The following is a 131,492-nucleotide window of genomic DNA, read 5'->3' on the forward strand; positions in this document are numbered from 1 at the left end:
TATAACATGAGGCTGGTCCTTTCTGTTTTTTGGTAATAATCCTCCTGATGCTTGTAATGACCATCTAGACCAAAGTATTGATCTGTCTATTATAATATTGGCTGTTTAGTTTTGCTTAGAGTACCTGTACCCATAAAAAGCCTGGATGTTTCAGGTGTTTGTACTAAAACTTAAATAATTATATAATTATTTTATTATCACTATTCAGTGTTGCCATTTAGTTACTACATGTCTCCTTTTCTCACTTTTAGGTTGTTGAGAACATACAGTGTTATTTGGCAAACCCTCAGCAGGTGTACCAAACAATTTACAGAGAATCATAAAGTAAATGTTTTTAAATGTAAGAAATACATTACAGAAGTTACTCTTAGGACCACAATCTAAAGTAGAAACAAAAACAATTTATTTTTTTTAGTGTTGTAATGCTCTGTTGTTGCTGTGATGAATCTCCAGTAAATTTCACAGTAACCTTCTATGATCTAGTCCAAAGTTGTTTTTTTAATATATATATATGAGTATGTTGTAATGTTGCTATAAAGCCAATAATCTGTGGTATATTCCTTTAATGTTCTCCATCAGTGTGTCAGACATAGGAATAAACACCTGTCAACATGCCACATCACACCGCCACTGTAAAAGAGTGACATGTAAAAGTGTCATCATTCCCCATCTCATATTCATAATGCATTGCAGCTACAGCAGTCAGGGTGGTTCAGTGAGAATATATGACTTTCTTTATGGAATGTTTACTTCACATCTTAGTGGGTTTCTGAATGGACTCTGAAGGTCATTAAGACTTAAAATGAAACAGACATTAAACTAAAGTTTCTCATTTACAATTAGAGTTTGAACTATGGTCTTAACTGCTGTTTTTTTTTCATTCATACACACACAAGGAGCACCAGCCGCCAGTTGGTGTTAAAGAGGCAAACTCCTCCACAGCATTTTCTCAACATCATAAAAAGTCTGCAGTTAAAGTCATTTTTTTTACTCCGTCTGCTCTGCCTGACATTTCCAGATAACGCTGGCGTTAGGTTGATTTGGGGGAATTTGCACACCATATGCTGCTATGTCAAACACCTACATTTAAGCAGGCTATGGCTCTGCATTCCCTAATAGCAGCATCATTGGAGCTTGTTTATCTAATGTGCCTGTTAATGTTATTTATTGGGAGTCTGCCTGCTATCCAGTTCCTCCATGCATGCTAAGGAGACAGACATAAGATATGCAAATGCTAACGTCGGCCCAACTTCACGGCCGTAAAACAGTGCATTTGCATTTGATGTAGCACATAATAAACTGGTTATTAGCATTTTAAATGCGTCAAACAAACTTGAAAAATGTGGCCTGTGTTGGTGTGGTTTTATTATTGTTGTGTGCAGTCAAACACACATACTCATGCCACACGTGCCTTCAAACACGTACAGAAAAGTGTGCATGAGCAGACACATAAATATAAAACTGCTGTGCATAGGAGCAAACCGATATCACAAGGCAAAGAATCACAGGACAGATGATGTGTTTGATGAAGTTGTTTCTTTACGCTCTCTGTCTCTTTCAATCTCATGCCATAAACTTTCCCTCAGAGCATTAAAATATGCAGACAATTCATTTCATTGGTGATTCATCATTCCAGCCCCAGAAAAGAAGGTTTGGCTTCATCTTTGACAAGCAACAACGACATACAATCTGAGTTAACTGTAACTACTGCTGTCTCTGTACCAGAGGGCCTGCTGGTGATTCATTAACAGGCCTCCAGTCAGGAGAGTGGTAACCTTTAAAACTGCTTAGATGCAAATTCAACATATCACAGAAATCAAGTCAAAGATAATTTTTTTTAATAAAAACTGGCCTCATACATCTTCAGGTAAATTCTGAGTAAAAGAGAATATCACTAAGATTTCTGTATCCAAAACAGTGATGACAGATCTTATCATATAGTATCTAATTAGTTTTTAAAAGTTAAAAGAACTGAAAAAAAACATGATAGTAACAATGTTCTCATTCTCTTTTTTTTGCTATGTTTTTATTTTGTGCATAAAAAAAGTGGAAACACTGGAAATTTTGGAACAAGCTGAAAGGTTTTATGCTCCTCTGCAGTGAAATAAGGTTAGTGTGGATAAGGAGAAAATGAATACAGACTTAATTAACTGATACTGTACATGGAACATGATTTATTTGTCACTGGAGCTTCTGCAACCAGACAGATGAGGAGACTTCACTACCTCAAATTAATACATTAGACAAACACAAATATCATGTTTCCATCACATGTTCCACATGGTTTGGCATTGTTTAAGGTTTGACTGATGCTCTTTTAATCACATCATCGTCTGTTTTCTTCTTCTGCGATGCTTAGTGGCACCCAACTGAAGAATTAGTGCTACCAGCTGTGAATGTGCCCAACTCCTGCGACTTGCATAATAGTAATGGTAAAAAATGTGTGCTATATTTGGATAGAAACTTGTTAACAAATGCATTCCTTGAAGAAAAATACCCTTTCCTTAATGGCTCTTCCCTTCTCTTCTATCTTTTGCACTGATTTTTTTTTTTTTTTTGTGAGCAGCCATATTGTCTGCAATTTGTTATTGAATAAAAATGATCCACAGCGTCGAGTAAAATAAGCATGCATGCTGGCTTATGTTTTATTGCCCCTGTCACCCAGAACATCTCAGATTGTGCCAGAAAGAGCGAGCACCGGGTTCAGGAAGAGAGCTGTCTGAATTGGTTTTTCATTAGCAGTTAATGATGTAATAATCTCTCTAACCAGGCCTTACGCCCTGCAGTCTCACATGCTCCTCTAATGGAGTATGTGTGTGTTTTCCCTTGTGGGCCTGCAGTCCCATATTCATATGTTTAAGAGTATTGTGAACGTGGATGGTTATAAACCTGCGTGCCATTGTCTTGTTACATTAAGATGAAGATGGATGGACACTACTTTTCAGTGAGCCACACACAGAGAAATTCATCTGCACAAGCCAGACCTGATCTGAACTTTGCTGTCTACATGTAACCCCACTCACACACCCTCACCCCATCACACTAGTTTAAGTCCTACATGTTAATCTCTCTCCTTCGCTCTGTCTTTCTCTCAAACACACCCAAACATGCTCGCTTTCATTCTCCGCTTGCACAGACCCCTGCTTCATTTTCTGGTCATGTGCACCCATTGCGAGGGGGCGAAGCGGACACAAAGTGACACAGGGAGCAGAATGGGGAGGAGAGGAGGCGAGGCTGGAACTGCAGCCTGAAAGGAGGCGATGGGAGGTGTCTGATTGTCCCACGCTGAAAGGGACAGTTAAAAGGAGAACCTTGTTGCAAAGGCTGGTGGGCTGGGCTGGAGGCTGGTTAAGCACTGGTGGTGTGTGTAAAACTGTGTGTGTGTATGTGTGTGCGTGTGTTTGTCTTTGTGTCTCTAATGAGGAGGAGGAGGATGATGACTGACGACCGACATGAGGATGATACTGGAGATGATTATGATAAAAGTTAAATTAATAGTTTGGCATTTTGGAAAGTGTGCTTATACCAATCTAGCCAAATCACATCTTTTCATTAAATATAAAGCAATAGATATCAGATAGTTTAGCATATTGACTGGAAAAAGGGCAGAAAGTCTGGTTGCATCCACATCAACACCTCTAAAGCTAAATTTAAGTTATGTCCATCACATTGGATGTCAGTGGTACACCACACAATCTCTTTCACTCTAAATGGGTCCTTTGCTATCATTACCTTCGTCACTTGGTTCAGTAAGAAAGACATGTTTAACACCTGTATGTAAATCTCCATGTAAGAACTTGTTTGTGTGGCACAGCATGTTTTAATTTGATTTGTGACTTTCCCTGTTAGATTACAACAAGACGAAGTTTGCAGGTTAAAAGTGTAATTTATGAGTTTTCAGGCACCAGTAAATACTTCTGTTTTCATAAAGACAATCCAGAAATAGCCATGCACCTTGAGCAGCTGTGCATCAGGATGAAAAATGCATGACAGAAAACTTTGCTGCTTCTGTTTGATAGAACTCATCACTAGCATGCTTCAGAAAGCTTTGAGATGCCAAATTTGTGTCAGCCCTGTTCTGACAGAGAGAAATAAGAACATGAAGGTATGTGTCTTCATTACTGAAATGTTAATTTAACTTGTTTTGCCTAATTAATTCCAATGTATTCCAAGAACAAAAACAGCCTCACAAATATTAATTAGGACCTCATATTCATGTTGGCGGAGATAGTTGTGAGGTCTGTAATTAACAAGCCTTAATCATTTGATCATCGCTTTAATTAAAGCCTTGCTATAATTTGAAGGTTTGTTTACTTTTGACAAAACAAGAATGAGAAAGACAGAAATCTTATTGATATTCTCTTTTACCCAGAATTTACCTGAAGACAACTAAGAACTATGAAGTAAGACTTGTAAAAGTTCCCCAAACATTTCTGAGAGATGCAGTTTTTTGTTTTTTACTTTTAAACTGTTAGGATTTCATTGAAATAATCTAATAACTTTTGATGGGGGCTGAAGGGTTTTGCTTGGCTTCACTCTCATCTTCATCTTCTCATGTTGCTGTTTTCCATCTGCTGTTCAGGTTCAGCCAGAGACCAGAGATGTACTGAACACGTACTGGACTCCCACATTAATAGACTTCCATATCCACTCCTTATTGACTGCAGACTTGACTGGCACTCGTGAAAAATCATTCTCATATGAGATTAACATTGACATTATCTCAGGTGGAAAAGTTGTGTTTTTTACGACACTTCGTAAAATCATTAAATGCATCACAATGTCCGTTTGTCAACTACGGGCGCGTGACATGTATCCCCCCTCCGCCCCCCTAAACAAACAAATAACAACAACACCGGAACCGTATTTTGTAGTTGGGATACACGGATTTCCAAACATTTGGACTTCATACAAAATGACTCGAGATGAAAGACGCCGGCTCCACCACGTCCACTTCATGCGGCACCGGAAAACTCAGCCAGAGGTCAGTGAAGCAACTAGCCTGTATGCTAACGTTAGCTCCGCTAGCCTGGGGTTGGCGTAAAGTTTGCGTTAATGTCGTGGTGGTTGTTGTAATGTTGTGTTTTGGCTCCTCATCTTCGTAATTTAAGGGTAATATGTTTAATTTACCACTTTCTGTGTGTGTGTGTGTCTTGGAGCTCATAGTTAGCTGCTGGCGTGCATGCTAAATACTTGTCAAATGCTATGGTGTTGATAACTTTGTCTTTAGGTTCGCAGGAATGAATGAAAGAAAATGTAGTGATTAAAAAAGAGAGATTAGACATTGGCGTTGCAGTAAAGAGTGACTTAAAGACCTATGACCTGACTCGGGACTTTCTCTGGACTGATGTTTTGTAAGTTAGCTCGTATCTGTCTGTGACTTAAGCTGTTGCACAATCTCTTGTAGTGAAACTTGTGTTTTGATGAAGCACAACGATTTACAGTGGCACAGTAAATCAAATTTACAGTTAATTTACTGCAAACCTAACTGGTAAAATGACCAGGTCTATTACACAATGGTGTTTCATCCAAAAACTTCAAGAGAAAACTTTGATGCCCTTTTACAATATACACTATAATAAGTCAAAGCTGTAAATGTCTCCAGTTGCCTTTATGTTTTGAAGGGAACAAACATCTTCCTGGCACTTCAGAAGTGAGGAAGAGATCCCCTTACTGTAGTGAGCCATTGATTTTTTATTTATTTATTTTTTAAATGCATTTATTTAAAAGCAGTCATTGCTTCTAAATCTTATTCAGCAAAACAAGTCAGATAAACATCAGTGTCCTTGCTAAACAAAGTTAAAATGCTTTGATTTGAAGCAGCTCATTACTTTCAGTAACTGAAACCAGCGTCATATTCTTAGGATTTGTCAAGCAAAGTTTCCTGAAATCATTTCCAAAATATTTATGCAACAGGTAACTTTTTTCACACTTTCCAAGCCTGTGCACCTTCAACTGTGCCTTTAATCTTGTGCCACCTTCTGCATGTGTTGTGCCCTGTTAAGCAACATGCTTCTTCCAGCTTCTTTGTGTCTCAGTGAAACAGCCGCTGATGACTGCTGTCTTCACATGCTGCTGGAGGGACGTCTCCATTCACTCTTCACTGCCCTGAGCTCATTAGAGGGGGTCTAGTGACCTGGCCCACCCAAGAGAGACTGAGACTGGTTATGTCTGCACAGCATAGGTTCACATCTCAGAAGTATTTTAACCAAAAAAAATTGCTGAATAATTTCTCCATCCCCTTGGGAATGAGCAGAAATCAAGTTATGTATCTCTTTTACTGTCAATAATAATGATAATTTAAAAAAAAGTCATGTAAATTGCTTTTTAGGAAAGACCACAAATGCTGCTTTTAATTTCAGCCAGCTTGGAACAGCTGAGATGGGAGTTTTGCTGTTGCTCACAAGTCAGAGGAGTGTGTTGTTATTAGTGAAGGTTAAGCATCTAACATCTGCATCTAACCAGACGTGTACTTGTAGGTTCACGTGGTGTGTAATGTGCTGACGTTGCACAGCTGATGGAGCTGGCCTGTGATAAATTATCACAGCATTTTTCCTCTTTTAAATGTTAGTTTTGGTCATTTATTTAGTGAGCTAGGGTCAAGCTAAGGACAAGATGTGTCCATGTTGTAGAAGTTGATTACATTATGTAACTTAAGCAGTTTCAGGAGCATTCATTTGGAGCCATGTTTGTGGCCACCTGATAAATGTAAGTCCAGCATTCATGCTATTTTAGCTCTGATGTTGGCACTTGTTTTAAGTAAAAATCTAGGAGTAATATAATTTCACTCATAAATCTAGGAGTAATATAATTTCACTCATAAATCTAGGAGTAATATAATTTCTCTTTAGTTGCTAGGTGAAGAAAACAATTCTTTATAATTATAATTCACACTAATCTGAGCAAAAAATAAAATAAAATAAAACAACAAAAATGACAGTCTTCTGAAGTAGACAGTGCTTTGTTTTAGGACATCAGAAACCCTCAGTGACCTATGTGTTTGAGTTTGTTACATTATGGAAAAGAACACCCAATAAATGCTCACTCTAACTCCGCAGTGTAAGAAAGAGGATTTACCAAAGAGTTGTTTTGAATAAGTGTTTTATATCTTAATGCTGTGTCATTTACATGCATTTTGATCCCATACGCTCCGTTTTTTTTTACCTTTAAACCATCATAAATGTATTAGTTTTAAAAAAACATGCACACGTTAGATCCAAAACTGGGATACAATAATATTAGCAATCAAAAACAAACATTTATGCTTAAGAGCTGGATTCTAAGTTTACACCTATAACATAAGCTGGCATAAAGATAAAATATAACACAAAAACTGACTCAGAACAACCCTCAACTGGCTAAAACTGGGTCACTTGTGAGCCAGTGATTTTTATTGTGTACCTAACTGTCCTTTTGCAGCCCAGAAGCTGATGTGAGAGGGCAGAGAGCTACTTACTGTATTAAAAATAGAAAGATAAAAGGAAGAAGGTTGCAGGAGAAGCAACTACAGACAGAAACTGGAGAAAAGAGGGAAGAGACAGTGTGAAGGAGTGTGAGAAGAGAAGAGATAAAAAGATACGAATAGTGGAATAAAAGGAAGGCGAGGGGCTTACGCAGTGAAAAGAGCACATTAATGGTGACCTGCTGCGATGGTGCTGTGGGGAACAGTTAACAACTGCCTCCATTTAGACCAGTGTCCTGGTGGTGTGGCGCTAGGGGCCTCAGATGGACACACACTGAAAAACACCAGAAATACATTTTTAAAAAAAGAAGCCCTTTCAAGACCATGTGTTCCTGCACAGATTGATACCTGACACACACACACACACAGAGACACACACACAGACACACACATGCTCACACGCTCACAAACCTCCTCTGAGCTTTCCTCTCATTCACACATTTTTCCACATTGGCCGGATTAGGAACACTTTCTCTTGGGAGTGTGAGGCTGCCCCACACACAAAGAAACACTTGGGGACAGGATTAGTAGGCTTACAGCGGATTCACATATGTCCAGTTCAAGCAATTGGTATTCAAAGCTTTACACTTTCAAATGCCACCAAGAGAGAGCAAAGCCGACCAGCGCTTTTCTTTGCATTGGCAGCACCTTTATGAGAAGGGCTCTTTTGCTGGGCCAACAATGAGGCCGTGAATACACATTTTTACTGTTCTACCGAGGGGATCTCATTGGCGAGGGATAGAGCACTGAGCAGAGTTTCAGACAGACTTTATTATCCAGGTTTGAAGTGCTGGCTTGTACAGACGGACTGCTGGACAGATCGATGGATGGATGGATGGATGTAGGGAGGGATGCTGATGTGTTGGTCAGAGGAAGAGTGCTTCTGTTACTTCCGCATTTTATTGTTGTTGGCAGAGTCCTCCACTCCACCTCCACAAAACAGATCTGGAGTAGACTCTTCAGAGTGGAGAGAGAGCTCTCAGCAGCTCAATATAGACAATTCTGACTCCATCTAATGTATTATCTAAACATTTGAATAGACACCTTTAGAGATCTGTCTGTCTGCTTAGTTCAACAATTAAATGTTTTAATATAGAGACATTTCTTATTCTTATGTTCATTTTTATTTGGATTATTATGCCGTTTTGAAAATGCAGAATAATTTTAATATTTATAATTGTATTGTGGGTACTTCATAGCTTGGCATTTCTCTTTATTGTGTAATTTTAGATTCATTATTATTGTTTTACGCTAAACAGCATTAATGAAATTAAATGAAAAGCAGTATTTCAGTGACACATAGAAACGATAAGAAGTTTTATGGAGGTCGAGGCCCGAGATATCTGGGTAAACTCTGACGCCCACATGCTGCCATATGGCCAGCAGAGTGCCGAGTGTCGGCGCGGGCATGTTACCTCTGTCCCAGCGGAGGCCCTGCTCCCCTGCGGCACCAGGAGACGCTGAATGGGAAAGCAATTTCCCTTCTCATTCCTCCTCATTCCCTCAGGCAACCAGCGGCCGAACCGCGGAGACTTTGGAGACTGTCCGATAAACACCACTACTCAAAGTGCGCACTGTCAATGTGTACAGGCTGTTGAGGTTACACGGTTTCCTGACGCGTTTGATTAAAACTATTATACCTGTGATTTCATCGCATGTAGGCTAAAAATAATAATAATAACACTGCGAAATGTTGTAGAAATGGTTTTGTGCGTAATTTCTAAAACTGCTGCTCACAAAAATGCTGCGCAGAAAGGGCCAGGACGAATTGGGGGTTTTCGATAGCTTTTAGAAAATAAAGTGGAAGTTCAGCTTATATCATAAAACAATATCATAAAAGAATCGATTTTAAAACTGACCAGTTTGTTCCTGGGAGCACAACTTTGTGGTCCATGCGAAGAGAAGAGAGGAGAGGCAGGCTGTGCCCCCAACAGTGTCCTGACAATGGCAGTGAATGGTTGCGCACCGCGGTCACTGGGACAGTCAAAGCACACCGCCCCCTTTCTATCGGGCACGTCATCCTCCTAACTAGGCGTTATGAACAGGAAAGCCGCTTTTGTCTGCCCGCATGTATAAATACCCACTATCAGTGTCCGCCTCACCGCACAGATACCGAGACTCACAGAGAGGAAGTCGGCGGTCACAGAGGCAAAGTGGTTGCCGGTGTGATAAGGACAGGAGCGTGGGACAAGAGGGATACAGACATCAGGTGACCAGAGAGGCTAAAGCTCTAGAAAGAGTGAGGGGGGCAAAGAGAGAGAGAGTAAAAAGGGAAAGGGAGAGAGAGGACTGAGTGAAAGTGAGTGAGAGAGGGAGGAAGCCACCAGCGACCTCCTACCCAACAACCTCGGAAGCGAACCCATAAAATGAATTCAGACTCCAGCCCGAGCAGCAGAGCCTCTTCCCCGGACATGGACGGTATGTTTCTCCGAGACCACCATTCGCATCACCATCATCACCACCACGTCGGCTCCTCCGTGTCCTCCTCCACGCAGAGCGGCGAGCATCAGCGCCAGAAGATGACCGGCGGAGAGCACCTGCGGTCGGGAGACGCCAAGTCATCATCTGTAGGAAGCAGCAGCAGCAACAGCAACAAGTACAAACTGAAGAAACAAATCACCGAGGAGGAAATGTACCAGCTCCGTCTCAAGATTAACGGCCGGGAGCGGAAGCGCATGCACGACCTCAACTTGGCCATGGACGGCCTGCGCGAGGTGATGCCCTATGCGCACGGGCCATCGGTGCGGAAGTTGTCCAAGATAGCCACGCTGCTTCTCGCCAGGAACTACATCCTGATGCTCACTAGCTCCTTGGACGAGATGAAGCGGCTGGTGGGGGAGATTTACGGTGGGCAACACTCAGCCTTCCACTGCGGCACCGTGGCGCACGCCGCCGGCACCGGTGGACACTCCGGGAGCCCCGCTGCTGCAGCTGCTGCCGCTGCCGCTGCCGCGCACCAGGTGCACCCTCTTCTCGGGAGCGCCCTGTCTTCCTCCACATCCTCCACGCTGTCGAGCACGCTGCCAGGGCTCACTTCTATCCGAGCCCCACATTCCCTGATGAAGGGCTCCCCGACTGCGCCCCCGGCCCTGCAGCTGGGCTCCGGCTTCCAGCACTGGGCCGGACTGCCGTGTCCCTGCACCATCTGCCAGGTGCCTCCTCCTCCACACATCCCCATCACCTCCACGGGCCTCACGAGACTCACAGCGGACGGCAAGGACGGGATGAAATGATGCCCAATGTGTCCAACAGACAGGCAGAGACTGAGACATGTAATGATGATTGTAAATAGATAATTCAGGGCATGAGGGTGGATTTGGCCTCGCTGGTGCATGCTGTTGTTTAGTCTGTTTTCTTGTTTGACGTATGAGAAAAAAGTGTTATTTTCCTCCTTGTAACAAGGACTTATAGACTGATGATTTTGCCAGTTGAAGGTGAAAAGAAAAGTTGTGTCATGCAACAAGGTGCCACGATCCTCTTGTGTTTGACTGAGTTTTAGTCTCAGTGTGAAAGGTGGAGTTTGCATGAGCATTTTGATTTGACATTTTTTTTGTATCAGACGTCATTTTGTGAAAACGAAGAATGCTCTCTGTGCCTTGTACCAAGGATTTTAAACTTGAGTTCTGTATTAAAATAAGGACATTTATGTGTTTGTCTAAAATGATTCTGCTACCGCGGAAATTAGTTTTAAAATCTAAGTTTTTAGATTTATTTTGTGACTCGTCTGTCCATTTGTGCTCAGATCTCCATTTCTTATTTTTTTTTCCTTTTTTTTTGTTTGCATGATGGAATAATTATCACAGCATGTTTGTTTTTGCTGGACTGAATTTGTTATGCCCAGAGACCCCGTGTCTTTATTTTTGTACATTGTTGATGACTGATGAAATATTTATTATCGCCCAGAAGTCCCTGGATGAAATTTCAATAAAACTGAAATTATGGATCATATCCACTGCCTTCCATTTTTTTTAGTAGCTCCTATAAACTTCCAAACACCGAAAACAATTTTTATCATGTCAACTCTGTGTCAAAAGTCTAGTCCGGTTTACTTATTATTATAACCTATTTAGGCTACTTACTTTTAATGGACACCACACAAAATGTATTTTCAGATGAAGATAAACCTTCATTCACTTAAATGTATTGGTTTATTTTAATCAAAACATGTTTACCTCTCGAATGTTTCTTGCTATTAAAATCTTATTTTTAACAATATTTTGGGTGATGCTCCAAAACCAAACAGGCCTCAGTTTAAAAAACGCCACGATCTTACAGACTTTGCATTTCGAATAGTCTATAATTTGCCATTTAACTTATTTAAAATAAACGAAGACAATAAAATTGAAGAAAATCGTAGATTTGAACAAGAAACAGATCAAATATTTTGTATTATAGACTACATTTTTAAAAGGAAAATGGGCGAATTGCTTTTCATTTTTCTTTAAACGATACCAAAATGAAAATGATCTTGAGGCTATAGATGAGCGTAGCACAACTTGAAAATGATTTTGGTTATTAAAGTAAATCTCTTTAACACAGATCTAATATTAAGCAATGGATGTCTGGAAGCTGCAGGATGATGTTCCGCAGCCACAAATCAATCTAAACAATCTAAAACTGATATTTAATGCGTCACACAGGAATTTTATTTTTCGTTGGTCTCGTCTTTGCACCTACAGGCCCCATGTTGCATAATAACGTCATCTTATGGAGAGTTAACACAGACATGGCCAGACAGCATTTATTTAACATTTCCGAGCAGCTCACACAAATGCTAAGGAAGGGAAAACGAGGATGAAATGAGGGACCGGGCTGCAGCCTAATGGAGCCCAGTTGAATTGTTTCCTGTAGCAGCTAGAAAGTGATCCGCCTTGGGGAGCGCAGAGCAGTTTGTCCGCCGGGTCCCTTGGGTGTTAACTCGTCTCATCTCTGCAGCGACAGAATGTATGTTTGTGGAGATTACAAGTTAATTGTTCATGGGGGACCAAGAGGAGAAACCCACATCACAGAAAGGCGTCGGGATTACAGGCTCCTAAATACAGAAGATTATACATTCAGACCCGTCCTCGGCCTCAGCGCATGCAAATGAGTGTGTGGATTAAAAAAGAAAGAAAGAAAAAGAAAAAGGAGAAGAAACCCTTTTGTAACTTATTTGCAGGGAAGAAAACACAAGTTCTGTGGCTAAGTTGATAAAGAGTAAAAGAGTGAATTTTACACTTCTTCGTGTTTTGTCTTTAGGAATGAGTGTTGCCTGTCTGTCCCTCGCAGGCTGCCAGATGGGATGTAAATAGCTGGGTAGCTGCAATGGCCTTTTAACCGCACAACACTGAGGAGGATGTTGTCAAGGGAAGCCGGCGGTTTGCTAGTTAATAGTCATGAGTTGGGGTAATTATTTAAGGTTTATTATTCTCTGGTTTCAAAGTAAATGGACTCTTCAATGGGCCGAGAAATACTTCTTAATTCCGGCTAATTAGGAGCTGAGTAAAGCAGAACAACTGCTGCTGCTGCCATCAACCACTTTTACATTGATGCAGGGGGATCATTTGTAATAAGACACAACATAATGCATATAACATACACATGCACATGCAAATAGCATGCACAGGACATATGCAAATCATGGCAATTGCATAATAAAGAGAAAAATCCAGGCTTTTTTGCTGCTTTTTAGCTTCAGCTCTGGGGATGCACATCTTTCATTTTGCTGTCATGTGAGGATTATGTCATGGCCACTGCGCTGCACTCTTTAATGGTTTACTTTATATTTTGCTGTAATTTAACTATAAGTAAATACAGGAATGAAAAAGTTTTTGTAGACTTGCAAACAATGGCTGAATTGTGCGTTTGCTGTCACTGTGTTTCTCGTAATGGCGGGTCTTATCTTCCTAGCAGGGTCCATAGAAATTATCTTCATTTATACTTTTACCTAATCACGTAAATCCCACTGAGATTCTCACTCTTTTTCATTAAGAAAGGTAACGAGAAAGTTGCACATTATAATGATGCAACAAAACAGTAAAAAACTAATTCAAAATTGCAGTATTGAACAAGAAAAAGAGAAGAGATGCAGAGAGCTGTGAGAAGGCCATAAAATTAAGAAATATTTTTTGTTCGGGTATTTGAGCAACATTTGACTGTACCACTGTCAACTAAACTGAAGAAACCTTTAGGCACTTATTTGGCACTTTCCACTTATTCGGTCATGTAAAAGTCTGTAGCATGTTCCAGATCAGAGTTGAATAGATGAATAAATTAACAAAAATAAATAATTAGTTGCCTTTTACGACCCGGACAACGGGACAGCATTCAACGGAATATACTAATATTAAAACCATCATAGACAGGTTGCATAAATATACAAGCTAAAAACACAATGGATTTTTTAAAGTAAATAAAGCTTATAATTCTGAAGTCAAAAATGGAAATTACCCTTAAAAAAAATATGCAGTGACACGCATACACTAAAATAGAAATGTACTTTCCATGTCACAAATCTACCATTCAGAAGTCCAGTCGCCTCCAGAGACTTAACTTCCCTTAAACTGTGCAGATTGAAAACTGAGCTGTCTGTCATTTTTCCATAATTCCTGTGTTTTGGTTTGCTGGCTGGTCACCGATGACTAAATGGGCTTGTGGTCATCAGTTCCTCTTTTCATGAGGCTTGACGAACGACTGGTTCTTTACAGAGCACACACCTGTTACTGAGAGCCACTCAGGGTTTGTCACTTAGAGCAACACTGCTTTGTTCACTCTCTACACACACACACACACACACATACACTAACAGGCCTATTTTTTTTCCAAATCTTGGACATAACAAGGCAACAAATACTGTCAGCCTCACTCCATGGCCCTGTGACCGAGCTGCCTTATCCAAAACATAACCTCCAAATCTGAAATCTGTAAAGTTGTTTTAATTAAAATACACTGACAGATGCTTGCCAGTCCCATTACAGATATGAGCTTTACTAAGCTGCAAATATAAGGCTTGTTAGTCAGATATGTACAAACAGTAGGGGCCTTTAAGGCTTTTACAACTCCAGAGTTTGTATAAACATCTCATTTGGCAATCACAGACTGTTGTTGTCCAATCTGAAGAGTGCTGCCTGTGTGTGAAGTGGTCTGCGGGTTTGTTTACTTGCTCAGTCAGTGAGCTGCTGCAGGGCCGCTGCCTGAGGGCAACAATTGAAAATAAATTTCAGTTGAATAAGGGGCAGCGGCTGCATCAGCCGAGATGCTGCTAGAACAAAAGCAGTTTAGGAGATAAGTTATTGACCGGGCTGACAGCCTGAACGAGGCTGATTATAACCGCCTGGTCGTCCTCTGTGTGTGTGTCATAGTCATAGTTAGTGAAGCAGGTGCAGAGGCCATTCCCTCTCTGGGTCTGCCTCTCTCTGCCTCTCTCTCTCTGCCCTCAGGGAAGCCTTGGGGCCCTCTGCCCTTCTGTCCTCAGCTGATTCCATAGACTAATGTTTAACCCATACTGCCAAAACAGAAAGCATATTTCCATCATAAGAGAGCTTTGCCATCGCCATTAGCGACTGAGCTCATTTGCATGTTAATTGTGCAGTTAGAGAGGTGGTGTTGACACTTCCCTTTGTCCATGCAGGGTCGCGGGAAGTGAGAGGATGGGGCTGCAAAATGACATCCATGTGCATTATTGTTTCAGGCTGGTTGTATCATCTGTTATCATGGGACAATGTAAAATAGATGAAGTTAATTTAACACTCTAATTCATAGTGTAAGACTCAAATAAAGCTCTGATATATAAAAGTTCAAATGTAGAACACTATAAAAAGATATACACTTGTTAATATGTGAAAAATAAAAACATTTACTCAAAGTACTATACATAAGTACAATATTTTAACTCTACAAATAAAAGACTTGCATTCAAAATTTTACAACAGTGAAATCAGAGCCGTATTATCAGCAGAAATGTACTTATACTGTAGCAGGTCAGAATTGTCCCTTTCATACATTATAGTATTGGTTTATTATGATGCATCAGAGTGTAAGCAGCCTTTTACTGTTGTGGATTTTCCTACTTACTTTACTTTTTCTAGTTTAATTGATCACAATTCATCTTATCCTGATTGCCTTTAGTTTATATTAATGGTGCAGTATTACAAATAACATTGGACATGTAAAAAGTACAGCATTTTCCTCTAAAATGTAGTGAAGAAGTATAAATGAGCAGAAAATGAGAGTACTCAAATATAAGTATGCCAGAGACTTGGGTAAGTGTATTTAGATATATTTAACTGCTGCCTGAATAAAGCAGGTAAAATTGTCTTACCATTGATGAGCTGCAACATTAACCATCAATGCAACAATCACAGTCTTAATTAAATTAGTGCTGTGGTCAATTGGACAGTGGACAGAAGCTAAATCAACAGTTTTAACAAGAATATTAATTTCTTCTAGCTTGTAAAATCTGAGTATTTGGTTTGAATATAGTAGCATTTTCTGCTTCCTTCCCTAAATAATAATGAGCATGATCACTGTCAATATTATTAATTATGGTCCTGTAAAATAAAGAAAATACAACACACAGACAACCTTCTTGACAAAACAGACATGCTGTGTTTACACACAGTTCAAAATATGTACAAGAAAGCATACTTGTGCACACACAAACACACACTCACACTTTGGTTTGTCCACGTGCACGGCAGTTTTAGTGTGAAATCTGTGTAATAAATACAGATTCAAATCCAGACAGAAAGTGCCTGCATATGTGTGTGTCTGTGTGTGTGTGTCAGCAGTAATATCCTCCAACAGTGACTGACAGATGGCGTTCAGTGTTTGGCCGTAAATGTGCTCTCTGAGTGTTTGTCTGTGTGCCAGTCGCCTGTAGTTTGGAGACTCCCCGTGAGAGTCTAACTGTCCTGACACTGCTCAAAACCAACTGTCCTTGATTGTCAACCATGGATGAACCACAGCATATGTGTCTGTTGTGTCACGACCATGTGACACAACAGTGTGTGTGTGTATATGTATAATGTATGCTGTATATATGTATACATAGGTGTGGGCAGGTGTGTATGCGATTGCCTGCTATAAAGAGCCGAGCAGGCCATGGGAGCAGATGTTAGTAGAAGAGAGATATGTATATCTATTTAAATCTCTGGCCACCACATTTTTCAAATCTGCCCAAAGGAACATGTCCCTCAGCACAATGACATGGTGAAAACAGAGCAAGACAACTTCTTTTTCTTGACTGTAGGAGACAAACAGAGACTTGTGTGAGCGTGAGTGTGTGTACGTGTGTGCCAGCTCTGGGCCTGGCACAGTGCTGGGTGACAGTCCCCTCTCAGCGGGGAGAGTCGGGCGACAAAGTGAAACATGGTCGTGAGGAGAGCGAGCCACGACTGAAGCCAAGAACAGACAACACAAATAGAGAGATCAGACCACCTCTTTGTTTGTTCCAGTCCAAAATGAAATAAAAACATGTTTGATAATGTTCCTTCACTGAAAACAAAATGAAAACAGAGGATAAAAAAAGTTTCAAAATGAGGCAAGTTTGAATGTGGACCAAGTTTTTTTTTTTTTTGTTTTTTTTTGTGGTACTTTGAAGGCAACATGACATCCTTTTGTGGTTCAGTAAATGTTTTTAGTAGTTGATGGTCATCAGAGCAGGCGCATCTCACTTTGCTTTTGTGTGCTGTGAAATTACTTTTATTGTGGATACAGCAAATGACTGTACACCAGTAAGCATGGTGTAGTTTATGGGGTTTTTTTGTGTGTATTGTGATGTCTCACAGTGTAGTCTTCAGCCTAGACCATAGAATCTGGCTTATTAAGACATGGTTCTTTTGCAGTTTTTGCAAATGTTTTCTTTGGTTATGATAACACTGTATTTGATTATGCAGAGCTACAGTGAAGTATCACAGGGAATGACCTAGGGTTCACACTGAACAGAACTATGCCACTTCTGTGTTGCAATAGACCCAACTTTTATTGTGAAATGCAGTAATTTAGTCATCTTTTCTTAGTGTAGGGACCAGTATAAGGTGGCTGCAGTCTTTGTCTTATGTTCAGGGAATAATGATACAAATGCTCTTTAATGCTGTAAAAGCTTCACACAGCAAATACAGACTGTTGAGGGTTAGTGGAAAAAGACTAAAATATGCCAGTCTCACATTCTGCTGTTTGCTAATTGTGCTATAACCACTTCATTTGCTCACTACCTTTAAAATTACCACATATGCATGTGTTTTATTGCCTTTAGTTTTTTGTATGTAAGAAAACAGCGGGAGGGTGAAGGGTGCATTTGTTCGGTTCACAAATCTTTGTGTACTTTGGTGATAGTCAAACTGAAATATAACTAGGTCTGACTATTTTCCAATTTCTGCATAAAAACAATATCCCAATGTTATTTCTTTGACTTCAATTGTCAGGCATCCATAGCACAAAGAGAATATTGTTCTTAAATTGAATGTCAATGACCTGATGCCAGCTTCTCCATAGTTTTTCTTTCTTTTGTAACTGAACTCAAAAAGAGGGATTCAAACTGGCCTTTGGGAATTGTAGTAACATCTCAGTTGGCAGCAGTGTAAAAACAGACATTACACCCCTCCAACTCGAGGTACGTGGCTTGGCATCATCCCACATTTACACCGTACAGCCTGTCTAACCTTCCTGTCTGTCATGTATCAGTTGGCAGCAGAATTAAAATAGATCTGTACATTACACCTCTCTGCTCTCTCTCACTCTGTCCAGATGTTACTTCACTTTGACCTGCTGGCTGACCTTATAGAAGTATATCTGAAAAGGTCTTCAGAGAAACTTAGTTGGAAACTTAATCACCTTTAAAGGTTCTCTGAGGATTTCAAACATTTTCATTACATCCTCTCAGGTCTGTTTGGGAGTATGTGATGTGGTGGTGCTGTTAACCCAGGCATCAGCCCACTATCTAACCCTCTCTGAGAACTGGTGCTGACGTTAAAGCCTCCTCCCTCTGGCCTGGATTCAGCTGGCACGTCCGGACCTCATTGATGGTGCTGCCAGGCAGACTCTGTCACAGTTGGTGATTTTGATCAATATCAACGTTAACAACACCCAGACAGCTTGTTGGAGAACAAACAAACATGTAAATAATACGTCAACACATTCTGATGTTCTGGATGGAGTGGTTATTGGTAGAGAGGGCAAAGAGAGACTAACATTTATATCACCTCAGAGATCAGTGTGTGCGTAGCTAGAATATGTGTGCTACATGTATTTCCATAATCTTTGAATAAAAAATAGTCTCACTTCACTTTATGTCACTTCATGTTATTGTCTCTCCAAGGGAAACTCACCTTTTTAGTAGCCATTAAAAATACACCAAGAGACATTTAATATTGTATATGAATACATAAAATACAAATAAACATAACAGCCATGAACAACAAACAAGCCAGGCCAATGGAGACCTAATAAAAAAACTAGTGATAACATTTATGGTTTAATTTTCCAGTTTTTAGTTCTCAGTTTCCAGTATCTTTTAGTGTATGTTCTATCTCTTCGTCTTCATAAGGGATGATGGAAAATGATTTTAGAAAATGTTTATCTGCATGTTGTTGGTTGTTTAGGACATTTGTTTGCAAGTGAACTTTACTAAATCACCATTGTCACTGACCAAATCAGTAGCAGAGCTTCCCTATTATGATCTGCACCTAGCATGATCATGATCTGATACCTATAGTGAAAATAATAGTCATTAAGCTTATGTGCAGTGTTTTTCTACTGAATTGAACATAACAATTAGAACTAGCAACAGACTGAGGGTGAGCTGAGCACAGAACCGAAAACAGAATCAGCACAAATTGGCATCTCAAAGTTCAATCCTATTGATTGAACATCCTTCTGGTTTTCTTTAATTTGGAGTCTGCTGTTGGGTTTTACATTTGACCATCACTCTCTGCTTCTACTCCTACTAGGTTCTAATTATAACGTGAAACATTTTAATAGTATAAGCAAGTTTTGGCTTTCTTGCTACTGCTAGAAAGTCAGTGAGCAGGATCAACCAAAGAGCAACAACCCCTGGAGCTGGAGCAGCATCAGTGTTACTCAAAGCAAAGCAAAGGCAGAAATGTATTTTTACCAAACACATCTCTGCACAAAGATCTCCAAGCAAAAAATGATCTCATCATGATGCCGTGAAGAAAGTCAGTCTCAGCCAGGCCGGACAGCTCTGCTTGGCAAGGATCAGCAGTGTGAACACAGCACTGGCGAGGACAGGGAAACACACGAGGAAAGCACAGCTCTAATTATAAACAGGCCTTATCATGGGTGTGAAACCAGAAGTGACAGCAGCAGTGGGCAGCCAGACACACACACACACACACACACGCACACGCAACACACAAACGTCTGTATGGGCCAGAGTCATCATATGGACAAATCACAACTGCTCTGGCTCGGTAATGTCTGGCAGATGTTAACGTTTTGTACTTAATGACTCCCTGGAGACCTCACCCAATCAGACAGGACACAGTGATATGCTGGGGGATGTGTGTCTACTATGTGCAAGTGTGTGTGTGTAATACAGTGGATAGTGCTGATCTTCAGATTCATACATGTTATTAAACCTTGTTGAACATCTGTAATATTTGGATCTTATGTGTCTCAGTTTAATCTGAGGTTCCATAGAAACAAGTTCAAATGTGTGATGGTGTGTGTGTTATCGGAGAGATAGAGAGAGAGGAACCCTTCTGCTACTACAGAGTCATTTCATGCTTGACTACTGCATATTTGAAAAAATAACTAGATTTTTATTGCACATCACAGCAAAGATCTGTACAATAAAATGATCAAACAAGGCAGGACACAAGCCCATTTGCAAATCTACTGTGTTATCACTAAAGCAATAACAAGCTTGGTACATGTTTTATTTGAAAAATGTAGTTTCTTCGTTTTATTTATTTTTATTCACTTATTTTGGCTGATGATTAGCGTAAACAGATTGTTACTTTTATTGTACAGTGGATGTGGTCTTCTCTCTTTCTTATGGTTATGGAAGATGTTTCTTTTTTATAATGTCAGTAAAGATAGTTATTATTTTGCAGTTCTGTTGTTTTTAGGGTTGAAATGAGACTGAATCTCACAACTCATGGCTGTAGTTTTTTTTCTTTTTATATTTCTTTGCTTTCTTCAGTTTGTAATGAAAAAAGAATAATTTGGCAATGGAAGTCTGAATAAATAGTTTTTTATATCTGCACTTAGGGACATACAATAAATGTAAAATGCAAGTGCTAATCAGTAAAAGTGTGAAATCTATTTTTTGAAACTGGGAGCAAGTGCAAGGTGGATATGAACTTTATGATTCAGTGGTGAAGTTGATTGTGTTTGCTTGTAGATCTACATCTAGAGGAATTAATTCATTTACTATGGAGTCAGTATTAAAACAAGATAGAAAAAAATAGCATGCATGCATGTAGTTCTACTCTGTAGAAAGAAAGAAAGAAAGACAGTTGCTTTGTGCAGCAACCTTTCTCTGTTCTACATAATGTCATGAAAGCAGCAGTGTCCTGATTTGTTATATTGAAAATGTCAGCAGCAGCAGATGTTGTGCTAATAGCCACTGGATGCTGCACTGGAATCTAGCAGCTGGTAACCATGACACTAACTACCACCAGGGAGAAACGCCAAGCTATCCACAACCCTGTTGCAGTCGAATAGCAGTGCACCACACTACATCACAGTTTTTTTGGGTAAATGCTACATATGAGCTTCAAATTGCATTTCCTGAGCAAAAAGGCTTTTTGGGGAGTTTTAGGAGACAATGAGTTGAGGAGAAACTTAGTTTTTGTGGGGGAAACAGAGTTTGTTCCCAGTTTTCAGAATCCGATTTGGCCTGTTTAGCTAGTTGATGCAGCAGAACCAGAAATATTGTATTTTTTATTCCACATCATCCTTCCTACATTACCCACAATGCAATGTGACTGCTGACAGTTCAGGTGGAGATTTAGGTGTGTTATGCCACTGGTAGTTAATGTACTGTCATGTTGTTAGCACTAAGAAAAATTGAGGAAGGGTCTTTTTCTAAACTTCTCAGCCACAGACTTTTATTTTTATTTTCAAACTTGTAGCCTTTACACCTGATCAGTGCAAATGATGACAGTTGCAGTTTATCTTAAACCACATAAGTTTTTTGTCACATTAATATTAATACTAACCATATCCTTTCATTTGAAACTTAGCCAAGTTCTCCTTTAACCTTGGCTCAAAAGGTTCTGGCTGCACATTCAAAGAGTGAAAAGTGTATGAAGAGGTATAAAGATCAGTGCAGATAATTGTTAAATAAAAACCACAAATGGGATTTTGTGATTTTTCTAGTTTGCAGCAGAGCCAGCATGCTAGCCTCTCAAAATCCTTGATTACAACTCTTGTGCACTGTTGCTTTTTGATGCCCCATGAAGAGCTGTCACTCACCCCCACCCCTCCTTTCTCTGTCTGTCCATCAAACAGGAAGAGTTCCTTTCCCCCCTCCATCTGTTATCATCTCCACAAGTGATGGGGGGTCGTGGGGGCCGTCCACAGGCTGGTCATCCCGTTAGTGGCCTATTAACAGTCCCCGGGCTCTCTGCTGGGGTCTACTGCAGATAAATCCATATCAATACCTGTCTGTTATGCCTCCCACTGCTGGACACAGCCAGGCTGCCTGCTTGGCACAGACAGCACTGCATGGGCCTCCTGTCGAGCCACAGAGAAAATGGGGTTTCAGTGCAAGCGTGGCACTTGAGTACAGACCTCCTGTCAGTCCTCCTGTTGCACTGATGGACCTAAGTAGACAATGCAGAGTTTGAAAAGGCACACTTCCTAGTCCAGTTGGTGTCTTTAATACCATCAGTTTTGTCTGTGGATCACATCTGGCCTGCAGAGTTTAGAGCATGCAACTTTCCCCAACAAGCTCCAGAAACATTACTAGGACAAGATTTTATCAGCACCTACATGTTACTATTGTATGTGATAACTTTTGCAAAGCAATCAATTGCATTCTTTTTTTATATCTTTATTATTTCTGTAATAATAAAACTTTCACATCTGCTCTTACAAGTGCTTCAGCAGTTTTCACTTAATGCAAACGCTCTAATTTTTAGAGATGTGGCTTATGTGTGAAAGGGGGACCCATGATGTTGGAAAGGTCCTACCAAAAACCTTCCTGGTTGCTTCTGGTCTATGCCACAAAGCAGTGAAAAAATTTAAAAAAAACTCTGAGAGCAGTTACCAACCACATTAAAACATTGTCACTTTAATTATTTAAAATAGTTTGTAATAGTACTTTTGATGTGACATAAAATCGCTACCAATTACAAGCCCACCCGAACCAATCGGAGCCTTTCCTCCATCTAATCTGTCATATCACCAGGAAGTTTAAAACAAACATGTCGTGTGCGTCCATCTGTCTTGATGTTAGCAGAGAATAGAGGTCTGTTTCCTCATTAGCAGCTTATTAACAGCCCCAGCTCATCAGAGAGCACTCTCCCTGGAGGGCAGCGGCCCAGGGGGTGGGCATTCGAATGGCAGAGAGTGCTTTGTTTCTGGGTCTGGCCTTCCAGACCGGCCCCCTGTCCACCCCTGCCCAGGGGACGTTGTGTTATGTATGCAAGGGATAAGGAGAACCAGAGGAGAGGGATGGACAGAGGAGGAGAAGGAAGGATGGAGAGGGGAGGAGATAAAGAAGGATAGAGAAGGAGAGTTGACTAGAGGTCATCCATCAAACCTGCTGTCAATTTTCCCACCTCCTGTGGAGACAGAGAGGAAATGAGAAACACTCAATACTGCTGTATAAAGCAAGACCTAGACAATGTAAAGTAAGTCTGAATTTTTTTTTTTTTTTTTTTAAGAAATCACCATATTCTTGGTGTTTGTTTGGATTTGCATACACAGGCATTTAACCAGCTGAGAGACTGATGATGTTACCTGTTGTTTATTGCTGATTTGTGCATTTGTGCATGTGTTGCTTCATGTCTACACGGATTAGTTATTTGCTGTCATGAGACAAATCATGAAATAACATATAGCGTGCTGAGGTTACAGGAATATCTGTTGCTGTGAGTTTTCACACTGATTATTTGTCATCACAATGAATGAACCCATGAAATACAGTCAGTGCTTTCAGCACCATGTCCTCTGTATAATGCAGAACATCCAAGACACTGAGAGCTGCTGATGACTGAGCAGCCGTTGTGCTAATATTAGCATGATCTGCTTTTAAAATAAGGGACAAATTGCCCCAAGTGATGTTGGTGAGTCTGAAGATTACAAGCTTTAAAATGAAACAAATCTGGAGCGGTGGCATTAGATGGTACCAGACCTCTACTGTGTGCTCCTCATCTTGGCTCGAGCCTAGATTTGCTGTTTTTATATAACCTACCCAACTTTTTAATCAATCCCTTTTCTGGTCGGGTTGAATTGCAGTGTTTAAGAACAATGTATGCGTCTAATAATGTCACAGAATGGCAGACTGCTTTTATCAACCTTTGTGGGCTACAGGACTCTACAGGCTGTTTTCCAGTTGGTTGCATACCAAAGAAATTTACAACGTCTTGTAGCATTGCCAACCAATGTGAGTCAGCTGCTGCCATGGGAAACATCCAACCACCCCAGAGATCTGAAGTTCTGTACTGCTTTCTCATGTGTCCAAAAACTATATCTTTTCTTTTTAAAAATGCAGTTTTAATACCTTTGTTTTAGTGCAATTTTCACTCCTTAACTCTAATCCAAGAGCTGCTTTTTGTCCTCACATTTGAATAACACATCTGTTCAATGTGTGTTTGTGCCAGCGCAAACATGTGTTGACCTCAGACCAGAGCTGGACCTCGCAGGTCTCGAGGTATTTGTTGGGTTTGTACTGGCAATCATAGAAACAGAGTTCAGGTCTCTGCTGATCACACTCATGCAGTGCCCATCTGTCCAGCGTGCAGTCTGTAATAACACTGAAGAACACATACAATACAATACAACAATAGATTACAAGTGCACAGGAGCCCACATAGACACAAACATGTTCTCACATAGGTTGTGCAGCTTCTCAATGTACACGCATTTTAACAAGGAAAACACCATATTCAACCAGTTATCCATCTAATTACACAGTCATCTTCATATTTACAGTAGTGTAGAAGTGAAAGGCAGATGACACAAGCTGGCAGTTCCTCACAACTCTTTACTGGACTCTGCAAGGCAGCTGGTTAGCAGAGGGCCTGAGTAGGAGGAGGGAGCTGGGAACAGCTGTTAAAATGAATGTTAAGCATAGGTCCTCCAGAGGCTTCATGTTTGGAACGAAAAGCTGAAGCTTTATATTTCTGTACGATGAAGAAAATAAGATGAAAATGACAGTTGTGGGATTAAAAGATGCTGCAGGATAGTACAGAACAGTAGGTTAGTTAGGTTTCAGGTAGGTTGTGGGTTAGAAAAAAGAAACGTACTACATTCAAATTCATATTATGATTGAAACAACTCCCACAACTACGGTTAAGATACCACAGCTGCCATGGAAAATAAATATTGACTGTCAGATGGAAACAGGGAAGGAATAGCGATCTCACATGTTTTAGTCTCATGTTTTTTGGACTTTTACTTACTGACTTTATTTGGCTACTCTATTGATTTTCCATTTCTGCTGCTAACCACGCTCCACCTCCTCCCCCACTCTCCTGCAGGCCCCATCCCAGCCTGCTTTGCGGTCCCGGAGGCGCCAGCCACACCCTGTCCCGTGCAGCCTCCTGCAGTCCCGCTGAAAACCGTGAAATCAGCATGATTAATAATTATAATTATTGGCAAACGTGCCAGCTGCTCTGTGGCAATGGGCACATCTGATTTATGGTTCTGTAAACGCAAACAGTCATTGTCCATATTCAGAGAAGAAAGGAGGGAAGGCAGGAGGGGAGACGGAGGCAGACGGGGAGTTTTGGACGCCTGCCCTCAAAATATGATTTTATCTTCAGAAGTCAGTAGCCCTGTCCTGCAAGCATTGTCCTGCGTCCCTCCCTCCTTGCTTCCAACCATTTGTCTCTTGTCCTGCCCAAACTCCTTACCTAGTCTGTGCACCATGGAGCATTGGTTTTTGATCTCAGTGGGCTTCAAAGGAGTCTGGGGCCACAGGGTTTCAAGCATTGTGCACACAGACTGCTTCTTTATGGGCAGCCTATCGTTAGCGTTCTATTACCAGGATCTTAGCCCTCAGTGTTAAGGTGGAAGTCCACAAAGCTGTGTGTAGGGGTTAAGGACAAGTAATGATTCAGAAGAACAGTAAAACTTAGTTGGCTAAGACGAGGGATCATTATCTGGGTAACATTAGACTTTTCTGATCCGCTAATGAACTGGAATACAACCAGGAGTCTGTCACAAAATAGGAAAAACTGTTACCTCCATGTGTGCTCTGACTGATGGAGCTTCGCAGTCTGCTCATCAGGCTCTGGGGGTCTGCTGATGTGTCTATCACTGACAGAACGAGACTGTGGATTACCTCGCTCATTAATCACCATCAATGTGGCAGCTTGCGTGCACTCACTCACATAGGGTTGTGTATCATATACATGCACTTATGCAAGCTCACACAAGTATCCCTTCAACCAAGTACACACACATGCAAATCTCTCCACACACAGGCAGAGTAGTTGTGACAGGTACTGGCCACCAACCTGTCCGCAGCCTAATCTCATTAGGGTCCTTCTGGCATCTGGGTCTGTTCTGCTGAAGGATGGCCTGTGATGGAGTGGAGAAGACAAGGCGTTCAAGCGTATAATAGATGTCTAAATCTGGCCTCAGCCAACGGTTCCTCTTGCTCTTTCATTTGATGCTCTGGAATTACACTTGGAAAACTATCTGATTGTTATATGATAAAGGAACATGGAAGGAGAATGGAATGAAAACAAAGACCAAGAATTTATGGAGTTTAACTTCTAGTTGGCCAATATAATAAGTAATAAACTATATGTAACAGTGGTTGGTACTGGCACACTGACACTCATCACACCTGTCTGCCACTCTCCCGTCTGCTGTAGGCCTGTCCTGTCCTGTCTGGTCCTGGGGTGCAGTGTTGTACCTGTCAGTGTTGTGCAGATGGGCTCCAGCTCCCTCAGGTACGTGGGCTAAATACCCGTCATTAATCACCACATAAAGCCTCCGCAGCGGGAGATGCCCCAGGTTAGACCACATCAAGAAATAAATTGGCTGAAAAATGGCTCTGGACGAAAGCTCTGTCCCAGGAGAGGAAAGGAAGAGGAGAAGAGAGGAAAATCTGAAAGCAGCCTTCTCAAGCCCACTAAGTGATCTGTCAGTGAGCTAAGAGACATCATCATTCACTTGGCCCCTATCGTGTTCCTGCGGTGCTGACAATCTCGGCTGTTTGCTTTCAGATTTGTACACATTCATCTTCTTTATATGCCAAAGTGGCTAAGCTTAGATGGACGGCTGAGCTTTAACACTTTGAGTGTGGGTTCCATCAGGCTTTGAATAAACACTCCGTAAAGATAGAAAGAAACCAGGAAAGTATCAGGAGAGGAAACAGATGGAAAAAAGATGCAGACAGACGGGGAGCGGAAACTGGTTCTTAGCTTATTCAGTTTTTATGTGGGGGTGTCTTTTGTCATCTTCTTTCAGATTGATGTTGTAGCATCAATTATCAACCTCTGCACAAAAAAAAATCTATATGAATTTCCTTCAGGTTATGACCCAGTTTTGGGACAACATTGCTTTAGGGTTTCAGGACTGAAAATATAAACTGCCTTCTGCTATACAGTGTCCTGTCAGCAGAAGGAGGAGCTGTCTTCTTGTCTAATCAGTTCCACTGTATCCCCACAACCTGTTTTGATCCACTGTGATACTTTGAGCACAGACATGTAACGATCAAATATTAAAAAAAAAAAAAAAACTGATATAAGTTAAAAAATCACCAAATTAAAGTGGATAAAAGTGTAGATAAGGTCAAGGACATGTTGTAGTCCAGTGGCCCAGACCTGTCCACCTCAGAGTAACGTGTCTGTTGCTGTCCAAACCTATGATTAATGACCAGAGGGATTCCCCTGTTCTGCCACTGAACCTGTGCTCAATTGACACTGGTCACCAGTGATATTCTGCAGCACGTCAGGGCCTCACTGAACCTTCAGCTGTAAAGATCTCAGACACACTCAAAATTAGATATGGACAAAATGTATTAGAGCCAAACTGCTACCTTTTCCATAGTGATTTATGTACATATGTTTAATTAATGGGTGTTTTGATATATTTTTGTGGTGGGGACACTTCAGGACAAGTGATTCAGTTGATTTAAATCATATCATTCCCACTGATGAAAATTAACCTTATAACATGGAAGGTTTGGTAGATCAACACATGTAGGTGCTTGTACATTACTTGAGCATGGACATGAACATTATGCTTAAACTCAGCTACATTTCAGAGGGAAATATTGTATTTTTTCTTCATTCATTTGAAATTGCTTATATCTTTACTAGTTATTTGCTTTATTTGATGATGTGCCCTACAGGACACATAAAACAAACTTTTTAAGAAATCCAAAAAAAACCTCTCCTTTAAGTCGGTCTCCTTTAAGCTTAAAAAACCTCAAGCAAGCCCAGCTACCCACTTTAAGACTCTGTCTTAAATAAAGCATTGATAAATTTAGATCTTTAGATGTTTCAGTGTTTGTCTACTGTCTCTTAAATCAAGCCTCCAGTTAGTTTATTGTACAAAGATGGCGGCATGGCTTTAGGGATGGCATTGTTGTTGTTTGGTCCATCACTTTGGTCCAGATTGAAATATTTCAACAAGTATTTGTTCAACTAGCAGGAAATGTTACACAGACATTCACCCAAAGGATGAATCCTGATGATGTGGCCATTTTCATTAGCGTCAACAATGTGCATCGTGTTAGAGCTAATTCAGTGTCATTACCATGCTAACATACTGAACAAAGGCAAGAACACTATACCTGCAAAGCATTAGCATGTGAGACATTATTCTCTGAACTTTATATGTACACTATATTTGTTTATTTACTTTCTTTAATTTTAGTGATGTTTTCTAAGCTTATTTTTTGTTGTTTGTGCCAGTTAATGTTTTTGTGTAAATACCTTTTTTGGCTGTGGATTATTTCCCAGCATGTGCAAAGAATTAGTTTAGTAAAAGTCAATGCACAATTCAAATTAAATGAGTAAATAAAGGCACTACTCCCTGGAATGACTGATGATTTGACAGTGTGTTTCATCTCTGCAGAGATCCCAATAAATCACATACACGCAAATCGAACCGTAAGTCTGTGCTGGCTTTGAGCTGAAATAAGGCCCTTTACCTTTACATCTCTGCACATCACATCTTCACACAGCACACAGTTAAAAGGCGTAGCAGAGGACCACAGGCCATTATGTATTTTAAAAAGAGAGGCATGGTGAGCAACCAGGTTATGCTCCTCTATTCTTCCTGTCAGTAGGAGATGGCGAGACAATGGAGGTGATCTCTCTGATCTCAGTGCTTCTATTGTGGCTGGTCATATTATTAATGTTCATCTCTGAGAAAAGCCATGGCCTCTGCCTTGCTGCTTCTGCATCGTTCTGTCATTTTGTCTCTGCTGGACTTTCTCTCTTCTCTCTGTCATACTTTATCTCCATGCAACTCTGCCACCTCCATGCTGTATTGTCACTCTCAGACACATGCATGCACAGAAATCTAAGACATACCACAAACCACCAGAAGGAAATTAAAATCTTTGGCACAATTTCACCATCATGGATTAGTTCTAGTGGAAAAATGTCCTTTGTTCAAGCCACATTTGTCAGTTGTGATGATAAGAAAAACAACATGTCAGAGTTATAGTCTTTGATTTGTTCAAACATTTTTGAAATTATGATGCTGCATATACTGTATCTTTAAATGACTTCCCAGCATGTATATAGACATTCCCACTTATTTCCAATGTATTTGAGTTGCAGTTAATTTGAGTGCTCCTGTTGCAAAAACTGGAACACTTTGACGCAACATTGCTCACTTTCCTTTCATACACACAAACGTGAAAAAACGCGGTGGCTGTCATTCATTTATCAGCAGTACCGTGAGCTGCCCGTTCCTTGCTGTGCCGTGCTTGGGGTCAGGCTTCCTTCACTCTGAGCTCGTGGTAATTATTAACCTACTGGGATTGTCCGGCAGTCCTCTGGTCAACTGGGATTGCTGAGTGTCAATCTACAAAGGTCATGTCACGGCAACACAGTGAAAATAGACATGAAGAGACTGAATGATAAATAACAATCAAACTGGAAAATTTTACTACCTTCATAGTAAGAATAGGGTTGGTTTTAGTTTGTCTTTCTTACTCTTAATAATTCCTAAGAAAATAGAGTTGATTCTACTAACAATCAGATACTGAAACTTGATTTAACTAGAATTTAATTTACCAAAACATGTTTAAATGTCATTTTTATCTTTTTGCGATTTTATTATTTTTAATAGTTATTTCTTTTTACCCAAAATAAACATAACCAGAAATGACAAAAGACATGATAGAACTTCTGCTGCCCATTTATGCATTCAGTTAGACCCCCTGTGTGTGACATAACCTGGGAAAAGTGCTTTTTTATCATGGGAAGAGCAGGGTGTGGACATTCTCTACATAAAACCCACCACCTCAAACCGAAGCTAATTTATGCATCTGCTGTGGCATTGTGGCCTAGAGCCTTTGTGACGCAGCGCATAACACGTCTTCTAAAGATGTTTGGGTTTTGTGGGGAATAAATTGTGCGGTTCGTCTGCGGTCCAGCTCTATATCATATTCGGCCAACTTGACGGTGCCACTGAGGTGGTGAATGGGCCGCCAGAGGCCCAGCCACTAGCGGGTGGTCTGACACAGAAAGGTTAAATATGGTTCACCAATGGACATACTCAAAAGGCCTCCCTGTTAAAAAAATAAGTTATGTGGGTTATAAGTCTTCATGCAGTCAGGAAATTGACAATACTGGCGCAGTGAGGCACAAGGCTGTCCCAGGGCTGAACTTCATGGTTGACTGTCCGATTGAAAAAAAAGAGTCCAACATCACTTGTTTCCGGTGGATTTATTGACGGCTCATCAAAGCCCTGGCTAGACAAGAGGTGTAAAATCAACAATGACCGTGCATATTTTATGGTTATATTCTTCAAACTTCTTTGCATTGAGAACTATGATGCTAAACTTGAACTCTGCAGTGACGGAAAAATGGACATAAACAAAAATACAGCAAGAAACACAAATAAGAATAAGAGAGACACTCGTCCCTGCACACATGCTACTAGCTATTATGACTGATTATTTTTGTGATGTATTAAAAGGTCAGTTCTCTAAAATCACAGAAGAGCATATTTTCACTCTGGTGGTAACAGTCTTCATGACAACGCTTTCTCCCACCTCCACCCACTCTCACTGGAGTACAATTATTGTTTTAAATTTTCTTTTTTCCTCCTCTAACCACTCTAATTACAACTGAGCCTAAATAATTAAAATAATTGAATTTCCAATTCTTCAGTAATAATGAATAAAATAAGAGCAAGTCTCCACCAAAGTACATCAGTTGATTTCATCAGCTAATACACCTCTCTGCCAGTCAGTTTTTCCCATCTGCAGTGTACGTCTCACACTTGTCATTGGTTTGTGTTCAGATGTAGTTTTACACATTATAAATCATTTAGTCTGTTATTCTCCTCAGTTGGGTTGACAAGACATATTTTTCCAGAGAGCTATTTATTGAATCTATATATATATATATGTATGTGTGTGTGTGCGTGCGTGCGTGCGTGTGTGTGTGTGTGTATGTATATATATGAATGACATGGCTGCATTGTTGACTGAACTCACTGACTGACCTAACTTTACTGTGATGTTTGACGGTTACGCTGCTGATTGATGTATATGCAGAGGTTGTTTTCACATTCATCTGCTGCAGAGGGAAATTCTTTGTGCTCATGTTAAATCTTTAAAGTTTGCACAAGTGTGATGTGGAGATTTGAAGCCTCCACTGCACATACAAAATGTTTGTATATCCCTAGAGTTAGAATTTTTTTTTAATTAAGGGCAACTGTGGCACTTGCATAGCTGTAAACTTTTAATCTTGTTTCAAATTTTTATGCAGAAAGTTGCATCTATAAAGACGTTATGGATGCGTGCATCCTGATGATAGATGAATATAGGACAAATGGTATTAGAGACACTTGCACACCATCAATGACACAAGCTTAATTTTCTGCACACAGCTACTTGGCCATGTAAGTCACCGAGGGCTAGCTTTTTTTTCTCTGACATGGCATAAATAAAAATAGTTTGTTTCAAATTTTCCAAGGGAACGAGTGTGGGAAGTGGAAAGAGGGTATAGGTTTTTGTGTGTGCACTGGGGTGGAGGGGGAGTCCAAGAAGCAGTGAACAGGATGGGAAGGAGCTTCAAAGCACAGGGAAGAGGCCTTTGGCCCCCCACTGCAGCCTTGTTCACATGAGAATCAATCTGGTGCCAGTGTTTGATGTGAACCGCAGATAAAAGAAACAAAACAAAGAATGACAGCGGGGAGATATGGAAAGATGGGGCACAGACAGACAGGGAGATTAATGGGACAGGCAGATAAAAAATGTAGAGGTATGAAGAGAGGGCAGAGCACCACATTCACCAACGAATATATGGTATGAAGACAGCAGAGAGATAAAAGGGAGAAAATCTAATCAAATCGACCGATTGACAGAAACATGTCAGTAGGAGGACAAAGTGAAAGACAGTCTTTCAGTCTGACAGCACGATCCATCAGTCAGTCAGACACTGAAGGGCAATATAAGGTTCAAAACCAGCATGGTGGACAACATGCCAGTGTCTCCTCACACAGCTCTGCCCGTGACGCCAGGAACTCACATTATCATCATCAGCATCACCATTATCATGAAAAATGAAAATCATATTGAGTTTGGAGCAAAGCCTCGAGACAGCTTTTGACAAGGACTAGGGACTGTGGACTTTCTATCCCTCCGTGTCACTGTATACTGAGTTTCAAATTGCCAGAAAACACTCAAAACAGCTGACATACTGTGTCAAAGGTAGAAGTTGTAAAATGTACGTAAAAGCAAAGTGATAAATTAGAAACCCTCTTTTGAAACCTGAGGTCAAAGCTGAGAAGGCCCCCCTTGCTTGTCCATCAGCCGGTTGTCATGCTCTTTATGGAACAGTGTAGGAATGTTGTTTTATTTGTACTAAGTTGAACAGAAAAGTCAGAGCTGTGTTATCATGGGCCGTACGGGAACAATGAGAGGAGGAGAAAGCAGCTTTTGGGTCCTTTCTTGTTTTTATTTCAGATGAAACAGGCTTGGACATTGTTGTTCTTTCTGCTAATTAAGCTGTTAGAGAGAGGGGCTGGTCTAACAGGGCCCTGCTTGGCGGGGAGGCAAAGAGTCAATGGGCCGAGGCTGAACAGGAGACATTTATGGGCTGCCTTAAGCCATTGTTTCCCCCCACTGAGAATCTTTTCAGGCCAGCCACCTCTGTCTCGGTGACCTGTACAATGAGAAGAATGCCACTCTGAGAATTCAGAGCCATCCACAAAGAGCAGCCCCTCAGAATGAGGATTTCATGGCACTGGGCTGAATCCGGGCGCTGCCAAGATTCCACGGATAGTTCTCGCTTCTTCTGATAATCAGAAACCCTGAGCCACTGTGTGTGTTTGTGTGTGTGTTGAGCTTCCATACTTTGGATATAGATGTTTTGCATATATTCAATGGCACAGGTAAGTGCTGATGCAAAAGCTAACTCAAAGCCCAGTTTGAGGATATTGATGGAAGGATACTAAGAACTAAGAAGCATTTAAAGTTTCTTTTCCATCAAAGTAGTTTTCCTAAAGACTATGAAAGTTTTAATTTCCAATTAAAATGCTCAAAAAATTAGATGGGGCTTTAATCAGCTCTTACAGAATGGTTTCTCTAAGTTTGTCCAGCAGCAGTTGTTTGAGCCACCTGTTCCTGTTACAGAAGATGTCGCCCAACCTTGCAGATTAAACAGGTGAGATTAAGGCAAAGCTCTGGGCAGCTTGCAGAACATCCCCTAACACAGGCTACAAACACCCCTTCTGGGAGTGTGTAAGTGTGTATTGTTGCATGTGTGTGTGTGCATACTCTGGTCCATTTGATGGTCATCCAAGCGTCTCTGTGTGTTTACTTGGACTGCGAGGCAGATCCTTCCTCTCTCACCGAGTCACTCAGCTCTGTCGCTGGCCTGAGGATGAATTTGTGATCTGCTTAGTTGTTGCAGAAACTTTCCTTTTTTTTCAAATTGTGGTTTTCTAGTAACTTAAAACAAACCATTTCTGTGTCAACACCACCTGCTTGTGTCTTATCACTGTGCCAGTTTCAACTCCTTTAGCAACTGCATGTGTTGTCATAATGTAACTCCATTTACCACAAAGTATTGCACGGTACTTTCATACGAGCCAGCGCCTCACACAACAAAGCAGCCCAATTATAGAGCCATTTATGTGTTTGTCAGGGGCTTCAAATGGGCACTGGTTTCTCAGGGTAGCCATATTGGCGAGGTCAGGCACTGCATCTGAAAAGGGAGCTTTATTAGAGAACAACCCATCCCTCTCTTAGATGAATGCACAAGAAGAAAAAAATGACAAAAAAGGAAGAAATAAAAAATGACAACTTTGTTCTTTACAACAGTTTGGCTGAGCTTGCCTGTCTGGCTGCTCTGCGGAGCGCAGCAGCATGTGTTTCAGGGATTGTTCTGGAAGGGGGAGTGCAGAAACAGCAGGGAGCAGAAGACAAACAGGCAATTCGTGACTCATTAAACCCGGCGACGGTGGCCAGCACAGTGGAGGGGTGTGAGGACCCGCGTTCCAACCAGGCGATAAACCCCCCCTGTACCAGCTGGAGCAGGCATCTGTCAGCCGCACGCCGCACCACGCCACGCCACCGATTATCAGCAACAAGCCATATCTGAGTGGCCGGCCGCCGCCATTTTCAAACACCACACACTTACATAACAGCCCTGATTGGCTCACATGGGACCTTTAGGTCCACTGACACGCTTCACATTGGAAAGTTTTTGCAGGGCCAGTCATGGAAAGAAGCAATGCAAGTCTTATCTCACTCCCTCTCTGCCATACCAGAGGTCAACAGATGTCATTTTGTCATTTTGTTATGAGTGGCAGGTTGGCAGTTAGGTTTGGAAGGCCGTCTGCTAACAGTGGCCCATAACACCAAAGCAAAGAAAGGACACCAAACCCAGAATAACAACCTGTTCCCAGGGCAAGAGTTCCAGGTAATTTTAACTGCAAACTTACGGGGACGTACAACAGAGACTTGCTTGTTATAGGCCATTGTGCTTGTATCTGTCCTTGAAAAACTAAAAGAAATATCATCGACATGTTACACCGAGTGTGGTTTGAGACCCAACTCTTTATGGAGTGGGAAGCTGCGGGTCTAAAATGGTTGTTAACTGGGTTAGAAAACATTGGCAACTCTGATTAAATTTTTATATAGTAGTGCAAAACAGAGATGCATGAGTATCTTTAAAACAGCTAGCATCAATATTTTTACGACAAGAATAGATCAAATAAGTATGGGCAATGGAGAATTTAGTTGAAGAGAGATATTTTTTTCAGAAGATAATGGAGCTCAAAAACAGAGCTATATGCAGAAATGTTAGGTTTGCATTTATCAGATAAACTCTAACACCACTCTAAGTTTTTGCTGACGTGGCTCCTTGTCTTCTGAATGTGTAAACAGGCAACTATTTGCTAACACGTTTGTCCAATTAACATCATGACCATGGTGTGTTCACAGCCTATCTCTGCTACTTTCAAGCACCCAGTCACTTATTGCAAGTTTATTAATCGTTTTTGCTTTTTGGGAGCTGTGACCATAGATACAATGTGTGAGTACTTGCAAATTCACAATGCATTTAGACAGACAAATTGGAATTCCTTTGAACTAGTATGATAGGTGTTATAAAAGACATTCCAGTTTATTTAACAACTATTTATTCCTCCATCTGTCTCAATAAGAAGAAAAAATGTCAGAAGATAATATTCTCCCTGAAAAAATGAGGTGCTAAACCACAAAGAAAACATAACTCAATGGTAACTTATGACAGTGTGGATGCAAGGTAATCAAAATCCTTCATCGCCTGGAAAAGCTCAACATCAGCACAACTTTGCAACGAGGTAAAAGTTTGCTCTCAATAGAATTTAACGAGCTGCTAACTGCCTAATTAAACACTGAGAGCAGATAAAATCATGAAATATAGATAAGCTGGAAACATTGCCTATAGCTCCGTGGTCCATGCAGAGGAAGACAGTGATGTCTCCTAAAGCCACAATCAGCAGAGCAACTAAACCGTGCCTCGTCCTCCACCCGGTTGTGAATGTTTAATAAGAAAGTGAAGCTTAAGATGCTGCCAGACAAGCTATGAATAAGACTGAATCGCCTGCCAATGGAGCAATGTAAAAAAAAAAAAAAAGTGTCTAACTTTCGATGAAAAGACAATGTTAATGTGGTGCTTCAGAAGCCCATGGCACTTTCTAGGACTGAGGGATTGGGGCTTTAACAGCGCTCATGGTGTGACAGAAGGGGCCTCTCCCTCTCTCCGCCAGTGGTAGCCAGGGTTGTAATTCTGACTTTAGCAGTCTTTACGACTCCCTCTCCTCATTTCTCTGGAATATGAAAACATCAGCATATGGCTGCCAACAGCATCGAGGCTAAGGAGTCAATTTCCCCTAAGTAACATTGGGACAGGGGTGACATTCACTTCCATACTGCCCCCCTGGCTCAAAAAGAGGACAGAGGAGAGGCAGAAAGAGAGACTGAGACAGAGCTACAGAGCGAGAGGAGACAGATGGTGAGACGCACAAGGACAGAGAAATTCAGAGGGAAAGAAAGCAAAAGACAAAGATGGTTCGACTCTCATTTTCTTGTAGCAGCAGGACTTTGTTGCCTCTCTGTCTCAGTGTGTTTAGTGTGCAGTTCACTGAGTTTCATGTGGCTACCAGGAACAGAAAATCTGTCCATCAGCTGCCAAAGGTTCCAGCTCTGCTCCGTTCCTCTGAGCGCTCTTAAAAACCCGCTGTTTCACACCCATGAATTACACTATTTATGGCCCTGGTTAAAATGGGCAGATTCTGGGCACGCTGCTTGTGTGTGCCTCTGTTTCTGTGTGTGTGTGGGTGTGCCATGTGGCAGATGGGAAGCAATATGGCACACCTCTGCCCAGACAGATGTGGCACAGCACGTCACAGTGAGCCGAGAGAGGGATCGGAAACCTCAGGAACATCTGGACCTGTGGCAACCTTCACCCTCAGCCAATAAGCTAACTTTACCTAGCTGCTAAGGACCTGAGAGGAGAGGAGAGGAGAGGAGAGGAGAGCAGAGGAGAGGAGAGGAGAGGAGAAAACATCGTCTCATAACTAGTCACAAGTCTCTGTGATGACTTGCATCGCATCTTTATCTCCAGTGGCATTTTGACTGACAGATGAGGAATCCCACCTCCCTCAGTGAGAGCTGTCAATCAATTGCTCTATGGAGTGGAGAGCTGAGGCCTGTCCCAACATGGGCCTGTCATGGCCTGCTGCACAGGAGTACATTCCCACCACTCAGGGGGCAGTCTAGCTGGGACAGACTGGGGCTTCTCCGAGGACCGGGGCAGTGAGAAATGGGGTTGGGGCAGCCACAGTGAGAACAGGGTAGAGGGTTATAAAAAGGTCTGTTTGCTGCAAAGATGCTGGAAGAGGAGTCTGAGTATCCTCCTTTTACTTTTACTTATGTCAACTAGCAGCCGTTGTCTTCCCTTTCACTTTATTGAATGTATTGATGACAGGTAATCTATACAACTTTTTGTACCTGGGGTACAGCACACAATGACAACAGCTGAGCCAGTCTTTGGTGATTTCACTTGAATGCAACTGTACACTATACATTCTCAATGCGAGGTTAACTGAAAATATAACAAAATTGAACATTATTTGGGTCTAGCCCCCTGTGACGCCCTGAATAATGGGATGGATGGATCTAATATCCATTTATCTGCACATGCACCAGAGACATAATGCTCATTTGGTGCAGCTCATGTAGCCCCTGTGTTGTTCTATTCCAGATTCTTATTCTTGTTAAGTGTACACACAGTTGTTTCTTTTTTTTTTTACTTTTTCATGTTGTTCAACCAAATACAACAAACAAAGGATCTCTTCTTTTTCTTTCTGTCAGGAGGTTGTCAACATATTTATCTGAGAGTAAGTGCAAACCTTAAAGGGGCCTTAAAATCATGAACATCAGCATGTTAATGTCGTCACGCTTGCATTAGCATTTAGCTCAAAGCTCTGCAGTGCCTCACAGAGCTGCAGGCATGGCTGGAAAAAAGTCTTGTTCTTGAACATAAAAGTCTCCTCTATGTCAGCTCATAGCATGTCCCCAGTTGTGATACATTATAATAAGTATTATTCCTTTGACACTGCAGTTTAATGACCCCAAAAATGTGAAAATGCAAAGTTTGTAAAATCTACTGGAACTAATTCTAAGCTCTGAATACCAGACTATGTGTTTAAGTCATTTTGAAAACAAGTTCCCCTCCTGCCAAGGCTGTGATGAAAAAGTATTTCAGTACTGTGTGTTTCACTGATAATATCCAACATTAGGTAAACCATAATCACACACTGGAACAGCAAGTGAAGCTCAATTAAACAATCAGAGAACAATTTCACAGTAGAGCAGACAACAGGTAATTAGACTTTCCAGGGTGAAGATGAAGCAAACAATTGTATTGTGTTTTACTATTTGTTGTAACATAGAGGACACACAGAGGGACACAAATGTCACAAAAGTAAAACCTGTTTTGATGTTTTCATGCATGATGAAGTACATTGTCACATGTGCCTCTTCCTTGAAATGTGGCTTCTTTTTACATATCCTAGTGGACCTGAAGATTATATAAGATTTTTTTCTAGGCATTATATTCGAAGAAGTCTTATGTTTGAGGACTACCATAGTCCACATGTTATTTAATTACCATGTATTATGTTTCACTAGTACACTGATGTAATTGAGCTAGAAAGAGATTTTTAAGAATGATAAGTGGGGATTGAAAAATCATAAGGTTGTTTAAAAACAAAAAGAGCATTGACAGAATAAACAGCCTGGATGAATAAATGCAATTTTATCTTGAAAAATATATTAATGTTAATTTGTAGATTATACAGTATATTGACTGAATGTCGTGCTAAGTTTTCTGCCTGCTTTTCTTTTCATCTGAAACTTCTACATCTAAGTGGTCAAAGATCGTGTCATTTAACGATGCTTTATTATTTCCTGTGCCATAAGGAAGCTCCTGTGGGAATAAGAGCAAACATATGTTGGACAGAGGTGTGTGGGATGACTATAGACTGTATCCCAGATGTCATCCTGCTCACACAAAGCACAGTTAATATGGCTCACATCCTCTGAAGCCAAAACATCCCAGGACTTTAAGGCCTTTCCTTTGGGTTACACAAACAGCAAAATCAACACTGTTTTAAGGCATTTTTGCAACAGTTTACATGTAAATTGTCTGTGTTATAGTTTCAATATCTATATTTTTCTGCTGCATATATATAGATAAGAAATACTGTTTACAACATAGAACTATTTTATAATAATTTGGGTGATTATATAATATATGATTTTTACATTTCTATAACCATGCATTTATGTACCATACCATACCACACCAGACCACACCTTATTACTCTTCGCTTTTCAGTTTTATACTTAAATGTTTAAAAATAAACTGAATTAATTAAAAATAATAACTTGTATAGGATATGAGACATACAGCCGAGTTCGCTAAAGTAATGGATGCTAGTATGCATGTGGGGTAATAACAATGATATTTCTAATCGGTGCTCTGGAGGATAAAATCCCTCTCCCCTCGCCGTGTAGGCAGAGTGTAATCCCACATTGCCATACAGAGAGCGAATCGATGCAGACACCTACCTTCCTCAGTTCCCTTCTCCTCAGCTCCCTCACTCACTCTCTCAGCTCTTTGAATAATTAGTGATGTGTGTCAATATTGTGGCCCATAGTAACCATATGGTGGGTGCAGGCAGACAGGCCATTGTTGGGAGCTGTGAAATATTGTGTATCCCTGCGAGGGCTGGAGCCAGCAGAGGCAGGAAGTGTTGTCGGGACTGACAGGGACATTGTGCGCTTGAATGGGTGAGTCCTCGGTGGCAGGGAGCACTGCAGACCCAGACAGAAAGTCTTGACCCTGGCGAGAAAGGCTGATTAGGCATGGTGCTGCAGGCCTCTCCTTCATCCACCCCCACCACCCCCACCCCTCTCATCCACACCCCCCACTGGAAGCCGTTAGAGCCCAAGCAGAATACAACAAGGCCACTTAACTCAGCGACGCCTTTTCACTGCACACATAAAAACACTCATATATTCATGTCAGGGGTGGAGAGAAGAGGAGAGGGACGGGGGCTCAGGGCTGCAGAGTCAATGTGTGAACTCAGTAGCGATGAGAGTATGCGTGTTTGTGATTTGTGGGAATGACAGTGTGACAGAGAGTGTGAACCCAACAACTGATCTAATGTCTCTGAAGGAGAACAGAATAAAATGATTTTTGAGCAGTCCTAACTCACTTGCTAACATGCAGCAAACCTAAATGATGTAATTAGCGTGCTGTGTAGAGGACAGATTGGAAATGATGCTAAGCTTTTGTTTTACAGTCCTCATATCACCACTGTATAATCATACAAACACATTAGTTCAGATGTAATAGGAGGCCAACACTATCCTGTCACATTAACAAGCTGTGGACTGCAGGAAAGCTGAGCAGCCAGTGCATCCTAACACTACACAAAGCTTTAAAATACCATATAATACCCCAACAAATAACTGACTCTTAACTCTGCAAACATTTAAATAGCTTCATTGCAAACAATTTGACCATTTAACAAGTTAAATATTTAAATATTATGCTGGACAGAAAAAGTCCATGTCAATACTGTATAAATCGAATCACATTTAGAAATATGTGATACACTTTAAATGATTATAGTTTCAAAACGCTGAATATTTTTTCCAAACATTTAATTATATTGTGTGTTTTTAAGAAACAGCTCATGCTCAGCTGAAAATTAATAGGGGACTAATTTTCTTTTCTGCTAAACAAGCTGTGTAGGTTCAGCCAGAGCAGAGAGTTCATCTGCTTCTGTTTCACTTCACTGTGTTGTGTGTCTCCTGTTCCTCTCTGCTCCATAACTGCCGGATCAAATACTCTTCCAGCCACCTCCTCGTCTCTCCATCCTTCTTCTCTTTCATCCCATCCTCCTTTTCCCTCTCTGCCAATTATCTCTCCGTCAGTCTGTCACACTTTGTAGTCTAATAAAGGCGTCCTAAATTGATGCCCATCCCGCCTTTATCCCCTTGATAAAGCACAACAATTAAGGCTCATGTCTCTTTGCTCAGGGCCTTTGATGGTACACAAAGCTGCACCCAGAAAAAGGGAGAGGTGGTGGAGCTGCACTCATGATAGCAACCACCCCCTCCAAGCATATATGTATATGTATGCACATATAATGCAGGTGACTTTGGCATGAACCTTATGACATCCAACCTAACTTGACAAAATTATACTTAAACACCAGTCATTTGGGATTTCACCCAGATTTTAACCCTTTATGTTAGAATAACTTCTAGTCCACCCAAAGCTCGAACACTGAAATTAGCCCATCTTGACTAAGCTCCTTTCTGCCAGCGGTCATGGGAACAGACTAAGAATAAACTACTGTGTGGTTTATGCACTTTCTTTGTGGATGATGCATTTTGTTTGTTTGGACACATTGCATTGTCTCTAAAAATATATTTCACTTAAAGTCTCTCTCTGTATCTCTCTTATTCTTTCAATTAGCATGACAGACACACACAAACAATCTTTAAACATCTTGTCCCTGAAAAACTCGCTGAACAAAAAAACATCACAAAAAGGATCTTCTGCAGAACACCATGGCAGTGTCAAAATATAGCCTGGCCCATCATTAAAAATGCTGAAAAAATGAGTCTTCAGCCTCTGCACACTGATAGAACAGAGCATGAGAAATTTTTAAAAAAATTATCAAAATCGACTCACCAGTTTATTTCTGTGACAAGAACAGATGACACAAAGCACAAAACTCTCCAAAACTTTGTCTAATTCACCAAAAACATCACAAATGATATCCACAAAACAACTGACTGGCTAAAACATATAGCAATTGTTAAAACTGCAGGTTATTTTATTATAGAATAACCAAATGTGAACAATTATTTATTGGTGTGTCTGAGATGTTAAAATGTTCACAATTACAGTAAGTAAGTAAGATGCTGATGCTAAACAAGTATAAGGTTTACTATATTCACTATCTTAGTTTAGCATGGCAGCATGATCAAATCTATTTTTATTTATTTCCATTTGCTTAATGGACAGTACACAAACAATTAGACAAGTAAACAGTAGAGGCTAATGTGAACTGTTCTGCAGGTGTTTTATTATAAACCAAAGTTTCTGACAAATGAAATATCTGACCTGATGATGGTACTAGATGAAAAGTCTGGAGAGCCTTGAGGTCATTTCACGATCATCCCCATGAAAAACCACACAAATTATCAATCAAATCTAAGAGGGAGTTTTTAGTAGTTTAGGTATTTCAGTCAGACCTAGCGGTGGACTAAGTGACAGAGCAACACTGACACCAATGTACCAGAACACAATCAGCCTATTTAATCAGCCTATTTAAATAAATCGTTATTATCCAGCAGATGATAATATTTGTGTTAGTTTTTAATACTGTGGGTCTTGTTGTTCTAAAGAGTTTCCTGGAGGCCACTGGTGGTAAAGGGGCTTATAACACTGTCTATTTGATGGTTGCATTTTACTTAAAGGTGAATGTACCTGTGACCATTACCTGGGCACAGGCTGCACAGTTTTACTTATACATTCACAGAGCATTTTATTAGATACAGTGGTTCAACTGGATGTAATCCAATACAATACAGCCATAACATCTAACTTTACAAAGCCTATAATGTGTTTGGTGAAATTGTTGGACCTTTCACCAAATATTGTTGACATTGTTGATGTTTGAGATAGTGTTGTATTGGACTGCATTATAGTTAGTGAGGTTTCTATAGTGAGGCGACTTGTATAAGCTACTCTAGGCTGCCATTAGGGCCTGTTTCCCTTCAAAAAGCAAGAATGTCTTTGAAAGAATTGATAATTACGTCAGTTGATATTTGGTAATAAAAAGAATTTATTATTATATTTTCTGTTATCTTGGCCAGAGCCCACTTATACTTTCCTCTTAGCAGAGAACAAAAGTTTCAGTTTTTGAGGAAAAGAGAAAATGGTTTGGAAATGATTGATGAGAGCCTTGAAACAACAAAATGTGGTAAACACCTCAGATTTACTCAGGGTATTTTAAATTTGGTCGATGAGAATTAAAGCATAGATAATTACTGAGTAAATGCTAAAACATTTAGAACAAAAAAAGAGAGAATGTTTAAAAAACACAGCATGATTCCTGCAAGAGCGTTCAACATGTTGCCTCTTTGTTTATTGAGTTGTTGTTTTTTGTTTGTTTACTTGTTTTTGCTGTATGCCACGACACCAGGGGGTAAGCTGTGAATTTGAGTAGACAGTGGAAGTAAATGGAAAGGTGTGAAGGAAAGCAGAAGACATGATGTTGTTAAAATCCATCTTCAGTCTGTGAAGGGTAACAAGAGTAACTCTGTCGCTATTACTAAAGACTGAAATCAAATCAGCACCCTGTTATTATACCACATCCTTTCAACACAGATGGGTCTGAATGAACACAAAGTTTTATATTCATGTAAAGTCAATATTCAAATTGATGCAAGAGAAAAGACAATTTCTCTGAATGATTCAAATGTTGGATTAGAAGTACAGAAAGTCCTTTAGTGTTTTACAAGATTCTGACATTAAAGAAATGCTGATGTGCGACCAGTGTACTGTACAGTACAATGTAATGTTTCTTTCACAGATTTTTTCCAATAAACAGAAGTTATTGCATTTGGCACTTTCAAACTAATTTGACTCTTTAACTTAATTCAGATGTTTTGTACATTGTTCACTAATGGTTTGTAATTTGAAGATTAGTATTAAACATATTCTGCATTATGGGGGCAGTAAACTGAAGTCACCTGGCCTCAAGTCTTGGGGTTTTTTCAGTTTCTCCTTCACAAATGATAAATAACCCAAATAATCTGCTTCTCATCAGTGTCTGTTGGAATGCTTAGTAACACGCACGTTTACTTTTTTTTATGTTCACGTTGACGCTTTTCTTCGTCTTTGGCTGTTGATCTGCTGGATCTGGTTGATTTTGTGAAGGCTGTGCTGAGGCTGTGTACTGTCTCTCCCTCCAGCAGCACCAGCTCAGCAGTATAGTTACCTGGGAGGCAGAGCGTTGTGAGTGAGTAATGTTGCTGAAATAAAAGCCCTGACAGCAGAAGTGTGGAGAGAGTGATGAGAACCCCTGCTGGTGTGTTAGCTAGCCTGGCCTCGGAGTCTCCTCTCTGGCTTTCCCTTTCAGACTCCTGCCCCTGAGGGCCTGGAGTCCTACAGACACCAGGATCCTGGAGAGGCCCGGGTTCTGGTTTGTCACCTCTTGTGTAAATGTTGTTGCCAACTTGTGCTCAGTCCCAAAACAAGTTTCTTATTCACAAAAAGTGTGGATGTGGATATTAAAATTATCACATTTAAAACTATAGAAGTTTGAAACCTGCTGCAGAGATGTGCACCATCTTTAGGAGCCCACACTACTATAATAAAAAGTAAATATATGTGAAAGTGAAAGTAAGTAAATTTCCAAAAGTACTATACTAGTAGGTAGTTGTACTTTACGTTCACATTGTGACTTTCTGCTACTTTATACAAGCTTGTTTAGTATATTTTATTTTACTGCTGTATACTGCTACACTTACCTAACAGGAAGATGTACTGTTAAATACATAGTGCATCACTGATTACTACAAATTAGTAGGCACACAACTTAAATGAAATAAAACAAGGTTTTCTTGTAGCTGAATATTAAACCTATGTTAAAATTGTCAACTTATTGTCAACAGTAGCTTCAAAACATACCTTAGAAGCTGATTTACTGTGTGTAGACCCATATGTTTTTGCTCTAAGGTCTGTAGTCTTTTGCTTTGATGAGAACATATGATGTGCGACATCAGATTTATAAAGAAACAATCATCAACTACCTTCAAATACAGAACTTCAGTAAAATTATCTTCCAAATTTTGTTTAGTGTTTGTAGGCTTCAGCTGGGAGAGCTGTCCTCTGTCCTTCACCCCACTTTCTGTTAAAATTGATGGTGATGACATGAGGTGATCCAACACCACCAACTTCTCCCGGCTTCCCCACCTTTCCCAGCCTCTTGTGGTTGCCAAGGTAAATATCATGGCGACCATGGGATCGGCTGGAGGCTCGAAGGGATGTCCGGCTGTGATGGGGCACGTGACATGATACTCAACAATCGGACGCCATGACAACCTGGCAACAATGCTGTTGATTCAGCAGCTTGCCTAACTGTATGAAGAGTTAGCACGGGGGACAATAAACCTGTTGCTGAGTGGAGGAAACCCAGCGAAGTTTTAGGATCAAAGGTTGCACTGCCTGAGGCTGCATTTAATACCCACAGAAGAATAACAGGAGCTTAATGGCTAAAAAAACATTATCCACACTTAACACTATTACTTACACTTTCACTAGTGACCTTTTTAACAGTTTCATGTAAAAATTATGGTTATTAAAACATTTTCATCACAAAAACAACGTTTTTTAGATATTACATAAATTTGTGTAGCAGGACATAATAACCCCTGAAGTTTATCTTGTGACGTTTTGGTCATTTGTATAGTGCCTTTTAAATACAGTGGGAATTAAAATGCTTTAACACAGTAAGGTAGTAGAAAAACTAACTTGGGGCTAGTGTAAAGAGTTAAGATCAGGAGTCTGTGCAGGAGAAGTGTTCTGAATGTGCTAAAGTTGTCTGAGGTCATTTTTTTAGTATCAGCCAAACAATCAGACCCTGAAAATAACTATCTTCAGCCATTAGGTGTGAAAAACCTCTAAATTCAAACTGAGTGAACAAGCCTCAACCAGGCCTACACTGCCACCATCTGGTAGCAGTGGAAACATTTAAAATGGTTTTAAATTTTAATGATCATACAGTCAAATCAACACCTCTCTAAAATAGTTTTAGGAAAACTCTTCCACAGTTGACTGATGGAATTTCAAAAGCCTTGTCTGCTGTATCAGAAGTGGTTATTTTGTGCAGTTTTATAAACCAGAAAGCTCGTAAGCCACTAGTATATAAGATTGACAAAGAGTTAGCAGATATTTATTTGTATTTTACAAATCTCAACAAGCTAAATATATCTTTTGATTCGTTACCCCAACTTCAACATGAAGAGGTAGTTTATTTACAGCTGCGGTTCAGTGGGATGCCTCACCTAGTTTCTCATCACTTTCCAGGCAAGTGACCTCAAGCTCCCATTTATCAACAATGCATCTCAGTGGTTTTATCCACAAATCCATATATTTCAGATGGGGGAGCACAGAGGTATCTGCAGCCAACAGTGTCATAGTCTTGATTCACAAGATAGTTGTTGAGCTGCAAGTGACCTGGTGCAGAGTCCTCAAAATCCATTTGTCTGTGAGCACAGCACTCATGTGCATGCCATGTGCAAGAAGGAAGCCTTAACATCATTCCTCACACTGCGCAAGGCTTCCACTTTCTGTTTGTTTGTTTGATGCAAAAATATTCTTTTTGTTTGCTGTTTTAAATAAAACATGTTCCAGACAGTAGAGGGAGCCCTCTACTTAGTCTCCACCATATATTGAACTCAAAAGAATGTACAGGTAAAGCTTTGTTTAAAACAACTGCAACCCAATGCCAAGAGGCTGGCATTCAAATATGAAGGGAGAGAAAATGAAAATACAAAAGTGGCAGAGAAATCCCTCAAAAAGGTCCCAGGTAGAAGACTATGCACTCCCAGGCAACTCATCCATACCATCCAGACACATATACACACATATGTGTTCACACATCTGGGCTTCAGTACTGATATGGGGGTTCTGTCACTGTACTCTGACCCTCTCTCTAAATTTATCAGGCCTTGTCATCATGTGTGTCTCTCATATTTCTGCTGGCCAATGGGACCGGCTAAGAATAGAAGAGCACTGATACAGATTAACTTGGCTGGTCTCTCTCTCCCGTTCACTCTTTTGAAAAACCAATTATTTTCCATCTGTCAGGCATACAGACACCGACCTCATACTCTCTCTGTGTTCTTATGTTCAACTACTGATCTCACCCATAAAAATGTATGGAAAAAGGGGAAGAAAGGTGAAGAGCTCAGTGAAGAAGGTACAATCCAAATAAACAGCTCTATTTGCTGATGATTATGGTGGCTGTGGTGGCTGACAAATGACAGTTTTCAGTCTTTTTTAGAGGTCACCATGATGTTGGCTGCTGTACTGTACCACCTTGTCCTTTTCCTTGATTCTGTTGCCTCAGTTTTCTAACAGGATTTTCAAAGGCAGTTTATAGCTGTCTGCAAAGTAATAAAGTTTACAATACATTTTTGACACCAAGCTCTATGATTCTGAATGTGTAGTACAGGAAAGACATGAGAGTCCTTCAGACTCCTAAATGTCATAACTAATCCTGGGATTGAGCAGGAACTCCTGAATATGACAGACTGTCCCTCTGAGAGAGTGTTGATCCAGCAGCAGACACCCAATCACAGTCAACTAAAACCTGTTTGACTGAGAGGTATTTAAAATGAGCTTAGAATCCAACTAAAATGGTCCTATCCATTTCATTTTTTCCTCTGATTTACTCATCTGGTTACATTCTCTAAACAGCAACTTGCTCAAATTGAATGAGCATTTATATTACCCAAATGCCAATACAAACACACCTCAATGCTGAAGGTAATGTAAACAGACCAAAGTAAAGCTACAGACCAAGGTGCAACAACACAGAGGAGACCACAAGAGAAGCACTTTTGCTGCCTTATTATAAACCATACTGAAACTAGAGATACCAAGTTCCTACACTGTTGCATTTACCTCAGTTATTTAACTGGAAACACATAGGCATATCTTTGAAAAGCAGAAAAGATTTCCAAACCAACAAGTTTTATTGACACAAATGAACTATTAAAGCCCTGTTTTTAAACCACACTGGCCTCTCCAACCAAACAGAATTTCATATGGGATTACGAGGCCTTCCTATTTATGCATCTATGTCCGGAGATAGTCTTTCCACAATGTCAGTACATAATGCTGGACGTGGACAGCTGGGTAAATGCATGATATGAGAGTATCCACCGAGGTGAAGAGGTTTTATGGCATTTTGTTTAGCAATCATTATCATTGAAAGCAGTTAAAACACCATAAAGTTAGTAAGTGAAGAGAGGAGAGTAACATAGCTCTGGTGTCTCACAGATATCTGACTAAACACAGACCATAGATGTTATCAGTTAACCTCTGTCAAGGTGGAGATTACTGTGGCTGCTTGTGGCCACAGGAGAAAGGAAGGACAGCAGGAGTGAATGAATAAAATAAAAAACATATAGGTCCGTCATATGTAAAAGAAGACTAAAAGCCTGCAGCAGTGGGGACCTCCAAAACGTATTGCTGCACACACTGCTGCAATGAAAACTCACACTGAGTTTTCCTTATGATCAGCAGAGGAGATAAAACACAACCAAGAAACTTTTTATGTTAGATTTGCAATGAATACTCACATTGCTTAAATGCCAAGAGAGAAGTCCTTTCCCCCAACAGAGTAGCTGTGGGCATCTCTGAGTCACACTGAGGAAGTTGAACCCATTTCCTCCAAGATTTCTATCCTATACTAAGAGGATGGAGACGGACATTGGTGAAGACAAAAGAAACATGATCCAAAGACTCCTTGTATTAATAGCATTGAATGACTGTAATAAATGTATAGCTTTAAAAATAGCGCTATGTCTGTGAAGGCATATCAGATTGTCAGCCACCTTCCTTATAGTACTGATTATAAAAGAAGGACAAATTAAGACCTGAGCATTAAACAACCAACACATCAAATAAACCAAAGCACTTTTCCTTCATTTATTAATCTCGCACGTTTTCAAAAACGATATCGACTTCCTCCCTCCCCTGAGATTGTTACAATCTCAGATAAAATCTCAGATTTTTTTCATAATGTTAGCACACTAAAAATACTATGTGCTCTGGATTGTTTTGAAAGCCTGAAAATTAATGCCTTTATTGCGAAGATGCAGAGCAGGCTGCACGAGCCAGCAGGGGCAGCTGGAGGGCGTGACCAGAAAAAAGCGTCTTGACGTCAGCCACGTACGTTTCAGTAATCCAAGATGGCGGAGGTAAGCGGGCTGAGGAGCAGAAATCACTTCGAGTCCAACTGTAAAAGCCGCGTCGCTGACGAAGGTAAACCGGTGTTTATGTTTCCGAGTAGAAGCACGACAGAGAACGGATAAAAAGTACGAAGCTTAGGGGGCGTTAGCACTGGAAATATTGTTGTTTCTGTCGTGTTTGTCAGTGGCAAACACTCACTTCTCCGTTAGCCTGACGCTTGTTTTCAGTTTGAGCTGTCAAATTGTGGTTCGTCTAGAATAGGTCTCCTGTACACCGTGTTAACGCAGCCCAAACTGTATGAAGATTAGCCAGAGACAGATAGACCTCTAACTAGTCCGCCTGTGTGTTCTTTTTGCTTATGTTTTCACTCACTTTTCACTTGAAAAGCTATTGACCCGGGTACCAAATTCAACCCCGACACCTGTCGGATCATTTGTCTGGGCCGTCCCCTTTCACCTGGCCCACAGAGGACCAGCGCCTTCTCCCTGCTTTCTTGTCTCCTTCCCTTTCACCTGACCCACAGAGGACCAGCAGCTTCTCCCTGGTTCCTGTAGCTGCCCAGTCACCCAAACTAAACACATAATGTTAAGCTTTTCATCCCACTAATGACTCGGATATTTTTAAGTACCCTATTATTAGTGTGTTCAGTTTGCCCGCAGACTTATCAAGGTATTTGTGAAGGTCATTTGAGAGTATATGCATCTTAGAAGCATATTAGATATTAGGTCTGTCTTAAAGTAGTATGTGTCCATAGAGTATAAACATGAAACTGATTTTGTAAGGATTCAGCAGTCTGAGTGGGTCAGATTAAGGGGGTTTGTTCAGTAGCTGCAGCCCTGTCAAGTAACTGATTAGTTGAATTAATCTGCAAACAATTTGATGATAGAATAATCATTTTGATAAACTCTTCAGCAAAAATGTTTCTTGCACATCAAATTTGAAGGTTTAATGCTTTACTTTTTTTGTATTTCAAATCTGTGGGAAATTATCACAGGCATATTTTAAAACTAACTATCCTTCCACTGCGGCTCAACCGAGGAATACTGTGGAAACAAAAAGAGCATATTTTATACTTATAAGATTGTAGCTGTGGGATATATTGACTTGACTGACTTGGACTGATAAGGCCTCCTTTTAACTTGCAAATAAACTTTGAGAAATATTTTTGTACAAATTGAAGACTGTGGGTTCTGCCCTCTAACACTTTGAAACAACTGATAGACCTGAAAAACTGTCCAGTGGCGGATACATGAATGGAAGTAAACCATAACCCTTAATACATTGTTGACTGATGCTGAAACTGCCCCCTAACACACACACCAGTCACATGTGATGCTTTTTTATTGCCTTGCAGGAAGGGTCAGGAAGTAATGTGGGTAGGGTTATAAACATAACATCCTGCATTCCTTTGGCTTTAGCCTGTTATTGTTACCCATCTCTAAACCTTGTCAAGACTGTAAAGCAAGGGGTAGTCATTGTCCAAGGTTGATCACTGAAATACAGTCCCTTATCGTAATAACCCTTATGTCTACTTTCATATAGGCCTGTGGCAACAATATTCATGAACTGCAGCTGCTCTTAATCTGCACTTTGTCCTCGCAGATTCCCAATTGGTTTGCTTGCTGCAACTGAACATTTGCCCTCCTTGACTCATGTCCAAGGAGCCCGAGATAGGTTGTCTATTGGTGCTGGTATGGAGAGAAGTCAGTGCAGCCGCATCTTAATAGGCTACAGGATTCTCCACTTCTTTTCATAAACTTAGCCTTTGCAATCTTATTGTCTTGATATAGAATACACAAATGTTGCTTGCACCCCCCCCCCCCTCAAATTATTTGAAATGCATATACTGGATGTTGTAAAGTTAGAAACCCTGCTTGAGAAGCCCCGGGAATTAATTGATGATTCATGTTGCAACAGTAAAGAAGAGCTTTTCATTTTCCAGTGCCAGTGTTCTCTCTTTTAGTGAAATTGTGTGATGTTGTAACCAGCAGAACATCAGCAAATATTTCATATATTCATGTTTGCAGAGTATTTGTGACTAACCTTTGATGTATTTTCTTTATATGATGCAACTATACTCCCACAATTTCTTCATCCCTGCACTAAATCTCCATAAAAAGCAAGGGAAATTACCTCTTCAAAGAAAAATATTTAGATAGCTGCTGAAATTAAGTGGAACATGGTCTTATCAAAGCCTGCCTCAGATATAGTGCAGGAGTCCAGGGAAGGGATAGCTGATTTAGGACACAGTGCAGAGATGCATGCTAGCTCGTGTAGAGACACACTATTCTTGCCATGCATAGTTAAAGATAGACTCCCATCTGAACTGGACAGATGCAAGACTAACCTAAATGCAGTTGTGTGTTAATGTGCGAGGCTTCATGGTTAGTGCGTGCAATGTATTGTATAAATTCACCTCATTCTTTGGAAAGTTTGCATAAGTTTATAGGCAGGAAAACATGTAGCCCAGTTAACACCTGCTCAGTGCCTCCATAAGATAAGACGTAAGGTAGCTAATTTTAGTTTTGGCCTCATTTTCTGCAAGCTGAGGAGTAGGACAGAACACTGTCCACTTTATCATGAAGTGTGAGTGCAGTAGTGAATGCAAATATCAGCTAAACTTATCACTGGCCTTTATGGTTCCATATGTGTTTTATTGTGATTTATCTCTCACTCCCATTTTGCTGCAATACAGACTCCTGGCAGTCCCAGCAGAATAGTGTCTTTGTGTGGGCCTCCTCTCTGGCTGCAGTCTGTGCCACTTCATCCTGCTGAGTGCTACTCTGCACTTGATGGGAACCCGCACTCCCTCGGACTGAGGAAATGCGCAGGGCTAATTTGTGTGCTGAGCAGATTACTGTAACTGCCCCGTGCTCTTCAGACACAAGCACAGTGTTGCTGCTGCTCTTTGAGAATTTGCTGCACCTCCAGGTTGATAATTTAAATGTTCCCTTCATAGTTATCTTCTTGAGCAATAATATCCACATCAGTTCAGATGTTGTGTTCTGTCCAACTACCAAGTCAAGTCCTATGTTTTAACCAAATATCAAAATAGTTCTCTTGTGTTTGTGTGAATTTGACTTATCAGTTAATTAAAAAATTGTTGTTTATGTTTAACCAGTTTGAGAACAGAGGACCTTTAGTGTTTTCCTTGGGGGAAAAAAAAAAAAAAGACTTAAATGATTAGTTTTCACAAATACTTGAGTAACTTTCCATCGATCTTATTTAATGAATCCTTGGCTTAAACCAGCAGTTTGACAGTGCCCAGCACAGTGCTGATTTTACTGGTAACTTGTCAGATGTGACAGAAAAGACTGGTATTTGGCTCTTTGGGTTTCTATTTTAGATCATTTGAAATATAATTGCTGTGACCACTGCTAAAAGGAGCATATATCACTGCAAATACTTTACCTTCACTCTTTTTCTTCAAATGGGTGATGTTGGCCGCATATTTAGATTTTCTGTCAACATTAGTGACTTATGGTGCAGGTCCTGTGCTTGTCAAGGTTGGCAGCTATTTGTAATGGGCCAGTCCTGTTGGTTTGCTCAGACCTAATTTGAATGTGGTGTGAAACTGTGGCGCTACCATTCAGTGTAGTTGAATGCATAATTACTTCAGTATTTGGATGAGCAATGCTTAATACTTGTTGTCCTACTTGTTCTATGGAATCGGTCAGGTGTATGGCCCAGTGACTGCAGGTCAGGATATGTCATCTTAATTCAGCACCTTTAGCTGAAAAGGTGAAAGGTTGAACCAGAATGCGAAGAACTAGGTTAAACTGTGATAATCAAAATGTGAATTATGAAGAGCTGTAACGGTCAGTCACCTCATTATTTAACAGAAAATTAATCTGCCATTATTTTAATAAATAAGCATGTCATCTTCACACAATTTTTTGGTTATGTTGTTGTTTTAGATTGAAGGGGAAAATTTTAACAGAAACATCAAAATGACCAAAAGGAATGTGAAAACAATGTCCTCCTAACTTAATTTTCTCATGTTCTTTTTGCTCACCCTTTGTGATTTTCAGCACAAGGCTATTTTTGAACATGACCTAGATGAGTAGACCAGAGTAGAAGACGATATTTAGCCCAAAACAGAATGCATGAAAGATTCCTGGCTATAATTTGACCCACATAAACCATTTTACTTTCTCTTTAAATAATAATCTTTTATGTAAACAGACCTCCGACACTGAAAACTATTGTATAGAAGATTTTTTTTGTCTTACTACATAACCCTGCCTCTACATTCTTCTCCTACTTCTCACTTTACACACATTGTCTCCACAGTAACATGCAGCATGATGGTATTCAACCAGTGTAATCTAATCTTACTTTCTTTGTCCTGTTATCTAAAGGCTTGAGTGGTGTGGAGGATGTCCCCAATTTTCAGCATAAGCAGAGGCCTCCTTTAGCCAGGCCTGAAAACCTGGATGATGAATTGCTTCACAAGACCATGGCTTCAAACTCAGGCAAAAACGCCAGCCTCACACTCTCATCAGAGGAAGAGGTTCAGGAAGAAGAGGTACTGTATTGTTTCTTGATGTTTTCTTGGATATTGACAAGCGTGTATATAATATATATGTAAGATTTCATGTAGCTCCTCTGTAGTCCCTGGTTAGTGTGTTTTTTTTTTTTTTAGGTGTAGCATATGCATTTGTGAGTATATGATCTACAGTTTGAGGAAATAAAGTTGCAATATCCAAATAAATGTTCTGTATTTCCCATTAATGACAGCCAAGTCTGTAACTAATATAACTAACCATCATTGTACACATAACTGGATACTTGTTTTCAGTTAACTAATTAGTGTTGAAAATATGAGTAAAAATTCTCAGAGCCTGGTGATGTCAGTGAGTCAGTTTCTTGTAAGATTGAGGTAAAGCAGCAAATCTTCATGTTGGAAAAGCTAAAACTATCATTTTTTTGGCATTTTTGCTTGAAAAATGATTCAGGTCTAACATAATTCCTGAAAGATTGAAAATGAGGAGAAAGAAGAACTGTGTGTGAAGAACTGCTGAGGGGAAATGTTTCCTCTATGCTGTAAATTTGCCAAAGCAGTAAATCAACATGTAACTTTGTGGTGTTAAAAGCTTGAAGACTGCTCACTGCAGAGGAGTTTTAAAGACATTTATATTCTCATGGGAAAATGCCATTCTGTGATCCTTTTTTTTTTTCCTCCCTGTTGCTTTGCTGGCAGATCTCAGCTCTGTAATTTTCAGTTCTCTACTCTGTGAAACTTGCCTCATTAGCACACTGAGCCTTTCTCAGTGCCAGCGAAAGCCCTGATCAATTGCAAACTTATGTCTAGGCTGTGACAGAAGAGGCAGCCAGGCCCATCCAGATCGTCCTGGCCCATGAGGATGAGCACAGTTTTGAGCTTGACGCCACAGCACTGGAGAAGATCCTGCTGCAGGATCACGTGAAGGACCTGAATGTGGTGGTTGTGTCAGTGGCCGGGGCCTTCCGCAAGGGCAAGTCCTTCCTGCTGGACTTTATGTTGCGCTATATGCACAATCAGGTGAGAATAATGTGATTTTCATACTGTTTATGGACAGTTTATTCACATAAAAAATAAGTTAACATGTATTGTCAAGCATTACTCATATGATACTACTTATTGATTGATTAGAATCTTAATAACCAGGACAAAATATCTAATCAGCATTTAATATTAGAATTGTTATTTTTCTATACACTGGGTTAGGAGCACCTAATAAAATCTTTAAAGGTCATAATATCAGTGACACTGTTAGGAAAGTGTAAATTTCATTAACTGGTTCTTATTGGGATCATAATTAAACGTTGTTTTTCACTGGGTTACATTAAATTGTTTCCAATGTTTTGTCCTCCCTAGTTACACACATGAGGGGCAGATATTAGAAACACCTCTCAGTATATTGCAGTCGTGTACACCACCACTGCAAAGTATGATTTCCATGCTAATTGTGATTATACGTTCAACTAAACCTTATAGGCTTTATCTTATATGCTTTGATATTGAGCTGTTGTACTTGTGCAGGGTCATTATGAGATCAATAAAATAAACTGTTACACTGATTCTGAAAGGCCCCTGTTGAAGGTGTGTTTACATGACAAGTAAACATACACAGTCTCATCCTTCCTGTGGGGTTTAATATTGTGTAACATTTGCAGTCAGTTGAGATTGTGAAAACAGGTGGGCTGGAACAACAAGTATAACAGATGAGATTACAGCCAGTATTGGCATGTGTGGCAGAGTGCGACAAGCAAAGACAAGTGCTTCCTGTTTAGTCTCCTATTGAGATACTGACTCATATCATGTGAGTGCGACATGGGGCAGGGTGTGAGTGAGAGTACAACAGGGCTCAGCCTCCTGGATAGGTGAGGCTTGGACTGTGATTTATTTTTTTAGTTTCATATTGAGAGGTCTGGACTTGGGAGTGCTGAGTTAGAATACATTAACATTATAATAACTTAGGTTGTTTACATACCCACACGCTCTTGTGCAGGCTCATTTGACAACTAGTCCTTCAGAGCTCCAACAGCAGCTGGACACAGAGGCAGTGAGATATCACCTTACACTCACTTGAACACACACACGCACTTTCTTACATACACTTCACTGCACACAACAGGAAAGACAAAGGAATGTTATGACCATTTTTTCACAGATGTTGGCCAACATGAGCATGTACTGATGATATTGGTTCAACATGTGGTTCTTCACATTGAGTTATATACAACAGTTATAGTGTTTTCTGAAACATTCCCAACAGTGTGAGAGTGTCTGAATTGGAGGGCATTATTGGACTGCCGGGATTTGACTAAATTAAATGACAAAGAATTATCTTGCTCTACTATTACATCATGGATAGGCATGCAGCAGATGCAATGTCACATAGTCACCAGGAATCAGTGTTCATGCACACTTTGCCTTGCAAATCAGTTATTTGCTTTTGAGGCTTTCCTATTTGTGGTCAGGGGAGGTCTTTACTTGTCAAACAGAAATACAAACAAAGTCACAGTGCTTTGCTTTATTTGAGGTTTTTATGGTGACATGATCAGCAGTATATTGATTTTACAGGTTGCAGTGTGATCTGTTACATGTATTAGAATAAACTAAGCACCATTAAAAACATGAGGTTGATGTTATGGCTTGTGTTCAGTGTAATGCTACATTATTCTGCTATGGATTCACTTGGCAAACATGAAAGAAATACTGTATAGTCTTTTACCTAGGTTCCAATCTAATCCAAATGCTAGTGGACTTTAGTCCATTGACCTTTTCTGCCCTCCTCTCTTTCCACCACCTCTCCACGATTTGTCTCTCCTGCCCCTCACACTTCATCTGTCCTCTTGATCCATGAGGATCTTTCTGTTTTTCCTCTCATCTTACCCCCTCGTCTCCTCTTTCTCTGCAGAAGAGCAAGTCATGGATGGGAGGTGATGACGAGCCACTGAAAGGCTTCACTTGGAGAGGAGGCTGTGAGAGGGAGACTACAGGAATTCAGATCTGGAGTGAAGTGTTTGTGGTTGACAAGCCAGATGGCAGTAAGGTAGAGAGTTAAACAGTACATATGCACTTCCTGAGAAAATATTATATTACATTGTATTACATTATTTGTCCCAACAGGTCGCTGTACTTCTCGTTGACACTCAGGGAGCTTTCGACAGCCAGTCCACCATAAAGGACTGTGCTACTGTGTTTGCCCTCAGCACAATGACCAGCTCTGTTCAGGTGACATTTAAAACATGCTGTGTCTTGGTAGAAACTTGTCCCTCTAACAGTTTCCACAGTTACGTTTTTGTTTGGTCAGTCTGTCAGCATTTTGTCTCATGTTTGTTTTCAGGTGTACAATCTCTCCCAGAACATACAGGAGGATGACCTCCAGCATCTGCAGGTTGGTGTCATTCTTCTCCTCACAGGAAAAAGCCACAATAAGTCTGTTACAGTAGCTTCAGTTTTTAGATGATGATTTGTTTTTCTTTCACATGCAGCTCTTCACAGAATATGGGCGGCTGGCAATGGAAGAGATCTACCTGAAACCTTTCCAGGTACTGGCTGGTTCTGTTGATCATGTCAATATGCATGTAGTGGGGACATGTATATGACATTGAAATAGTCTTAATGAATGTCATATTTTACTGAACAAAATGTAGCTGTTCATTATCTGGCTGCACAGCAAGTGATTCATTTTAATTAAATTATTACATCATTATCATAGTAATAGTGGGAAGTAGAGCAAAAAAAAAAAGTCTTGTTTTGTTTCCTTTAATCTAAAAAATGGTATCTTGTCATATCACCACTATCTCAGCTGTAATTTTCTTTTTCATATCCAACTAAATGTGTTTCATTGTCACAGCTGGTTGTGTGTTCCAGACCCTGATGTTCCTGATTCGTGATTGGTGTTATCCTTATGAACACAACTATGGCCTGGAAGGAGGCAATACCTTCCTGGAGAAAAGACTACAGGTGAATCATTTTTAAAATCAATTGAAAATGCATGTCTGTTTTTTGAGCATGCAGGGTGCTGGAGAGAGGAAACATTTTTCAGTGTATTTCTCCACATTACTGAAGATGCAGCATATCACACACTCACTGTTGCTGTGAGACACAGCCTCTCTCTTTTTGAGAAGCACAAACCTACTTCATGTTATTGATGCTCAGGTATGTGCAAAGTTGCTTAGTGCAACATGTGTGTGAAGATGTTGATGTCTGTTGGCACAGGTGAAGCAGAACCAACATGAAGAGCTGCAGAATGTGAGGAAGCACATCCATTCTTGCTTCTCCAACATTGGCTGCTTCCTGCTGCCACATCCTGGCCTCAAGGTGGCTACAAACCCGTACTTTGACGGCAGGCTGAGAGGTGAGAAACCATAAACATTCACATTAACTTTTTTTTTTTTTTTAAAAAAGCGATAGGTAAACCATGCTGATATGTCATGCTCCAGATGACAATCAGAGTATGTTTGTGTGTTTCAGACATCGATGGTGATTTTAAGAGGGAGTTGGTCAAGCTTGTGCCTCTCCTTCTGGCCCCAGAAAAACTTGTAGAGAAGGAGATCGGTGGAAACAAAGTCACCTGCAGGGATCTCCTGGAGTACTTCAAGGTCCTGCAGGATTATATCATCTAGCAGGTTTAACAGTGATAGATCATGGGTCAATAAAATATGAAGCCTCAAGTTATTTACTATTTATTAGGAAATAAGATCAAATTCAATTAATCTATAAATTTGCTGCCTCATTTTCCAATACAAAAATAGTAATTTCCCTGATAGTTACATAAACAGTGGTATCCTGCAGTGATACATACCACCAGTACAAACCAATAACACTGATTAACCAGCAGCATTCAGTCTTTGCTGGCTGATTATGGTATGTAAGGCCTGGTGTTAAATGTGCCACTTAGTTTGCCATATGGATGCAAGCAGGAGTTGTAAAAGTGTACAAAATAATATTTGCAGTGAAATGTTTTAAAAAAACAGAACATACCAGTCTTGTGACTTCAGCATTTCCTGTTTGCTTCCAGAATATTCATATTGTACAGCAAACAGTAGTGTGATAATCTGTATTATTTTACATTCCTGCAGGCATACATAAAGATCTACCAAGGTGAAGAACTTCCCCACCCAAAGTCCATGCTCCAGGTTAGTTACTGTCTCCAGACAGACGGATCTTAAATATGGGTCACACTTTTTAGGTTTGAATTCTCATGCACTCTGGTCATCATAGCTATCTTGATTCTCATTACCTTTTCCTGTTTGTCAGGCAACAGCAGAAGCAAACAACTTGACTGCTGTTGCAGGAGCCAAAGACTTGTACAGCAAAAACATGGAGCAGGTGTGGACATATTTTTTATTTCACAGTTGTCATAAAACACAACCAGTTTTGGTTCCCAGGTCATCATGTCTCATTTAGAGTGTATTGTCTAATTTTAGTGTTTAAAGTTAGCACTAACAGAATAGTTCAAATCACCTTTTTTTTTTACTAAAAAGTCAGTTTAACCCATATCTGTCTATCTAGCTGAAGTTAACATGCTGCTGGAAAGCCTGAACCCATCTGTATTTTCTCTTTAGCTTTTATTTCTTTGGTCACACGCTCTTCCTATGACACATATACTGTTCTTCCTTCTCAGGTCTGTGGCGGGGACAAGCCATACATTGCTCCAGCTGACCTGGAGCGCTGTCATGAGGAGTTTCGTGAGCATTCGGTGCGGTACTTCCGGTCTGTGAAGAAAATGGGTGGCGAAGAGTTCTGCCAGCGCTACCAGAACCAGCTGGAGTCCGAGCTGGATGAGGCCTACATCAGCTTCTCCAAACACAACGATGGCAAAAACATCTTCTACGCAGCACGCACACCTGCCACGCTCTTTGCAGTCATGTTTGCCACCTACATTGTATCTGGGGTGACAGGCTTCATAGGTCTGAGCACCCTAGCAGTGCTGGCTAACCTGGTCATGGGCGTGGCGCTGCTGTCACTCTGCGCCTGGGCGTACGTGAAATATTCTGGAGAGTTTCGGGAGGTGGGAACGATGATAGACATGGTGGCTGAGACACTCTGGGAACAGGTGGGTAATATGTGAGGGAAGAGAATGTGTTGGCTTATATTGATCTACAGGATGAGAACAGAATGTGTAGGTTCTTTTTAAAGATTTGGCTTATATAATATTCCTTATACTACTGTGAAATATTATAGAGCTTATACATTAGTGTATGTTCTGTCAACATGTGATTTTCTATTGTATGTTTTGCTTTTCTTCAGTTTTGTGCTTTACATTGTACAGAGAACCTGAACTCGTGGAAAAGCTTAGAATTACTATTATTAGAAAGGTTAGATTTTAGTTAACTTAGGAGTTACATTGAAGTTGAAACTAAAGGTGAGGTTCAATTCAGTATTTAACCATTCTTTTGAACCCATTAGTTTGTTTGTTTCTTCTGTTTTCTATATTTGTTTGATTTTACCTGAAGTTGCCTTTTATTTCAATTTATTTTTAAAAAGCCTGAGAAATGATCCTTCAGTTTTTTTTTCCATTCTATCCAATGCATTATGTTTGATTCTTTCCATCTCTAAAACATTTTTTATTTACCTTTTAGTTCTTCTGCACTGAGACTCTGTAAGCACCTCCTTTTGCATTTCCCTCCCTTGCTCTTCATTCCTCTACCAGTTGCTGACCACAAATATGAAGTTAGCATTTGTTTCTCATGTTTGGGATTCAGCACAACCAGAGTCCTCATCTCTCCTGACTTGTCTCTCCTTCCTTTGCTTTGTTTCTCTTCCTCACTTCCCTGCTTTACAGAAGATGATCAGAAAGGTGAGAGGTGTTGGCTCCTGTTTTTCTGATCTGCCTGCCTTTCTCTTTACATTCTCCTGCCCCTCCTGCCCCCAATCTCCCTCTTTTGTTTGGCTTTCTCAGTCTGTGCCTACATTAAGCTGTCTCAAATTTGTGTGAGAGAAAATAACATTTCCAGGTTGTTTTTGAACAATGTGAAAATGGCAAAAATGTTATATTGCTTATCTTAATCTGGTTAAGAAAATAGGATCACAGCCAAAATCTAGAAAGAAGTTAGACAATCAGCTGATCAAATCATTATAACTCAAACTCAACATAAGTGTGAGTTAATTAAAACAGCTTTTTTGCATCACAGGCTATTTCAGTATTTAAATGTGTAATTACAGAAAAGGTTTGACAAAAAGCTATCTTTAATTGCTTAATGTAGACATAGTCTTCCCTCTTTCCCTTTTTAACTGTTGTCCTTTTTCCTTCCTTTAAACCTCTAGATCTGTTTTCATTTTTTCCTCCTCCTCCTGCTCTAGTGTATCTGTCTTGCTCCTTGTTTAACTCTCATTCCTCCCTACTGTCCTCTCAGGTGTTTTCCAAACTTTTGGAGCCTGTCAGGAGCCGCCTGGCGTGGCCCATCTCTCTCCTCCCTTCCTTCCCATCAGGAGAGACCCTGGGACTGAGAGCTCTGTCTCCTCTCAACAACAACTACAAGAAGACTAACTAGCTGCTGGTCAACTAGCAGATTTACAGACTGTACAACTTACTTCTCATATGAAACTTCTGCAGTTTGCTTGCTTCTTTATTATTAATTTTCAGTCCAATGGTGCTGGATTCCTATACTTTAACCCCTGGGTGTGGACACAGACACCCTCTGAACACTAGTAGGCCAGGCTCATCTCAGGACCTCAAGGATATGAAGCCTGCCAAAATGGTTTTTATCCAATTTATTCTGATCATGTGGAATGGCTTTTCCTTTCTCAAGTCTTTTCAGTTGAAATGTTTTTTTTCCAGTGTTGTTATAAGTCTTATGTTGGCGAATGCATTTCTTTGGTCAGCACATTGGAGACTACATTCTGTTTCTGTTCCTTTTTATTTTACCATATGTTTTCTTCCCTAGCCTTTCAGTTGTCTTCCCTTTTATATATAGATGAGTTACATTGCTTTGTTCTCACACTTAATCCTTGTTTGATCACATTTGTCCTCTCTCCTCTCCTGCAGGTTTTGAAGCCGCTGAGCGAACATTATATGGAGGACAACGTGAGACAGACGGTGGTTAACTCTATCAAAGCCAGCTTGACAGAACAGGGCTCACAACACACCAAGCTAAAGACTCACTGATGCTCTTCCTTCTCATCTCTCCATGTTTCTCTCTCTCCCCCCACCCCACCCACTCACTAAATGTGTTCAACCCTACAACAGTGGAACTAGTTCAACACCAAAGCTGACAACCCTGACCCCCTTTTCCTCATCATCACATCACTGTCCTGTCTTGCTTGGCTGTTGTGGACCTGTAAGGCCTCTGTCTGCTCTGCTCTTCATCGCCCCCCAGTGCCCCAGAGCTGAAGTTGCACATTTATGAGAAGATGGAGCAGAGAAGCCAATACTGTCACCTCTTGCCAAAACAGGACCTGAAGGGGACAGTCATCTACACCTGTGTGCCATGCTGTGATAGATGAATGTTCTAATGCATACTGTAAGCTGACATATATTTGCTGGTAGTGGACTTCATTCGTTTCAGGATTGAGCTGCAATTCAGGGAAAAATGACACTGCTGTGGGCAGCTGTTAACGGATGCAAACAAACACTTTCTGTGCATTGAATTGGTTTGTCTTACAGATGGACAATTCATAGCTCAATTTACTTTCTCTTGTCAGTTTAACATTTCCTATAAGCACAAGTGACTAATCAACTCAAAACTAATAAAGGAGATGATTCTTCATTTTTTGTTATGTCAGTAATATCAGGAAGCCAAGTGAAAGTAAATTGACTGTTCTGGTCATGGGTAACGGTTGGTATCAATTTCTGGGCTCAGGCTGCTTCTAGACAAAACCTCTGTTCGTCTTTCTTTCTAACCCTTTAAAATTTTGAGATTGTAATATTGAGAAGAACTAGAAAGACTTGAGCCTCTCAGTTGATTTTTTTTTTTTTTTTTTTTTTTTTTTTTTTTTTAAGAACTTGTGCATTTTATCTGGCCTTTAGTGTCTCGTAGCAGCCTGCCAGTGTTTGGATCTCTGCATGGTGTTAAGAGCTATGCTGTTGTAGCATTATGCTAGCTAAGAGCTTTTAGTGCCCTGTTATATTCTGGTGACCAAGGAGCTTTTCAACCATTTTCTATCCCCTTGCCTTTCATTAATTCTGCCTGTTTCCCCTCACATTTTTAGGACCTGCATACTATAGGTTTTGCTTTTGGGGATAGAACCTTTTTAGCTCAAACTTGTATTACCCATTTAAAAGGAATAGTTCAACATTTTGTAAAATATGCTTATTCATGTCCTTCCTGATGGCTGGATGAGAATATCGGCACAGTTCGCGTATCTGAATGAAGCTGTTTCTTAGCATGCAGACTGGAGGCAGGGGGAAACAGCGAGCCTGGCTACATCCAGAAGTAAACAAGCCTATCAGCATATTTTAAGCTCACTAAGTAACACATTTGGTCTTGATTGTTACATTACATCACTATGTATAGAAAAGTCACTTTCTTCTACATTATGCTACATTATGCTGGTAGACTGACTTTTAGATTTTGTCCAGAGCCAAGCAAGCTGTTCTCCCTGTTTCCAGTCATTTTGCTAAACTAAACTAAGCTAACTAGCTGTTGGCTGTAGTTTGATCTGACAGAAAAGAGTATAAGCCATTTAAAGTGTCAAAATAGTCTGTCCATATTTACTGTAATCACTGGATTCTTACCTTCCAATCAAGCGGCGAGTGACTTCTACGGTCAAGGCTGTCAGCCATTCTTCCATCAGAGCTGGGTCTCCCGAAAGCAGCTTGCTGAAATGATTAGCAGCAAAATTTAATTGAACTAGAGAAACCTGTTCCTTTATTATTATTTTTTAGTTCAACACACTAACAGCTGCACCACATCCATCTGAGCTCTTTGGCGTGGATTCCCCCCACACTATTTTTCACCTCAAGCGCCAGTCTTTTACTCTATGTTCACATATTACAAACCGGGCCTGTATTAAATATTTAAATAAACTTTGTATACATTTTATAGTAACTTGTTTGACAATGGCTGTTTTTTCCATCTTTTGATCAATTTAATAGTCTGTTAAGGAATAAGTTGCTGCTGTAGGGTTTACATTTTTTTCTTTTTTTTTTTTTTGAGGATGGATGTAAATAGATATGATAAATATTTGGATTCTGATTGGAAGATCATTAGATTGTATTGAGTGGGTTAAAGACAAGGTCTGTCTGCCTTTTAAAGTCATTTCTGGTAATTTATTTTTGAATAAAATGTCTACATTGAGAATAAATCATCACTAGAGTGTTTTGCCTCTTATCTGTTCCTTTAGGAGATTATTTCTTGGAATAATATATCAATAATCAACATATTTAAATCACATATTTTTCATGGTTCCTAAATTGAAAACTGTTAGAGACTTTTTGCTTTAAATGACCCCTATACATATTTGACAAAATGAGCTTTTTTCTTTATGCCTTTGACCTATGACCGGTGGACATACCGCTTCCGGGTTTGAAGCCGTATAGGAAGTAGCCGCTGCCTACAAAAAGCCCTGGCTCCCATTGACTTCCATTCAAAAATCAGCGTCAATTACTAAGTCACTATTGTTGCCGGGCCGCCACTTTATCCATAGAATTAATTGTATATAACAGATATTGGTATTTATCCTCAGGCTGAGCCTTATGGCTAAGGTCAGATCAGATTTGTAGTTTTCGTAGCTTTAGCCGCTCTCTCCAAGGAGCGTGTACGTTCAACAAGCTCGCAGCTGATTGGCTCAGTGGTCGCCATGGTAACGATCTCTGACGCTCCTTTGTTGTCTTAATATGGTACTTCTCACAATAGACATATAAAATATTGTATATAGTTAAATCCTTACACCAATACATCAATAAACTTTCATCTGTAGTTTATATGTCTATGCTTCTGGGTCCAAAAAACAACATGGCGACGTCAACAACGGCATAAAATGGCGACTGAACTGGCTTCACTCTCGCGGTGCGTAACGCTATGAGTGACGTCACACAGGTCCACACCTTTATACACCGTCAATGGTTCTAACTTATTTCACATTCCCTTCATTTTCCGCGTTACGAAATTCATTCATCCGTATCGAGGTACAAACTGTACAAACATCGGGGCAGGGTTGCCAGATCTCGCGAGACAAACAAGCCTAAAATAAGCGACTGCAGCCAGGCAGGAGGAGAGAGAACAATTTTCTCGGTTCTCGCGTCATTGTCTCGCTTTGGCCAAGTAACCAGAGGAAAACAGATCGTCCTACTCTGCTTCTGATTGGCTAGTGCACGAGCGGATGGGAGACGTGGGGACGGATCCCGCAACAGGACAAACTACTCTTCTGGGAGCGGGGAGGGAAACGTAAACCTGGCAAGGCCACAAATAAAAAACTATACTTTAGAAATAAGCCCAAAAAACGCAATCCGTGACTACTGAAATTTGTAAGCGACTTTCCAGAAAAAAAATAAGCGAACTTGGCAACTATGATGGACCGTGGACATATAAAATACATACATACACATTTATACGTATTGACATATATTCTGTCCATCACCAGAGCAAACAAGAAGGGGCTCAAAGCCGATCCTTGGTGCAGTCCCACCTCCACCTTGAACTCCTCTGTCACCCCTACAGCACACCTCACCACTGTCTTACAGCTCTCATACATGTCCTGCACCACTCGAACATACTTTTCTGCCACTCCAGACTTCCTCATACAAAACCACAGCTCCTCTCTCGGCACTGTCATACACTTTTCCCAAATCTACAAAGACACAATGCAGCTCCTTCTGGCCTTCTCTGTACTTCTCCATCAGCATTCTCAAAGCAAATATTGCATCTGTGGTTCTCTTTCTTGGCGTAAAACCATACTGCTGCTCACAAATGCTCACTTCTGACCTCAGCCTAGCCTCCACTACTCTTTTCCATAACTTCATTGTGTGACTCACCAGCTTTATTCCTCTGTAGTTTCCACGTCTGCACGTCTCCCTTGTTCTTAAAGATGGGCACCAGTACACTTCTCCTCCATTCCTCTGGCATCCTCTCACTCTCCAAGATCTTGTTAAGTAGCCCAGTCAAAAACTCTACTGCCACCTCTCCTAAACACTTCCATACCTCCACAGGTATGTCGTCAGGACCAACTGCCTTTCCACACTTCATCCTCTTTCAACACCTTCCTCACTTCATCCTTACTGATCTTTGCTACTTCCTGCTCCACAACAGTCACCTCTTCTACTCTGTGCTCTCTAACATTTTCCTCATTCATCAACTCTTCAAAGTATTCCTTCCATCTTTCCATCACACGTGACACCTGTCAACTCATTTCCATCCCTGTCCTTAATCACCCTAACCTGCTGCACATCCTTCCCATCTCTGTCTCTCTGCCTCGCCAACTTGTACAAATCCACCTCTTCCTCCTTAGTGTCCAACCTATCATACAAATCCTCATACACACTTTGTTTGGCCTTTGCCACCTCTACCTTCACCTTACGCTGCATCTCCCTGTACTCCTGTCTGTTCTCTTCTGTCCTCTCAGTGTCCCACTTCTCCTTAGCTAACCGTTTCCTCTTAACACACTCCTGAACTTCCTTTTTCCTTCCCTTTTCGGAGCCAGAAGCATAGACATATCAACTACAGATGTACATTTATTGATGTATTGATGTAAGTATTTAACTATATACAAATACAATACGTATTTTATATGTCTATGGTCAGAAGTACCATATATGGAAAACAAGGCAGCGTCAGAGACCGTTAGCATGCGACCACTGAGCCAATCAGCAGCGAGCTTGTTGAACGTACACGCCCCCGGGAGAGCGGCTAAAGCTACGACCACTACAATCTGATCTGACCTTAGCTATAAGGCTCAGCCTGAGGATAAATATCAATATCTGTTATGTACAATTCATTCTACGGATAAAGTGGCGGCCTGGCAACAATAGTGACTTAGTAATTGATGCTGATTTTTGATTGGAAGTCAATGGGAGCCAGGGCTTTTTTGTAGCCAGCGGCTACTTCCTATATGGCTTCAAACCCGGAAGCTGGTTTGCCATGTCTACCCTTTCTACAGTCATTGATGCCGACACTTATTCCAAACTTTGTTTCAGCTGCAGACTTTATTACCTGTAGCTCTTTCTTTAGGGTGGCATGTTCACTTGTGTTACACTCGGAGTTAAGAGTTTAGCGTGAACATAAACGTTACTTAGTGTAAATATGCACATCTAAGTCACTTCGCTAAATAAATTGCAGGACAAGCCAGAGGAGTAAAAAAATCCCTCCCTTAACAGGGGTCGGGGACTCAGACATACCTTCATAATCAGGCTGCCCTTTCATCTGTTCCCAGGAAGGAACTCTTCACATATCCTTCAGGGAGGACACACTTCAAATCCAACTTGTGGATCAGAGGGATCATAAGAGTAAACCATTAGATGCTAATGCCCCACAACTGTGCTCACTTCCATTGTTCAGGTCAGGGGTGTCAAACTCATTTTAGGTCAGGGGCCATATGGAGTAAAATCTATTCCCAAGTGGGCCGGATCGGACCGACAAGGCAGCTACCCCCGGGCCAGCTGACAGGTATAGGCTTACTTGCTCAGCCCCGGTATAAACAGTTTGCCTGCTTAATATAATTGCTATTGCGACACCCAGTGGACACATTTAGAACAGCAGTTTCCTTCATTGAACAATTGCAGCTAATTTAAACTTCAAATCATCTCGCGGGCCGGATTAAACCCGTTTGCGGGCCCGATGTGGCCCGCGGGCCGTAAGTTTGACACCCCTGGTTCAGGTGGAGTGTGAAGTGAAACCAACTCAGGAGGGTGGGTCTAACAACTCTCCGCCCACTTACATAGTCCATGACCCTAATTAGGCTGGGGGTGGAGTGAAACCAACTTGGAGGATAAATATTGAACTTCCTCTAAGTGGTGCCCTGAGTGAGCTTCTTGATAACTTCACCTGAATGAGAATCTACACAGACGTGTGGAAGCCATGTCAGTGCTATAGGTTAGGGGTGATTCCTTTGTATCCACACCACTGATGCAGTGAGTGACCTCAGTCACTGGTCTGAACCTGGAGTTCTGCTCTCCGGAGGCCACAGACTCACCTGCAGCCACCTGCAGCCTCTGCAGCTGTTTTAAAAATTTTCACAAAACTACTTGGAAAACAAAACACTGGAATGTGTCTAGTTGTGTAAGTGATGTAACATTCAGTACTGTTGGATTTTTCTTCAAGGTTTTACAAATTAGTTGCCTGATCAATAAAATATTAAGCAGATCAATCCACAATTAAAATAGAAATTAGTTGCAGCCCTGTATGTTAAAAATGAGCTGCAACTGTAAAATGCTGATTATACATTAGTACATGAGCAGTGTGTTACCAAAAATGACCAACAGGAGGAGCCAGATTCTTAAAAATATATTTTTTATTCACTAATAAACCAATTTCAAGCTATAACACAAGTTAAGTTATAACGGTCAGTGCTAGACTACCATACCAACCAAAATACAAAATATTGAAGAGCAGGCACTTTTCAACAAACTACAAGGATGTATACAGCTGGTATTATGACTAGTACAAAGCAAACTTAGAAAAAAAATAAAAGACCACAAAAATGCAAAGAAACCAAAAAAAACAGATGGTCTTTTATCCCCCATCTTATTAATAAAAACAAAGCTAAAATAGTTTATAAAAACATACAACTAAAAACTACTGGGTATAAAATTAATATTCCATGAGAACATACTTTATGAGAAGTGGCAAAGATTCAAGAAACTAAGGGGATACTAAAGTCTACTAATCTCACTCACATTGGCACATTTAATGGCAAGAACAGCTTTTTGCTGTGGTCAAAATATATTATGGTACAATCTTGTGTGGAAGGAAGAAACAGTAATGGTAGAAACTGTATGGCTGAAAATCTACACAGAAAATATGACCTTTTTCCATTTGGTAAATCAAGTCCCACTGAGATTTAAAAAAAAGGATGTTTTCAGATAAAACAAATAGACCCAAACTAGGAAAACCTCATCTCAAACATGCATATCAACGGGAATGTTTCTACACAGTTAGCAATCCAGATTACTGAAAAATACTTGCTCTTTAGGATTTAGTTTGTCCTTACGTTCCCTACAGAATTAACTGAGTTTTTGAGACAAAACTTTCAAACACAACTGACCCAAAGTGACAATAAAAGCAGAACGAGGGAACAAAGCAGTTTAAAAGCTGCACATCATTTGTTTGATAGGTCATGAGCTCCCTTCAAAGTTCATTATTTTCCCCATGTTGTCTATTGGGCTTTTAATGAGTTAAAAACTGCAACAGCCCAGAGTAAAGTAACACTCATGGTTCATGTGCAAATATCAAAAAAGGTCACAGTTCATAAACCGAAATGTTAAATTTAAGGTAGACTTGCCAAAACCTGCATGGAGGTGCCTCAGGCACAAAAATAAAAATGTATTAAAACTTTTCAAACATCATTATAACTTCAAATGATTTTAAAGAATTTTAAAGAATTTTGTGCAAAAAAAAAAAAAAAAAGTTTTATGAATTGAGGCTCTAGAATACTGCATATCTTCTTTAATACAACCTAGCTTCAAGATCTGTTTTGTATCTTGGAAAATTTAAAACATGCTTCAGAGAATTTCTGCTGTCTTCTGGATGACCAGTCCACTACATCAGATTTTTTTTTCTTATCTTTTTGGTTGATTTGCTTATTAAGTTGCACTTTCCACTCTTCAATTCATATGATCAACTACATCAATTAGAAAATATCCCAGGGAACCAGAAGCAGCACACAGAGATTGACACACAGTGCTGCAGGTGTTTGGAGGTCATTATATAGTGAGTAACATAGTTCAGCTTATGTTGTTGCCATGATGTACTGGATGAGAAACGTCTCTACTGTACACTTACAAGTCTTCTGGTCTGCTGTGCTGCCTCCATTCATTTATCGAGTTCAGCTACTGAAAGGTTCTCCCATTAAGGTTCACGGTGGGGACAGTTGTTGGAAGGTGGGGTTTTCTACTCTACAGCTAATGAAGGTTCTGCTGGAGAGTTTAGATAATGGCCCGGAAAAGAAATGAGACTGCAGCACCCAGCGCCAGGCCAAGGGACAGGAAAAAGGCCATGATGGCCCCTGCTGTCTCTGCCTCATGCTGCTGCACCTTCCTGGAGAAAAACAACAGAAGAGGACAGTCCATTAGGAATGAGTGGTTCACCGTCAACAGTGCTGTGGTATAAATATAGCACCTCTTAAAGGAATTGTTCAACATGATGGGGAAAATGTGTATTCACTAATCATTAGTTGGATGATGAGGTCGACAGTATAGTTAAAAGTTAAAACTAATGACTAGTCTGTCTTAGTGTACATATTTATCTGTGTTTGCACACACTGTGCTTGTAGTCCTTACTTGGGCCCGAAGCACATGCAGAGACTGGCCAGGTATCCGTTGGAGAAGGAGAAGAAGATCATGAAGACGATGTACCAAGCGTCATGGTAAAACAGCACAGGAATGTAGTGACGAGGCTGTACATTACACAGCATGAAGAGGGGGATGAAGACAACCCGAAGGCCCACCAGGACAGGAAGCCAAACACTGTCTTTATTCGGCTGCAGCAAGAGAAGGAAACAGGTCCATATATGTGATGCTAAATTAAATATTTTTCCCTTTTCTCTAAAATGTTATATACAAAGCAATAACAAAAGAAACTAATGTTATTTGCAACCCTAAATGCAATACAGTCTTTCAACTTCAACTGGGTGCTGTATTCAGCTGCAGGTGCATCTACCTTTGGATATACTCATGCTAAAAAGAAATAATCACAAATGAACACTGTGTTTTTTTCTACAATGTTAACGTTTCTCTGGAGATCAATGTTGTCTAATGATGGTAAATGGTACAAGTTAATTACTATTAATTAATATAATTTAAATAATATTAAATTTAATAACTTTAAATTAGAATAACTGCTGTAACAATTGAATTTCCCCTTGGGGATTAATAAAGTACTTCTTCTTCTAAATTAATTCACATGGTCTGGAAGCAGCTGATTGATCTGCACTAACACGACTAGGCTACATTCCAGTTCAGGTCAGACTGCGCTAAGTAGCTGGACTCAGTTTGTACAACATTAAATAATTCAGTTACATTATTTCCTCTGGATTTCAGGAAATTTGACTTAATTTCTTGACATTTTCAGAGAGCTGAATCTGTGCTGTGCCAGGAAAGAAGCTAGCACAGATCAGATTAGTAACCTTGAAGCTGCCATCATTCATCCACACAAGTTTTTCTCCAAAACAAACTTCTGATCTCAACCACAAAACATGACGCCTTTATTTCACTACTGGTGATTTACTCCTGTGTAAACCATCATTTTTGGCAGCCAATGACTTTTGTTAGTCTTAACATCAGATCACACTAAATATTTTGTTGTAGTGAATTTAAATTCTATGCAGAAAAGTGTTTATAAACAGGAGTGATGTCACTGGACTGGACTCTCCAGATGTTTACCAGATGCTGTCACTTGCAGCAGGAGAAGCACTGAGCCTGCAGGGGAAATAATTAAGCCCACCTTCACTTCAAAGACGCTCAGACACATCTTGTTTCATGAAGCCTGATTAAGGAGCCCATTAGCTAACTTTGAGCTAGGCTTTTTAAATGGAATATTTTAAATTTTTTAAATGGTGATACTGCTTCCAAACTGTTTGTGAGATGGTCAGATTTGTGTTGTGGTGGTGTTACTGACCCACATACACACAGCTGTCAGACTCCTGCCTGCCCAGTCCATCAAATTGAAGAGGAGAAAACATGACACAGGGATGAAGTAAGTGCCTGAAATGGAAACAAAAGAAACAAGCTGTTTTTAACAACCCCAGGAAGACTGCAGCTCTCTCTGCATGAAAGAAAACATAAATGAACAATCTCTGTGGGCTTCAAACATTGGAGCTTAAGAGTTTACAGCTTTCTCCTTTGTGGGGACAGCAGATGTTTTCCACTTGGATTCACAGCAATTACAGCAGATTCCAGATGTGACCCAAAGTCAAGGCTCCAGAAGTATCAAAACATCCTGAGGAACTGACAACAGCTTCTGTCTTCCATGTCAAAGCTTCTTCAGAGCTACAGTGCAATTCAACTGAGAAGGGACTAGTTTAGCAAGTGGGAAATCCTCCGTTAAGCAGGTACGGTATGTGTTTGAGGCTTGAAAATAATTTTACTATTTTTACAGGTTGTTGTCATGGTATATTCATGGACAGGTAAAATGAGCAGCACACATACTCATTATTGCCTGTTGAACCTAGTTTTCACTTTTCAAAGACAATATAGAAGCATTGCCTCATTGGCTGAAGTTAGGACTTAAAAATATCCCCAGTCATCATCTTGAGAAGGTTTATTCCTTAAACAGTTTGCGAACAAATGAATTAAAAAAAAAGAACAAAAACCTGCCAGTCATTCCCCTGGAATGAACTGGCCCAATAGATATTGTGGCAGTGTAGCTTTGGAAAGTAGAAGAAACAGACTCACTCCACTGGCTTCCATCTTCTATTCCAGTCTTCACATCTGCAGTCACAGCTGGGAATATTCCAATGGTGACGGTAAAGATGAAGCACACTGATAGAGCCATTACCCAGATCTGATTAGACAACACAAGATGACCATCAGTGTCAAGGTTATGTCATCTCTACTAGTGATGGAATGGCAAACTGTACATCTGATATACTGGTTAGTGTCTTCTTCTTTTCCTTTGGGCTGCTCCCTTCAGGGGTCGCCACAGCGAATCATCTGCCTCCATTTAACCCTATCCTCTGTATCCTCCTCACCCACACCAACTATCCTCATGTCCTCCTTCACTACATCCAAGAACCTCCTCTTTGGTCTTCCTCGAAGCCTCCTTCCTGGCAGCTCTAACCTCAGCATCCTTTTACCAATGTATTCACTGTCCCTCCTCTGAACATGTCCAAACCATCTCAATCTGGCTTCCCTGGCTTTTTCTCAAAAACCTCTAACATGAGCTGTCCCTCTGATGTCCTCATTCCTGATCCTATCCATCCTTGTCACTCCCAGAGAGAACCTCAACATCTTCAGCTCTTCTACCTCCAGCTCTGCCTCCTGTCTTTTTCTCAGAGCCACTGTCTCTAAACCAGACAGCGTTGCTGGTCTCACCACTGTCTTGTCCACCTTTCCTTTCATTCTTGCTGACACTCTTTTGTCATACATCACACCTGACACTTTCCTCCACCCATTCCAACCTGCTTGCACACGTCTCTTCACTTCTTTTCCACACTTTCCGTTGCTCTGGACTGTTGACCCTAGGTACTTAAAATCTTCCACCTTCTTCACCTCTACTCCATCTGCTTCATTACATAGATATATTATTTTTAATTAAAAGAGAGACTATGAGGATTGTTGGTTTATTAAAATCTGTCAGGATTTCTAATACCACCAATTCTGACTTACTTAGCATTTATTTTGTTATGTAACAATGTAAAAACGTCATGCTTTCACCTGTTTGAAGATGTTTACCACAGACACACTGGGTCTGGCCTCATCCTCCAGCAGATCTACCACTGGTCTCTTCTCTGCTGAACCTTCTGGGAAACAAACAAAGAGCACTGTGTATAACATAGGTTCCTATTACACTCTTATATGCTTGAAATGAACAAGACTCACCCTGGTCAGTGGGTAAGAAAGAAAACAATCATGCATTTGTAAGAGAGAAACTAAGAATACACAGTAACAAAGCAATGATTGCTGTCATCCTAATAGGATGACAAGTTTCTGGAAGTAAAGATTCAACTCTCCAGAAACCTGACAATCAGGGATTTTAGACCAGTTCAACTTGAACCAGATAACTGAGTGTGAATTGTGCCATATTTTATCCCCAGTTACAACAATCAAGTATACCATACTATAATGACCTTTATTTATTACTGTTAAAACCTGTAAGACCTGTAAGCATACTGTACGTACCTTTTTTTAGTAGCTCCATTTTGTTCTCCTCATCAGCAGAGGTTCTGTTTCCATTACTCTCCATATAATACTGGAAAAACTCCTGTTGGCAAAGAGAGCAAGTGAGAATTCACAGAGGACCACATGTTTCCTGAGATGCAATATTTTCACTGGCAAATGTGTTTTCTGTCACCTCAAACTGAAGAGTTTGGAGTGAATTTGACAAATAAAAATGTCAAACTTAACACAGAACCTATCTAACTAACAGTGGTTAGTTCAGAGAATAAGGTTCTTACCATCCTGGGCAGAAGGACATAGGCCACTATTGCCAGGAGAATAACTACACAGGCTGTGATGAAGTAACCAAAAGCACTGTCTGTCAAGGCTGATCCACCTGCAGACAAAAGACACAATTATTAGTGTGTAAGATCATCAAAAATACTGCTTTTACACCACAGTTACTCTTGTGGGCCACAGCTCAGACAAATGTGAAGTTTTTCCAGTCAGTTTTCCTCTTTTCAAATTAAACTAAACTCCAGTAGTTGGATCATATAATTATACTACCCTGATGTTAAAGCCTATTTTCATAATTAATTCATTTGACAATATTTGACCTTGATAAATGAGTTACTATGAATTAACTAATCATTTCTATTTGTATTTAAGACTGAAGAACTAACACAAATGTCAACATCACAAGAGCCATCTTTGTGATTATTATTGTATGTAGATCTGCAATATTACAACATGATGCTAATTCTAATAATCTATAAAAAATGCATAAAGTAATAATTAATAATAAGTAAAATAATATTTCTTATAATTCACCCTCATCACAGCTAACATTAGCACAGTCACATAGACAGAGATGTGTCCAATCTGATGCAACCTGTTATAGCTGAAAAGCCAAGCAAACAGCAAACAAGGTTTATTTTTGATGACAGACCGATAACAACCTAGAGTTAGATCCATTCTAACTCATAACAGCTCAGCTGCATAAGGAGGTTTGAGTCATTCCTTCAAGAGAAAACATTCACATCACATTCTCACAGAGAAAAGCAAATCTGCCAGGAAACTGTGCCCAAGGGAAATTCCAAGGTTTTAATACTGCACTTTTAAGAGCATCCGGCAAATGCTATTATTAATAACAGCAAGATATACAAGTGTTTTGAGTGCAACACATACTGGCCAGTGCGCAAATCATGGAGAAAGCAGCAAAGGTGCCGGCCAACCCCTGTCCACTCATAATGGGAGTGGTGTAAGAGGCAGGCAGCATCCCTGCCAGCCCGAACAGACTGCCCTGAAGAATCGCCCCGAACGCTGGACAGAGAAAACAAGACAATGGTGTAAGAATTACTGTAATGTGCCGGAAAAATAAACACATTGTCCCAGCAACAGAAAGGCCAATAAAAGATTAGCTTCGGTCAAAGAGTGGGCAAGATCCTAATAGAAAACTATCTTTCTGAAAAGATTATTTCTATGAATTAACTTTTATAGAATAACTATTTTCTTTATCTCATTTTACAAAAAACTGTAGCCAATAAGGCCTTTTCATGCAAACTTGCAACATAGTAATGCATTGCAACAGGTTATACAACAAACTGGAACTTAATTAAATACAGATTTTTTCAGATGTCTCCACTTGGAGGAATATTTCAACTATGACATGATGGGTTGTTCATCATGACAATCTGAGGGTCAAGACTAACACAAAATGTTTAAGCACGGAATGAGCTCATCCCTGCTGCTCAGTGAGTCACTGTATTAAAAAAAAATACTGGGAGATTATAGACTGTTCAAAATGTCAGTGAGGTAAGCGGAATCAGTGTGAGTCCATATATGCAGTGGATGCAGATGACTGGCAATTAGATGACATTAGAGGAAGCAAACACATAGAAATATGCATTTGCAAAGTGGAAGAGAGATAAAGAAAATGCTATCTTCATGAGGGTTGAGAGATTATTTCTGTAGCAAGCACTGAAGGATCATGTAATTATTACTTTCATTTAGAAACTCACAGTTGATGCAGACAATTTTGATCATTGTGAGGGTGAAGAAAGACAGCGGAGCCATGTGCACCTTCACAAACACTGCTGTCAGCATGAAAACCAACAGGATGACCGTCAGGCTGCCAGAGATCCTCACCTTCTGGGGAATCCTGAGAGAGACAGAGTTAAAACAGAGAAACTCAATTTAAAAATCAATGACTAAACATCATCTCAGTTTCTACAGAACCAACACTACCCACTAGTCTAAAACATCAGCCATAACAATTTTAGGACATGCCACAAATGAATTTCAAAAACTAAACGCTGTGTAAACAATTATCCAATTACTTATATTCACTATATAATAGACATACTCAAATGAAGACATATGGCAACTGGAGAAAAAGAGTATGTGTTTTTAAATCTGACAGGACAGGGAGAAGAGAAGAAGATTGTCAGAGGAAGACATGATTTATTGTTGAAACATGCAAGAATCAGTATTACTGCTAAACAGAACCTGCAAGAAAGTGGAAATTGAGTAAATTAGGTAACTTTGCAGTGAAGTTCTTTGTTCATCATAAAATAGGAAGAAAACCCTTTCCAAAGAAATTAAGATAAGAAAATACACAAAAAAAGGTCAACAGAAATAAATATAGGGTGTAGTGTACAATATGACATTGAGAAACAGAACAAGAAAAGGAACAGAATGTTTGCAAGAGAAGCAGGCAGAGGTAAAGAAGAAGATGGGGGAAGTAAAATACATAAATAGCATTCCTCTGTGTGTTTGTGCAGTCAGACATGGTCCAGGTCCACCCCAGATCTCTCTCAAGCCAACTCTAATTAAAGCAAACATGCTGAAGGCATACAGACATACATACGCATAACAGGATCATATAGTGCGACCTATAGTGGCATGGGGTGACCAAGGGGTATTAACAAGAAGGAGAGTAGGCAGTGAGAACAGGAATGTAAATGTGTATAATTTGCCTGAAAACAGTTTGCCCTTTTAATATAATGTCTTGCGTTACTAAAATTCCTGCTTTATGAAATAAACTAAAGTTCATGTTTTACATCAGACATTTTCAACTGTGTGTCTCAAAAGGACAATGACCCATCCAAAGAGGCTAGTGATCTTACTTTGAAAACTGCTATATCTGTCATCTCCAATTGCACAATTCTTGCTCACCTCAAATTACATAAATTTTGTGTGCGTGTGCGTGTGCGTGTGCGTGTGTGTGTGTGTGTGTGTGTGTGTGTGTGTGTGTGTGTGTGTGCGCGCGCGCGTGTCAGTTTGTCAACATGAAGCAGGGTGGATACCTCTGGTGTAGAAAGGAGTTAAGACAGGTGAAGATGAGCAGAGGCACCATGGCACAGAGCGTCATCACGTTGTTAAACTTTGACTGCAGCACATTACGGGTATCCCCACTCGCCACATTACCCGTCGAATTCACGGAGACATGAGTGGATGTGTCGTTCAGCCTACTAGTGAAGTACTGGAGAGAAGAGATGGAGTAATGTACATTATCAGCTTAGCAATGATTTAATAAATATGGAGTCACAAGTTTGTGTCAAATTAATATCATTTACAGACACATAAGGGGCATATAACTTCCCAACTCCAACATTTCTCTACAATGTTGCATGATAATAAAAGTTCAAGAGCCATAATAGTTTCAGTGACGCCTGAGCCTTAATGAAGTGGGATATAGGCTTCATTGTGCTTACATTTGATTGCATTAGTTTTTAGCAAGGAAGACTTAAAAAGAAAAAGATGCGAGATTGCTTGGATGAAATAAAAGAAGGATACAAAACACAATGACAGTGTTCAGTTTACTAATGTAAATGTGAGACCTTTCCAAGCTTCAAACACGTAGACCGCTGTATTTGTATTGTACTTACACAGCAATGGTATAACTATATTTATTTAAGTAGCTTTTCAAGTTTCCTTTATCAAAACAAATAAATGCTATCAGCTATTCGAGCTATAACAGAAATTCCCCATAAGGGTGGGTCCAAGTGAACCCCCCCAGGAAAACTAAAACCCCTTAAAGCTTAAGGAATTTCTGGCGAAATCCACCTGGCAGGAATCAGGTCAACCATCCTGAGTGAAACCAGGTGCTTTCAGGAGAAAATATAAGCAATCTTTGTTTACTGTAAATTAGGAAACATCCCTCTAAGTGGAAACCAACATTTTTAATTAACTAGTCACTAACCACATGGCCCCCATCAATACTCTTCCTTTCACTTCTGCCCATCTTCTTTCATTGCATTTGCCTGTAAAAAGTCTTGTATTCAGAAGAATATAATTGTCCTAAAATATTCCTAAACTTACCATTGTTGCTGTCATGAAGAAATTCCATGGTAAGAGGGTTCCCAAACCCAGGATGAAGAAAATGATCCATACTGCTTTGTATCTGTGAGAGGGATAGAATGACATTCACGTGAAAGTATATCGATACAGTCACTTAACTTTAACAAATTTAACAATTCAGAACAATTTATTAAGTGGATCTTATCCAAATCTCCTTCTGCAGACAATGAGGCAGAAAATGAAAACAGCGTGACAGCAATATGCACTTACTAGAAGAAACTGTTCTTTTAATAAGAATTTCTCTTACTTGTCCTGGGGGGCATTGATGGCCGTCATGGCTCTTGTTAGTGAAGTGGAGACACGTGTTCAGTCAGGGTTAGATCAGGGTGGCACCAGGTCTGCAGTGCAAAGATAACAAATATATGTTTGCAACACTTCTCAAAACACTTTGAGTGTTTTGGTAATGCCATTTTTATCATCAAAAGCCATCCATCTCTCCTTTCTATATTTAGATATTTTAATAAGCCTGTTAATCAGTGGAGCAACCCACCAATTTACTAATGGGCTGACCAAATCAGTTAATACAGTAAGATTTTGTTCTAAATCAGCTCCAAGTTTAGTAGTTGCTTGCCAGCAGCAGTGGTAGAAAACCTCAAATAATACAATACGTAAACAGAAAACAACTCAGTTTCCTATTTTTTTTTCCTGTGAGCATGTCTTGGTCATTGCTAAGAAATATGACAAACCAGGCCACCAAAAAGTGGTTAAAACATAATTCAAAAAAATGTTGTCACACTGTTGCACAAAGTTGTGAAACTCCAAGCAAACTTGAAATGGGTTAGAAACACATGCATCAACTTGCACAGCATGTCTCTTACAATGTTTGAAAAAAACAAACAAAAAGTATAAAGTAAATGAAATGAAACAAGAATTAGGACAATTCACCATCTCATTAACCTCTAGAGAATACCGGTCTTACTTGCAGCAACGTTTACTCCTCTTTCTGCTGGTCAGATGGATAACGAATGCAAAAGCTCTCTGAGCTCTGAATGCTTCATTTTATACCATACAGAGGTTTAGTAGGTTGACACCCCACTGTCAGCTGTTCATTAGACTTGCCCTTCTTTGCATCTCCAGATCAATCCCTCTCTCTTCCTTTTAGCTCAAATGCTCTGTTGACCTCCGGACAACCCTTACTACAGTCTTACATTCCAAGTCTGCGTGACAAAGTCTGGAAACATCAAATTTCTTTAATTTCAGGAAGTAAATGGTAAATAGAGAAGATGCTTCTTTAACAAGATGTCTAATGAGGACTTCATCGTGAATTAGAAAATCTTCCCATCTGTTCTTCTGACTGTCTGATCCCATTTCTATAAACCCCGGTCTTCCTAATTTCTCCATCCATTTGCTTTTTTGGTTCCTGCTGTCTACTAATTTCTCACTTCATTTCATACACTCTCTCTCCTTAGTATCACATTTTTTCATGTCCATTGCTCACCTGGCCTTTTAAAGTGCAATTCCCGTCCCTTGGATTTATTTTGCTCTCCTCTCTACTTCTCCAACAGTATTTATGCTTTGTCTCCCCCCTTTTGTAGCATCTTTCCACCTGCGTCTGATGAAGGACGTGTGCAGACAGCTGTGAAACACCTTCTCCAAACAAAATAACTTTTCTTCAAAACAATTCCTCTTTAAAAAAAAAAAACACAGCAAAAACTAAAACACAAGATTAAGTTTAGCTTGTCTCAGTAAACAGGCCTACATGAACTATGAGCACTTCAATCAAGCAGCTCTGTATGAAATGCAATGATGGATCAGCAGCCTATTATAATAGGCTGATAAAGGTTTTAAACAATCGGAAAGTCAGACATCAGACAGCTCAGTAAATACACAGACTGCTCTATTGTAGGGAGGCCACACTACTACTTTTCTAGCATAACCAGACCTAAACCTCAAAGTAGATTTTTGATAAACACAGTAGGAAATTAGTATTTTACACCCCTTTCTTCTTTTTCTCTCTCCGTCTGGTTGTTATGGCAAAGTACCATAACCATAACCAGTGGTATTATAGACACTACTATGAGCTGAACTTTAAACCATACCAGCTTAGACCATGTCCCATATTCCTCTATTCAGCCCTTTCTCATGTCAACAAAATGACCCAGCAGGCATGAATTTTCTGCTGTTCCCACCACACATACACACCCACATGGGCACTTAGTAGTCTGTACAGTCTTAGTGCAAAACTCCAATTTGGCATCAGTCTAGCACTTTAACTGGTTGGATTTCAAGCAACCTTCAACTCCAACAATAAGCAGCTCAATGAAAAGAGATTTCACAGGAGTCCCAGTAAGTTATTGTTTCCTCCTCTAATGTTAAGATAAAAGAAACATTCACAAACAAGCAGTTCAGACTGATCTGCTTACCATTTCATCAGGACAGTGTTCAAATTAAAATTTGGATCAGACTCACAAACAAAAGGCCTGTTGAAGTGCAACATGCAGCAGCAGGGTCTGAGACTTTTTACTATGCTTCCCCTAGTTAAGCTCATTGCTGGTAAAATCATGTGTTTGGGAGGCATCAGGTCTGTCTGCAGCCTGGCCCAGACCCACTGTTATGACATCAGTGACAGACTGTAGTGCACAGGAGTCATCTTGAACACAGGAGTAAATCTTGATAGAAAATGTCAAGATTACAATTTTCTTGTCTCACTGACATACCTCTCTAACAGGGTTGTCTTTATTCTCAAGCTGACGCACAGAATAGTTTGATGCTGATCATATGATGAAGGGAAGGAGGAATGACCGCTTTCCCCCCTTCATATGGAATGTAAACACTATCAAAGTCACAGCATTTTCTCTGCCCAGTATGTTCTGCCAGGAACCCAGTAAGACACACAGTTTTTTAATCTATAAATTTACCGCATGTATGCAAAGAGCGATTGTGCTTGTTATGAGTGAATCTCTTGGATTCAAATGAAGAGAGCTCAAAACTTTAATAAATAAACGTATATATGAATGTGTAAACAACAAAAGACACAAACAATTATTTCCTCACATGGAAAGAAATTACATTATGTAGTGGGTTTATTAAATGATACTTGGATCAAAATTAGCCCATATCAACTCTATCCTGCCATCAGACATGCTGTCCAAGCAAAGCATGGGCGTCACAACATTTGAAAAGGCTATGCACGCGCAACTAAAAACATCCAGTGCTGACTCATTTGCTGTTAATGTGTGTCTGGTTCCAATTTCACATGATTCCTAGAATGACCAACGCATACAGGCACATAGGTACACACAAAGCTTGCTCAGTAGCTCTATCTGGAAACAGTTGTAGTACATTGACTTTTATTAAGCTGATACCCTTTCCTACACAGTTTATTCTGCTCTTTTTTAAGGACAGCCTTACCTACATAGCCCTCAGCTTCCCTGAACATTTCAGGACAGACAAACAGATTGAAACAGACTTGTGGGTGACCATCACTTAGTCATAAAAGGTTACATTACTGAAAAAAGCCTGAGAAACCACCAAGTCTCAAAATGTCTGGTCTTTGTTTCTGAATAATGAGAAAGAGGAAATTGCTTTGACAGTTAATAAAACATAGATTTGTCTAGCTACTGAGTAACTGGTCAATGCAATGATAACAATGTACTGTGACTCTGAGATACTTTTCTTTCTATAGAGATAGAGATCACCAGTTACCCTCAGAGAGCAGAAATATTCCTGAGATACTGGGGAGGCACTTCATCAAACTGCTCCAAGTTAAACTAATCACTACAATCACCACATAATACCAGTATCAGGTACCAGTCTGATACTGTGGTCATGTACTTGTACTTGTGACCATGGTCTGAAACAAATGCACCGGGTCCCACTAATATGGTTGCAAATTCTGCAGGTTTTTTTTCCTTAACCATTTAATATAAAGTTTAATATATTTTGGAGTTTGAACTTATTGGCTTTACTGTCAGCTTCCTGACATAATTATTTTTAGAAGCATTGTTGTGTTGCGATGTGCAGGGCAGGATTCACAGTTCATTAACTAGATGGACTGACAAATTCCAAATTGGGGTAGCACACAGTCCAAATTATAGCCTGGATTAAAATCCAATTTGTAATTTCAATTAACAGCAGCACATCAAGTTAAATCTGCAAGCTCAAGTTCCAGTCACTGTGCTCTGTAGTTGCCTCTGCAGGATAGATGGTGACAACTGATTTCATTTTGTTGCCAACAGGGCTTACTTGTGAATGGAAGTAGGCCATGTATTGTCAATCTGACGATTAGTAGTATTTGCAGACACTCGCCCTGGCAGTAAGTGCAATGCAGCCTAAGATTTTCACAACTTTCCACCACATACACACTCTGTAGTGTGGTGGGAAGCTGATCTCGCCATTAGCTTGCCAACACAGGGCTTTTTTCTCAGTTACAGGCTGGTCAATCAAAAACCTATTAACAGAAAAGAAAAAAAAAAGCTAAATAAAGCAATTTATAAAACTTCTCAATGTGAACCAAATCTCATTTCATGTATCAAGTTGACCTGTCAGGTTGAACAAAAGGACCCTGACAGGTGGCCAAAAACATATTCACCTCATCACATCCACAAGGACAAAGAAGCATTTGGGTATTCAGGGTCAAACCAATCCAACCAATCCAATAAGTTCCTCTAATAGACAAAGAGATACAGACCAAAAAGAAATACTCAAATACACAAAAACATTTTAATTCATTTTCTAATACCTTCTATGTCCTTAGAAAGCATTAAGGGGTAGTAATTATGTCTGTAATTTACACTATGCCCTCACCCCCCTCCCAGACTGTGATGTAATACAAAAAAGAACAGGAAACAGAGAGAGAGAGACAGGAGACTGATGTGAGGTAAAGCCTGGGGGGAAACAAAGAAAAACAAATCCCAAAGAGGAAGGGGGCACAGAAGGTGTCCAAATCTATTGTCTTTACCATGACCCATCCCTTTACAATCTAAATCATTTCCCACCATTCAAAAAAGGGCAGGAACAAAGCCCATCTCCAGCTGCCTGTCCTTTTAGATGATTCAAGTTAAGTGAATAAATGACTGACTGGTAAGCTGGCAGCAGAAACTCTTTTCATCACTGGCAGGCTACAGCCCATGGTAATGCTTTTAAATGGGCGAGACTGAATGAGCCATGTTTTGTGTATGCCTTTTGACTAGTCTGTTTAACCTGTTTCTAAAAAAGCTAATAAATTATTTAGGGAATAGTTTATTTCTTGCTTTGGGCATTGCACACTGCATGTAGGAAAACTTAACTCCTACTCCTCTAAAGTAGATGCTCGTGCACCCAGTGGTGAGTCGATACTGCTGTCCCATCAGCTGTCTGGTCGAAAAACAAAGCCACCATTATGGTGTGCTCTTCTCCTTCCCTTAGGGTCAGCACGGTTGCAAATAGCACGGACACGTGTAACATGGTGCCAAGCCAAGAAACACTCATTCAATCCGAGACACCCATCGTCACTTAGAGGACCTCACGTAATCCCCTAACACATTTTATAAAAATACTACTGAACTATGCCCAAAACTCATTAAAACATCATACACCAAATCTGTACCATGAGGTAACCAAACTCACCATCGTGTACCACTGGCACATTTAAAGTAACTAATTTCAGTCAGTGACCTACATAAAACATAGATCTGACATTCACCACTATTTAGTCACACTAACAGTCCAATGCTGTGGATATCACACTTTCTCTTAAGCTTTCACTTAAGCTGATGAAGCTTTGAATTTATTCTTTCTTTTTTTCCTGTGCGACTTATGATTCAATAACTAACCGCGTGCTCAGTGAGATCTCATTTGTAAGACTGACACTCACACACGTGTTTTTCCGGCTGGCAGTAAAAGCCATGTGCCCCATGATTTATAACCCCGGTGCATTAAGGCTTCAGAGGTTGTTCTAAAAAACGTTTCATTCAAACTACAACCAGCTGTAAAGAGTTTCATTTGACTGATTCCCATCACAAACTTACAGTCACAGTCAGTCTTACTTTAGTACAATTTCAACTATTTCAATCAGTAGCAAGTCTCTTATTGAACAGGTTAGCTGACAATTAGAGGATATTGGAGTGGAAACAGTCAGTCACCAAATTCTCCCCAGTTTCTGCTTGTCCAGAGTGAGTTTTTGCTGCTGTCCCCTATTTATAATCAACATAAACACAACATTTTAGAGCTGTGCAGGTTAGAACAGACAAACCCTCAGCATCTGAAGACATCAGCTCTATATTTTGGAAACTGTAACAAGCCTGTTTCACCACTTTCTGTCATTGATAAGAGCAAACGATTGATCAGTTAGTTAACCTTAAAAACAATTCGCATAATAGTTATCGTTAGCTAACTAAATGATACTATTATCTTTTCAGGGGGCAGACAGTTTACAAACAGGTTAAAAGTGACCACTACACTGAAGGTATCTGTTTGTAGGTGACAGTAACGGTTTATAAACCGTCTCTAAATGTACACATGAGGCACATATTCCGGCCACAGCGTTAAACGGACCAACTAGACAGCGAACTAACGTTAACGTGAGTGGTAACTAAGTTAGCTAAAGCTAAGTAGTTAGTCACCAACTGTGCCCGGCTGGACGGACCACGCTTGGAGTTGGCGCTAAATTTAATCCGTCAGTTCTAAGTTAGTCAACAAAGGGAGCATGCTGCCAGAGGAAAATAATAATAAACGTAATAATAAACAGAACTAGGGTCTTCATTGTTGTGTGAGAAAGAGATAAAATCCAAAAAGGAGCCCCTAAAAACAAACAAACCCGGCACCCGAACAGAGACAGAAACGCATCTAAATCAAATAGCTAACATTAACCGTTAATCGTGTTTTAGGACCAACTCCGACTTTAATGAAAAGTCGGTTTGACTCCAACACCCGCTATTCTCCCGAAATAACGACCCTCGAGTGGGTGAGGGTCACATTTGGTTCGTTAAAGAGTTTTAAGGGTCCTACCTTATCATGTGTCTGTGTCCTCTGTCAGTCTAGTCAGAGACTGTGTGTGGGACACTGTGCTGCCTTCATGAGCAATCGTAAAAAAGGCACATCCCACATCATTTCAACTTAAAATGCGGGTTGACTCTCCTCATTTATCAACCTGCCAGAAACACACACACACAAACATCTTCTTAAGCAGGTATTCTACTTTTTAGTCCACTGTATTGATTCAAATTAATTGGGTTTATTATTATACATTTAGATCTAATAACATACGACAGGTAGAAATCACAACCTAGTGATTATTATAATTCCATCATATAACAGAAATGAATATAAAGTGACCACTGTGCATAATGAGAACTTTTTTCTTATATAGATATTTGAATGCAGTGTAACAGACTATTCTAGACTGTCTAATTGTTATGCTTACTAAAGTAAAATAAATGAATACTTCTTCCAATCCTGTATATAGTATGGGTTTTGATTATTCACCTACATCGCACTGGTAATTGTAAAACCTTTTCTCAGGACTGAGAATTTCCAATCTTCCTTGAAACCATCAGCAGCTTGTCACTAAAAGAGGTGGGGGAATGTGATAGCATTTTGATGAAAGACTAGATTAAAATATTTAGTTTTTCTGACTACTGCAAGACCATAAATCCCAAGGGTTTCCAGATAATTTAAGTTAACAGTAATCTGTGTATTTGCACATGAAGGGATATCTTTGTTCATACCTAAATACAGCCCAAGGTTATTTAGACACAAATATTTGCCTTGAGTAGGACAATAATTTTGTTCACAGAAGGTTATGACTACAATCAGTTTGTTACTTAAGAAACATTCGCTGACTGCTTTTGCTACCATTTGTGCTGACATTCTGGGAGAAAGGAGGCGTGCTGAAATCAATTAAATGCATGAAGTTGAACTGCAAGGGTAGAGAAGTGAAAACAGCAGAGCACAGGTTCCAAAACCACAACTACAAACACTCACTAGAGAAACATAACTAGGGTGTTTTCTTTTTTCACATGAAGTCTGATGTTAATATAGGACATTTAAAAATGATATATAGGGTGTAGGGTCTATATTATAGATTGAATAGTACTGACTGAATGAGCCAGTGCTGGTGCTTTTCTAAATAAAAAAAAACAGTCCAGTCAGTGCAGACTGTGTAACAACAACACTGGTAAGGAGAAGAAAGAGTGTGACCTGAGGGGGTTTGTATTCATGTAACTGAGGATACACTGAGAAAGCTAGGGTTTTCCTGGTATAGATACCAAATTCTTGTGGTGTGAGGAACATGGAACAAATGACTTACCTCGTGTCAAAATGTTCAAGCAACTGATGCAAAATGTCCTGCTGGAAATCTGGCTTTTGTTGCCTGTAGAGTGCAGCTTGTTTTCTCAAGTGTGTTAGAGAACTAATGCCACAGTATAATTTCATTATACAACACATGTGCCGGTCTGAACCGCCATGGAGAGGCGTTGTTTATGGAGCATTTTGCATGAGTCTTCACTGTTTACTCATAAAATCTTCTTAGGTACACAGTTATCCACACCCCGTCTCCACTCTGTCTAAAAACAGCCCTCTGTGGTTTTGGACAGAAACACTAGTCTAGAGTTGAGCTGTAGAGGACTCAGAGACAACAGTTTCTCTCTGCTGGCCTTACACTTATTTATACATGCCTATTTAAATGTCTATTTCTTGTGGTTGAATACCTCCTCCTACTATTGCTCTCTCTATTTAGTAACTGTGTTTCTCTGGGCCCACAGAGTGGCTGGTGTGGCCAAATGAGAAAGTCAGTAAGCAGCTCTGCAATGTAACAGGACACAGCCTTGACATTTTTTTCCATGCATATGAGGCAGAGAGAGTGAGAAAGAAAATAAGAAAAAGCAGAAGGAAGCAGTAAAACAGAGACAGAAAAGAGAGAGAGGATGGTTTCTTCTCAGTGCAGTAAAGACAGCGGACGACTGCCAATGATCAAGAGCAAAACAAAAGCAGTGAAAACCGTCTGAACTGAAGCTTATCAGGAGCTTGCATGGTTGACGTATTCACCACTAACTGATTTCTGTGAAGCACCTGTGTGACAATGCATCTGCCAGTGGCGCTGCTGTTAGTCTCAAAAGCAAAAACATGCAATTAAACCAACCTAAGTGTAAAACCATAAATTACCACAGTGGACCTGGACTGGAGGAAGAGCATTCAGGGGCCTCCTTTTGTCACAATTGCAGGCATTTCTCTTGTCAGGCAAAAACCATATGTCATCAGCTTCTTCACTTCCTCCTGGTCTCAAACAGTTCCCTCTTACGCCATTTTTAGGCCACAAGTTTATGAGCAAATAAACATTGTATTTGTCTAATTCAAGAAAATCCTGTGAAGTCTGTGGCATAAGAGGCAAACTCAGGGAGAGGACGGGGGCATGACATGAATGGGTGGAAGTGGCTTTCTGACCACATACTGAGAATTTCCATCCATTGGATAAAGGGATCCCAATGGATGGTCTCTTCAAGCCCTAAATGGTTAGGGGGAAAGAGAGAAAAATAAACTAAATCCCATTTGGGGTTAAGAATTTTGAGCCCTGGCTCTGTTTAGGAGGATTAAAGTTTGGACTTAAGTAACAAAGACAGGCAAATGAAAAAACTCCTTTAGGGAGTTAGTGAGAGTGAAATCCCCCATCTTTACCTCTGTAGCCCCCTCAAACTATTAACCCAGTGTGACTGGTCTGCCAGAGTCACACACTAGTATTAAAACCCTGTCACAATGAACGATCAACAAATCGACTGCACAGACAATGAATTCCTCTAAATCCAGTGGCACATTTAAGGACAAGAGCTGTGTTCGAGATACTCCATTATGGGACTCACCTCTTTAAGTTTAGCGGTTATTAAGTTTAAAACTGTTATTAATCCTTGAAATTCTGCACTGAAGGTCGACTGTTGCTCACATTCTTTTATGCAACTCTCTGACTTTTATTTGGTGAATTCACTCCATTCACCTCTTTATTTTATAAACCTTATTTATACATAATTTTACATCCCATATGTAGTTTAGATGTATTAGGCTAGAGTTAGTAGCAGAAATCCTTATCAATTCTCATTATTTTCTAGCTTCTTGACTATTTTCTAGCTTCATTTCATCAAGAACAAATGAATGCAATCTCTAATTATAGAAAATGTACAATGTTCACTGTTCAGATTTTGTTCTGCATATGAGTAGGAGGACTGCGTGGGCAGGCATTGCTCTCATTTTCACATTCCTGTTTTGTTGTTCTTCAATTCAACGTCTGTACTAACGGTGTTATTCTGATGACAAATTTGAATCCAGCTGTTTAAAGAAAGTTGGTGTTAAAGTTTAAATCCCAAATATTCCAGCAGTAACTTTGTTTATGTTTAACATCTGGCCACAATCCAGTCAGTGACGTCCAACAGCGTCTCAGATATTTTCACTTCATTTTCTGCGTTCCCTCAGGGCAATCATAAAACTTATTGATAAAAAACATTTCACAATTGCTGCCGTTTATCTTGGATCACCACACCCAAGTCAGTGCTGCCACTTCTAATACTGCAAAAAAATTCAACCCAGTCAGAAACAACCAGGCTATATTCATACAATTTTGAGTTTAGGGTTTGAAACATGTAATTATGCTAATGTATTTGACATTTTCTACTTATTTAGTCAAACAACGCTGCCATGACAAGAGGTCTACAGGAAACTTTAGCTTTGCTGGATCCACCCCATACTAGATATTTAACAGCCCCCCCCCCCCAAAAAAAACACCACCATCACTGTTTTTTTCCCCACAAGTAATATTTAGAACACTGAACAATAGCTCTTTAATAGAACAGGTGTGTCTAATGCCATAAACCCCATCTACAATTGACATATTCATGAGACAGGTGTGACAAGTTAATCTGGTCACTCTTAACACAGCACACCCTGCACTTTGGCCCCATATGATAAGCCATAAGGTTTTGCAGGGACTAATTCACCAAAAAGGTCTAACTTTCCCCTTCTTTCTATTTGGACACTCCATCTTTAATGTGTCCATAACTGATTGCTTTTTTTGAGCTGAGATATGTATGTCTTTGTTTATTAGGATGCAGGGGAGTTTGCATAATTGGATGTTTTCTTTGTGTGTACATAGCATCACCTGTTAAATCCATTAAGGAAATTTGAATTTCCTGCTGATAGTTTCAGCTGTTAAACCACTTCTTTTCCTATGTAAATGTTGCTGTCAACTCATGACAACGTATTGTTCTACACTTCTCATCAGTGATTTTTATCTCATTGTGCCTCTTTATAAAAGGTCATCCTCCTCACTCAACATCCTGTCAAATCCCTTTAACTTATCAGACGCTGTCAGCCATCCTGTCGACCTGTCCAGATAGAAAATAATCAAACAGAGGGCAAGGTCTTATTTTTTTACCTTTTGGAGTGCTGCATTAACATGTTTTCTATGGTATGGTTATGACCATTTAACATCCTGTTTGCTCATTTAAAAACCATTATTCAATTGTTTTCTCTATGCTACGTGAGAAGACACCAGTTGAATTTTCCAGCCTCACTAATGCCAGCTTATTAGACGGTTTGCAACTCTTTCTACTTGTTTCCTTGAAGATCATCTGCTGAAGCCATCAGATCCACATTACAATACACAAACAGGTCTAACTCTTCAGAAAAGGGTTTTTGGTCTCGATTCCTTTTCAACCTTCTCTCAGGGGTCAATTAGCCTGACAGAGACAGCCTTGATAAATAACTGATGGCTATTATTAGTTTTTATTAAAAACAATTACAGAAAATTGTACTGACAAATTGGATCATTGAGTATCAAATACAGAGTTGAAAAAGGGTGAATAAGGGACTTAGATTCCCAGTACAACCAGAAACAGGACTTCAAACAATGATGATGTTGCTCTGTAACTGCTGGATACTGAACAAGAATTAATGGGTTACAATTAGCTGCTTTCATAGACAAACTAAAGGGTCATTTTAGGGCAGTCTTGCAAATAAGCAACTGCGTGAACAATAGTTCACAATATTTCCTTAAAATGTGATGATAAGTTACTGTTAGGTTCCAAAACAGTTATTGCAGGTTTAAAGGCACAATTTGTAGAAATTCAACATTTCTACAGGTGGCTGCTCCCTCAGTCTCAAGCATGTGAACTGGAGACACTGGGATTAATGGGATTAAAGAAACACAGGAGGATAATTTGTTGGGTGCATTTCATTTAAATTTTGTTTGTCAGGGTATTATGCCATATTGGTCCATCACTCTAACTAAACTAAACACCCAGGGAAACTAGTATTTTCATCCAGAAAGTACCATGTTATTGGTGATAAGATAAGATAACTAGTATAGATAATGGACGGATATACAGGATTGGAATTTTTGCATTCATGGAACAAGAGACTCTCCACACCCACAGTGGTGTTTTCACTCAGTCTTATTCATTTGAGTGCTGCCAGAATCTGAGTGGAGCTAAGCTATAAACTGCATTAGAACACAAAAGTTCATGTAATGGTAAAGATGTAAGCTGGCTCAGTCTAAAACATGCAACAAAACAAAAAGGAGAACAAGGGGGAACAAGAACACATTTGTTACCTATGTGCTTTCATTAAACATTATTCTGTTCCTAAAGTTTCCTAATTGTTTACAGGGGCTGTCACGAGATCCCTGATGTGTAAATGATCCACATGGTGTGGCACTCACATGATTAAGTGATCTCCTACTGCATGTTCCAACACCTGCATGTGAAATGTGTCACAGACAACAAACCCTAATAAGCACTCCCACTCTGTGATGAAAACCCAGTACACGGATCTGAGAAAGTGTCAAGGGTGGAGATTGTGTTTGACTAGAAGGGTGACATTATAATACTAATATTAAATTATTTTTAATTTGAACTTTGAACTCATACAGACAAGTTGACAAGCAGCATTTTACTACATTTCAGCTACGTTTTTAGTTGTTCCTCCATGGCTGCCGGGTCATTATAGGACACAATGAAAGGTGAAAGTTCAGTTTACACATGGAAACCTGTCAGGGGTTGGTATTCACAGATAAGCTAAGAAAGAATAGCCTAACATGAGACAACAGGATGTCTCTATACTGTTTATACAACACTTCTTTGAGTGAGGTCTGCCAGTTTAAATTAATTATACAGTGGACATTTTGACATATGTGACACTACAAGCATGGAGCGTATTAACATACAGTATATCAACTATCCACTTAAAAAAGAGGCAAGCTGATTAAAATGCTTGGCAAATATTTTATGAAGTAGAAAATAAATTTAGTGTTTTGTAGGGCATTGAAAGAACAAAAATCAGATTTTAGAGATCCAGAGTAGAAATTAGCATGAAAAAGCAGTTTTATAATGTCTTCTCTGGCTGTAAAGGGGCCTGTCATCTGTTAAATGTTTGTGTTTTAATAATATATACAATGGTTTAATGATTAAGGATTATGTCGTAGGGGCAGCATGGTGGCTGAGTGGTTAGCACCGTTGTTCACAGCAAGAAGGTCCTGGGTTGCCCAGGACCTTCTGTGTGGAGTTTGTATGTTCTCCCTGTGCTTCCAGGTTCTCCAGTTTCCTCCCACAGTCCAAAAACATGTATGTCAGGTTGATTGGTGACTCTAAATTGCCCATAGGAGTGAGTGTGAGTGTGTGAGGTTGTTTGTCTCTATGTGGCCCTGTGGTGCACTGGGGACCTGTCCAGGGTGTACCCCTGCCTTTCACCCAAAGAGAGCTGGGATAGGCTCCAGCAGATCCCTGCGACCCTGGTTAAGGAGTAAGCGGGTATAGAAAATGGATGGATGGATGGATTGTGTTGTAAAGGAAAAGAATACTAGACTATGATCAGAATACAGAAGCATAAAATTATTTACCTACTGCTTTATAAAATTATAAATGTACATAATGAATAAAAGAAAACAAAACGGGTTGAATAATCCTGTCAGAATCATCAACCTTAATAACAGTGTGTCACCAAAAATCTCAAAATTCAAATTTAATATCCTCTCTGAGATACACCGTTCTTTGCCTGCAGGCTCCATGTCAGACTACATATATATTAGAGTGGCCCTAAGAGCTCAACACACTGCAACTTAAGAAAACACATGCAAAAAACACGGAACACAAATACATTTCAAAAACAACTTCACCAAATTTACAAAGATGGGCCAGTGCTCTAGGCACTGAAAACACCTTGACAAGCTTCTTTTAAGGTCCAGCCAACAACTCATTCTCTGTGTGAGATCTGGGTTCCTTCTTACGCAACAGAAATATCCCTGAAATACCTCAGTATCAAAGACAAGGCTGACTATTGATTGGTTTTTGGAAAGACGTAGTGAACAGCATGCAGTCTGAGCTGTCCAAAAGGCTGAAGTCCTGCTGGGACTAATGTCAGTCTTGGGAGCTTGGTTTCCAGGACCACAAACAGAACATTTAAAAAATGGCTTTTGGTTTGACTCTTGATGAGAGACTCTTTTGATATACGGTCACTTAGTTCCACTGGTTTGGATTATTTTCTGACTGCTGTGTTTATTATGTGTAGGCAGCTCATTTTGTGCACAGTACAAAAAACATACAGCTACTAGAAAAAAAAATATAGCTCCAATGTTATTTGGAAAATTTGAAATGGTTAAACATATGTTTGTGATTATTCCTACGACATTCCCTCAGCCAACCTGAAGAGGTTATGTAATCTCACTCTATAAGGAAAAATGGCTCTCTCAGCCTTTCAATAATCACACAGAAACATTAGATCACATTCTGTTATTGTGAAATATGTTGCAGCTTTAACACATTTGTTGATTAAAGCCAAACTTACCCCAGTTTGCCTCCTCTCAACTCGTGAGAATGTGAGAATTTGAGATGCTTTTTTAAGAAGTAAAAACAAACCTAAGCTTTATCTGGTTATGGAAAGTTAATGAGACCACATTCCAAACTAAGCCAAAAGATAAGACAAATTTTCTGGACAAATATATTGTATAAATATTTGACAGTATTCAATGAGTTTTTTTTAATCAGTAATTTCTTTCAGACAACTATACTGTAGAAGCTCGCCCTATTAAACTATCCCTTCCTCTCCACCTCTTGTCTTCAAGGGCCTCATTTATAAACGTGGCCTACACCCAACACAAGCCCTAAAGTGGCCTAAGTCACTTCCCCAGGCCGTGATTTATAAAAAACAACGTCCAGGGCAGAATGTGCCACCTGTCAGTGAACTCTGACCCACGCACATTGTGTGTGGACAACTGGCAACACAGAGCTGAGGTGGTGGGACTTAAATCTGATTGTAGAGATTAAACAATTAAGTATTCTGTCACATGTCATACGATAAAAATGATAATATTCTACTCAGAACTGTCTATATATACCATCTAATGTCTGGAAATACAGCCATTAAACTCTCGCCTAGTCATTACACACTGCACCTCATGATCAGCCCTAATTATAACGCTGTTGATAACAAATCATTCATGAAGAAACACGTGTTCGCCTCTCAGCCTGCACTCTGCTCATTATTGGTAAAGGAGTACAAAGATGTAATGTACCTTGAGATCGGATCATATTTTCTCAGGTTGTGCTGCCGGACACAGTAACTGCAGCAGCGACACGGGGCCACTCGCGATGCTTCTTCTCATTAGTGATCCTGCTGCTTTGGTCGCTTTCCACCTCCACCTCCTTACAAATGTCCCTGTCTCAGTGTCTGGACCTGCGTTTCTTTGGTTTTTGTCTCACCTGTCGCCAGGACTCAACTTAGCGAAACAATAATTGCATCCCAGGCTTGTTAAGAGGCGGGTCAGCATTGTTGAAATGATTTGCACTGGCATTACATTTCTGGTTAAGATGGGAGTGTGCAGGGTTGGATATGAGCCTGGTGCACGTGTGCACAGCTCTAGGTGCCCTGTGACTAAAAAAGTAAACACTGCTTATAGGTGTGCGTGCGCACGGTTTTATAAGTCGGAATATTTTTGGGCGTTGGGCACACGTACACGTTTAGTAATGATCCTATGCACAGTTTTAGAAATGAAACTCTTGGTTACAAAAGAAGCAAACTTAAAGACGCTACTCTGAGCTTTGGGAAACATTTAACATTTTATTGACTCAACAATTAACCACATAATCAAATAAACAAACTGCAGTCTTCTGTTATTTACTTTTTTCTTTTGCCCTCAGTCACTCTCTGTGTTTCTTCAGTCGTCATGACCTTGTGTATAGAAACACGATACTTTTGGCGTTTCAGTCTTGGTCACCTGGTTTCACTCCACTGCATCATATTACCCTGCTACATGCTGCTGGCCCTGTCTGGTTTTCAGAGAGAACTTTCTAATTATAGTGGTCTAGTTGTCTCAGGACACACTGTCCTGCTGACAGATCTGGTGTTCAAGAGCATAAGCAAAAAGGGACAGTAAGACTGAGTGAGGCAACACTACAAAGTCAGTTCAGTATCTTGCTGAAAAACAGTCCTAATGATAAGGTCATCAGGGGTTTGGGCTTGAGATGGTGAATTTATGACATTAATCCTGTATTACAAACTGGAGGTGTTGGAGCTGAGAGATGTAGATGTTCACCAAGCAGGGAGAGCTTAACAAAAAGATGCTACTATTTGCTGCTTTATAGGTCAAAGCAAAATATAAAAGTCAGGATATCTCTGTCTCTGCTGCTTTGACTGATCATTCCTCTGAGTTGTATCACTTTTTGAAGGTGCAAAGACAATTACTGACGTCTCCTAAATTCTTTAGTCTGACAAATGTCAGAAAATGAACCAGCTTTTTTGTCTAAATTACAGTTAAACTCCAAACAGATTGAGTTTATAGTTTATTTTTATTTCATTTGTAGGTAAACACGTACAATATTACAAATAAATATTACCATTTGAAGTACTGTACCAGAGTTAGATTAAAGTTTATTTTCAACTGCAGTCCCTTGGCATGCCACAAAACAAGCACATGCGCGCGCGCGCGCACACACACACACACACAGCACTAAAACTAGAACAGAGAACTTATCAGTTTTGACTTTAAAGCTATTGATAGAGTCTTTATGTCATCAGGAAAAGGTATTCTCCTGAGACGTGGCTTAATGATGTAAGAGGTAGAAAAAGGATTGTTTCTAATAATTTTTAGTTGATAAATCACTTAAACGAATTAACCAGTTACTAAAAATATTATTCATTAATTTCTGTGAAGATTCTCAGTCGTCCAGGTGAAGAAGCTGAGTTATGGCAACTGCACTTGTAGATTTTAGGTTGAAACATTTCACCACTAATCAAGTTCTTTCTTCTGTCTAAGAGAAAGCTGCTGGTAGAAATCTTAAATTTATCTTTCAGTTTGGGTTCACTCCACTCCTAGCCTAGATAGGCTCGATAGGAGGACTAAGTAAGTAGAGCGAGACTCAGACCTAGACTTCTGGTTGGTTTCTCTTCACACCTGGTCTGAATCAAGGGATCACCAGGTTTTTCCTCTGTGGATCTCAAGTCTCCTCTTGTTCACTTGTCTTTGTGCCAGATCAAGTGGAAAACTCCTCCCTTAACTTAGGTTGGGGACTTAGACACAACTTATCTTCAATCTACCAGGCTGGCCTATCATCTGTTCCCAGAGAGTTTAGGTACTCCTCCCATGTAACCAACCCAGAAGAGTGAGTCTAACGAGTCTCGCCCTATTTCCATAGTTCACCTAATAAAACAATTCAGCCCACAGGTGCAGTAAAACCAACCTGAAAGATAAATTTGAGATTTCTACCAGCTTCCCTTAGACTAAAGAAGCCACTTGATCAGTGGTGAAACATTTCGACCTAACTTCTAGCAGTCCAGTTGCCAGGCCTCAGCTTTTAGATCATTTATTAATGGGCAGCTACTTGATTATCGATTAGTGTTTCAGCTCTAGACGCTCCAGTTTCTTGAACTTGAGCTAACCATGTTAAACTCTTTACACGCCCAACATATGGTGGAATGTGACGTCACCACATCAGTATATCACTGAGAGCAGCAGTGTCCCCAAAACAAGAGCACCACTGATAAGCAAGCTGCTTCAAAATGCATCATGCACAATCCACCATTGTAAGAGTCAGTGTGAGGAGAGTGCACTATGTGTGTGTGTTTGTGTGTGTGTGTGTGTACTGAAAACTGAACACTGAAACAGTGTTTATATAATACAGTTGTGGTTTTGGCTCAGTGGGGTCTATTCTTGGACCTCTTTCATGCTGTCTCCTGCTGTGGAGTGTGTGAGTGTGTGAGGAGGATCTATAGTCTCACACTGTCACCTGCTGTGATGTTTCAACTCAGACTCTGTACAAGTCTCAGTCTCTTGCCCAGTGAAACTTTGAGTCCAACGCGGGTCAGCTTTCAACTTCCGCTGCAGCTATCACAACATGTACGCTGGGTCATTGACACAGAGACAGATTCAGGTCGCAATGGACTATTAAAGCAGCAACATACGCTCCTGTTCACGCATTAGACTGATTTTCTGATTTAACACATCAAAAGTCTCGACTCATTAACACACAAACCTGACGCATGTTCAGCACCGTGCGCTGCTGGAGACGCGACGCTCCAGTTACATCCAACTGGCGCACTGCGACTTTTTGTGACCATTTGACCTTCTGGAGCTGCACCAGCTCAAGAAAATCATCAATGTGCTGAACCTGCTTTTTTGATTTGCTTAACAACATGCACTTTGTGAGCATCTCCCCCACGGCTAAACCCCGAGTACGGTATTTTTGTCAGGATGTGTCAGCAGTCTGAACAGTCTTTCATTTCTACCCATCTATTCACGTGTGAAGGACGCAGACTTACCCTTAGGACGCAGACTTAGCCCAGCCGGGCTACGCCCTCACATACGAGCAGCATCGCAGACAGGAACCATCATGTTTGCATCCGTCTGCTTGTCTCGTCTCATTCAGAATAACTCACCGCTGCGCATTCATGAAGTTGGCACAGAGCACGAGTGCGGGGCTGCAGGGTGGGAGGGGGGGGGGTGTTTGACTGATATCTGACAGACTGGAGACCAGCTAGTCCCTTTAAACTTTTACAATTAAGAAACCAGATTATGGCCAGACCATGAGCCAGAGAGGGAGGAGAGATCGCGTCAAAAGGTTTTGATTCATCGAGCAACAATTCAGACCAGCTGCTAATAGAGCGGAACGTTAATGATCAGCAATGAGTAGACATCCATCCATCCAGCTCTAACTCTTTTCCTGTAGAGCAGGGGTCATTACCTGGATCAGGTATGTTCAGTGAGTCAGAAGCTGGAAGGCCAGGACCAGTTGGAAAATAAACAGAGCAGCGGCTCCTGGGGCAGATCCCAGATGACAGATAAATACATTCATGGTTAAGTTCACACCCAAAGACAATTTACCCAGTTAACCTAACCTTTATGTTTTTGGACAGTGGGAGGAAACCAGAGTGTCTGGAGGAAACACCACAGGACATCAAATCTCCATGCTGGTAAATACAGATTAAGTAAGAGATGACTGTCTCTCCTTAAGATCTGGAGCCCATCTGATGATCACTGTTGTAAAAAAAAAAAAAAAAAAAAGGGAGGAGGTGAGTTGTTCAATGTTGTTGTCAGCTGCACTGAAACATCGGCAACAACCAAGTTCACTTTGTGGATCTTAAATCTGGCATTTTTCACATGTGCATTCAAATTTGTATTAACGTTCCTGTAAAATCATGCAGTAAACCACACTAATAAATAAGGTAATAGATGACAGGCACAAGTGTGCGGTGGTATGTGAGGAAACAACTGTGTTGGAAATCTTCCCATGGTTAGAACTGCAGCAGCACTGTCACTCATTCTCTCTGCTTTTAATAGCAAAGTAGGACAGGTCCAGCATGTGATTTATACATACTGGGATTAGCAACAGAAAGTAAACAATAAGGCAAATGTATCCCCTGGCCTTCCTCAAGGTTTTCTCTAAAAACAAACTTCAACTGTCTTCAAGTTTATACCAAGGCTCTGAAACATTTACTACAGGAACGTTATTCCTTAGGCTGAAAAATAAAAACATAAATCCACAGCAACATCATTCTTCCTGTCTGACAGTGTCTTCTCCCACTGACTCCCACATTTAAAACATATGTGTGGTAATAATGAAATATGGAAAGAACTCTGGAAATGCCTAGCCTGTCTAACAACATATTTCCATTGCCTAATACCCTGCTTGTCTGTGTGCATCTGCATGTTTCAGCTCAGCTCCTTCTGGAGAATGTGTACCAGATGTTTGTTGCTCTGCTCCACACCAAATCCAACAGGAGGATGATCATGTCAGATCTCCCCCACTATCCACCTCCTTTGGAAAACAGTAATTCACTGACCCAGTTATGTGTTTCTGGTTGCCAGTGAAATTCTTTGCAACAGTTTGTGGGCGCTAAATGTCACTTTTCATACATACTGCACACACAGAAAAACTGCCAATGTAACCTCTGTTCTTCTGTGTTCACAAAAAGAAAATCCCAGAAATTCCCTTGAGTAGGTTTCACATAACTGCACAAAAGATTAACTTCTTGACCTCTTTTTTTTTTTTTTTAGAAAAGTATGGGGCAATTTGCTCAAATAATTCTGGGACAAATATAACTGTAAATACAAACACATATACAGGACAGAAGTATAACAACACAGTGAAATTCAGACAACTTTGGTCCACAGTTTACTGGTAATTCAACCAGACTAAGACACTGACAAATCATCTGATTAGATTTGACTCATTAATCCCCCAATAACGCCTGACATGTAGGAAACTGTTCCCAAGGTGCAGGGCGTTTGCTTGTGATCTTGTGTCCTTAGGGATGGTTGCATAACCACATTGGTGTAGTTGGTTTTAGGCTTGAGGATCACTGGCCTGATTAGCTCTCTTGCTTTACAACCTAAAACCTGAATCGCCTGAAGCAGCTTCCCAAACACAGAGATTCCTAAATAAGCTCCTGTTCTGTGTGAGATTTCAAGGCCACCTGGGTGTGATCCAAGTTGAGCTTTGAAGGCTTTTCTGGTCCTTGATTAGACCAGAACGTGATGGAGGAATGGCTAAAGCCTGCTGACGGGGTGAAAATTTACAAATTCACACACAAATGCACAACACTGGACCTGCTGCCTGACAAATGCTAGGTTTGGACAAAATATAAAGATAATGGTTAAACCATTCACAGAAGTATCTTCTTTAAAATGGCAAATTCATTGTCATAAGATTTGGACTTGCAACAACAATCCTCCGTGGCCTTTAAATTTACATCAAGGTTGCAGAAGATGTGCCAAATACCATAATAAAAAAATCTACTGTACTTTGTTAATCACTTTAACACTTTATTACTGTAACAAATACACAGATACCAAAGGGCAAAAATGTTCTCTTTTCTAATAATTTTATTTCAAGTAAGAAAAACAAACAGCAATAGACTGAAGAGATACATAAAAGCTCATTCAGTGCCACCTACTGGTCAAAAAGGATGAATTTCTGATATCAAAAAACCCTCTTGCCATTATTTTAACCAAAATAAAATAACTAACTGAACACAACAGTCACAGTAACCTAAAAGATCTAATAAATAATAGTAAAACTCACAGAAAATCAGTATCCAGCAGTTCAGATTATAGTGTTGTTGTTTTTTTTGTTTGTGTTTTTTTTTGCCTGTTTAACTAATTGCCACAATTAACTGGTTCAGTCTCACTGCTTTCATCAACCTGTTACCTGCTGGTGGTAGGCCAGGTTAGCAGTTACCTTGGGAACATAGTGAAATGTAGTAGCTGAAGGACCTGAACTAACCACAGGAGATGGTTAATTCAAATCCAATACAAATGAGTTCATGTTGCCCAGAGAGCCTTTTGTTTAGAGCAGAGCTAAACACACAATAATGGAAACTTTATCTAAAGATACATTTCAACATACACTACCAACTACCAAACCTTTGACTCGTACTGTAAATGATGGACATAATGTCAGACAACAAATGAAGAAAGTATGAATGTGTTCTTGGTCTTAACTGAAGTGCTCTTCCATGGAACTCCATGGAACATTTCACTGTAAGCAGAATCAAATACTAATAGCTCTTTATAGGAAACGTCCCAGGAAATCATTAGCAAGTCATGGGGCATTACCTAGAACAGACAAGAACCTCAGCTGTGAAAATGTGTACACCCAGCACACCCAGCCTAAATATAATTCAACTTCTTATATATCCATTTAAAGGTAAAATGGCAAAGGCACAACTTATTTTCTTGATGCCAACAGCTGTGATACTATTGAACACATACTACGTCCTAATGAGTACCACCCACCAGAACACAGGTCATGTTAATAGTGAAGAGGAATATAAAGCGTACTTCACAGACCGTCTTTATCAAACATGTTGTACTTAACTGAAAGGTCAAAGAAAATACTACACAAAAATATTCTCTGTTTATTATTACGGTGGTTGAGAATTGGTTCTAAATGACTCTATTGCAGAAGAAAGGTGAACACACCCTCTGAGATGTGCTTTGGAGTTAAAGTACAATACATTATACATATACAGCACTGGTCAAAAGTTTGGATTCAGCTTAATTTTCCAATTGTTATAACATGTATGTTGTTTACCGTAATGGACTTGTAAATTAAAGCATAACACAAGCAAACATTTGAAGAGTTAAAAAGATAACTATGGGGTCCTTTGAGTTAACTAAATTTAATCGAAATGTTTGACTCGTTCATGAGCCTAGCATCTTTCTACAACTGAAATCAAATAAAGTTGGGATAGATAGCACAGTTGCAGACGTTCCCACAAATGTGTTGCACCTGTACATTTCTTTGCAAAATGATGTTACCCCACACTTTTGACCAATAATGTAATAACACTGGTACAATAGGGCGTGTTCAGTCTACCATCCATCCATCCATCCATCCATCCATCCATCCATCCATCTTCTATACTCACTTATTCCTTAACCAGGGTCACAGGGATCTGCTGGAGCCTATCCCAGCTCTCTTTGGGTGAAAGGCAGGGGTACACCCTGGACAGGTCACCAGTCCATCACAGGGCAGTTCAGCCTACTATTTGTATTTAAATAATATATATGTGCTTAAAGAAATATATTTCTCAGTACAATGTAATGTTTATTTAAACAATGTCACATGTAGTAGGAACAACTGTAAATGAGACGATTGATTTCTTCTCTGAGCATACATGTGATTAATCATGCTGGCTCTTAAAAACTGCTTTTCAGTATTGCTTTTGCAGTACAAGTAAGTTGCTAGATTAAAATGTATTGCTGACAGTCAGCAAAGAACACTTTGCTGTCAAGCTGGCTCATTAACAGTTTGATAGATACAGGCCTCAGTGAATGAACAGGTTAATATTGCTGAGCATGAGTCCATAAGTGGCATTTTAAGTGTGCACTCTGTAGAAATCCTCTGCCACAGACTTCACACTGGTGTGGTCTCTCTCCGGTGTGGCTTCTGATGTGCTTCTTCAGATGTCCGCTGTGGGTGAAACTTTTACAACAGTAAGAGCAACAGAAAGGCTTCTCGCCGGTGTGAATCCTCATATGTATCTTCAAATCTCCTTTCCGACCGCACTCTTTCCCACAAACATGGCAGCGATGCGGCTTCACTCCGGTGTGTCTGGTCATGTGCTCAGCCATGGCTGTGGTGCTGTTGTAGTGTTTCCCACACACTTGGCAACATTTTGAGACCTTATGTGATTCAAAGTGCAGCTTAAGACTCTCGTTGGACTCCAAGGTCCTTCCACACACAGCACAGAGGACGCCTGCATACTTCGAATGCAAGCGAAAAGCATGATTTATCAAGCGACCGTTAGAAGAAAAAGACGTACTGCACACATAGCAACGGTAGTCAGACGCAGCTGAATTCAAATGAGACAACTCTGTGGATTCTCTGGAAGTGATAATAGAACTCCGGTTTTGTTCTGTCTGTGTTTGGTCTGATAGAAAATTTGCAGCAGATCTTTCACCTTCCCTACTACCTTGGACGCTGTCATTTTGAATCAGAGTTTGTAGAGACTGGGTTGAAGTGAGAGGTAGCATGAACTGTTCAGTTTTAGTTTCCTGCAACTCGTGAAGCTGCTCTGCACTTTCACTGTTTTGAGCCTCTGGTTGCAATGTCAGTTTTGTCTGCTCATTTTTCTCCCACACAGATGAATGAGGTAGGTATAAAACAGCAGCATCCTTACACTCTGAAACCTGTTCTTCTTCTTGCTGACTCTCTTCCACTTTGATAGGTCGAGGCTCTGCGTCCCTCTGAGCTCGGCTCGGCTCCTGCTCACTGGGCTGCTGCTCAGCGGTAATTTCCTTTTTACAGATAGGTGATAGCTGAGAGAAGTCTAGAGGGGACATGTAAAGAGCTTCAAATTGATGCATCTTTCGCATTTTTATTTTCTTGTCAGTTTTATCACCAAAGTAGGAATTAAGCTGTGAACGATGCAGGGTAGAACCTGGCAATATCAATACATCTCGATTAGGACTGCAACTAATCAATTCATTAAATGACGAATCTGTTGATCACTTTGTCAGTTCATTAATCATTTTGTCCACGAAATGTCAGAAAATACAGAAAATGCCTGTGATATATTCCCACAACTCATCCTAAAATATCTCAGGACAGAAACAGCAAATCTTCATCATTTCTGCTATAAAAACTATTTCAACATGATTTACTGACTGCATGTTGCAGTACTGAATGTTTAGGCGTAAAAAGAATAATATTAATGCCACAACACTGAGTGATGTTATAAAAACACACATAATGTACAGACCTGGTTTCTGGTCTGACACAAAGTCCAACAGCAGACCCCTGAGTCGTTCAATCTCCTGCTGAGAGCTCCACGCTTCTTCTTCATATTTTGCAATTGTTCTTTCAAAAAACTGAAAGATTTCATCGGCAGCAGCTGTCAGTCGCTCGTTTACGAAAGCTCTAAGATGCTGCGGAGTCGACATTTTAATATATATGAAATATAAATGTGAGTGAAGCCAAGAGGAGGTTTTACAGTCAGTTGCGTCTGATGTTTGCTAACAAGCTAGGGAAGTAAAAATAAACAAACTAGAGTGCGCATGTCCGATATCTGCTGCCCCCTGCAGGACAACATAGGGTATGGACGACATCTAAGTGGACCCCAGAGGTCCAGTGAGTATCCAGACCCTTGAGTGAAAGTACTAATACACAACTTATAAATACTCCATTACATTTAAAAGTTAAATGTTGTTGCAGTATTCTCATGTTTCTTGAGACATTGCTGTGAAACACACTGTAAATAAAGTTGAGGTTGAAAAGTATCTGACACAAATTTTCATCAACATAAAACCACTGACATAAAATCAGTGTTACTTTAAGAAAGTATGACCTTAACCTTAACTTACAGTACAGGTGGTAGTCAATAACCGTGACGTGACAGAAGCCAAATATGTTCCCAGAAAAAAAGGGCAATGTGAAATGCCTGTAGGATCAGGATCTTTTAAAGTGGAGCCTGAGTCGTGACCTGTGCCACTGCTGCATGTGGTCCTTCTTGTCCACCCACTTGACCATCTGTCCAAAGCTGGGCTCAAATGGGATGAAAGGACGGTCGTGATATGTGAGCTGTGCTGGCACTGTGCGTCCCCATATGTAGCAGATACATAAAAACACAAAGAAAAATGACCAGTATGCAAAAAAAAGAGTAAAGAAAAACAAACTTTGAATTAATGGATTATAGCTTTTCATTGTTTTTGTGGAGTGTATTGTTTCATGTCTATGTTTTATATTTTAATGAGCCATCATTAAAGAAGGAGTGTAGCACCATAGACACACAATGCTCCACAATGTGATCTACAGGCCACTTGCATGTATTTCTAATCACCACCAGAGGGAGTCAAGTGATTCCAGATAGATAATTTAATGCAGTTAAATTTGATCAAATATCTGCAGCAAAATGAGAGAAAACAGAACATATTGCATCATAGGCTTGTTCAGGACCAGTAATTTATACTCTTGCTTCGATCTTTTCATAAGACATCAGTGTGGACAATACTATAATAGTCACTTGAAAGTCATTTGAAAATTGAAATTGTATACATAGAGTTATTTCACTGTCATATTTGTTTTCTCATCCTTACATTTGGCTTGTTTTTTTCTCTGGTTTTAAGTGATTGTTCTACACATTTCCCATCAATTAAAGTAAGGTAGCTTCGTTTGCATGGGCATTAAAAGTTCAAATGCAATTAATTAATTAAAGTCATTATAGTCATTCTGAAATCCCAGTCACCTCCCCCTGAAAACATCTGAGCTAACATCTGAGCTGGGACTGGATCTACCTGCTGTGACACCACAGCACACAAATATAAAACTGTGCAGAAACGCATTTGTATTTTTATTGACCACAGCAATACTGTGATGACCTGTCGTGGATCGAGTGCTCTCGGGCTTGACACACCTCCAAAGTAGTGGGAGTGTCTGCAGAGATGATATAAACGATCAAGATGATTCACTTCAGTTTCCATGCACTGTTCTAGTCCATAAAACTACAGTTTGCTAATAAATGTTTTAAACTCTTGTTTACTTGAATCCCCACTGAGCTTAAAAGTGATTTATTTTTCTGATGCATGAAGCTGCAGCTGCGTAAACGTTGCATGTTTTCATGTTCATTTATAATCGTGTGACACTTGTGCGCATGTGCGAGGTGTGCTACTTCCTGGCGTCTGGACGTTGCCGTGGAGTGAACGACCTGACGCTGAAGTCAGCTTCACACTCGACAGTTAAGGGAAAAGTTAATGGTTTTTGCAGCAGTTAATGTTGTGAAAGCCTTAACGCAGTTTTGTGTTTTTGAAATCTGTATTTTGTTGTATTTCTTCATTAGGAACATTGCTGTAGGCCTGTTTGTAAAAACTGTTTTCATATATATAGAACAAAAGAGTCACAAATGTGAAAATAGTCTTGTCTTAAGATACTCGCTCCCTGTCAATCTGGTCCAAGTCTCGGCATAGTGGTTTTTGATCTGATGTGGCCCACACAGGAAAAACTAGAAGCTGTGTTTTGAAACTTCCCTGAATGAATCCACTCCAAATGTGACAAATGTGTCAACCTGGTTATTTTTGAGCTTGACATGGTCCATTGTGGTCTGGATGCAGGAAAAAGTAATAACATGGTATTTTAAGCTTAATATAGCATTATAATATACCCTTACATAAATGTATAGTTAAAGTAAATTTAAGAAAAACGTAGGCATATTTCCAAAGTATGCAGTAATCATTTTGTACACAGATATATATAATATACTTGTAAGTGTAGAATTTAATGAGTTCTTGGAACTAGTTTATATGAAAAAGTATACTTTAGATGTAAGAGTAGTGAAGTTTGAGTACACAGCTAGTTTGCATTCAGCAGTGTAGTATTACAGTGTAGTACTATAAGTGAACTTACAGGTGGTGGTGGGTGATTACTGCACAGTTTTGCTTTGTTGCCAACAGTCCTTTATTTATGAAAGGACCACAGCAAGCTCACTCCGACTAGGAAGGCAACACAATGCAGCAGATTGTAACACTAACAAAACAAAAAGCATGACCCAAAGTGACCCCTGATGGGAAAACAGGCAGTAGAAAAACTTGTGTGTTTCCAAATAAAACAAATATGTTTAGCTATGATGACTATGTGTTCACAACACATCAAAAGACAGATATTGTGGTTTTCTGCTTTATGTTTAATTGTCCCTTAATTTTCCCCTTAGGACTCGAGTGAGAAGCGAACTTCAGCCTCTCAGTGTCCTCAGCGATCTTTGTTGCTGCAGCGCAGCGCGGGGCGAAAGGACGCACAACATTGTCAACCAGGGACCCAGCTGAAATGTCGGAAAGTGGGAGTCAGGAACCTGCCGGGGCCACGAACGGCAGCGGGACCGGGGGCTCGACGAAACGGGCACCTAGACCGTCCGTCGGCAACAAAGTGACCGTGGTGCTGGGCGCTCAATGGGGCGACGAGGGGAAAGGAAAAGTTGTGGATCTGCTGGCACAAGACGCGGATATGGTGTGCAGATGTCAGGTTGGTTAGCCCCCGGTGCCGCACTCACTTGTCAGGCATCCGCTCCCGGTTAGGAAGCCCCGGCAGCTCAGTAACCAAACCACCGGGTCTGTAACACGCGTCAAGTTTAGCGTCAGGCTGCTAAGTTAGCTAAGGCAGCATGTCAGTCAGTGCGCTGTTCGCGGCGTTTTGCTAATGTCACCTTGAATCCCTGCTAGCTGCTCGGCTCCTCACACACCTGCAGGGCTGTGATCACCTGTGTGCTGTCGTGTGCACATGACAAGGCAGGTGATGCCCCCCCTGGGGAGCTGCAGCCAGCAGGTGCATCACTTCAGAGGGGGGTTTTCTGGCCCCCATTAGCGCCTTAAAGCTCCTCACCCCGTTAGCACAGCGACTCCACTGCTGCTGGTTTCGAGTCATCTGAACCGAACCGGGTTTTCATTCACAGACTGGTGTGAATATGATTATTGTGAGTATTGCAGAGTCCTGGTCGTGTGAATGGTTTTGAAGCCATCAGCCACTTTCTGATAAGGTCACAGAGTCTGGGTTTACAAACTCTTATCAATAGGTTTGTTAATGGCTTAGAAATTGATTACAGCTGTTTTCAGGTTATAGTTATAAATACGGCATTTAAACGATTAGTGCTGCAGGACATCTGAACCCAAATCAATTTATAATTGACTTACTAGCATTAACAACTGCACGCTGAATGGACTGTTTAATCGATAATTGAGTTAATTGTAAATTGGCTAATTAGAAACTGGCGAACCCAAGGTGCATAGACAAGTAGAGCAATGTCATTTCGAAAACATTTATTTAAAGAGAACAAACTGATGCTAAGAGTATTTTTTTCAAAGAATCAGCGATTGGCTTGCCAGGTTGTGGGAAGTCCCCCATCAACATGACACTTTGCATTTCTTTCTTTAAAGAATAAGGCTGCAGATATTCTATATTTTCTATTATTTTTCAATCAGCCCTATGAAAATAAACAGTAAGTAAGAAAGTACATGGACGTATACATATATACTGTCCATTATACACAATGTACTGCTTTGTGGGAACTGTATCTACACCACCTTATTGTTTCACACAGGCTGGTCAGGGGAACAGTGCAAAACAGAGCAATAAGATGTGATGTGATACATGTGTCAATAAAATGTATGTCATTGTTTCAGAACAAACAAACTGATGTTGCTTCCCTGTCAATCTAACATTAGTAATTGATGTTTAAAGTGCTCGTAGCTGTACTGTGCTGTGTACTGACACACAGTTTGTCTGGGTGTCTGCTAAACTTGAAAAGCTTTAGAACACCTTGGAATCGGTTTCTTCAAAACAAGTTTTAAAAGGTATTAAAAGTCTTAAAAGTCTTTTCTCCTGTGATGGACTGGCCATGTGTGCAGGGTGTGTCCCCCCCCACTCTCCTAACACTGGCTGGAATTTGCTCCATCCCACCACCCTGATAGGATAAACGGTAGATAGTGGATAGATGGATGGGATTATCTCCTTTCTGCCATTGATTCTGATATTAGTCAAATGTTTCTGTATATGATTGCAGGCTGTCACTGCTGTGACAGTGTTTGTGCTGCAGGAGACCATCAGTCAGCACAGTCAGACCTGTGGCAAACACTGTCACAATGCTGCGAGCTACAGTAACAAGGATACACATCAGTTTGGAGCAGCCAAGTGTCAGTTCTAACAAAAACTGAAATTAATTCATAATAGATTTATCCACACTTTGTTGATTATCTCTGTCCAGGTTGTGGAAATGGAATTAACCTTATCGTTATTGTTGGATGCTGCAGGGAAGATCTGAAAAATCTGATATAATAATGAATAATTGGGGTATAAATAGTCCTGTAATGTATTTCATCATACAAAGTATGATGGTGAAATGGGCATTAAATTTCAGTCTATTTGATATTAAAAAGGTTGTAGAAAATCTAACTTGTTAAAGTTGCAGAGACCCTGGTGTGTTTTTGTGTCAGGCTGTATTCAGGCTGTGTCCCATCCTTAAATGGATGTGGGGAGCACATTTGCTCAGTGGTCTATTTTCTTCCACTGTGTTGAATTTGCAGGTAAATTTGGTGGATTGGAGACTCTAAAATGTCATTTGACGTGACACGGCCAGAGCTTTCTCTACTCTTTGCCAACTGTGTAGTGGGAAAATTCCTGGTCCTGATCTCCCTAAACAGGGAGCAGGTGAAACAGTGATAGAAACCAGTAGGCAGGCAGGGCTGAATCCCTGCCTAAAATATTTTAAAAGCTTCTGCTGTGATGGCCACGAGCCTCTTACAAAAATGTTTTCCATTTTACACATGCCATAGCCACTGAGGTCTGGTCATATTTGGTCTACTAGTCTCTGACAATTAACTGTATAGAGTATATTCACTGTCTGTCTGAGCCTTGTGTTTTGGCAACAACACATTTGTGAACAGCTCAGTGTGGTGGTCTTAGCTTTCACTGAATAGACTTCAAAACCTCACAGGTCTCTGGCTCTCAGCGGGGGTCTTGATAGAGACTGTGCATATAAAAATATCTATTCCTTCTTGTCTGTTGATTAATTGACTTGATTTGTTGTGGCTCTACTGGGAAGCATTTACCCCAAATTTCCTCTGTGCAATTCAGCCTCACAGATTCTGAAGACTCTTAGGCTTTCAATCTTTTCAGATATCAAATATTTCATATAGTTTGTCTACCTAAAATATCTTTTGGACCAGGATTTTTCTTTTACTTTCATTGTGACGATGATAAACACTGTGATTTGCAGATAATGAAAATGATTGTTGCTGCTGAGCACCATCTTCCTTTGTTTCCTTATTAACCCGTCCATTCTTGCTAATCTTTGGCTGCTCGTGTTCAGTCTTTGCAGTTCAGCAGGCTGTTGTCCCTGCTGGAAACAAGTTGACATAACAGAGATTCTCCTGAGCTTCAGAGCTTCCTATTCCCCACAGTCCTGCCAATGCAGGAGCACGTAAAAATAAACTGCTTTCTGGCAGTGGTCCTGCACAGTGATCCCACTGTACATTATGGTGTGTGAGTATACATTCGCTGGTGGCTTGTTGATGTGTCAGTGAGTGGTAATGTGCTGGAGAACATGGCGTTGATCTTTTTATAAAACAGGCTTTGCCAGCAGTCTTGATTGGTTTTCCTTACAGTCCTTCAAGTCACACTTACCAATATCATGTTTCACCAAGTCAGTGAGACAGATACATTCTCCTCCTCTCACATTTAAGGCCCCAGTATACCTAGTTTTAGGCCATATTGGTTGAATAACATAAAACAAAGACAACACATGCTGTGGCTGTGTTAGAATTCACAGCTGAGGCTGCAGAAGGAAGAGGATGATTTAGAAGTGACTCTGGCACTTTAGAGCAACAGAAAACAAAAAAGGAAATGGTATGTTTGTTACTAAATAGAGGCAGAGTGGAGAAAGAGACAAATGTCTATCCGTAAATGAGGAGGATGAATGTGAGCCAGGAAGTGTAATGATTTTACAAAAAGAGCACCTGCTTTCAATAAACAAAAGCTGAATTTGTTAGTCAGTTAAAAGAAAAGTACTGTTTTGATAGTCAGTTACACATTTTCAAATGTTTTCAATTTTTCCATTTGCTGTCATTTCTAAGTTAGTAAATTGAGTGTCTTTATATTTTGGAGTGTTGTCCTGGCAGAACAAGCAATGTCAATGTGTTTCTGTGAGTGCTGGGAAAGTCTAATGGCATTTTTAATATCCTCTGACTTCAAGGGTCAAAACACTAAATTGATTAATCTAGAAAATCTGCAGCCAGAAAAAACTTAGCAAGAAAACTTAGTGAACTTTTAGTGCAACAGGATCCAGAGGAAAAACAAAAAATGAATTGTTATTGTACTAATGGCTCATTATGCTTTCACTTTGCTTGGAGATAAGAGACATATGAGCTGAGCTAGAGACACCCAGCTCAATACACAATACACAATGTATTGGATTGAGTTGCTAAGGATATCTGCTACAACAGAGGCTTGGTTGGCTAACAGATTTGTTGTTTCACTGGACTTTTTGGAACATAGTTCATAAGATCTTTCAAGACATGAAAGGGCTGATTAAAAGCGTCTGAAGCTCATTATACACCAGTTTAATGTGCCTACAGATAGACCTACTGGAAATAAATGACACAAGTTTCTCATCAATACTTGGAGAGCACAGGTGGTTGCCAACATAAGGGCATGACACCTCGAACCTGTTCAGGCTGTGGTTTCTCACAATGGCACCCTGCTGCTCAGAGACACGGTGTTATACACGACTGATGTGTTTGATGACATCTTGACTGAGGATAATTCAGTCTAGCACTGTACTAGGAGGTGGATGTGCCAAACAGCTCATCTTTCCTGACACGACTCTGCTACATCAAACCCACCACTGTGGCTGCCACCACAGTACAGTACCAGGTCAGATTCAGAAGTTGAGTTTCCTGTGATGGGAATAAGAAGCTGATCATGGGACTGTGAGAACTGGAGTTGGGCTCCATGGGGGAAGGGGTGGATCATAAAGTATCTAAAAAAGAGTAGCATCTGCTCCCCCACCCATCTGTTCCCCCTCTCCCCGTTCACGATACTGCTGTGGCCAGGAATATCCCCGTGTGGTTAAAGCACATGCTGGGCCTGATTTATATCCACAGGAACACTCTGGTCACCTTCGCTATTTTTATGTATATTGACAAACCAGTTATTAGGTTTATTAGTTATTACGTTTTGTACATGATTATGCAACGACAAAGATGGTAGGGTAACTTTTATAGAATATCTCTAAATTGCTTTTATCAAGTCTTGACAGGACATGTCCTTTGGCTTTGAGCTTATTGACTAGAAGATTATTCACATAATTTTTTCTATTTTTTTTCTGTATTTTCTTTCTTTTTATCTTATCTCTATTGTACCAACAATCCATTTAACTTTTCTACTGACACATATGACATTAGGTTTACACTGGATTGAGACCTTTAGTTGAAATGTGCATACATTGTGAGCAGGAGACTAGAATCGCAGACATACCGGACTAATAGGCAGTGGGTTTTGTATGTTGCTTGTTGATACTTGCCAACTATTCTGCCTCACTTCCAACTCCACCAAACAATGTTGCAGAGCCTCCGTTAGACTCGTGCCTCTCCATGTTTCTGTTTGTCTCTCCTCATTGGTCTCTCCCTCTTCTCTGTAGGGTGGCAACAACGCAGGACACACAGTGGTGGTTGACTCAGTGGAGTACGATTTTCACCTCCTCCCCAGCGGCATCATCAACCCCAAGGTCACCGCCTTCATTGGTGTGTAGTGCACACATATGCAAGCATTCAGGAATACTTAGATTCACAGTCTCATATGTATGATCTGTATGCTTACTGACATGCACACACCACACATCAGTTTTCTCACACACAGTTCCAAGGCCATCTCTCCTTGCTATTTTCTTTATCTAATAAAAGGGAGTCCTTTTATCCTGCTGCTCATCCAGTCTCCATTTTGCAGACTGCCTCAGAGAGTGCGATCAGTTTGACTCACAGCCAGACTGCAGGCAATGTCACATCCACACATCTGCAGTAATTTCATTAGCTAATGGTGTCTTATTTTTTTCTTTCTGGCTCCTAAACCTCCACACATTTGCACTTCCACATGAGACAGATGTATGATCTGTCGATACTAAATAATGATTCTGCTTTTTCACTTTCGATAAATGAAACATTAACACGTTCTGCAGGCTCAGGCACTCAAGAGACACTTGCACCAAGGTGCGACAAGTGCGACATGCATTTCATCAGTGTTGTTTGGGTGCTGGTCGTGGCATTGAAGACAAGAATTACAACACTGGAGAATAGACGACTTCATGCTAATTTCTAATGAGCTGAGCAGAAACACATTCATGGCCTCCAGCACTATGGTATCTTCCACATTTATTGCTAGTGTCATTTTTTAGCCTTCTCACATTTCTCATGTTTAATTTGGTCAAAGTAATTACTTCACCTCCTATGTTTAATGCAACCCAATTAAAAAGATAATTAGAGTCAGATGTTTTAATACCCTTGTGAACAAACTTCGTTTGGGCCAGCTCTGTCAAAGAGAAGAAGTGTTAGTTTACACCCGGGTTGGGCAACTCTGCTCCTTGAGGCCTGACCTGCTTGTTTTCCAATGACCCCTGACCTTCCCACTGCTGATTAGCTGGATCAGGTGTGTTCATTCAATCAGAAGCTGCCATATGTTGCCTTAAGAGATCACAGGCCAGCGGGTCTGGTACCACATGTGTAATTCATATTTCGATGGTGTCACTTGCAGGCCCAGCAATGAGTTTTTATGAAACAGATATATCTCTGTACACAACCATGAAACTTAATATAGTTTGATTTATTTGCTTTTTTTTTGCCTCAGGCAATGGTGTAGTGATTCACCTTCCAGGCCTGTTTGAAGAGGCAGAAAAGAATCAACGCAAAGGGAAAAGTGGGTGATGTACAGAGTATATTATACATACAGTATCTTATAGGCAGAACATTGAGTATGTATGTATTACCAGTGTGTATTTGTGTGTGTAGGTCTAAAGGACTGGGAGACAAGGTTGATCATCTCAGACAGAGCACATATTGGTAAGTTCAGCCAGGTCTGCCCCTGGACTCTTTTTAATCTGTGTGAATGTTTGAATGTGTGCATGCAAAAATGTGTGTGTGGATGAGTGAGCCTTGCTTTCTCTGAGGTGCGTGAGAGTGTGTGTCCCCTCTCTCCCTCCTCCACAGTGTTTGACTTCCACCAAGCGGTTGATGGCGTACAGGAACAGCAGAGACAAGAGCAAGCAGGCAAGAAGTAAGAAACCTGTCGCTTGAAAAATGGCTGCAGTATGTGCATGCATGCACGCACAGACACACACACGCCCACCCAACCACAAATACCATGTTCACAAACGTAGATGAGTCAAACCACGTTTTGTGTCTTCCGGACGAAGAATTTGGCTCATTTTCATGGATTTGACCCTTGGCAGTCATGACCAGCACCCACTGCAACATTCGGCGATGTGGATACACATTTTGATGCGGTCTGTGTTTGTAAGCCAAATACCAAAGACCAAAGCAGAATTTCATTTCACAAAACACTACTTTTTAGGATTCAGTTGCTGGTGCAGAGCAAATGAACTGAGAAACAGTCAAAACTGATCCTGATCTTTAGTTTCTACTTACATTTATGTTCACCTCCACAGTGACATGCATAATCTCAACACTGCTCTGCCTGGAAGTGTGACGAGATAACAGACAGGTGCAAAGCCAGGGGGATCTTTTCAACAGCAGAGAGAGCAGGTTTTATCACAGGTTCCTGGTTCGTGTATTAAATCCAATTCTGGAGTAGTCTCTTTTATTCCACACCAATTTAAAATAATTTACTTCTAATACATCATTCACCCAGTTAGTGAACAATAAGGACGCACGGTATGTGAGGAATGTTAAGCTGAGCCTGGGGAGTGTTCCGAATATTAAACTCAGGAGAAACCCAGTGCATTCCTGTTCAAAGCTGGGGTTTCTTTACCAGCTCAACAGCCTAAGCCCCAAACACGCAGCCAGCTAGTGTGTGTGTGTGTGTGTGTGTGTGTGTGAGTGAGTGTGTGAGTGAGTGTGTGAGTGAGTGTGTGAGTGAGTGTGTGAGTGAGTGTGTGAGTGTGTGAGTGTGTGAGTGAGTGTGTGAGTGAGTGAGTGTGTGTGTGTGTGTGTGTGTGTGTGTGTGTGTGTGTGTGTGTGTGTGTGTGTGAGTGAGTGAGTGAGTGAGTGAGTGAGTGAGTGAGTGAGTGAGTGAGTGAGTGAGTGAGTGAGTGAGTGAGTGAGTGAGTGAGTGAGTGAGTGAGTGAGTGTGTGTGAGTGAGTGTGTGAGAGAGAGAATGCCTTTTCACCAGGGTGCCTTAATAGCACAGTCATTATAAGCTTTCAGCAGATTGTTAGACAGGCTGGTGGATTTCACTTGTCCTGCAGACTCTGCTGCTGGAGCAGAACCAACCACTTTTAATTACCTGTCTTTGATCATACTTCTGTACTTTTACATAACTAAACTTATGGACTATGGAAATTTGATGTTTTTATTTATTTATTTTACTGTATTTTATATAGGTAAATAGTTACTTCAGGTAATGATCTGAGTACTTCTTCCAAAACTGCCAGCAAGTGTTAACCCTTCACTCATGCACTTGGTGATTGGATATCACATGTTTTACTTAAGCTGCTGCTAATGATGAAACCTAATAACCATAACGGATCTTTGGCTATTTCCGTTCTGTAGTTTGAATGTGCAGAGAGCAGATTTTGCTGTGCCAAGCCTTTCGTTTAAAAGGTCACTTTACAAGAAGTAGATGTTGAGTGTGTCATGTGGATATTGTCAGCTAGGTTAACATGCTAAATGGCTTTAGATAAACAAGTATTTCCATTTGACAGTTTAAAGATATGGCCTCAATGCTCAGTTTCAGACATCTCTCTCTAATTTATCACTCTATGATTTACTGGAGTTTGCAGCCATTTTTAGTGACATGAGAATGTTTCCAATGTCAGTCTGACGTCCACTGGAGGTCCTGCATGTTTGACCTTTAAATGATTATCTTTCATAAACATCACTTAAAGCTATGGTCCTGCCAGACTCAAGTTATTTTCCGTGAAGTTAAACCAGCCTGGTAGTTACATGGTGAGGACGTGTTAACTGTTGTGCAGTGATTATGTGTCTGAAACTGTAAAAAGACATGTTGTGAACTGAGATCACATGTTGATGCTACTTCTATTTGTGTTTTTTCCTCCCTCCTCGCTCGGCCTTACCCAGCCTCGGGACAACAAAGAAGGGGATTGGTCCAGTGTACTCCGCCAAGGCAGCCCGTAGCGGTCTCCGGATATGTGACCTGCTCGCTGATTTCACTCAGTTCTCTGAAAGGTCTGTTCCACTAGTACAGGATTATATCTCTGGTGTTCAATATTTCAGTATATTTACTCGGTAGGTTACTGATAACCCTCTTCAAAGACCATATGAGTTAAGTCTAGTTTGGTTTGGTTTTTTATCTTATAGGCCTTTTCACTGAAACACTCCTTGAACCAAGAAACTCAGAAACTACCAGCATTTCAAATGTGCACATGTATCTTATGTCCTTTGAAAGAACTTTCCCAGTAACATTTTTAGGAACTGAGGAGGGTTACCAGCATTTTTATCAGAAGAATATAAATCTAAACAACCATTAAGACCAAAAACAGCCCTGTGATAAAATAATGCAGGGGACTTGCTTTGAAATATGACCCAGGCTGTTCAAGTTGGAGCAACAGATCAATGTAAAGGCTTTTCCAAAGTCAAAGCACTGCAACGAGCCCTCACAGACAGGCTTTTACAACACGAACAGCAGCATTTCTTAGAAGAAATTCGATGTTCACACTACAAAGAATTGCTTTTTCCATTATTGGGCTATTTTTCAGCAGTGTTCATGACGGTTGTTTGGTTCCTGGGGCTCTTTAGTTTCTGGGACTTGTAGTTTAAAAGTGGGACTGAATCTCTAACGTACAGTAAAAAATGGCAAGCTGTGTTGTTTGTGAGCCTCCTGTGTTTATGGCCTCACTACAACATGGTGTAGAATTGTACCAAAAGAGTCTAGTTTTCCACTGATGGTGGAAATGAGTCAGAGGGAATGTTTTCTGTTGCAGGTTTAAAGTGCTGGCCCAGCAGTACAAGGCTATGTACCCCACTCTGGAGATTGACATCGAGGGAGAGCTAGTGAAATTAAAGGTAATTAAAAGCAAAAACCAAGGAGTATTCATGGAAAGTGGCTCAGGAAGAAAACTGTCCTCTCCACACTAACTTTTTGTATGTTGTTTGATTTTAGGACTATGTGGAGCAGCTCAAGCCCATGGTGAGAGATGGTGTGCACTACATGTATGAGGCTCTTCATGGTCCTCCTAAGAAAATCCTGGTAGAAGGAGCCAACGCAGCACTATTGGACATAGACTTTGGTCAGTATATCGCTGTGTGTACGTGTGAGGCACACCATACTCCTAACTTGTTTAGTTCTGCATATTTTGTCCTTTTGAAACTGCTTTGTGCTAAACTTTGCTCTGAGAAGAAACGTGTTGCCTAATTGCAAAGCGCTGTTCGGTGCATATACAGTGACCCAGTGATGTTGCCCTGAAAAACTTAAGCTTTGTGATGCTCTTTACAAAAGCCTGCTTCTTGGAGCTCACAGTAGTGATGATGGTAAGTTTGTTAACTGCTTCTGACGTGCTCTGCCATCCAAGCTTGACGTGCACGCTCACGGATTAGAACCACTCAAAGTCACTTGACTGTGCATGAGCACCGAGCCACCTGTATCAGTCACTGACAGTCAGAAATATGAAAGCATGTGTTTTTACCTCTCAGATAATGACACATCAGACTAAACATACTCATCTCTTATGTATTTTGTAGTAGTTGGAGTACGTCACTGCGACGGAGCAGTGATGGTTGTGATCAGATTAAATTACAGTTGAGGTGCAACAGTAGTTGTTACCAAAACATGCTTGTAATAACTGTCAGTTGAGAAACTCTCTTCCTGACCCAGCCTTAATTCTTCTCAAGACTTTGGAATCTGGGATCGTGTAAAGCTTCACTGTTTAGCTAAAGAGCACCTTGACATGACCTATGACTGCTGGTGGAAACGGGCTGCTGTGGGAAATCAAACTTGTTTGTCTTTGATTACACAACAACGTCTCTGAACACTGAGACGATCTGCATGTAGGCAGCTTCCAGCATCTAGGCGTGAAAACTTGATCCTTGTTTGCTTTTGTTTGTCAGTGGTTGAAAGACACTTTCTAAAGCCCATAAAGAGTTTCAGTGTTCGTGTCAGTCTGTAAACGGTTATCACCTCTGGTATGCTCACACAAAGGAAAGACCTGTGGGGTTGCTTTCAACTTCACTGAGGGCTTTGTTCTGTCAGACGGGCAAGATGCATTCTTTTTTAAGCTGCCCAGTAGCCAGTTTGCCTCCAGCCAACTCAGTCACACACTTTCAGAACATTTTACTTAACTGAGTGAGCTTTTTTGTCACAGACCAGTGAATGAAGGGAGAAGCAGGGTGGAGTTCTCAGTTTTAGGAAAGGTCAAAGCTGGGTCGGTCAGCCAGTTATAAATGTTCCCAACAAACATATAGGCTACGTCAGCATTGCGTTTTCTGAGATTTGGTCAACTGGCACCTGCAGTACAAATGAAAAGTATAATTGCTATTCACTCTGTGTGTTGTTGCAGGGACATACCCATTTGTGACGTCGTCCAACTGCACAGTGGGCGGGGTGTGCACGGGTCTCGGGATGCCACCTCAGAACGTCGGGGAGGTTTACGGGGTTGTTAAGGCGTACACCACCAGAGTGGGCATCGGAGCTTTCCCCTCAGAGCAGAGCAACGTAAGTGGGTGTGCTCAGTAACTTATACCACCCATCGTCATGCAAACAAGAAACATCAGTGCTAAGTCTTTTCAACAGTGTTTTTACAAGAAATATTCTAATCATCACCCAGTCAGTGCTTCAAGGATACATAGTAAGTCACAGGAGAAGCAGTGAATTTACAGCAAAGTTTAAAGCTGTACAGCTTTCAGCTCAGGTGACTCTGTGCAGTGTGTCGTCATACTAAGTGTAGTTGAGAAATCAGGAACATTTGAGGAGAAAACATATTCTTCATCCAAACCTTATACTGCCTACATGGTCAAAACATGGTGAAATAACTGGATGAGTAGTTATGTTTTCAAATAGCGCCACCCAGAGGAAATTAAGCTACACTGCCAGGAGTGTTAGCAAAGATTATATTTCATTTGTTAAGGTAAATAAATCTGTCTGTGACACCTGCTCATGAATGCAGAGGCTGATCATTAATAATTGAATGTTTGTGGTGACTGTTCATTCAACCATCACTCAAACCATGAAGATGTGTAGGAAGATCAGCAAAAACCTAAGATTCGTCTTGTTGTCATCAGGAGATCGGTGAGCTGCTTCAGACTCGAGGGAAGGAGGTGGGGGTGACCACAGGCAGGAAGAGACGATGTGGTTGGCTGGATCTGGTGCTTATCAAATATGCACACATGATTAATGGCTTCACCGCGTGAGTTTAGTGTGAATGTGTGTGTTTGTTCTGATTCAAGTAGTTTTATGTAGAAAAATTAAAAACAATATGCAAAAAAGGAACTTATTTATTTACTATCATTGTAGATTCATTAGCTTTTATATCTAAAGTTGCAAAAAAAAGAGAAAGATTTCTTAACAATAATTCCACTTGATATCTTATATATTTACAAATATGCACTTACAACGTTCCTGTTCCCTTTGCTCCCCCAGGTTAGCACTCACCAAACTGGACATACTTGACGTGTTCTCAGAGATCAAGGTGGGCGTAGCATACAAAGTCGACAACCAGATTATACCTCACTTTCCAGGTGAGCCGGTGTATAAATGAATACTTGTGTTAAAATAGATTACAGCGGATTTCAAGGGGAAGGATCTAATTTAAAAATATTTGAATTTAGAAACAACCGTACCTTTTATAGTTTCCACACACGTAACCAGGAGAGGATCATTGTTTGACATTCTTTCTAAACTGATGGCAGTGAAAAGTGCCATTGTTATATCTCTGCCTTCACAATATATTGTCTGTTTTGCCTTTTTGCCTTTTGCCTTGCCTCTTTCAGTCGATAGGATTATTTAAAGGGAGCCCCCATTTCCAGTCAGAAACATATTGATCTGTTGTCGTAGCTGTGTGTTTGCTGTCTCCTTATAAAGCTCATTGATTCTGTGCCAGCCAATCAGGAGGTGTTGCAGCGAGTGGAGGTCCAGTATGAGACGATGGCCGGCTGGAATAGTGACACCTCGGCCGCTAGAAGCTTTGACGAACTGCCTGAGAACGCCCAGAAATATGTCCGCTTCATTGAGGAGCATGTAGGAGTGCCTGGTATGACTACGTACACACACAATCACTAATCACAGAGAATACATTAAAAAAAGCATTTGAATCAACGCTTCAGGTTATTTATGTCCAATCTGATTGTGTCAGAAACACATAATCAGAAACAGGCTACTGTATAGACTGGTATATTTAATATGTCAGTTGTGTAGTTTAATTTCCTCCTTATTATCATATCACCCATTCTGTCTCGGTACTATCACTTTGAGCCCCACATTAAAATAGTTTTTAATCTTTATTATAATGGGCTAAATAAGGACTGAAACTGCTAATTCATCTGCATACTGTTTTATTGATTAATTGGTTGATTCCTCAGTATATAAAACTCAGTTTCTTTCAACCAATGGTGCAAAATAATTTGCTGCCTCATAAAAGAAAGAAAAGTCCTCCCTTTCAAGTCACGATGCTTATGATCTAATTGGTTATTAGTCATAAGCAAAGGCTTTACATGAGCGTAAGTAACTGAGTTACAGCTGGCTCTACAGTAAGCTGATTTTATTTACTGTCATGTTAACAAGATAACCTGTTTTTTGGCTTAGTGGATTACAGAAACCTGATTTCACCTCCTGAATTTCTTCCTTGCTCAGAGAGAAATTTGATTTATATTTGGATTTATAGTAACAAGGCTACTACAATGGATGTAAACACATTCTCCATTTACCTGCTTTCTGAGTGTAGCGGTTCCTAGAGTGCATTTAAAAATACTGACTGGCACACAGACCTGAGACCAGAACCCAGCGTCTGCTGTGGAGAAATAAACACCTACCTCTGCTTTTGTTATTTCCTCAGTAAAATGGATTGGAGTGGGCAAGTCTCGGGAATCCATGATCCAGCTTTTCTAGATGGAAGGAGGAGAAATGCAAACAAAGAGGTTACACAGCAGCAAATCTGCTGTACCCTTCTCTTCCTCCCCACCACACACACACACAGCCTACCTACCTGTCTCAACTCTCCAACAGAGACACGGCCCACATGTCTGTTCTTAATGCTTTATCACTGTACCATCAGAGACTCCCATGTTACAGACTGGACCTCTCTGGATCAGACATCTATCACACTGACCTCCCTGTATGAATGATTTCCAACATCTACACCTGGACATTGAACAGTTCCCTGGTCAGGTCCCTCTTTAATTTGTCCCAGTGTAAAAAGTAGCTATTCATTTCAGACATACAGTATATCAGGTCTGAGAGCCAACCTGAGGGAACAGACTCAACACGTGCAGACAAGGGATCTCTGCCTGGAGGAACTGTCCACAGATGTTTGGTTGTGTATTTTTGTGAATCTATTCTGTGTTTTAAATGTGCTGTGCCAGTCCAGTAAATCTGTTTTTTCAAAGTTTTAACCTCAGCACTTTAGATGCTTTGGACTGTATCTGCTTTATGTTTTATTCTTCCAGGTGTACGGCACATTTTGACATGGTAAAGGGATCCTTGAATATTTTAAATATGTCTTTTTGTGTTTGTTTTGTCTTCAGACAGATGTTAAAGACTTCTTCTATTGCCTTGGTATTCAACCAAAAACACTTGCTTTTACATTTCTGGTAGCTAGCAGTTGCTTCCACTGGATTCTATCGATAAAATGTTGACACATCTTCCCGTACTGTAAGAAGGCTCATGTTTTTGGTTTTATTTTAGCAGGTGGGTTTTCCATGAACTATCCTTTTTTTGGAATGATATTGTGGCAGCAACTATCCATTCACTTGCTTGTGGTTGTTTAGCTTATTATCATCATTGATTCCTTTTCAACTTTTTTTGGTGCAATGTTCTGTTAAAGAGTAGGCAGAGGCAGCAATCAAACTTTTAAACAAAACAAGAGTAAATGGTTTGATAACTACTATTTCAGACACTTGGTTGTCTTCCTCATTTTTTGTTCAGTCTTCTGCCAAACCACAGTATGCTTTCAGAAATTCCAGTTATAGCTCAGTCGTTTATAATTGCAATTGACTGATGAACAGCACATTATTCTTACAGTTTTAAATCCACATCGAATTTGTCTTCTGGTCTTTGAATATTTGGGCACTCCAGCGTTATAATATTGGTCTTCCAAAAGGTCTGGGGACTCACAAGATAATTTTTTGTTCAAAGCTGAAGCAGCAGGGGCCAAGATATCAGCATTTCATTGTTTCTGGTAAGATCCAAGCTCCTCAAATGCTTGTTCTGCCTTTAACTTAATGCTCATCTTTAATTATGGCACATCCGTGGGATGGGAAAAGATTTCCATCTTAGTGATTTGTGAATGTTACATTCAACAAATCAAGCTTGTTGTATGACTATAGAGTTTGTCACCCGAGAGGTAAAAACTACTATGCACCAATGCTGTATTCATTCAATTTGGCTTTATATTACCTTACATTATAAAGCTGAACATTTTAAGAGATGTGCCAGATTCCCATGTGTCACTTGGATGCTGATGTGAAAAGTCACAGCTGTTTTCAAAGGCTCCTGTAAACTGAACTCATGTGTAAAATAGGAGGAGTGCTCCTTTAGTGAGCACCACTCTTCAGGTTGAGCTGAAGCTCCTGAAACAAAACAGCTCTGAATGTAAAACTTAAGTTTTGTTAAGAAAATTGCCATACACTGTTTTACAAATTGCCCATTAAGTAATATTTGTAATTTTATGACCTATTTTTATTTATATTACAGACAATATTGGAGGCATTATTTACAGCCCAGTGTGCTCATGCTGTGAATAAGTTATATATCATAGTTTTTCCAAAACAAAGTTAAGTACAAACATTATATCATTAGATTTGACTGATCTGATCTTTTTTCTCCATTTTTCCAGGAAGCATTTAGTCAAATTATCAATATATAACTTTGGAATAAAATCTTTGTCAGTCGGTTATATATAATGGTATGTAAACCAGCTGTTCTCTGGTGACTCACATACAGTCTGGACCAGTTCTCTCAGGACATCAATTAAAAGAAATTTAAAAAATACTAGCTCTTCAGTTTTGTCTTGAGATTGTATATAAAATTTGAAATTTGTTTTCTGAATTTCTTACAATGAAAACTATTGATGGCAAAAGTAACTCATTCAATTCAAAGGGAATCACTGACCCACGGGTGCTCCTTTCAGCCCTGTGGTGCTGGTTAGGGGTGATAAAAAGCAGTGAACACTTATCTCTGCTGCAGTGTATGTTTGCCATCTCTGAGCCTGTATCTCCTATTTCCTAACAGCAGCTCTGTGTGCAAGTTTGTCTGCTTCTGTGTTGAATGAACATTTATCCCTTTACTTGCTCACACTGCCAACGTTCACTGAATCCCCTTTCACACACTCCTACCTTGGCATCTGATTAAGACTGAATGAATGTTTTAGGCTACATACGCACAATATACACACAAAATCCCTCAACACACAGTAACTGCTGTTCTTGTTTAACCCCTTTACATGCAATCTTCCCCTTTTTGTTTACAGTGAAGCCATTTTTCAGGTTAAAAAAAAATCATTTCATTTTTCATTTCACATTTTCAAGTAATGTATCCTGACATGACATTTAGTGTCATTGGAAACTTTGGGATCTTCACTACAATTTCAAATAAAGTTCAATGGTTTTGAACAGTGTTTGCCTGCAGAGCATGACTTTGTAATATCAGTGGGGTCTATCAATCTCTCTAGCTAAGCTAACTACAGTGCTAGCTTTTGAGATATGTACTTATCAAGCCATCTATCCATTTGCCTAATTAATATATTTTTACAGCTCCAAAGAGAACACATTATAGCAATATACAAAAAAACATTCTGCAGTAACATTATGCTTTACTACTAAGGATCTTTGTAATATTCTCATTTTATTGTATCAGTTTTTCTGCTGTTATTGTTGGCCCTGATACCACAGCACCTTAGGTTGCAAAACAGTAAAACAGTTCAAATCATTTTAATTTACTTTCATTAAGCTGAGCAGTGGGTTTTCACTCTTGGTTTAACAGGTGTTACTGCAGTTTTTACACACACACTAAACTCATTAAAAAACAGCATCAGTCAAGTATTCCTCTTCTGGTATTTATAGGTTTGTATAGAGAGTATACCTCGAGTATAGATAATAGAGAACTAAGCCTTTCCAATGAGAATTTTTTTATGCAATAAGGTCAGTTTTTATTTAGGTCTATTTAGGTTTATTTGCAATTGACTTTTTGCTTTCCACAAATACAACTAAATTAAGTCTCGCACAGAAACACAGTTTGCATTTATTAAAGGATGCACATAACTATTTTATGATCTCGGCAAATATACTTGCATTTAAATGAATATATGTATGAGGGTACAAATATTTGTGTATTGTGTATATTGCAACATTGTGTTTATGACATTAGTTTAAATATAATTACACAACAATTATATTATAATGAGTGAAAGAGGCATTATCCATTCCTGAGCAAAATTAAACTAACCTGTAAAAGCATAATGACCATCTGGAGCTTATTATAGTTTTTACACAGGTGTCTCTAGAAACAGGTGGTTTGGATGGATGGACCAATCAGGAGATGAGTTTCTACTATGCAGTAGTTTTACTTTTCCCATATTCCCATATAGCTGCTAATTGATATAAAAAAATGTGAAAGGGTTAGTTTCACTTTTGAACCAACAGAGTCAATATTGGATTGTTTTAAGAGCTGTGCCAATCAATAATAACAACAAAAGCGTGACATGAATGTAAAGAATAATTTTCTCCCTGAGCACTAGGGGGAAGCATTTGCCTGTAAATGACTGTGCCTGCTAAACACTTTTTAATGAACTGCCACCATGAGACATGAATGTTCTCTCCTCAGGAAGCTGTTATGGACAATATTATGAAGTCACAGACACAGAGAAGGTATAAATCATTTTATAGATTATGCCACTGAAAGGCAAATGACCTAAACACAGCTTGGATTAGGCAGAACTGTTCACATCAGTCTCTCTCCTTTCTGTTAATGTTTGCTATTAATACTTTGCGACCACAGGTTGGCTTTGACCACAGCCTCACCTGGAGCTCATTTTCCTGTCTTCACCAAGCTTCCTCTCCCTATTTGACTACATCTGAATGCACCAACAACCTCTAAAAGCCCTCAAACACTCACACATGCAGAATTCACCCAGATGTGTCCGGCCTTCAGAGCAGCACGAGAAAAAAAACATCTCGCCTTTTCATAAACTGGATAAAAACTGTTTAGTGTGTCAAACTCCACAGCTGTCCATAGCGAGGTCATCCCGTTGAATAAAATGTGTCACCTTGAAGCGCACAAAAGACACACACAGTGGCATCTGGCATGAAGCCTAGCCTTCCTCAGTATTATGTGACCATGTTGATGAGAGGGCACTGCTGCCCCATGATTTGGGTCGGGTCTGTGCTAATTTTGTGTCCAGCCATCCCTCCCTCCACTTCACCCCTCGTCATCTATCACCTCCTCCCTCTTTTTGTACCACTCATTCAGTCCTCTCTACCCTCCTAACCTCAATCTCCGTACCCCAGCACCAACCTCTTCATCCTTCCCACGCACTGCTGCTCCCCACCTCTTCCCTGCTTCTTTTGAATGCCACAGCGAGGCCTCTTTGTCCAGTGGCTGCTGCTGCATTGTGCTGTACAGGGAAGTAGAGTAAATGGACAAGCAAATGAGTTTTCTCTTTCAGCCAACTGTGGTGTTAGGACACAAATGCTCTGCAGCACATGCAAAGATACATGCACCCATTCAGGATGCTTTCTGTCTCTTCAAACATTTTCTTAACCTGAGTATATTTCTTTTGTGTGTCCATGACCTTTGGCCTGGAAATAAAAGCCTCCATAAGAAGAAGCACCATAACATACAGGCTATAAAGACTTTAAAGATATATACATTAATTACAGAGGAATTGTGCAATACTTTTGGAAAACTTATATCACATTTTTGTATCATTTATTGTTGTCTGTGCAATCAATGATATTGTCAGGATACTGTTAGCTTAGCTTAGCATAAAGATAATTTAATAGTTTCCTGACGTACAGATGAGAGTGTGAGCTTTTGATCTAATGAAAGTGTTGAACAATTCCTTTAAACAGCAGAGCGGCTCTATCTTACACTGTCTGGGCTTAATGTGGAAAATATGCTCTTGCATGATGACCCTTAGCATTTAGGTCACCGTCTCACATTTAAAAGGGATCTTCTGCCACAAAGTATGGTGAAAATAAAAGTTTAGCATTTGAAATATATTTGTTATGTCAGAATGTTTCTGTCCTCTGCTCAAAGTCATGACTCCTGCATCAGAGCCATGAAAGACTCCAATGAGAAACAAAGGGAATATTAAAGATGTTATGCTTTTTCTGCCTGAAATTGCCAGATTTTTACTTTTACTTTCTGCATGCTATCCCATTAAGCACTACCAGTATTAAGGGGGATGGTTCAAACCTATGATGTGATTTAAGGGTGTTTGACAGCTGTGCTCCACTTCTACAGTGCTCCTGAGCAACCCAGTAAACCTCTACCTGATCTGCTCCACTGACCCGTGACTCTGACCTCTCTGAGGAATGTATGGCTGTAAAAGCCTGTAAAGTTGTTTTTACTCACTGTCTCAGTTGACCCTCTCTCACCTGCTGCAGTTCTTCTCTCCTCCTCCCTCCAGTACCACCCCCACCCCCTCATCACCCCTCCTTAGCCACTCTGTAAAAGAGCCCAAACACAGCAGATGTGTGACGACCAACACTGTTAACAGCTGTCAGATCTTACATCAGCTCCGGTTAAGTCTCTAACCCCATATATACCCTCGAACAACAGTCACCAACATCAAGGGTTAAATTTAGCCTTAGTCAAAACATGTGTTTGCACACAGAAAACTAAAATTTTATTCATTTATGTTGAATAAATACAGTAGCTTCCTGAGGGTCAAATTCATTAAGAGCAATTAATAATTAAACACGGTCCCTAACATCTGTGACTATGCACATATTTAACTCATGCAAACTCTTTGCAAACTTGATCAAACCTAAGCCTCAGCTAAATGTACAAGAATAGTTCAGTACAACAACTTATCTGTATTTATTTATTCTCAGTTTTTTGATAGATGTTGTATTTTTGAGTTTCTAATGCATTTGAATCTAGGAATTTATGAACTGCATTCCTGTTTCTAGACATTTGTTCTGATGAAGGTCTTATTAATAAAAACGCACTGGGACAAAGTGTTCAGAGATTTCATATTTCCTTTCATAGTTAACCAACATTACATTTTTTGCTGTCTTGCACTTGCTTGAAACAAAACAATCCAGTTAGTGTTGTCTGAACACCTCCGAACATAAAACTGTTTATACCTGTTCCCAGTGAGGTATATATATATATATATATATATATATATATATATATATATATATATATATATATGTGTATTTGTGTATATTACTTGTACATTACTGTACATGCCCCATCTCTGTGATGCACCTCACTGGGAACAGTTTTATGTTTGGATGTGTTCAGACAACACTAACTGGATTGTTTCAAGCAAACTCCAGCTTCATCTAACCTCATTGTTTCTTTCTGGCATTCACCCCCTGCTCAGTATCTGGCTACTGTCCAGTCTCTGGCAGCTCCATCACTAGCCTGTCACCCCTACTGCTTCCCTTCCCTCAGCTGAAAACTCATTCATGCACCAGCCTCAAACTCTGCTCCCAGTCCCAGCCTGTAAGCTTTGACCCCCGCTCCGACCTCAACTCCAACCCCAGGTCCCAGCCTCTGTCCCTGAGTTCTTACCTTCTCCCCAACCCAGCTGCTGTCGCCTTCCCAGCCGTCCAGCCCAGCCTGAGAAGCCTAGCAGCTGTTCATCAATGGGCAGCCGGGGCCAACGCCTGCCTGTCCCCTCCCCTGACCTCCCACCCTTACACATACACACACAAACGTGCACACACGCTGATGCACATATACACTCCCCAGGGAGGCAACAGATGGGGGTCAGCCAGAGGAAAGGGGTGTGGTGGGTTAGGTGTGTGTCTGTTATCTGTGTGGATCTGGGTCTGTATCTGTGTGTCTTTGTGGTTGTTTTCATCAAATGGCTTATTCCAAAATTATATACTGTAGATTCATGTTTTTGTATGTGTGTGATCCTGAGTGTGTGTTTCAGGGACCGTGGCTGGACATTTGCTAGCTGCATGTCTCCAGTATGGACAGGTGTTGGCGTCAGCAGTGTCCAGACTCGTTTCAGCAGCTGCTGCCACCCCTCTTCTCCCCCAGTGCTTCCCTCTCATCTCCTCCTCCCACCCCCCTGACAGATGTAGCCACACCACCGCCACCTCTCAGCTTTTTATGGACCCAGCCTGTTTTGACTTGAAATATTTGCCCAAAAGGTGTGTATCTGTTTTGGGGTGGGGGTTGAAGAAGGGACAGAATAGGCTCACAATGTTACATATACACAAACATTTTGTCTGTGTATGAATATATCCACCTCAACCCCCCAACCCTCCCCCTCCTGGTGTATATTCACCTGTGCAGAAGACGAGGTTGAGAGCTGGTTTGTCTTGTTTTTCTGTGCCCAAATATAAGTTTGTCAGCAAACAAGCAGCTAAAACAGAGAAAGAAAACTGATCTGTGACCCTGATGGTGGAAATCAGCAGGCAACTAGGAAAACACCAGGAGGTGACAGTTGATAGCAAATGGATGTTGGGAGAACTGGGATTTTATGGAAACCACGTCTCTAATGTGAGCATCTTGTAATTTCAGATTATCATCTAAAATCTTTGGGCAGCATGGTGACTTTTGCACTGTTGCCTCACAGCAAGACGTTTCCTGGTTCGCATGTTCTCCCTGTGCTTGCATGGGTTTTCTCCAGGTTCTCCAGTTTCCTCCCACAGTCCAAAACCATGTATGTCAGGTTGATTGGTGACTCTAAATTGCCCATAGGAGTGAGTGTGAGTGTGTGTGGTTGTTTGTCTTTGTGTGTCTCTATGTGGCCCTGTGATGGACTGGTGACCTGTCCAGGGTGTACCCCTGCCTTTCGCCCAAAGAGAGCTGGGATAGGCTCCAGCAGATCCCTGTGGCCCTAAATAGGAAAATGCAGGTATAAATAATGGATGGATCCAACATCTTCTCATAGTGAAGTCAACTAATCTTTCTACGTGGCGTACAATAGCAGTTAATTGGTTTTTGGCAACTTTACTGTTTTGGTTCACTCTTACCACTCTCATCAAAACTGTTTCCAGCAGCAGCAGGAAGCTGTTTTCAATGAAAAGCGCAGACAAAGTTAGAGACTTCCTGGTGTATAGTAGAGCATTTAGCAGCTAAACAGCCAGATATTTCCTTCAGAGTTTGTGGAGACCAAAATGATGCAAAAGTAGAGTAGATATTGGACTGTACACTCATCATGTAGCTATAAACACAGCTCCAAAGGAATAATAATGTTGTTCTGTTTCTGCTGAAAAAATAAACATGGAACTGTTTGAAAAAAATGTTTGTCAAATTTTATGACGTGATTTTATGTCTTTTATGTTCACAGCATGTTGCTTGGTTTCTTCGAAGCTTTCAACAGCATCTGATGGGCTTCATCGTTAAACGAAGTTGGCTCAGTTGTAATCAATAATTGAGCGTTCTGTGTATACTGTATAAACAGTGCAATAATGTGTCGGCTTGTGCTGCATTTTCACCCTTTCTGCATCCAGTCAGACTGAATAAATGATGCTCTGATTCTGCAGTTTGCTGCAAGTCTTTTCCTAAATAATTCCTCCAAGGTTTGAAGCAAGTGCACAGCAGAGGTGCAAAAATAACTGGAGAAAAGAGGAATCAGTTAATAGTTACACCTGTAGTCAACACATTTTATATAGAAACAACAGCAGAAACACCAATAGGCTAAAAGTATGCATCAACAAACACTAATCTCAAGGTGACACGCTGTGAAGTGTCGTGTATCTCCAAAAATCTCCATAGAGCTACTGAAGTGTTTGCTTGTGATCTATGAGCGATGGAGAAAAAATGCAAAGAAAGAGGGAGAAGTTAGAGAGAAATGCGGATATAAAAGAATGATATACAGTTGGGGTTTTGAGTTGAAAGATAATTAGAACAGCAGTGAAGGATTCTGCTGCTGATCCCAGAAAAAACACCTCCACCAGCTGGGTTCAAAGTCCAGGAGGGAGGAAAGACAAGGAGGAGAGAAGACAGAGAGAGAAAAAGAGAGGGCCACAGGAAGGAAGAGATTTGGGGATCTAGCAGAAGAGTGGTGGAGCGCACCTTGTTGTGCCATCTGGGCCGACTCCCCCACCACAAACAAACACACACATACACACATCTCTCCTTCCCCTCCTCCCAGCCCATTAGGATGGAGGATTAAGGTGGTGGCAATTACAAGACGCAGCCGACAGCAGTGTACCTGGCAATACATTTAACTGTCCAGGGGAGGGAAACGGGAGTGTGAGAGAGGAGGAGAGGGATGGAGGAAAGGTTGAGATAGAGAGGTAGATCAAGAGGGAGGCAGCAAAGTAGAAGTAATAAATGAAAAGGGTGGGAAAGGGAGATAATTAGAAGCTGTTGTGATAACAGCAAAAAGTAACTTTCTTCATCGCCAGCTCATCTTCAAAAATGGCCGAGTGAGCAAGTGAGTGCCAAACAGATGCTGTTACAATCGCTGCCATGCCGCCCCACCCCAACACCACCAACTCTACCCCTCACCCCCTCCACCCATCCAGCCAGCCACACAGGGCTACAGCTATGGATGGCGCCCATATGGCCGCAGCTGATGGGGGTGATTGTCGGTATTGTTCACTTTGTCAGCGATCCTGGGGATGCGGGAGAGAGCTAATGATAATGCAGAGTGCAGATGTGCTCCGGAGCAGCCCAGTCGTTAAGCAACAACAGCTTGTATTTTGTGTGTGTGTGTGTGAGAGAGAGAGTGCATGTGCATGTGTGGGCTCCTAGGTTTGTGCATGAGTGTGTGTGTGTGTGTAAAAAAGAGAGTTACAACCACAGCTGCTTGCCAGCCTGTCTGCCTTCTTGAGAAGATCTACTGGAAGCCCTACTATATGCACACACACAACCATGTATGTCATATGCACACTCATGCACAGCTGTTGGGTACCTTAATGTAGATCTGCATGTTTATTTGTCCAAAGTGCTTCCTGTGCACGAGGTACAAAGCTTAAACACTGTATTTCAGAATAAGAATCAGATTTATTGCCAAGTATGCTGGACAGACTAGGAATTTGACTCTGGTAGAGGGAATCTCAGTGAGCTTGTCACGACAGTTCACACAACATGAGTCAATTTTCAGTTTTATATTTATATACTCTTTGCAGTGATACTGTTTTGGACATATAGTAAAGCTCATTAATCAGATACACCAGCTTAGTATTGATGTCAATACTGTCCTCATATGGACCATGAATTATCCATAAGTATAATTTCTTGTGCCACAGCACAGCAATCTCATGTTACCACCTTACATAAATCTCAGCATTAGTGACAGTATCATAACACTGCATCCATCCATCCGTCATCTATACCCACTTATTCCTAACCAGGGTCACGGGGATCTGCTGGAGCCTATCCCAGCTCTCTTTGGGTGAAAGGCAGGGGTCCACCCTGGACAGGTCACCAGTCCATCACAGGGCCACATAGAGACAAACAACCTCACACACTCACACTCACTCCTATGGGCAATTTAGAGTCACCAATCAACCTGGCATACATGTTTTTGGACTGTGGGAGGAAACTGGAGAACCTGGAGAAAACCCACTCAAGCACAGGGAGAACATGCAAATTCAAGCACATGGAGAACATACAAATTCCACTGGAAATCTGTGACTTCTCTGTATTGAGTTGAGCTGTTCTTTGTCTTTTTCTTCAGGTATTCCAGTTTTCTCCTACTTCAAAGTCGGCAGGTTATCTGAATTAGAAACCGCAAGTAACATGTTGCTGTTAGTCCTGTAATAGTCTGGTGACCTGTCTAGGCGGAACCATTGACGGTGTATAAAAGTGTGGACCTGTACAGTGTGACGTCACTAATAGCGTTACGCACCGCGTGAGTGAAGCCAGTTCAGTCGCCATTTTCGGCCGTTGTTGACGTCGCCATGTTGTTTTTTTGGAGCCAGAAGCATAGACATATAAACTACAGATGAAAGTTTATTGATGTATCGATGTAAGTATTTAACTATATACAGATACAATACGTATTTTATATGTCTATGGTCAGAAATGCCATATTAGGACAACAAGGCAGCGTCAGAGATCGTTACCATGGCGACCACTGAGCCAAACAGCAGCGAGCTTGTTGAACGTACACGCCCCTTGGAGAGAGCGGCTAAAGTTACGGAAACTACAATCTGATCTGACCTTAGCTATAAGGCTCAGCCTGAGGATAAATATCAATATCTGTTATGTACAATTCATTCACGGATTTATTGGCGGCCCGGCAACAATAGTGACTTAGTAATTGATGCTGATTTTTGAATGGAAGTCAATGGGAGCCAGAGCTTTTTGGCGCCAGCGGCTACTTCCTATATGGCTTCAAACCCAGAGACTGGTTTGCTACGTCCTCTACTGTCAGTTGTACCCACTACTCACTCGATGTGGGCTCCAAGCCCTGTACAGGACTGGTAAGTGCAATGAAGGCTTTTCTTTTTTCCTTTTATTTCCTTTTCCTTCCTTTTATTTGTAAAACTTAAGGTTTCTTTCACCACCCAATGTCCAGATTCAGTACAAGTGCTCTGAGATGTCAGAGTAAAGAAAATGTGTAACCGCACAAACCTTTGTGCCAAAAAGGGTACTGATGTCAGACCTGCACTCTTGAACAGTTCCCTGAGTTTCAATGTCAGAATTGGTATTAGGAGAGAGAAACACAGATCAGTGCACCCCTCAAGATCCAATACAAAAACAGTGAATTCTGACTGGCTGCTTTGGGATTGACCCTTATCTATAAAGTTCACCATGTTTAATGTGTGTTTAAAATGCTAATATTTGCTGATTAGCACTAAACACAAATTATAGTGGGGTGTTGGCCACACTGAAGGTCTGCCCTGATGCTGCTTTTGATGAAAAGGGGTTACCAATGTAATTTCATCTCATTTATTCACAGAGGAAAGTAAAACAAATCTTTGACAACTTTCTCTTTTAGTTTGTTTCTCCTCTCCTGTCCTCCTT

The 131,492-nt window shown here is 40.4% G+C and overlaps 5 protein-coding genes across 13 annotated transcripts; 3 read left to right on the plus strand and 2 right to left on the minus strand.

Annotated features, from left to right (window-relative positions):
• Positions 1 to 9,704: 9,704 nt before the first annotated feature.
• olig3 (oligodendrocyte transcription factor 3) lies at positions 9,705 to 10,695 on the plus strand. Its single transcript, XM_026309758.1, has one exon. The coding sequence runs from the start codon at positions 9,829 to 9,831 to the stop codon at positions 10,693 to 10,695; it is 867 nt and encodes a 288-aa protein (XP_026165543.1). The 5' UTR covers positions 9,705 to 9,828.
• Positions 10,696 to 48,832: 38,137 nt separating this feature from the next.
• Positions 48,833 to 63,336, plus strand: atl2 (atlastin GTPase 2). 2 transcript variants are annotated; one of them, XM_026309423.1, is made up of 16 exons: positions 48,833 to 48,921; positions 53,211 to 53,377; positions 54,164 to 54,373; positions 56,256 to 56,390; positions 56,468 to 56,572; positions 56,685 to 56,735; positions 56,833 to 56,889; positions 57,215 to 57,307; positions 57,563 to 57,701; positions 57,818 to 57,945; positions 58,426 to 58,482; positions 58,604 to 58,675; positions 58,971 to 59,402; positions 60,132 to 60,146; positions 60,703 to 61,047; positions 61,335 to 61,462. In XM_026309423.1, the coding sequence occupies exons 1-15, from the start codon at positions 48,849 to 48,851 to the stop codon at positions 60,838 to 60,840; spliced, it is 1,872 nt and encodes a 623-aa protein (XP_026165208.1). In that variant the 5' UTR covers positions 48,833 to 48,848; the 3' UTR covers positions 60,841 to 61,047; positions 61,335 to 61,462. The 2 variants fall into 2 exon arrangements, with proteins under 2 accessions (XP_026165208.1, XP_026165207.1); XM_026309422.1 differs by lacking the exons at positions 60,132 to 60,146; positions 60,703 to 61,047 and having other exon boundaries at positions 61,335 to 63,336.
• A 4,378-nt stretch (positions 63,337 to 67,714) lies between these two features.
• Positions 67,715 to 96,474, minus strand: LOC113131715 (equilibrative nucleoside transporter 1-like). Of its 7 annotated transcripts, none has more exons than XM_026309293.1 (14): positions 96,324 to 96,471; positions 84,543 to 84,684; positions 77,863 to 77,953; positions 77,577 to 77,658; positions 76,562 to 76,737; positions 75,275 to 75,414; positions 74,442 to 74,576; positions 73,553 to 73,650; positions 73,278 to 73,359; positions 72,813 to 72,895; positions 71,832 to 71,940; positions 71,056 to 71,141; positions 69,720 to 69,919; positions 67,715 to 69,477 (listed from the first exon to the last, which is right to left on the minus strand). In XM_026309293.1, the coding sequence occupies exons 3-14, from the start codon at positions 77,889 to 77,891 to the stop codon at positions 69,366 to 69,368; spliced, it is 1,332 nt and encodes a 443-aa protein (XP_026165078.1). In that variant the 5' UTR covers positions 77,892 to 77,953; positions 84,543 to 84,684; positions 96,324 to 96,471; the 3' UTR covers positions 67,715 to 69,365. The 7 variants fall into 7 exon arrangements, with proteins under 7 accessions (XP_026165078.1, XP_026165073.1, XP_026165074.1 ...); XM_026309288.2 differs by having other exon boundaries at positions 72,813 to 72,898; XM_026309289.1 differs by lacking the exon at positions 84,543 to 84,684 and having other exon boundaries at positions 72,813 to 72,898; positions 96,324 to 96,474.
• A 4,171-nt stretch (positions 96,475 to 100,645) lies between these two features.
• On the minus strand, positions 100,646 to 102,521 carry LOC113131379 (zinc finger protein 286A-like). Its single transcript, XM_026308539.1, has 2 exons — positions 102,270 to 102,521; positions 100,646 to 101,837 (listed from the first exon to the last, which is right to left on the minus strand). Exons 1-2 carry the CDS (start codon positions 102,448 to 102,450, stop codon positions 100,849 to 100,851), a joined length of 1,170 nt encoding a protein of 389 aa, XP_026164324.1. The 5' UTR covers positions 102,451 to 102,521; the 3' UTR covers positions 100,646 to 100,848.
• A 2,692-nt stretch (positions 102,522 to 105,213) lies between these two features.
• adss2 (adenylosuccinate synthase 2) lies at positions 105,214 to 121,370 on the plus strand. Of its 2 annotated transcripts, XM_026308537.1 has the most exons (13): positions 105,214 to 105,517; positions 110,685 to 110,787; positions 111,884 to 111,952; positions 112,045 to 112,095; positions 112,243 to 112,309; positions 114,293 to 114,400; positions 115,156 to 115,237; positions 115,335 to 115,461; positions 116,728 to 116,882; positions 117,449 to 117,573; positions 117,807 to 117,904; positions 118,267 to 118,416; positions 119,218 to 121,370. In XM_026308537.1, exons 1-13 carry the CDS (start codon positions 105,323 to 105,325, stop codon positions 119,268 to 119,270), a joined length of 1,383 nt encoding a protein of 460 aa, XP_026164322.1. In that variant the 5' UTR covers positions 105,214 to 105,322; the 3' UTR covers positions 119,271 to 121,370. The 2 variants fall into 2 exon arrangements, with proteins under 2 accessions (XP_026164322.1, XP_026164323.1); XM_026308538.1 differs by lacking the exons at positions 105,214 to 105,517; positions 110,685 to 110,787; positions 111,884 to 111,952; positions 112,045 to 112,095; positions 112,243 to 112,309 and adding an exon at positions 113,549 to 114,160.
• The last annotated feature ends 10,122 nt before the right edge of the window (positions 121,371 to 131,492 follow it).

Source organism: Mastacembelus armatus, chromosome 15 (genome assembly GCF_900324485.2).
Source record: "Mastacembelus armatus chromosome 15, fMasArm1.2, whole genome shotgun sequence".
Classification (NCBI taxonomy): domain Eukaryota; kingdom Metazoa; phylum Chordata; class Actinopteri; order Synbranchiformes; family Mastacembelidae; genus Mastacembelus; species Mastacembelus armatus.

What these genes read in the sequence shown, in the direction of transcription:
- LOC113131715 (XM_026309289.1), bottom strand. Translation starts at nt 77,891, where the DNA reads ATGACGGCCATCAATGCCCCCCAGGACAA. An exon ending in ATCAATGCCCCCCAGGACAA is followed by an intron (nt 77,659 to 77,862) that starts GTAAGAGAAATT and finishes TCCCTCTCACAG; the next exon opens with ATACAAAGCAGTATGGATCA. An exon ending in TGGTAAACATCTTCAAACAG is followed by an intron (nt 71,941 to 72,812) that starts GTGAAAGCATGA and finishes TTGTCTAATCAG; the next exon opens with ATCTGGGTAATGGCTCTATC.
- adss2 (XM_026308537.1), top strand. Translation starts at nt 105,323, where the DNA reads ATGTCGGAAAGTGGGAGTCAGGAACCTGCCGGGGCCACGAACGGCAGC. An exon ending in GAATCAACGCAAAGGGAAAA is followed by an intron (nt 111,953 to 112,044) that starts GTGGGTGATGTA and finishes TTGTGTGTGTAG; the next exon opens with GTCTAAAGGACTGGGAGACA. An exon ending in TCCCCTCAGAGCAGAGCAAC is followed by an intron (nt 116,883 to 117,448) that starts GTAAGTGGGTGT and finishes TGTTGTCATCAG; the next exon opens with GAGATCGGTGAGCTGCTTCA.
- atl2 (XM_026309423.1), top strand. Translation starts at nt 48,849, where the DNA reads ATGGCGGAGGTAAGCGGGCTGAGGAGCAGAAATCACTTCGAGTCCAAC. An exon ending in CAATGACCAGCTCTGTTCAG is followed by an intron (nt 56,573 to 56,684) that starts GTGACATTTAAA and finishes GTTTGTTTTCAG; the next exon opens with GTGTACAATCTCTCCCAGAA. An exon ending in ATCTCCTGGAGTACTTCAAG is followed by an intron (nt 57,946 to 58,425) that starts GTCCTGCAGGAT and finishes ACATTCCTGCAG; the next exon opens with GCATACATAAAGATCTACCA.
- olig3 (XM_026309758.1), top strand. Translation starts at nt 9,829, where the DNA reads ATGAATTCAGACTCCAGCCCGAGCAGCAGAGCCTCTTCCCCGGACATG.
- LOC113131379 (XM_026308539.1), bottom strand. Translation starts at nt 102,450, where the DNA reads ATGTCGACTCCGCAGCATCTTAGAGCTTTCGTAAACGAGCGACTGACA. An exon ending in TGTGTCAGACCAGAAACCAG is followed by an intron (nt 101,838 to 102,269) that starts GTCTGTACATTA and finishes TGTCCCCTCTAG; the next exon opens with ACTTCTCTCAGCTATCACCT.